This window comes from Hakea prostrata, chromosome 4 (genome assembly GCF_041222555.1).
Source record: "Hakea prostrata isolate BN-2017 chromosome 4, UWA_Hpros_2, whole genome shotgun sequence".
In the NCBI taxonomy this organism is placed as follows: Eukaryota; Viridiplantae; Streptophyta; class Magnoliopsida; order Proteales; family Proteaceae; genus Hakea; species Hakea prostrata.
In genome coordinates, this window is record NC_142603.1 from 45,716,719 (window position 1) to 45,860,897 (window position 144,179).

The following is a 144,179-nucleotide window of genomic DNA, read 5'->3' on the forward strand; positions in this document are numbered from 1 at the left end:
GCGCGTCAAACGCTTTCCTTAAAACAGATTCGTCCCCTCCACAGTGTGCTTGAGGATTCAACGGACGTCTGTCTCCCAGGATACAACGACGAACAACGATGTACTTAGCACAAAGTATATCGCAACGACGAACTTGACATGTGCCTTCCTTCTATCACCACACGATTCAAACACGAAACCAAACTCGAAGCCAAACTCAAAACAAAACTCACAAACGATTTAAGAAGACTCTTAAATCACACTTAACATTCTTCTTAAATCATAAAAGAAAACACAACACAACCACCATCTTCACCAAGGGGGATCCCTATTTATAGATGAGATCAATGTCTCTTTAACTAGCTTGAAAGATGAAAAGCCATAATCACTTATTACCAAACTTAATGAATAAGTTATGGGAAATGAAAAGCTTTAGACTTTTAATAACAAGCTAGGAAGTAAGAAGTTTTCTTGGGAAATCAAGAGTCCCAAAACCCTCCATTAATCACAATAGGGAAATGAGAAGTTTGTTGTTAGAAAATAAAAGGTCTCATAACCTCCATTCATGAATTCTCCTTGGGAGATGAAACACCCAATAGTCCATAGGTATTCCCATAACCCTTCACTCATGACCTCTCTTAGTGCAATGAATCACCAAATAGTCCATTGGTATTCCATGCACATATGTCCACAAATTCATTTATTTCCACAAACTCTCCATATGAATAATTTTCATTCACATTCACTCATGCTCAAAGAGCATATTCCATTTCAACAATTAATAAGGGCATTGCTTGTTGCTAAAAATGGTCTCCCTAATATCACAGGAATTTGGTCCATAAGATTTGTAACTAAATGTGTGTCTAAGACAATGAAATCAACAGGAAAAACAAATTCTCCTACTCAAATTAACACATATTCAATTATTCCATGGGGTATTTTAACAGACCTATCTGCCAACTGGAGAGTAACCGAAGTTGGTTTAAGTTCCCCAAAACCCAATTGTTTTTAAACAGTATATGGTAATAAATTAACACTAGCGCCCAAGTCTAGTAAAACATGCTCTATTTTTATTTATTTATTATTTTTATTTTTCATACCAACAATAACATATGGAATTGTTAGATATCCTGGATCTGTATATTTAACTGGGACTTGTTCTGAGAGGATTGAACTCACATTTTCCGTTAGAAATGCCTTCTTTGGGACAGTTGCGGTTCTCTTTTGAGTACACAAGTCTTTAAGCACCTTAGCATAAGAAGAGACTTGAGAAACAACATTCAAAAGTGGAATGTTGACACTCACATTTTTTAAAACTTCTAGAATTTTGTCAACGTTTGCATTCCTTTTATTACTTGTTAATTGGCTAGGAAAAGGGGCCTTAGGTACATTAGATCTCTCATTTGAAGTTTTCTCTTTTCTCAGGGTTTCAGATAATGATTTATCAAACTTAGGTATCTTTATGCAATTGGTTCATCCTCAACTTCTATGAGTTCCTCAGACAAACCCTCATTAGGAAACACTTGAACATTCTCCTCATCATGATGATCACTAATTTTGCTCTGGTCAATAATACCTGATTCACTTGTTAAATATCATTTTTTTTTCACTTCTCAATGCATACATAGAAGTAATTGGCTCTAAAAAAGAAGAGGTGGTTTCAATTTGGTTAACTTGATTTGGTAAATTTGGTGGTCTTTGTTGAATTTGAATCCTAGGATTTAACTCAGGCTGATTAGGCATTTTACCTTTTTCTTGCTCAGACAAAGCACTTGCAAGAGTGAAATTTTGTTTTTCTATATTATGCATAGAAATCATGAAGGTACTGGAAAGTACTTCCATATATTCTTCTCTAAGGTAGAGAGATGAGAAAACTCCGGATTATTACCTCTATTGAAACCAGGTGGTGATTGATTTTGTGTAATGTGAGGCATATGAGGCACAACGGGTGGATTGACAGACATGGCTAAATTGGCATTCTGAAAATTTGGGGCTTGAGGGAACTAGACATTTTGATTATGAGAAACTTGTGCACTTTGTTTTTTAAAGGCACCAAATTGATTTTGTGTTAAATAATTGTTTAATCCATTTTGGTTTTGCCCTTGAGACCATGAAAAGTTAAGATGATTCTTCCCAGACCGTTGCTTCCAGCAGTATTTATAAACCAACACTAAGTTCTACGGTTAGTTGGACTCTCCTACTAAGGCCTATTACACCATTAGATCGTAACTGATCCGATGGCCTATATTAGAACATATGTTGGGTATAACTCAAATACCTCAACCTTATTTGAGTATGACTTAGATACCTCAACATTTACTACCTTTGCGGCCTCCGTGTTACATTAGTTTTAATATAATAAAAATGAAGGTTTCATTTTCTTGGATTTATTAAGTGCCTAGAAACTATTCCTTTGTTTGTGAAAGTGTTTTTTATTTAGTCACACATTGAAAATCAAGAAGTCGGAATTCGAGTTAATTAATGGGCACAACCTATTGACTTCGATTTATAATAATAAGACATGCCAATGCGTGTGCAGTGTACGTTATAAGATGATGCCCATATGACCATATCTATTCGATGGTTCAATCTGAACAGTCAGATTGTGCTGCCGAACGATTTGATGGCTTAGATCTAAACGTGGGTAGTGGTATTCCTATAGAAAGGTGCACTTGTATGAACAGAGGCATAAACTATTTAGTACAGCTACCTCAATGCCTATAAAACCCTCTAGCTTTATAACAGTGAGATAGAAGAAAAAAACCCGAAATTCTATCTGTTCTCATGTTTGTTTGTGCTTTGCAAAATCTAAGAAAACAACATCAAGTTTGGCTTCGTTGTATTCTGGGAGACAGTTTGTTGGTACCCTATAGCACCTTCTGTGAGGCGAATTACATCTTAAGGACAATGACTATAGTAACACACCAAGAAGTTCCAGCTCTCACGTTGTGCTCTCTCTTGCTCCTAATACTTCATTCCTTTACACTCTATTGCTACCTTTGTTTTCTCTTCTATCTTTGCCACATGAGCTTCCTCTTCTTCGGTTATTAATTTTGAGAGCAGAACTATGTTACCTATTCTCACAGTGTCGTAGAGACGAGGATCAATGGCTTATTACTCTCTGCATGTAATCCCTTAAACCAGTTGGATCAACCCGTAAGCAACTTATTTAAAGAGGGGCAAAAACAAACTCAATTTAGCACACAAATCCTCTGCGTTCAGATCTTTGTGCGTCCAATCTAGTCCGATCCATCCAACCACTGGATGATTGACATCTGGATACACAAAGAGCTAGACCATCGGATCCATAGCATGCTTTAAAATATCCTATGATCCAACTCTTTGTATGTCCAAATATCGTCCATCCGACAAATGGACCGATTTCATCCTAGACATTGTTTAGTAAGAGATACATCACTTGTCATGGTGAGTGCATCGTTGACGCATTTGTGGAGAAAAAAAGGTTTAGTAGTTTATTATTATTATTATTGAAAATTTTATATATCATACTATTATTATAAAAGCACAAACTAAAAGGAGATGACAACATTTTAGAACCCTTACTCACTTAAAAGGCATAATTAAATGATATAGACAAATGTAATTTTGTATTTTACATTTAATGAATATGAATTGAATTAATATTAATTACACCTCTTCTTTTTTTAAGATCATAATTAATAATTTAAGTTCATAATTTCAATTCTTAACAAATATAACCCTTTATATTATAAGAAACGTTTTATCTTAATCCAAAGCTTCTCTCCTTTACTCAAAAATCTTTCATCAACTTTGGAAAAAAATTATAAAAATCTTTATTAATGTTTTTGGATCTTCTTTGTCTTTCAAAGCTTCCATGCATTCGTTAGAGTTGTTATTGACTCAAGGTTATCTAGAAAAAAATATCCATTTATTATTTATTTATTTTTTAATCAGTTCATAATCCTTCTACAATTTCTCTTTCTCTCAAGACGAAGAACAACACAACATGCTTCACCAAACTAAATTCTCCTCAACCAAAAACAATCAAAATCTACCGATTACGATGATCGTGGTGTGTCTACAACAAATGCAGTTCTATCTCATGTGAAAAGATTTATGTAGTTTCTCTTGAAATCAATGGTCAGTCTACCGATAGCCCTAGCAGTATCTTTAAGTCTTTATTTTCACCTTTACAAAGAGAAGCCTCGAAACATTATCATCATCAATTCTATCATCCAACTCCGCCATGGAAAAATAGTGGAAGCTAGCCATCACCAAACTGTCCCGCAAAGTCATCTAGACCACATGAAAGAGATTAACTATTCTCAAAGCATCCATGCTCAAGGATCCATGATAGAGTTGGAGAAGAAGCTCAACAACTTTACATTCACTACCATAGCCTGAAATTAGGTCTCTAGATACGCTTCTCATATTTTACTCTTAAAACAAAAAAATTTAATGTATAAAACCTATTGGCGTATTAGTGTTTATTTTAATTTATTCATGATAAACATTATTCAATGGTACCACCCAAAATAACACCTATGTTTCTACTTGCCACTAATCCATTGCACAAATTCCCTCAGTTTGTAAACTATTACATTTACGGTCTTTAAAACTTTTAATTATATATACATTTCTTATGTTTTGAATTATATGTAAAACACATATCTATTATTAAATAGTGGCGGCTGGTGGGTGATTTCTCTGAATGAAGGAAGAAGATGGGTGAAGAGGAATCCCTTCACCACCCATATGATTTTGTGAAAACAATGAGGCCTGTGAGGTTATGGGGATATAATTGTAATAAGGGTATACTAATAATTCCATCTTCTTTTATTTTATTTGAGGATTCTATTGTCATTTCCTCTTTGAGTTTACTACCACTGGAGTGATGTTAGTTTGAGTAACACTTAGATGTAATTTATGCAATAATAGGATCCACACATGATTTTAGTATTTTGGGCCGGGTACAGAACCGAGATTTGAAACCCGGATTCAGACGAGAATATACCCGTGGTTGTAAAAACCTAGATTCAGAAACAGAGACACCACACAAAACGGAACGAGATTTATGGGAAGGAGGAACGAGATTTTAAAAAACTATACATTGCACATCACAAAATCACGCGATCAAATAGTTTTTAGGATAAATCCATAGATTTCATTCCACAACCAAACATCTAATTTTATAAATTATAACTCCATAGATTTGAAATCTATAGATTTGAAATCTCCAGACTCATGTAACCAAACAGGCCCAGGAATTCAAGCATAAGTTTTCTTAAAACAAAACCAGATTAGGTATGCCCATTATTAATGGAAAATGAAATACAATAAAACCCTAGAACACTTGGAAAAAAAAGAAGAAGTGAAGACTTCGAAAAAAGAAAAAAAGAATGGGACAAAAATGGATTAGGTGCATGCATGATGGTAGGCTATTATTAAAAATATAGTTTTTTTTTTTTCTTGAAAAATGTATGCATGAATCTTCTTAGTGAGGCTTAAACTATTGTTTAGGTCTCTTTAATACAACAAATTACATTTAAATCCCAAATCAACTAACACGATTGAAAAATATTAAATTTGGTCATGAAATGACTAAAATCCTCGCCATCCATACCCACTCCCCCCCCCCCCCCCCAAAATGCCCACAAGGCGGTTAAGTTTGTTCGTGAAAGAAAAAACCTATTGAAATTTATAAAAGTCTTCGCATAAATTCGATGAAGAGTCGACTACCCCTGGACCAAAGCAAGGGAAGCCAGATTAGTTTTGCAAGGAAACCTTTCTTCTTTTGAAGTAAATTAGACATACACCCCCTATGAACGTAACTTACGTGTAAACCTCCTAAAATTGATTTTAGGACATTAACATCCCATATTACAAATTATATATCAAACTGATACGGAAAGATAGGCACCAAACGGGTATAACCCGAATTAATGGTATCGTCATATTAATCGGGTTACACCCGATCCTATCATGATGAAACGTAATCGGGTCCTGGCTGAATGGGGCTCCACATTACGGTTAGTCGGGAAGGATGCCGATCTTCTATAACCGAAAGCGTAACGTACGCCACAGATATAGCAATCATCCTTGTTATAGAAGGTCAACTCGACAGCTGATTGAATGGGACTAACGACAAGGGAGCATGATCCGAGGAGAAACATCAGCCCTTGTCTGGCTAACTTACCAAATACACAAAAGGTAACACCCACACTATAAATGCACATATCTACCCCTCCGGTAAGAAACGAATACACTTTGAGCATAATCTTGTGTAGCTTTTGCACGAGACCTCATTCGGTTCATCATCTGACTTTGCCATCGGAGGCGGTTGCCCGGCACACAAGCCGGCCCGCATCTAACCTTTCTTGCAGGACTCATCGTCCCGGATACGAGAGGAGGCTCAGTCGGATCCAGAAGCATAATTGATCCGCATCAGTTTGGCGCCGTCTGTGGGAACGACAACATCTTCAAGTCATGGTAAGACGAACTAATGGACGTTCCCGACAAGAAAGTACGGGGGATGATCGAGTAATTCCCGAAGAAACGATTAATCCGTCGGTTCACGAAGAACAAGAGATACTCCCGGACAACATGGTTCTGGACGATCCAATTGAAGAAGGGACATCACGAGGACCCGGGACCAGGCCATTATGGCAGATATGGACGAATCGCGTAAAGGCATGCTCGAAATGCAAGGGGTATTACGTGGTTTAGTACATCAAATTGGGGTCGAACAAGGACCAAGGCGTAACACCCAGTCGGGAAGGCTAATGAGAGCCTTCAGGACGGTGAGGGGAGCCCGACATCCAAGGCGCATCCCGAGAACAAAATAACTCGGGAGCAAAGGGAAATACAACCTGATCGAAGCAAGCGCCAAACCACGCCTAATGGGACAAGGATCGGTGCTTTAGAACGCATTTCGTTGCCGCCTAAAACAGGGTCCTTGCCCCCGGCATAGTCGGGAACAGTCGATGAGATCGTGGAGAAGGAGGAAGAAGGAGAAAGCCAACCCCAACCTTCAAGATCGAGAATTTCGACCTCTCGGGCACCATCCCAAAGGAAGGAAACTACAAACCTTCGCTCGAAAAAGGAACGTGTCGAATCCGATGAGGAGGAAGAAAGAGAAACAGAAGATCGGATCATGAGGATCTTGATGTAGTAGATTGGGAGCCATCGACGAAATCTGAAGTGTAAGAATTTTATCATGCAACCTCACACCTTTTGAAGGAAAAAAATCCAAAAGAGCACATCGCTACTTTAAATCGTGATGACGGTGTAGGTGGGAGGAGAATTGCTCGGAACCTTTCAGATCACTTAAGGGGGTATAAAATGGTTTAGTAGTCTGAGGATCAATAAATAATTTGGAGTTGGCCCAAAAATTATAGCGGGAAATCGAGTAAAAAGGTGAGGCTCTTTGGCATACGACAAGGGAAATGAGTCATGGGATTATCGAAGAGATTTGATGAAGTGCACAGATCGAGGAGCTTGATGATCGGGTAGATACAGGCGCTTTGGAGTGGCATTATCACAAGGCTTGGAGGTTTTTAAGACAAGCGAGGTGTTGAGGAAAGAGGGTGTCTATGAAGTGATAGAGGGGTTAAAGGATCGGGAAGGAGATGAGACAAATCGATCGTGAGGAAAAACCATAGTGACAAGCACCAAAGCCAAAAAGAAGGAAGCGTGAACAAGTAAGTATACCTGAATAGCATAGATTGATGAATATTCGGATAAAAAGGAGTTGAAGTGGGAAGATAGTGACCTCGAGGATCGGATATGACAAAATATTGGATTTCACCAAGATTAGGCACCACGGATGCTTGTGGAATGAAGTATGAAATAGAGAAATTGATTCAACAAGGAAAGTTGGGTCAATATGTGAGGCGATGGAAGAGCCAAAAAAGAAAAGAGTGATAAGTCCAAAGGAGCTTGACAAAAGACAAAGAAAAAGAAGGTAGGAGAAAGGTGTAGCATTATGGGGGAATGAGTATGAAAGGCAAAAAAAAGTTTTGTGGGTGTTCATTTCCTAAGAAAAGGAAAAGGATGTGAGTATAACCTTTTGGATGTGACTGGATGGTGTATGTCGCACATGATGGGATTATCATCAAAGTTAAAATAGACGGAGGTTCAGAGTTGGTGGACAGGATTGTACCTATCTCATGATGCCTTGGAAGATTAAAGTTGGTGATGATTTGTTAACACCATCATCAAGCATGATGGTTTCGGATCGTCAAGTGGAAGGAAATCATGGATCTTAAAGTGGGAGTGTCAAGACACTTTGGTTGGGTAAACTTCATGGTGGTCGGAGATAAGTCATTCGGGACGACAAGTTGAAGACTTGAAGAGAGTGTCCGCATATGAAGTTAAAGTTAAATGAGTGGAATGTTGTGGATAAGCTGACAATGTTATAAAACTATAAGGAAAACGTAAGGAAAGTTGGAAATGAAAGTTGGATGCGTGATGAAGAAAGATGGCAACGTAAAGTGAAAGGATCCAACTAGTCAACCTTTCAAGGAACGTCATTGGCTCGAGCAGCAGATGATTTCAAGAAGGAATTACGGTTCTTGTGTGATAATGCGGATATCTTCGATGGTCGGAAATGATATGCCGGATAGAAGACGAGTAGCGAGCAACTGGATAGAGGATGCTACCGGTCATCCAAAGCGAAGAAATGGATTGAAAAAAGAATCGGGTAGAAGTAGAAAAGTTGGAGAGGTGGGTTTCATAGAACAATGAATGGAGCTTCAATGTAGTTATGGTGAAAAAAGCAAATGGGAAATGGAGAAGTGAACAAAAAGGGTGCTATCCTCTAGATTGACTTGATGATGGCTGGTCTGAGGTCCTTAGCTTCATGGAGATACGGATATAACGATCTTAATGAGTGGAAGGAGAACACACTAGACGACCGGGAGAGTTATTACTAGAGTAATGCGTCGGTTTAAAAATGAGGGCAACTATGAGAGTGCAATAGGATTTTTCAAAGGCAATCGGGGAAACATGGAGGTATATGTGGACGACATGTCGTAAAAAGTTTGGTTGGGCGGACACTGGGACTTGGAGGAAACATTCGATGTTCTTAGGACATAGAATGCGAACCGAAAATGCGCTTGGGTTTCTGAAAGTTTCTCGGGTTCATGGTTTCCAGAGAGGAATCGAGGCTAATCCAGAAAAGATTCAAGCAGATCAACATGACACCAGTACTATAAAGGAAATCGTGTTTAACGGAGGGTGGCCGCTTTAAATCGGTTCATATCCGGTGGGGAAAAGTGTAACACGTTCTTCAAAGCCTTGAAGACCACGTAAGTGGGAAAGTTGCTTGGACACCGAGTGTCAAGGCTTGATCATCTTGTAACATATCTCGACAACACTGTTTTGGGACTCGTCTGGAGAAGCTCTCACGATTTATTTGGCAATCTCACCAACGGCGATCGGTGGGTTTTGGTTCGGGGTGATACCGTTCGGAACCCAATCTACTATGTGAGCCATGTGCTTATAGATGTGAAAAACGGTACCGGACATTGATAAGAGGCGTTGGCACTCTCGTGGCATCACGAAAACTAAGGCCCTACTTAGGACCGATAATAGTCCCGACTAACTTCCCGTTAAAGAAAATACTTCAAAGGCCTGATGTAGCAGGAGGATGGTCGGGTGGTTGTGGAACTTAGCGAGTACCAGATTGAGTTCAGGCGAGGACGGCCATAAAAGCGTGTTTTGGACTTTATTGTCGAAAGCACTATACCACGAAAAATGACCAAATACAACGGATGAAGAATCCGAGTTGTGGATTCTACATGTTGATGGTTCGAGTAGTGTATCGGGATCGGGAGCAGGCTTGACTCTCTGTAGTCCCGAGAACTTCACCATCGCTATGCAATAAGATTCAAATTCCCGACCTCAAACAATGAGGGAGTATGAGGGTCATAGCAAGGCTTGGAGTGGCGAGCCCTCGTGGTTCGGGAGCTAGAAGTGAGAAGTGATTCTCAATTGGTTGTCAACCAAATCGGGGGGAGTATGAGGCTAAGGATGAAAGAATGGCTAAATACTTGGTCAAGGTTGGAAGTTTCAAACCTTCTTTGAGCGGGTAACATACGAGGATACCAAGAAAGGAAAATGAAAATGGATGAACTCTCGATGTCAATGGCAAGTTACAAAAACTTGGACTCGGTGGTTTACATTGAAGAATTAAATAGCCGAGTATCCAAGAACGGAAACCTTTGAGATCAGCAAGGAACAGAGGACCACACCTCGATTTCATATATTCGGGATGACATTCTCGACGATCCGAAAGAAGCAAAGAAAGTTCGGAATCAAGTGCTCGGTTCACTATGGTCGGGAACACCTATATAGGAGTTCCTTCACGAATCCCTCTTAAGATGTGTTGGGCCATCCCGAGCGAGTTACGCCCTTGCTGAAATCCACGAAGGCATATGTGGTGCACATATGGGCGGGAAGGCATTAGCACAAAAAGTATTAAGATCGGGAATATTCTGGCCTACAATACAAAAAGAGGCGATTGAATATGTCCGTAAGTGCGAACGATGCCGAAGCAGCTAATGTCCCAAAGTTACCAGCGGTCCCCATGATATCCGTCTCCAACCCACCCCATTTGCGATGTGGGGAATGGACCTTGTTGGGAAACTACCGAAAGCTCCCAAGAATCGGGAGTACATGGTGGTTGCAATAGATTACTTCACAAAGTGGGTCAAAGCTGAGCCGTTATCTTCCATCACGGAGAAACAGATGGAAAAGTTTTTTCAAGAGAAGATAATATACAGGTTCGGGATACCCCGGATATTAGTAACGGACAACGGCAAACAATTTGAAGGTGGGTTCAAACTTAAGGTAAAAGAACATGAGGTTGCACAGAGAATGGAAGTTGAGGTCACCAAAAACGATGGTAAAAGAGGTTGGAGGATAACGGAAGTGGGAGAACAGTGTCCTGGTCAGGAACAGAAAAACTGTTTAGCTATGGAGAGGAGCTGTGAAGTATTGGGGATATGCGAGATACGTTTAATGAAAACAAAAGATCAAGGGCTCGGGAGAATTTAGATCTTTGCAAGAAAAAAAAAAAAAAAATCTAGTATCAAAGAAGAGACAACACAAACCTAAAACCAAGTATAGATCGGGGATTTGGTTTTGAGAAAAGGGGACAAGAAACAAGAAAGTTAGCCCAACATGGAAGGACCTTACGGTGGAAAAGAAAAAGGAAAGAAAGAGAATAGAAGAGGAGATGAGGCACAAATTTGAAGAAGTTTTACCAATAAAGGGGTAAGAAATTAGATCAAATCTTTCTAAAGAAGAAAAAAAGGTTCATCGTGATCAAGTTGAAAAAATGCATCTTTCTCAAAGATACCATTCATCGGGATTCGTTGACTAATTATCCTTTCTTAAGGAAGGTTGAACTTTTCTCAAAGATACCATTCACGGGTGATTCGTTGATTAATTATTCCTTTCTTAAGGAAGATTGCATCCAAGAGGGGATTGTTGATTAATTATTCAAGGAAAATTGCACTTTTTCAAAGATACCATTCACGGATTATAATACCCTTTCTAAGGAAAAGCACTTTCTCAAAGATACCATTCACGGGTGATTGTTGACAATTATTCCTTTCTTAAGGAAGATTGCATCTTTTAAAGATACATTCAGGTGATTCCGCTTGATAATATTTCTTAAGGAAAATGCACTTTTTCAAAGATACCATTCACGGTGATTCGTTTGATTAATTACTTCTTTCTTAATGGAAATTGCATCTTTTCTTAAAAATAAGTTATTCGATAATCCGAAATTGTTTGGTAGCTTATAAAAAGAAAAACGATCAATAAAAGGATTACAATATTGCATAAGACTAAAAAACGGACTAAGGGAAGACCGTCATACGCTTCGAGAGGGTTGGGGAAGAGGATCAATGTAACACAGATCGGGAAAAGGGAAATCCTCAATCTCGAAGGCCTGACGAGGCTTGAGTTCATCAAACCGAGGGTAGGTCTCCCTGGGGCAGGAAGATGTGGGAGCCTTCAAAGGCAACAACCCTCCTAAAGGAGGGAGTAGAACAGCGAAGGAGACTCTTGAACTCGGAGTGTGAAGTATTCCTCCGACACCCGAAGCTCCTGAGGGACTAGCTCTTTCAACTTGTCTCTCACGGGCATTCTCATTCTTCTGCAATAAAAGGGCTTGATGTTCGGATCTGGACACCTTCGACTTTCTCAAGCAGACCTTCCCTTTGTACTTGCTTTTGCTTTTGGAAAGGACATCCCTTCCCGCGCCGCTTGGGCGTCTTCTCCGCATCTTCCTTGGCGAAGCGGGCGGGCCCGAACGTCACTGTGGGTGGGGCAAGGGCGGTAGGGAAGAGACTCAGAGAAAATGTGCAAGAAAACATATCTGAAAAAAGATTACCCGGTAAGAAGATTCATAATAGTGATTCGGGAGAAAAAGGAAGAAAGCAGACCTGAATCCTTCATTAAAAACTCCCTATTCGGGAGGTAGAGATATGTTGCATCAGATCATTAGTGGCATCATTTAGCATGTAGATACTCGAGTCACGAAACGGAGTTAAAACCAAGGTCACCACCAGAAGAAGGAACGAGCGGTGAACGAACCCTTTAGGACAGGCCGCTAGAAGGAGCCTTTTCTTTAAACTCTTGTGGAGATGCCTGGGAGGAAGGGCTATCGCTTGGCGGTGAGGAACTTGAGCCGGGACTTTTTGAGTACTCCCGAAGGAGTCTTGCTTGTAGGCAAGGCCTGTCGCTTGGCCTCGTCCATGTTCCGAGCGCCATGGCCGAAGATCATCTTCGGAGATGTTTTGACTCACCGAAAGACGAAGAGTACGTATCAGGTCAGCACAACATAGACAACACATAAACAATAAAAAGAGACTTACTGGGAGAAACCCCATAGTGAAGAACGACTCGTACTCATGGAATACCCATGGAGCGAGTTCGTCATCGTCAACCGAGTTTATTATATCGATATAGTCTTCCTCCTGGGATGAAGGGCGACAGGAATATTCAGACGGTCAATCTTCCCTTGAGACTTCTTGAAATTGAGTACGGAAGGGTCGGAGAAGGTGGTTTAAAGAAGAGATAAAACATTCTTGGTAGTGGACGGAGGGAATCCTTTAGAATAAAGTTCCTTAGAAGGGAAATTCTTTTGGATAAGAAAAACCAGCGCGTTGGCTGTGAGGATGAAGGGAATAATAATGGTGGAATAAGCCGAAAGTCGGGAAGACCCCTATTGACTTACAAAAACGACGAACCCGATCATAATCCTCCAACTGTTCGGGCTCAAATTGGATGGACTAAGCTTATAATGCTCGAGCACATCTATGAAAAGATCATGCAACGGGAGGCGCAACCCCCCGATAAAAGCATCATAATATAAGGGATAGAATCCCTCGGGAGGACTATTTACTCTCGGCTACTCGGTCGGGATAATAACCCGATATCCCTGGAATACCAAAACTACCCAAAAACCTATCCGGATCCTCGGGAAACAAGGAGCAAAGATAGAATTCAGGTCCCGAGGAGTTCCGGACAAAATTAATGTGCCAGGGAGTTAAGGGTTCGGCTTGAAGAATTTCTAAGGCTGCGGAGTCGAGTTTTTTAACATCGGGTTTAGAGGGATGGCCCGGAAACCGCTAGGACGTTGAAAGGGCGGTGAGGGGAGCTTTCGATCCGGATACACGGAGGTGGATGGGACATCAGTCCAAGAAAGCTTGGAAGATACAAGGGGGATCTCGGGAAGTGGCGAGACTGGGTCTTAGGGCACTCGAGCGAAGGAGTGGGGAATCGAAACAGGAGCAGGGTTCGAATCGAAACTTTGATCGGGACCCTCGGATTCTACACTGGAATGGTCTCAACCTCGGCCTCTTCCTCGCTTCTACCCGGTCTCTACTTCCCTTCCACTTCATCGGTACGAGGGATGGAGTCGAGGCTTGCATCGCCGCCTCTCTTTGTCCTTACGGAACATTTCTTGAATCTCATCATAGAGTCGGGGATCGTGTCTGGGTTGAGCAGCTATTAGATTTGGATTTCTCTCATCGAAGATTGCTCGTGGAGTTCTTTCGGACGATCCCGATCGGATTGTATTTTTTCGTTTGATCGCTATCACCCTCATGGTATAACCCTCAGCCCGACGACGCCTATCACGATAGATGGGAACGGGAACCTTGTTTTGATACCTAAACCCTCTCAAGCTTACTTTGGCTTCCTGGGGCCTTATATCTCCTGGGGCCATAAGGAAAAAGAAACTTACCGATTAAAAAGAGGAAGGCTTGAGAAAGCTCGAAGTCGATCGGGAGCGTCGCTTAGTCGAGAGCGAAGAAAACAAGTGAGAAGAAAATGAAGACAAAGGCCCCTATTTATACTGCCGGAAGAGGCGTTACACTTCTTGATCAGACGGTTACGACTCTTGACGATCAAACGGTTGCAAAGCGAAAACGGTTCGCCTCCCCCGAGGCTCTCATTATGAGCCTACGCCTAGCCACCTGACGTGTCAATCCCAGGTTGGGCGAAGTCCGAGGACAGCCGTTACAAAAACGGCTGGTCACTTTAGTGCGCAGCATTTAATGCGCCCACTAAGGGGTATTCCCGGAAATGTCCCGAGGAAAGGGAACTCGTGAAACCTCCCGAGGTACAACTCATTCCAACCACTTAACTATCCCGAACATCGCAAGCAACAGTCGAGATAGGGGGCTTATGATACGGAAAGATAGGCACCAAACGGGTATAACCCGAATTAATGGTATCGTCATATTAATCGGGTTACACCCGATCCTATCATGATGAAACGTAATCGGGTCCTGGCTGAATGGGGCTCCACATTACGGTTAGTCGGGAAGGATGCCGATCTTCTATAACCGAAAGCGTAACGTACGCCACAGATATAGCAATCATCCTTGTTATAGAAGGTCAACTCGACAGCTGATTGAATGGGACTAACGACAAGGGAGCATGATCCGAGGAGAAACATCAGCCCTTGTCTGGCTAACTTACCAAATACACAAAAGGTAACACCCACACTATAAATGCACATATCTACCCCTCCGGTAAGAAACGAATACACTTTGAGCATAATCTTGTGTAGCTTTTGCACGAGACCTCATTCGGTTCATCATCTGACTTTGCCATCGGAGGCGGTTGCCCGGCACACAAGCCGGCCCGCATCTAACCTTTCTTGCGGGGGGGGAACACACACCTACTCAAGGTTTAAAGTATCGTATAGGTCAAGTGATTTTAAGAGACGTATCGTCTTGTATCGATTATTGTATTGCTCTAACTAATATATTTTAGTATAATTTAATGGAGAGATGTATCGAGATGTATCATATCGGTTGGGTCAAATATGGATACGTATCGGCTAGTATCGCATGGTATCGTGGGATATTTTAAACCTTGCACCTACTATTAAAATAGTTCTGTTATTGAGTTTCGAATAGAGTGAGAGAGACCAAAAAAAGAGAAAGAGAGGAAGAGGGAAGGGTGAAGAACAACCATAACTAACTATAAAGGATTTTTTTTTTCTTCGATTTTTCCTCACCTGTAAGAATTTTTTTTTTTTTGTCTAAAACTAATGGTGTTAGGCATAGAGGGAGAACTGTAATATAATTTGCTCTTTTCTTCAGGGGACTCTTTTCTGGTCCTTCAGGACCTAAACCCACAACAAGCAACAAAAAGACTGCTGCCTGGTAGTTCCCATTCCCCTTACCCCAGAGAGTTGCTGCCTCTACCTTGCAATGGGCTCTATTCTTCATCCAGGTCTCAAGCTCTCTGGTACAATCCTGAAGCACAGATTTTGTTCAAACTTTGATGAACCCAGTTATGTTTCCCCAGACCCAGACACGATAGCAACCTTCTTGGCATTGGTCAAGTTGCTGGGTTTGTCCAACTTCAATACATCAATCTAAAAGAGTCAATAACATCACATACAGGTAGTGTAAAGACCTTTTGAATCACTTTCTCAGTCAACTAGGACACCCCTAGCAAAAATTTGAAATTCCAAGGCTAAAAGGCATTAAAAATGCAACATCCAAGCAGAGATCAGGGACCAAACCCATGCCACGAACCAGAGCTCAGACCAGGTTAGCCATAGCAAACTAACATTCACAGGGATTCGTGAGACCTGTCTCCCAGCAAGACTCCATACATTACTTGGTTTCCTTGGTGTCAATTACTTTCTTAACTGTTCCACTTCCCTGAATGGAAAGGCAACAGAAAGTAGAATGGAGAAAAGGAAAGGAAGACCATCCACACTAAAACTGCGTGTAATATAATTGTGCAAGAGTGTTTATAAGAATTATTGTTTGCTGGTGACATCATTTGAATAATCAACCTGTTCTGAGTTGTCCACAAGAAGGATCTTTTCTGAATGGAAAGGCCCATAATCGCTGTGTATGATCCTACTGACCCATCTCATCTTATCCGTGATGTCTTTTGCTTTCACAATGATGTCTATATGATCTCTTATTATAATGGCTCCTTCAGGGCGAAGAATGCGTTGCATCTCAAAGAGAATGTCAACAATGTCACACCTGCAATGGACAGTAGATCTAATTACTAAATGCAAATAAATCAATAAACAGCAGATGTAATATCTATATCATATACTTCACAACTAACCAGAGTTACTATCTTTCTAGCTCTGAGTCAAAAATACAACCTCCATACCACAAAGGTAATAATACCGGTTGAGGTTTTCTTCAGTCCCAAAAGGCTTGTCAAATTTAAAAACAAAGATATGAAATTCTTAGGAATTCCATGTAAAGGTCCTATATAATCATCACTTGTTATAAATGTTTTCCCACATTAAATAAGACACACTAAGAGGCAAACATGTTGGAAAAAGGACTTTGAAGACTTCGAATTAGTGTGTGGTTAATGAATTAACAAAGGTATGCCAAAACTTGCCTGAACCGGTAAACCTGGCATAGAAAACCCAGAGCAAACTTAATCTCATTGGACTGGTTCAGGATTGGGGTACGGTAGGACCACAGATGAAAACCAGAATGCACCAAACTAACTGATACCAAGACTGAAAACTGAACCGAATAAAATATGAGGTGAATATGTGAATTGATTATCATTTAATTTCGATATGAATGAGAAGATTTCCGGCTGCAAGGGGAATTGTTACAAATAAATAAGGCAATGAATAGGGAAATTGATTTGTAATAGTGTTTCCATTGATCTCATTGTTAGCTATACAAAATTCATCAGACAGTTAAATGAATGATGTGATAGTAAGGTTCATCTTGTTATTTCAATATTAGTTATCTTCTCACTGATTAGTTAATCAATGGTTTCAATATTATTTGTCTTCCCAGCCCTTGCAATGATAAACAATGATTTCTCTACAAGCTTTATAAATCCATTGATTTCAATATTAATTATCTTTCCATTATGATTGTCTTCTTTGTTCCGATTACAACATGAACACATCAAACCAATTCCTTATTTCTAGTTGTTTACTTGTTTGACTTGGGGAAGATGATTGAAGTGTTTTTACTGTATCTTTTCTCAACACATGTTATGAATGTAAGATTTCATTGTGGTTCAAGCCCAAAAACAAAACTAACTTTAACAGGTATCAACCATAATGATCCTAATGATCCTAACAGACTGAAATTGTGACCCACTGAAAACTTAAGTTCTTTAACGGTTTGGTATTGGACTATCTCATTCATAGAATTATGTTGATTCAGCATGACTATAACCAGCCAAACTGACTGACTGGCAAACAAGACAGTATTTCAGACAAAAAAGGAAGTGTCTTTATGTCATGAGTCTGTAACTTGGCAAGAAAATAAGAAGTGTCGCATCCACTTATGAGATGGTACTTTTGTTTTTTGAAGGTTATAACTAACTCAGAATCATCAATGGGCAGCTCTTATCCCAATATGCAGTCAAAGCAATAACAAAAGTCAAGAAATTGTTTAAAGGCATAAATTTCATCATTGTATTAATCAATAGCAGATGACCTGACAGTTGTGCAGTCATGATTAATTAATTGATCGAAACAAGAGAACTAGAAAACTTACTTGTCCATGTACATGCTAAGTAACCCATTGGCATGTATCAGATCATAGGTGCGCGGATACGTTGAGAAAGCCTCGCACCTGTAAGCAAGAATTATTATCTTGTCAATCTTTTCACTTCCAACATAAGAAGAAACAAAAAGGGGAAAACAAATGTATTAGTCTAGGAATTTCTTTCCTGAATAAATGAAAGAAAATTTTGCTTTTTGCTTGTAATCAGCCCCCTTTACTGAATATAAATTTCTTCCAAGAAACAAGAATGTCCAAGAAAGAGAATAAACAGCTTTGACTAACAACAGTACATCTTAAAAACAATGCAATATTTGATATTACAGCCTTGATGATAGCATTAACAATCAGGATAATAAAAAATTACTTCAAGCATTAGCTCAAGTTTTGGATAAGCTTTGGTGACAAGAAGGAACAATTAACAAGCTGTTACTTCTGCAATGAAAATCTCAGTTAAATGTAGTACAGATTCTTTTTTTTTTTGGTAAACAAATGTAGTAAAGATTTACAAATGCTGCATTAAAAGCAGTATAAGGTTCAGAATGTTATAAAGAGAATACCAATTCATGTATGTTCCAATGAGGCCTCTCTCATAGATGACACCAAGACTGCTGTTTTTTGCATCAAAAGGAACTACGTTCATAATCCAGACAGGATATTTAGACATTGCAGCAGCAAAACCCCCTAAGCCAGCATTCATGTCGATGACATTTCTGTATTTACCCGCAGGGAGAAATTTAAGAAGAGTTTCATAATAAGAAACTCTGTGATTCCATAAACTATTATCTTGATAGAAGTCCTGAATAGTAATTCCCTCAATTTCACCACTTCCGATCCTTGGTGGAACAGCATTCAACCTGTTGGGCCATTTCTCTAGGTCTCCTCCTGATATCTCTGTGATATCTTTAACCTCCGGAAGAGGGGTGATGCATGGCTCCATATTCTTGTACCTGTTGAAAGCTTCAATCAAACAAGACCGAGTAGAAGACTTACAGGATGTAATAATCAAAAGAGGAATATATGTTCATTATCCAACTGGTTAAATGCTCATGGGAGTGGTTGCCCAGGAGCAGAACCAGTAATGTTAGGGTGTTTCAATATGAACAAAATCAGTCTCGAACTAGAGAAAAAGTCATGAAGGTAGAGTCAAGAAACTGAAGATACAGCGTTCTGTTCATTTTTGGCATCGGGTGCTCAAGATGGCAAGGTAATCTTACCAACCAGCATCAGCAGCAGTGTCATCACAAAAGCGTGGAGATTTCCAGGCCTTTGACTTCTTAACACAATGAACATGATTGGTGGGCTTTCTCCATACAGCAATAGGGCCTCTTTCCCCTACCTTCCTCCAGCACAGTCTCCTTGCAAGATCCTCCAAATTAGCCTGCTCTTGTTCTAGGTCCTGAGGTCGTCTCTGCCAACCCTTGTAGTTTACTTTCCAATTGATCGGTGGCCCAGACAAAACCCAATACCCACCAGGACGTAAAACACGATCAATTTCCACCAAATGTAATCCCTCTGGGAATTTAGTAAGGAAATCAATGTTAGCATTAGTATACAAGTTAATGACTTTTGTAAATCAAAATGTCATTTCTGTATCCGTACCATCAGCAGTCCATGGTACTAGGCATCTTGAGCAGTGAGCCATATCGAAGGACCTAGATGGATATGGTAGCCTGTAGGTACTTAGTACTCCCAGCATTGCTGGTAATCCTCTCTCAAGTGCAAACTGTACCTGACCTTCATGTATATCTTTTGGCGCCATAGACATTGTCAATATATTAAAGTCTACTAGAGATGCACCAAAGCTCGCAACCTAAGGAAAAAGGGGAACTTTGCTTAAAAGAAAATAAGAAAAATCACAATTCTAACTCTCATTAGCATTATAGAATCCTCAAATCCAAATAAGCATGCAAAAATAGGAAACTGGAACACTACACTTCCATACTTACCAAATGTTTTCATTATTCAGATATTCATAAAAAGAAACAAAACTGAATCTGGGAAAATATATAGAAGATGATGTACATGTGAGCCACAATAAACAGAACATCATGGAAAATGAATCAGACAATCTAGCCACTGCATGCACCTAGTCAGTACCTCCTAACTGTCCAGGAACTGCAAGAGTTCATATTAATAGCAAAAAATGAAAATTGAAATTATATAAAATACTGCCACTAGAAAAGGAGAAGTAGATTTCCTTTTAATCTCTTCAAAATATCCCCCCCCCCCTCCCAAAAAAAACAAAAGGCTTTCGGTGGTAGGAAAAAGGAAATGAAAATAAACAGATAAAAAAAATCTACCAATCACAAATAAGGCTTTAACAAGTGAAATGCCTAAATCCTCCCACTGAAAGAAGGGATCAGTAAATTCTTTTGTTGATGGGGTTACTATAAGTTGGGCTTAATGCTTAATAGTGAGTCTCCACATTTGGGTAATTACCTTTCGAAAGTTATGTGTGGATGCTTATGGACTGCCTTATTATTGTTGAACCATCTACTTTGCATAAAAAGGCGATAATTTATTTGAAGAAAAGAGAAAATTGGGGGTGGGGAGATGCTCATCTTACTCCATGTTGTCCATCTTAACTCATCCCATTCTCAACATGAATCCTTTCTTCAATAAGATCTATCCAAAGCCGTACTTGAGTAGTCCTAATCTGTGCATGCCATTCTTCACCACTTATCCTAGATTCAATTTAGCCCTACTGCTGGGCTCTCTTAGCTCTGTCAATCTAAATCAAGCAACTTCTTACTGGAGCATTCGAAGGCTTCTGTTGCCTACATCCACTCCACATTAAGACACTTCTCTCCCAACTCATGATGTATTGAAGCTACCACTAAATTAGCTCTATTGTTTTTCTACTCGCTATTTTATTATTAACAGTTTTACCACTTACACGTTCGACATTGTTTCAGCTTATTATGTAGTTATCACCTAAAAGTAACAAGAAATTTATAATGACAATGATGATAACGATGAAGCTACAACAATTTTAAGAGAATATCTTGTCCATATTTGTTTGCGGCTTTACATGAGTAGTGCTACTTGATCTTTTTAGCATCCTCTTGAATATAGCCAAATATAACACTGAAATGCTCTCTACTGCAGTCCACAGTATATTGGACTCTAACCTTTTTATCTTCAACAGTCAAAAACATTCAAGAAAGTAGATTTTCTAACCACTTTGAAAAATCCATTTTGATGCCTGAAGAAATTTATCTGGCTGAAACTCAAACATATTAGTAAAAGGTGAAATGGACAAACAGTTCAAAAATCTACAGCATAACCCAAACTTTCATGCGACAGATACCCTCCAACAATGAGTGGTTTTCTTGAAGCGTACAACTCTTCTTCTCTTCTCACCTACATAAGCTTTAAAATTGGCAAATGTAGAACATTTGCATTCTATTTATATCCTTTACAGTAGACATGTAAATTATATAATTTGCGTGCTCAATTTATGACAAAAACTACAAAATCAGCTGTGAAGTGGACCATACTCATGGTATGAGCATTTTGAATCATAGGATGTCAAATTCGGACATTAAATGCCAATTTTTAGAAAACCCCATCCACGTTTAAAATTCTGTGAGAGAGAGAGAGAGTCGTGAACATTTACCCTACTACAACTACATTTTCCAAGTTCTCCCAAACTGATTTAAAAGAAAATAAATAAAGAGGACCAAACTATCAAACTGTAAAAGACCTCTGACAACTAGTAAGTACATGATTTCCAAAGATAACACTCTCATTGTTACTCCCTCTTCAAAACTCAGCTAGAAGTTCAAGCAAAGAAAGTGAGGTTTAAAAATAATTCCAACCACAAACTTCAATTCACCAAGGTTTTTGGTTCTCTGATCCTAAAAGATGCAACAAAGCCAAATTTGGTACCAGCAAAGTCCAGATCAACAGCAATTGCAAATATAATGAAGGCAACAAAGTTACTACCAAACAAAGCAAACATAAAAAATGGGTAACGAGATTCTTCCCAAAGCAAGCAAATATAAATAAGCTACAAATTTCTTCCCAGAAATAGCAAAAGTTTTAAACTCACCCCACATCCAACATCAAGAGCTGTCCTCACAGTACCCGACTTCAATGGCACAATCTTCACGAGCTCCTTCACATAATCCTTTACCCCCTTTGGAAAAGAAGTCCCACCTCCAGGAAAGACGAAGAGGTTCCCTTCCAAACGAACCCAGTTCTGCTTTTTCTTATCAATACTTATTTTCTTGAATGGCACATTCCTAAACCAAGCAAAGTCTCTGCTCTTGGGCCACCGGAACGGCGTCCTGTAACCAACCGGTTTGGGAATTAAGCACCGGATCATCTCATCTTTGCTCGGGCAATGTCTCTCTCTGTGAAGCATCTTCTCCATATTGAATTGCCTCTCTCTCACAGCATCCTGACATGGGCAGTAATCGGTGAAGTTCTTAGGACAAAACTCGAAGAACTTGTGATCTACTGAGGTTTCAGAATATAAAGGGAGAGACATTTTATGTTGGGATTCAAAAACTAAGTCGGGTGAAGGGCTTTTATGAACCGTAAGGTTTAGTTGCAGACAGTAAGGTACTTGTAAACGGGAACGAGAGATTGAATTTGAGTTTTTATAGGAACCCATAAAATAGCAGAGAGAACAGAGTAGTGTCATCACTAAGATCCTAACTAGGGTTCTTCTTAGAGGATTTGAAGCAGGGGATTGAATTGGTAGCTTTGCCATTTCTCAGTTTGATTTGGTTGATGGGTTTTGCTCTAACTTCTACAAATGATTGAAGGATTTGAAACTCTCCATCGCATGGAATTGAAGACGATTTTCTTCACCTCCTTCATTTTGGGAAAGTGAAAGACATCTCTATACAGATAAGCAATGATTAGGTGGAGGGTATAAACAGTTAAAAGACAGAAGACTGTAATTAACATACTATATTTTTATAAATACCATCTACCAAAATTAAAAAGAGAAAATTACATGTGCACCCTCTGAATTTCCAAACTATTCAAAACACTTTTTTTTTTCCCTCTTTTTTTGGGAGTCTGTATTCAAAGGATCTAGATCTCTCCACCTAACCTGACCTACCCCCATCTTTCCACACCCATACGCGGCGGACGCGATCCACCGGCAAGTTTTGCGTTAGATTTTATGTGAGTGTAAAAAGATGGAAACAATGACAGAATTGGTGAAAAAAATATTCATATGCTTATTCAAAACACTTTCTCTTCTTATTTTGATGATTTTTGTATTTGCTAGTGTACATTTAAATGATAAAAATGGATCATTTTTGGAAGTAGTCGAATCGGTTTGGTCCAAGCTAAGCCAGGGCCGATCGATTGGGGTCAAATCAATTTGGAATTTAGTTGATCAGGGTTAGATCAATCCGATTTAACAACATATGGTATTGCGTTCAGTGAACTGAGCTAAAAGAGAACCTGGGAAGATGGTAGTCAGGCAAAAATTTTGAAAAAATTTGATACAAACCTAAGTTTTTTTAATTCCAGATTTGTCATTGTGTCCAATTGTTTTCTTGTTTTTGTTATGCTTTCACATTTCTCTCTTCGTAATCTAGGTGTTTACTTATCCTAGAGGCTATAAAGCCTTAAAAGCTAAAGAGAAGTGGCTATAGTAAAGAGTAAATGTACTTTAACAAGGTTGCTACATGCAAGGTTTAAAGTATTGGTGTTAAAGTTGGGTGATTTTAATAAATGTATTGTCTCGTATCAAATATTGTACCGTACTAGCAATGATATGTTTTGGTGCAATCTAGTACATATGTTTTAATGAAAAAATAGAGACGTGTCATATCGGTTGTATCCAATATAAATACATATTAACTAGTATTGCATTGTATTGTGGAATACTTTATCAAGTATTTTTGTAGGCCAAAGAAACTTAATAAAACATAGTACATTATGTATTGAAACGTTACAATTTTTCTTTGTCCAACATATATACACACCCTTTAGATTTGCAAATTATTACATTTACATTCCTTCAAAATTTATTATATTACAAAAGTTACCTTGTGTAAGTTTGTCAATTCTAAGTAGAAAAAAAAATTTACGTTGCTATAATATAATTAAAAATCAGCCATGGTTGTTCTTCAACAGTAGAGAGAGGGAGTTTTGTTCTTTCACCTTGCCCCTCCCTCGCTCCGAGGCATGTGGACCCCCAATCACTATGATTGGCTTACAATGGGAAAAAAAAATATTGTAAAATGGAAGTACGAGTGATACCTTTGAAACATAGGGGTGTAAATGTAATAAGATGGGTTTTTTTTCTTTGTTAACCGTAATAAGATAGTTCCAGGAGATATAGACATAATAGTTTACAAACTTAGAGAATGTATATGTAATTTATGCTTAATAAATAATTTTTTATTGATATTTTATATTACCTAGAAATATCTTATACAGATAAATGGAACCTTCAATCACTTATGTAAACAATATCTATATCAATTGTGAACTTCGATCTTGGCGATGGATCACAGCCAAGGGTATTTGGATAGTCCAGGTACCGACTGAGTGGGGTGTGAGAAGTTCTATTCTGGCCAAAAAAAAAGGAAACCTTTTTAAAAAATTTTATGCATATTCACTTAATTCCTTTAATTTATCCGATTTTTTCTCTTCCCACTTGTGAAATGTCACTATTTGGCCCCCTAATATTGTGAACAATTTTTAAAGGTAAAATGATAGGTATAAATGACATTCCTAAAAAAAAACTAATTCATCAATCCCTATTTATTCTCCCATCTCTTCTCTCTCATCTTTTCTTTCTATTTGTTCTCTTCTGTTTCTATAAACGTGGGATTAAAGGAAATTTTTGAAAAAAAAATCCTATCTTATTAGGTATTCAAAAATCAAAATGTTATTTATAATTAAAAACTAACTCTTCAATCCCTATTTATTCTCCTATCTCCTCTCTCCTCTATTCTCTCTTTTTTTCCTATTTATTCTCTTCCCTTTCTATAAGCGTGGCTAAGAAAATTAGGAAAAAAACCTACTCCACAATTAGGTCTCTTTCTTTTTCTCAATTTATTTATTGTTTCTTTTTTTTTTTTTTTTTTTTTTTTTGTTATTCTTTTTAATTTGATTTTATATTCTATGTTTCTTTATTTTTTTTTGCAATTTTTGTTATTTGATTTTGTATTGTGAATAAAATGTCTATAGTTAGTAGGTAACTAACTACCATTGATTTGCATTTCTTACCTAAAAATTTTTTTTATTTACATATCCTACCAAAGAAAATTTTGGTTTACATCTAACTTTTTAGGGTTGAAGTCATTTGTATATTTTTTTTATATTGTTGCTTTAATTTTACCTATATTTTTTCGGAAAAAATATCATTATCAATAATTTATAATTTTTTTCAAATATATGTGGGTCTATTATTTAATTTAATAAAATAGTTTAGAGGTGGGACCCCAAATGGGAAAGTTATCTGGCTTTCATTCAATGAAGAGTAAATGTACTATAACAAGGTTGCTATATGCAATGTTTAAAGTAGTGTTGGGATCAAGTGATTTCAAGAGATGTATCATCTAGTATCAAATCTTGTACCATACTAGTAATACATTTTGGTACAGTCTAATATGTATGCTTTGAGGAAAAAAGAGAGACATATCGTCTCGATTGCATCCAATATAGATACGAATTGACTAGTATCGCATTGTACTGTGGGATACTTTAAACCTCGACTACAAGAGTAACATAGTCTGTTGTATATTAAAACATTACCAAGATAGGCTGCCTATCTATTTCTTGTTTTGCCCTCTTCCCCTTCTTCTCTTGACATTAATGACTGATGGAGTTTCATGTGGCACTTAAAAATCTTACCAAGATACAAGGTTTTCTTTTGGAGAATGCTAAATAATGGATACTTTCCATTCAAACTTTCCTTTTTCCAATCTTGAAGATGAAACTGAATTACATCTTTTCTTTAGATGCTCTTGGACCAACCATATCTTGGAAAGGGGGGGGGGAGCATTTGGGAGTAGTTTTCAGCAGTTCTCATGCAGCCAATCCTTTGGAATTGAGCATTCGAACTAATCTTCAGTTACATTAATCCTGGTTCTTCTCAATCCTTATTGTGTCTTGTTATTACATATGGGAAGACTGGAACAGCATAATCTTTCAACAGAAATCTGCAGATCCAAAAGGAGTCATTGAAACAGTTGGTTATTGGTTATCATGCTTGCAGGTAAAGCAGGAGACTTTAGAAGACCTTCTTTAATTACTACTCCCAGCTCACAATCTTGGACCTCTTCTCGTTTAAACAATGTCAACTGCCCAATAAACACCTGTGGATTGCAGGTGCCTTTCTTCAACAATTAAAGCAGTGGAGCTGGGCATTTTCTGTAGTAATCGAAGGGAAATGTTTTTTGTTGAAAGCAGCAAAATCTAATGAAGAATCTGAACTACCCTGCTGCTATTGAATTACTTGTAACTGCTGATAGTTTTGGTCTTTTTGAAAGTTCTACTGTTCTTAGAATCATAACTTATTGCAGTAGTTTAACTTATGCCCTTCCTAGCCCAACTAAACCTTGGCCTTATGATCTCATCCTGCAACTTCTGGGGCTTGTAATTGAAGGGCTTAATATGGTCTCCCTTGACACTACTTCTGCATATTTGCAGACTTAGTTAACCATGCTATATACTCTGAAATGTAATATATAATATCAGTTTCTGCTATGGTGAATCCAAAAAAAAAAAAAAGGGAAATGTGTTTGATACAATTGAAACTTGGGCGAAAAGTTTGATGTAAAGGAAATATGATGCCTCCTTACCATACATAGATAGTTTACAACAACAGAAAGTTAAGTACAAAATATGATGATGTAATCATAATAATTTTCTCTACCCAACACCAACAAAAATAAAAAAGGAAGAAAAGGAAAAAAAAGAAGAAGAAGAAACTTACTAATTCTGAGCCATTTTGCTTATTTCTGCTGGCTTTTGACCAGCAATATGAGTGATGCAAGGTACCCTACCACCTCATGATTGTTAGTGAATCATTGAACTTCATCAAATATAGGGTTTCCTAATTTTCTGATTTATGTTTAAATTCATCTTTTGTTGATACAAGGGTTAGTCCACAGCTTCATCCTTCTTCTGCATGAGAAAATAACTGTAGGTGTTTGCAGAGTGCATGAGCAGGGAGAAGCTCTGTTAGAGATGGAATATGCCATACAAACTTTATTGAGACATTGGATGTACAGGCTTATTTTTAAAAGCAAGACTTCAATATCAAGTTTATAGAGAATCCGGGTTCTTCAGACCACCATCAAGAGTCTTAAACTTTTTCCTCTGAAACCTTGGGAACAACATTTGCTGAATCTTTTTCTCGGCAGCACGTCCAGATGCAACCTGCAAACAATAACCCAGAATCCATAAGTAATTCGCAAAGCATTTTTCCTGTAGCACAGAATGAAACACCTATAGAATGGATCAAAGTTCAAACTTGAAATCTTCGATGTCTCAAAATTTCATGGTGCCCAAGGCAGGAGAAGCAATCAATCTGAAGACTTGAGAAATAACTCTATTTTAGGTATAATCTCGTTGCTACCATAGAAATATTCTTCATATCTGTTCAAGGTACTTACTTAATCCTAATGGATTTTCATATTTCATAATATACAAAGGAATGGGTGCATGAAAAATATTGCATATGTTGCTGAATTGCAATGAGTGAGAAGGTTTCAAGGTTTCCTTAGAAGAACCAAGTACATAGAAATATAACAAAGAGTAACAATAATATAATGTTGAAAAATGCTTACCCGAGATTTGAATGAGAAACGGAGGGTCTGAGTTTCTGCGCCAGAGAAAACTCTCACATCCACGCCTAGACTGTCAACACCAATAAGATTTGCTCCCTGTAGAGAACAGAATGACCTTGCTTTTGGTAAACTAAATTAAGGACTAATAGCTTTTTCTGTCATTTGAAAGTACCTAGAAGATTTGGCAGTGTAAATGAGAAAATTAAAAATGACCTACACATTTAAGAAGGGCATAGGTGTCAGGTATGCAGACTGTCTAAATTTGTACTTCAGGTCCTTTGGAACAAATGATGTAGCGTCTCTTTTTCCCAGCATTCAAAACTTACTAGGTACCATCAATTCAACTGGTCTACTAATAAAGGGGATAATTTGGCTTTTAAGCTAGCATTGCATCTATCATAGAAAACATAGATGCATAACTCACCAAAGTTTTAACAGTAAACTAAAAGCTTGCTAATTTCATTTGGTGATGGTAATTTTCAGCCTAAAAGAAAAAGGAGAAATATAACTGAATACTGAATGAGATCAAATGAACTTCCCATCACACCCATAATCTAAAGGGAAAACTAAAAGACCTACAAGATGAAGAAAGATACACAAAAATGGTAAATACAAATTATGCTTTTACAATCACATGTTAGGACATTGAAAAGATTTAACAAACCACCATATGAGTTAAGAAAATCAACGACAGCCTAAAATACCCCTAGGACCCTTCTATCTCTTAATTTTTACTCAAAACTCATTTTTCTGAAAAGAATTTATTCCCTATTCCCCACACCCTTTCACCTTCGTAGGGTTTTCTGCAAAGCAGTCAAACAATGAGTAGTGCTGGAGTGGGGCGAGGGGGTGGACAGGGTAACAAAGGCAGGGTGAATCTGAACAAAGAAGGGTCAAGTGAGTTGGATAGAACAAGGGGTTGGGTGGGGGCATGGTGGAAAGGCCAACTTATGAAGGATTTGGCCAAAAAGCAGTACTGTGATGGGCCAAATAGGTAGAGAGAAAGCTGAGAAAAATCAGGCTTGAAGAAAGGGAAGAAGGAGAACATGCATAAGAAGAAGAAGAGAAGAGGAGAGAAAAGGGGGGGGGGGGGGGCTGCAAGTCCACACTATTCAAAGCTTCAATTCTTCTTTTCTTTCTATTCCATAAGTCTTATTTTCTATTACAATGTAAGGCCCATTTATACCTTGGCAAAAGCTTTACAAAAAATAGAAACTTAGTACATTAAAAATGGAAACAAATATCCTAATAACAAATGACAATAGAATTTTATGGATTACCCAAAAAAGACAATAGAATCTTATAGGAATAGAAACTAATTAAAACTAGAAACCACTAGGCTAATATTTCAGCCACATGCCTAAATAACTAAAATAGAAACAAAAACAAGGTCCTCAAATCTCCCAAAATAAAATATTCATAAAATCTGATCTTGGGTCCCACAAATCTTTTATGAAGCATTCCCAATATACAAAATAAAGATCTGTGACACTGTTCATGTGAATTCCAGATGTGAATTCAATTGAGGTTGGATTCCAGGTTTGAGATTTGGATTCAAAGGCAAGATTAGGGTTTTGACTGGTTCTGTAATGGTAGAATTATTCTCTGTATTATCTATCTTTCAGAGTATGGGCTGAATGAATAGAACTTAACAAATCAAATTCCAGCTGCTTTAAATTTTCTGCAACTTCCCAAGGTTGAAGATGAAGTGCAGAATTTTTATAGTGGAATAGGACAAAACTGCAGAAAATAAGGTAGCGCTTGATTCTAGGACTTCCTGCAATCCTAATGGGAGTGAAGGGTGAGAAGGGCTGGAAACAAAATTATCAAAGTGACCCAGGCAATGCAGGGCTTCCAAGGCACTAAAGCAACAATGCCCCAATAAAATGACGACTAAGCAGTCAAAGCGTTGTAGTGTTAATTTTTTTATACTTGATCCAAATATCAAAAGTTACATAAAATTCCTAGCATTTAAGTACGAAATATTTTGCAAACTTACTGAAAATTTCATTCATACAATCAGTATATAAGATTGGAAAATGAACATAGACATTAACTTCAAACTCAAACTTCAAATCTGCACACTGCAATACTGCATCTTTCCCACTCAAGCCAACATGAGCAAGTGCCTCCTGATTCAGAATAAAAATCGATAACACACCCAAAAGGAGAAAGGAAAAAGCATGTACCATACAGCAGTGTACCTCATATTGAATGCAAAATTGAATGACAATACTATAATATGAAACCTGAAAAACTATAAAGGCATAGACTTAAGATCCTGCACAATGAAAACTGCTCAAAATGTCTATATACTACACTTGAATAGAAACCATTTTGTTCTAAGTTCTAACACCAAAGCACGACTGGCAAATCCTGAAGAACTAACCACACAATCTACTACTTATATGCTACTTAACTATTTAAGATTAAGAATTCAAACTTAGAGAGAATAAGAAGAAGAAGGAGAGAGAGAAAACTAATGTTGCCTAAGAAGAAGACAGTGCCGGAGCAACCTGCAACTTCCGCCAACCAGATTAAGACCGCTTCAGGGGGGGGGGGGAACCAGAAAAAAACAAGTCGGAGAAAGAGGAGGTGACTTCACTTACTTTCGACTGCAAGTGGGAGATGTTGGAAAGTGAAGGAACACAGGAAGAAGTATTAAGCATCGCTTGAAAAGTTAAAACTCACCTTTGGTTTCTATTGGGAGACATTAATCACCGGAGAGAGAGCTAAGGAAGTAGAGAACTCAGTCAACTCACCGTAGACTACTGTGCTGGGGAAGGTTGCCGGAGATAAAGAAGATAAAAGATGGTCATGGTGCTGCAGTACTGCAACGGCGGAAACTGTAGCAAGTTAACAACGTTAATTGTAAAACCTTTAAAAAAAAAAAAAGAAGAAGAAGAAGAGGCATCGCCTAAGAAGTGAGAACTCATATGTGGTTTCGATTGGGAGAAGATGTCACCGGAGAGAGCTAGAGAAATTAAGAACTTAGTCACCAGTGCAGTTCCGACAAACAGAAAATAAGCATGAACTTGGCAGAGAAGAGGGGGGGGGGAAAACCACTTTCCGCCGGCAAGTGGAGAGAGAGACGATCATTGCAGAGAGTTCTCTTCAGTGAGGAAGAAGACAGAGAGAAAGGAACGAGATTAGAGGAGTTCTACTGCTAGGGCTTGACGATGAGAGCTCTGTTTCAGTTCTTTCTTCTTTCGAAAGAATAAAACCATGAAACTTCATGATTTGTTTTTCATTTTTGTTCATTCTTTTTTTTTTTTTGAGTAAACCATTAACCATTGATATGATTCCATGTATAATGGTTCTATAGTTGATGTGAAATCTAAAAAATAAAGACCTTTATATTAGAATCAAATGTATTTCTAATTTATACCGCTGATTTGGTATCTTTTTTATAAAAAGATCAAAAATAAAATAAAAGTCAATAAAGCGGTGGCTGCAAGAGCAAAGCATCCAAAGCGCCTAAAGTGACCACTTCTTTTACTTCAAAAAAAGCCATGGTCGCTTTGACAAGGGAGGTACTGCCCAGACACTTAAGCTACGCCTTGACAACTAAGGCTGGAAATTAGGGTTCCCTAGTGGAACTAGGATCTTGCTGCCATTGGGAAGAGGGGAAAAGGGGAGGGTCACGGTGACTGTGGGTGGAGCTAGGGCTTGAGGAAACTAAAGGGGAAGGGAAAACAGGTATTTGCAATGGGGTGGGGAGGGTTTACTAGATCTAGGTAAGAGGGGTGGGGCAGGGAAGCTATGGTGGAAGAGGGGAGGATTCTAGGGCATCTGTAAGGAAGGAGAAGGGTGGGGGATGCTCTGAACTTACTTGTGACTGCTGGGATTGAACGATGGCTGCTGGTAGAAGGCTTGGTGACTTGAAATCACTTGCTGGAATTTTCAAAACTGAATGCCAACACTTGAAGAAAGGAAATCTTAAGACAACCGAGGATTCCCTTCAAAGGAACCCTGCCACTCCTTGGCCAAACAGTCAATTCATTAATCAACCCAATCTGAAAATAACATTACATGAAGAGGCTAGTGATAGCCTGAAAATAAAAGACTCTAACTTAACTTTGGACTCCTTCATCGAGAAGGATCCAATTACATTTTGGACTGGACACTTAATAATAAAGCAATTTCTAACAGAAAAGAAAATCTCAACTAACTAATTCCTACTCACTTGGGACTCATTAAAGACAACTTTAACCTCAAATAAAACCATCCAAACAAAAATAAACTTAACTCAAATTAACAAAACTGGACTCAACAAAAATTTTGGAAAATTCTAAAGATAATTTCAGAAACAAAATAGGGGCTCAGATGCCCCAAATACCCCCCCCCCCAAAAGGGGTTCAGCCAGCTTAGGATAGCTTCTCGGAGCCATCCTAGGGGCCCCACTTGAGGATTCGGCCAAGGGGTCCTTGTGTTCACTTCAATACTCCCCTTAAAAACATTCATCTCCTGATGAATGTGCTGCTATACTGCTCCTCGCTCAATGCTTCGAAAATCCTTGGTGTGGACTGATCCTCGCATCTTGCAGTGGGAAGGAAGTACTAGGTACAGGGCTGCTAGTACAAATCCTAGACAGAACTCCAGAAGAATGATGAGTCGATGGGAGTAGTCTTCAAGTCTAGGAGCCTCTTTTCAACCAACCAGGAGGGCATACGGAAGTGGCTGGTGAAGCTTTTAGAGTCCTCTGTCACCACCTCTGTGAGTAGCATGGCTAGGGCTTGGATAGCTCTTGCAGTATTCCTCCCGGGAAGAAGTGTGACACCAAAGGGAGGGCCCCGTCTAGCAAGGAATTGGGGCTGGTATAGCCCTAATGTATGGGGGCAGCACCTTCTCCATGGTGCGAGGAACATAAGGGGTCTTCAGTGATGCAGGTACCACTTTTTCTTTCACAGGTGCTGCTGGTCTGGTCATGCTTCTATACTTTGTGAGGGCATCTTTGTCAATCAACATGTGTTGGACTTCAAGGACTTGACTCTCCTTCTGGTCCTTCAGTATTCTAGCCTTAGGGTCACCATTTAATCATTCTAGTGTGGCTGGAGTTGTCATAAACAACAGCCACTCTTGTGTCAAGACACTACAATCATGGTACTGAGCCAAAAGTGCTACCTTACCAATGCAGTCGTGTAGAACTACCATTGGTGGTCACCATGGTGTCTCTTTGTCAGCATTCGGTTGGTGTGAGGAGACTCCCCGGCTAAGTGCTCTTCCACTCCAAAGTCAATTTTATCAATCTTCTCTAGCACATCTTCTAGAAGAAGCTTTTGACTGGGTGGGAAGGATCTTCTATCTGATTCGGCCTGTCCTATGCAATCACTTAGGGCGCTGCCCTCTATCTGTAGAACCTCTTGGGTTGGTTCTTCTGGCTTTAGCTCTTCCTGGATTGGAAGGGGCTTGACTCCAGACTGATCTTCAGTTTAAGACACAGGGCTGAGACTATGCAGATGTGCTTGGCTAGCTTGCATCTTCTTGATTTCTACTGATAGGATTAGTGGTAATAGGACAATTACATGACCTTAGTGGACAAACTTATGGACATTCTCTCTCCCCATAATGGTTACATCATTGTCATACAACCAAGGCCTCCCCAAATACGATGTCACTTACCCTCCTAGGAATTACATCCCACCAAATTTCATCAGAGTAAGCATGAAGACTAATAGGGATTAAACACCTCTGAGAAATTTCTATTCTATCACCATTTAAGAGGGGGATACTATAGGGTTAGAGATGCTCTTCTAATTTCAGATTGGCCCTTTTAACAAATGCATCAGACACCAAGCTGACACTACTACCACTATCAATGAGTACCTTGCCTGTACGATTACCTGCTTTCACCTGGTGTAGAAAGGACAAGTCCTCTTCCAATCTTCATCTCCATCTTGAGAAACAAGGAATTTGAAGAGGAAGTTTGCTGATGGTCCATACTCCAAGTAACCTCCAATGCAAAGGCTGTCGGTCGATTCTTCCATGCTTCTAGCTATTTTGGAGTCATCTACGATAATATGAGGGTTGCTGGAAACTGCAGCTCTGATACCAATTGATGTAAACCCACATCCAAGGTTAAGGGTAACAATGTAGTTTCCCTAGATTTACGGTTGTCTAGGAAGTTCCACTGAAGGGGGAAAGGTTTAAGGGTTTCTGAGGTGATTTAGAGCCTGCTGAAACTGATTCCAGATTTGAATTCTATTGAGATTGAATTCCAGATTTGAAATTTGAATTGAAAGGCCAAATTAGGGTTTCAGCTGGGAGGAGAAGGCTCAATTCATCTGACTCTATAATGACAAAATCCTTCTCTGTATTATTCTATCTTTTAGAGTATGGGCTGAATGAATAGAACTTAAACAAATCATATTCCAGATACTTAAAATTTTCTGCAACTTTCCAAGGTTGAACATGAAGTGTAGAATTTCTGAAGTTAGTGGAATAGGATAGAACTGCAGAAAATAAGGTAGCGCTTGTGTCTAGGACTTCTTGCAATACTGATGGGGGTGAGAAGGGGGTGAAAAGGGCTAGGAATCAGGGTCTCCTAGTGGGACTATGATCTTGCTGCCATGAGGAAGAGGGGGAAAAGGGGAGGGTCGGTGACTCTGGGTGGGGCTAGGGCTTGAGGAAACTAAAGGGGACCAGGAAACAAGTATTTACAATGGGTGGGGAGGGTTTAGTAGATCTAGGTAAGAGGGGAGGAGCAGGGAAGCTATGGTGGAAGAGGGGAGTTCTAGGGTATGCATAGGGAAGGAGAAGAGTGGGAGATGCTCTGAACTCACTTATGACTACTGAGATTGAACAATGGCTGCTGGTAGAAGGCTTGGTGACTTGAAATTACTTGCTGGAAATGCAGAACTGAATGCCAAAGCTTGAAGAAAGAAAATCTTAGACAACCGCAGGGTCCCCCTTAAAGGAACCCTGCCACTCCTTGGCTGAAACACTCAATTCATTAATCAATCCAATCTGAAAATAACATTACATGAAGAGGCTACTGATAGCCTGAAAATAAAAGACTTTCGACTAAACTTTGGACTCCTTCACCGATAAGGATCCAATTACATCTTGGAATAGACTCTTAATAATAAAGCAATTTCTAACAGATAAGATAATCTCAACAAACTAATTCCTACTCACTTGGGATTTATTCAAGACAAATTTAACTCCAAATAAAACTCCAAACAGGACCAAACCTAACTCAAATTAACAAATTGGACTCAACGAAAATTCTGAAAAATTCTAAAGATAATTTCAGAAATAAAATAAGGGTTAAAATGCCCAAAATACCCCCAAAAGGAGTTTAGCCAACTTAGGGTGTCTTCTTGGAGCCATCCTAAGGGCCCCACTTGGGGACTCAACCAAGCGGGTCCTTGTGTTCACATCAGGGACCTTCTATTTTGACTAGTTGGCTAGTTTGAACTGGTGTCCAATGTTGGCTTGACCTGGTCCTAGATGGTTGTCCTGCACCAATTCTTCCACACTTTAAAAAACTTGTCCTCGAGTTCTAGTGAAATAAGAACTAATTTGTATGTGAAGCGCTAGTTCAAGAAGGAAGTATGCTGTTTTTTTTTCCTTTTCAAATGTATGTGGGATGAAAAGGGGTAAGGTTTGTGAGAGTGACATTAATCATAGTGATAGTGAAAAGGTGGAGAACAAGATGGGGAGGAAGATCACAGAAAGAACAAATAGAGAAGACAAATGAGAGAGAAGAAGAACTAGAAAGGAAGGTAGATCATAAGAAGAAGGAAATCAGCAAAAAGACAGAGTGAGAGCAAGATCAAGGGAGTGAAGAATCCAATAGAAAAAAGAGAGTTACCCAGGTTTGGGCTTTGATACCAAATTGATGGGAGGCCGATAAGAAGGTAAAAGAAAATAGGTAGAACAAGGAGAAATCTGAGAAAAATCAGATTTGAAGAAAGGGAAGAAGGAGAAGAACACTCATAAGAAGAAGAGAATAGGAGACAGAGAAAGGGGGCTGCAAACCCACGTTGCTATAGCTTCAATTCATCTTTTTTTTCTATTCCATAAGTCCTCTTTTCTATTGCAATGTAACGCCTATTTATAGCTAGGCTAAAGCTTAACAAGAAATAGAAACTTAGTATACTAAAAATATAAATTAATATCTTAGTAACCAGTGACAACAGAATCTTATGGATTACCCAAAAAAGACAATAGAATCTTATGGAAATAGAACTAATTAAAACTAGAAACTACTAGGCTTTATATTTCAGCCACATGTATAAATAAATAGAAACTAAACTAAGGTCCTAAGTCTCCCAAAACAAAGTCTTCATAAAATTTGATCTTAGGCCCCACAAATCTGCTATGAAGCATTCCCAGTATACCAAATAAAGGGTTATGACACTGTTCACGTGAATAGAAAACATGAATACTGTTTTGTCTTTTCTTTTCTTCATGTTCTCCTATTGTGGCAATCCCAGTTGACTGGTCAAAATTGTGAAGCAAGGGGACCTTCTATTTTGACTTGTTGGCTGGTTTGAATCGATCCTAGCTGGTTGTCTTGCATCATATTGGTAAGCAAACACATTTTACAGGAGAGACAACAACTCACTAGTGTTGTAGTCTAAGATTGCTAGGGAGCATCTTGGAACCAATATCCAAGGGTTTGGATTGGTAAGGCAAGCTCAAGTAGGGTTTGGGTAAGACCTATGGTTTGATGGTAGGATTATTAATGAAAGTTTGGGGCTCAATACATGCTTATGGATTTAAAGTTTCAGCAATTTAGGGCTAGGGTTTTGGGTTTCAGTTGAAAATGCAAGGGATCTAGGGAGTTTAGTTGGAATTTGGAGACATAAATTAGATTGATGAACTCAGTGTAAGCTGAAATGAGGATGCTAGGATGGATCAATGGCAAAACTAGGAAGGACAAGATAAGGAATGATCATATTCGAGCTGGTCTACAAGTAGCTTCAATAAATGATAAGCTTCGAAAAAGTCATTTGAGGTGGCATGGGCACGTTCAATGGAGGACGGTAAATACCCCTCTACAGATAAGTGATTTAATCGAGATAGAAAGAATCAGAAGAGCTAGGGGCAGATCTAAGATGGCCTTACACAAAGTGGTGAGAACGGATATGCATAGCTTAGGCCTTATATCTAGTATTGCCTTAAAACAAAGTTAACTGGAAGGCAAGAATCCATGTAGCCGGCCCCATTTAGTTGGGACAAGGCTTCTTGTTGTTGTTACTGTTGTAAATTAGATTGATTTCCAGATATATGCAGGGAAGAATTGATCCACATATGGACAAAAACTGACAGTTGAATTGGGATGGTGGTGAGTTTTAGGGTTTTTTAGGAAGAGCCAAAGATTGGGGGGGGATTGTTAGGGTTTCGATGAATGGAATGGGCTGCAAAGGGGGAATCAATTTTACCTTTAGAGGCAGGGAATGTTATGGTCAAAGTTTAGGTTGATGCTGATGGTGGGTATGGGCTGTGAGTGTTAGGTGTTGGAAACTTGGATGAAATAAAATAGAAAAGCTAGAGGAATAGAAGAAGATGAGAGACTGGGAAGATACAACCTACCAGTGTCACAAAAGAAATTTGTTGAATCCGTGAAATATCCTTGAATTTGGAGGAAATTCCAATAACCATGAAGAGTCTTCAGTGGAGATAAAACTTAGCAGCTAGGAGAAACTACTGCAAACCCTTATTCATCAAATCATGAGCTCAACTAAGCAACTACACCTATTTTTATAGCTACAAATAGAAGCTAGGACTCATATATAACTTAGAATTATTTTAAAACAACAACTGAACTAGAACAACCAATGGGCTAATTAAATTTTAAAGCAAACTAAACCTATGCCCACAACTTTGGTGCTGATGTAGGGAGGAAACCCTACACCTGAGGTGTTTAGGCAGCCATAGTGCAGCAATTTGAATACTCTAGAGTCCAGATCCAAAGGAAATTTGCTTTACATGTCTCTGAAGAGTGAAGACAGAGCAGACACCATTTTACACTACACATAATAACCAGTCCCTCCAAGATTTTCCAGTAATGGAAAAAATGGACATAAGGATCACTCGAATAGGACAGAGTAACAGTTTTGGGAATACATTTGATATGAAAAAGATATAACTCAAAAGGTAAGTACAAAAACTAGGGTTATCATTTACTAGGAATTAGGAAACATGGATGGATGAGAACAAGGGTAAACTAAGAAGATCAGATCATGTGTTTGGGTCTTTAAAAATTGAAAAGCTAATGACTAGGACCTCCCAAAATACAAGTAACTTGAAAAAGTAACCTAGGACTTTCCATTAGAGTTTATGTTGTCAGGAGTATCTTTGTCACTAAGTATGTTACAAAATGAGCATAACACATCTTGGGTATGTCTGTGATGTTGCACAGTTCTGCAGTTCTACTTGCAATTCTTCCTTTCTCTTATTATAATTATAAGAACGTGACAATGCTTTATTGAAAAACAAGTCATTATTTTCTCTCTCTTTCATCATGGTATCAGAACAGAAACTTCTCAAGATTCTTGCCTTAAACCTAAAACCTAGCTGCCACCACCCCCCCCCCCCCCCCACTGGTTTTACCTTTCAACCTCTCTCCTTCCCTTCTTTCTCAGCTCTTACCTCGCAAACCTTCTACTCCCGTAAAAGCCTGCCTAGAGGTCCTAGAGCACCAGGGGTACTTTCCTAATACCTCTTAGATCTCCTCAAATAATGATCCATAAGCCCCATCCAAGAAGATCAACATTCTTAAGGGTTTTGGAGTAGATCTACTTTTACTGGTCTCTACAGCTTGGATCAACTTTCTTAAGGGTTCGTTCCATCTTTTGACCTTCAGTTGGTGCTTTCTTCAATCACTTCAAACCCCTTTCATAGATCTACATCCTTCTCCAACCTAAAACCGTGTTTAATGGAAGTATTGTCGCCTCTGCACACATATCAAAAGGTTGAGTCAAAATGAATAGATCAAGAACTAAAACTCAAGGGCCAAGGAAGCAATACAATGTCATGGACTCATGGTGGTATTTCTACAAACTAGCCTTTCTTTTCTTCTCTTCTTGTCCCTTTATACGGGTGGAGAAGTATGGGAACACATTGCAAATGTGAGCAGTAACTGTCTTTGACACATCATATCAGCATTGTCATTTCATGCAAGCCAAGACCAACACACTGAAATACAAAACAAACTCATCTGTCTTATACCACAGCATCACATAAAGTAGGGACGAGAAAACCAAAAGTCCCAGATTTGTTAGCACAAAGAGATCAAACCTCAACGTTTAGGCCCTTCTTTCTGCAGAACGATTTAAGAGCAGCATTGTGTTTCATCCCTTTCTCATTAAAGCGTTCTATGATCTCCGGAGCAGAATGTATAAGAACATCAGGCTCTGCATCTTGGAAATGTTGCAAACTGATTGAAGACTGCAGTATTTGAAAAGCAATAGTTATTTCCTAACAGTTTGAAACTGGAGAAAAGAAAAAGAAAAAAGAAAATGAAAAAAAAAATAAAATATATATATATATATATAACTAGAATCCTGTGTTAAAAAAAGAACCAACAGTTTTAGAGGAAGTCCCGTCTTATTTTCTTGTTTAGACAATAATTGATAAAGGAAAAACAATAGTAACACCAATCCAGGACAACAAGAACTGGATAAGGTATACTTTGTTGGTCCAAAAAGAATTGTTAAACACATTACCTCAGCCCCATTCCCCATTTTGTACCCTTTTCTTTTGAAAAAACTATGAAAAGAGAATCACACCAATGCCGTCAGATAAATAAAAATTGCATGGGAGGCGGAGCATACAACCTCAAACATTCAAAAACATGAATCTCAAAGATCAAACATCGAAGTGTAGTACAACAGTATTCAAACTAGAAAAACGACGAAGAATATAGTTAAGATATAAGGACCTATTCCAATAGTAGAATTGATCATGATGCACCTACAAAGTGGTTGCCTAGGTTGCAGCACTGACTGAGGCATGCCGGTAACATCTGACTTTTGTTTGACAAATCTCCTCAGAAGCATATTTCTCAGAAGATCCTGATGCAGTTACATAGTGCCAAGCCAAACCCAACTGGCCCAACCCAATTTTACTGGTAAAAAGGGGGTATATGGTCAAACGCCACTTTGGCATACACAGACACAAAGTGGCATGCACAGACTTGGTCTCACATCTGAACACTAGTAGCCCAAGCTTTTATCATCATATTAATATCAAACAAAATTTCTAGTATATCAACTATTTTTCCAGGATGCATAGAGTATGATCGAAGACTCTTCAGCAAAGCTGCCTACAATGAATATAATACACTTGCCTGAACTCCATATACGGAGAACAATTCAATCTGCATAATCTCCAACTTGTACAATGTCGAACATATGTCGGCTCCAGCACGCTCAAAGTTCAAGTTCTCACCATCTATAAACAAAATTCAAAATGGTGAACCAATGGATCCTATAGTTAGTCCAATTGAATTTCCATATTAGGAAAAAACTTTAAATATAACTCCTATTCTTATCATTAATTAAGAGAACATGGCAGCCACTTGTCCATTCTAAGGTTCGAATGTAAGTCTTATGATGTAAGACTGACATCATCTTTGTCCAGAACACTGGAAAGCTGACCATACAACAGAAGTGAGCATGATTGTAATTTTATGCATTGTGACATTTTACATCACATAATGATTGATAGATTGCAATATCAATTTCAGATAGGCTCACCAGAGATTTCACAAGCCATAGTAAAGTATATGATTATGGGACCAATCAATGTAGCTTGAACCAGACCTTAATGTGGACAAGGTTCATGAAGATACAAAACTGTCCTTGGGTGGACCAGCCTACTTGCAGGAGGTTAGTTTTCAGAGTTACATTTGCATTAGTATATTCCTAATTCATGAAGAAGTATTTTCTATCTAAATTTTATTAGTAACTTGTAATCAGCATCTAAAATTAGCATTATTTTCCCATGCAGAGGAGGAATTTGTGATGTGACAACCTTAGACCATTAGAAGAAACAAAATACAGTGTTTGCTCTGCTACCTGAGAGTATCAAAGTGAGGGATTCAACAATGAAGCCAAGTGGACAGAAAGAGTCTGATTTGCAGGTGGGATGCCTTACTTCTTCTATTCTTTCTTTTCTTTCTCTGTTCCACTGCTATTCACACCCTGACTTGAGATCTGTTAAATGCCAGCTGATGCTGTTTCCTGATTATTACCTGAAGATACTTTGTTAGCTCTGGTATTGTTCTTCAGTCTAGAGGGTTTCTGCACCAATACTCAACCCCATTGGCAGCATAAAGCCCCTACCTAGGACCCCTACTCAACCAGGTCTTGGAACATATTGGTCTATCTGGAGTTATTTAAAATCTTCCAACCCTGCAAATTTTGGATAGCAGAATTTTGGTTTTCAATTTTAAAATTAATCAATGCACTGATTCTAGTGAAACATTAGGGCTATGATTTACGCTACTGATATTGACATCTGATCCAAGTTTCAGACACTCTGAAGTTGGATTGACAATAATTTCAGTTTTACTGTTTCTTTGATTTCTACATCAGTCCATATCATATCGAACAGGCTGATATGTAACTTTTTTCTAGAAAATTGTAAATTTTTGATTTGTATCGGCATACCAGACTGATACGAAATAATATCGACTTATGACACCTAGTTTAAAGATTCAATCATCAATACGTGTCGGTATGCATCAGCTGCTGATACGGCTAGATACAGGCTGATGCACATACTGGTATGATCAACACCAGCCTATAAAAGAATTTTTTGGGTTGAATACCAACCTGTACATGTTGATATATTAAAGGTCCATGATTATTAGACTATGATACCATTTTTGGGATCGAATATTGAAAGAGATTTCACTTAACAAAATAGGTTTTAGAGAGACTTGGTCTTTGTGCTTAAATCATCATTTTCAATCATAAATTTTTGCTATAAATCAATAGATCTAGGTATAACTAAGCTATGGCATGCACTCAAATAGAAGAAAGTCACTTGACTCATCATACACACAGTTCAAAGTTTCAGTTCTATATCTAATTTCAGCCAGGCAGAAAACTGCTTTAGGCTCAGATCTCAACAAGTTGATGCATTTTTTTATTTTTTTCATTTTTTTTTTTTTTTTTTAACTCAAAGCCAGGAATTCTGTGGGAAGTATACAATAGATTTAGAATACTGAACTGAAACTGAGAAATGAAGATATAACCAAGATGTCAAGTAGATGCTGATTTTAACTCATCCTCTATCTAGTCTCAAACCCTTCAAAAAACCAACATTTCTTGGACATCTCAGAGAGACATTGTTCTCCATTTTAGTACTTATGCATGGGATACATGTTATACATTGCTTATTTATATTATTCTTTTTCTGAAATAGTATTTCCGTGAATAATTGTAGTGTACAACACATATCTACGGTACAATAAGATATGTGCCTTAAAATCACCATTCAATATTGATACATGATACATATACTTCAAACCCAACATATTCAATGATTCCCATCTTTTGAAGGGTTCTTAGCTTTCCTATTAATGACTCTGGTAAAGTTCAGTATTGTTCTGAAAAGTTTGAGTTTTCAGTCAATTTTTGGGTTTTCTATATACCCTGAAGCTTACTTATATATTTCATCAGAAAGAACTGAATGTAAGGATTAGGGGTGTTAGATGGTCAGTTTGGCTTGATTTTTGGTCAGCTTGAATCGGTTTCAGGTTAGGCATGAATTAACCCAAATCCCATGTGTTTAGAAACTTCCAGTTTTCAGTTAGTTTTGGAGCAGTTTGGTTTCGGTTTATTTTGGGTCTTTAGCTATTGGGCTACATAGTGTTGAATCAGCTTAATATAGATTTATCTCTACTACAAGGATTTCAAATAGGAGTTATCCCAGATTCTTACACATTAACAAATCATATTTGTATTTACCGTCTACAAACATTCAACATAGCACTGTACAATTAAAATTAAAAAAACAAGTCCCTATAAGAAAAAATATTGAAACCTTGTTACGGTTCAACCGTTTTACTGCATTAAGCACTTTTATTCTCATGAGTTGAAAACTGCAAAAATTAAATTATGCATCGTATTGTGACACTGAATGGTTGACAGCTCAACAGTCGGTCTTTTCAGGGCCCATTGGTTTAGCTGGACTATCCTAAAACCAATAAAAACAGAACAACTACGCACAAATCCCATGTGTTAAGATTTCAGTTTGGTTCAGTCCAGATTTTTCAGTCGGGCTTAACGGTTTGGGTTAGGTTTTGAACACCCCTAGTAAGATACAGGCAAATTAACTGACTACAAATAATAAGTCCATCAACATTTATGGAATACTAAGTACCTTTCCAGTCTGAGGCATACCCATCACCATCTTCATCATGAAAGAGCCTTCTTATGTAAGATTCTTCATCATAAAAAGCAGGTCTTAGACATCCGATAATCGAGAGCCCATTTGATGGATGGTCCATATTTTCTGAGCATTTGGTATTGACTGCCTACAAGTAAGTGTAAACTCAATATGCAAGTTCAGTTGAAAGAAAAACTCTCAAATTCCACTAATCAGTGGAATCTGCATATTCATTCAAAATAGGAAAAAGGAATGGAATCTGCCACAAGATGAACAGAAAATATTGCAGATCGATAAGAGTCTACTTCCAATCCAACAAATTTTCACGTTATCGACCATAGATAATCCTGTCACAATATTCTTTTAAACATTTTCAATGACTGACTAATGCCAGTACCAAAGGTGGGTTCTTTTTTTTTTTTTTTTTCAATGGGTGGGGGGAAGGAGTTGAGAGGGGCTGCATTATGTGCATTGTCTGATTTTCTGGGCAGGTGAAACCAACGGTACTTTGTTAGAAACAATGGATGAATCAGGCAGAGGAGGTGACAACTACAAGGAAATAACTAATAAAAAAGTTCGAATATTATATGTCATCTCCTCTGGTAATTTTCTGTTATGAGGTAATATTCACATGCCTGGTTATCTTCGTTTCTTCTTTCATTCAATATCAAAAATTAATAAAATATCTTACATTTCAGTGGTGGTTCCTAAGGTTAGGAAACCATCATTAATGCCTTTTGATCACATAGTGGCTGTGCTGGATTTGGGTTCAGTCCCCTCCCCAATACCTTTGACATTGTTTGAGATCTCGATCTCGATCTCGACAGGGATCTCAGTCCCTCGAAAATCCAAGATCTCGGGCAAGATGTAAAAATCCTCAGTCAACTAGACCCAACTCAAGGGCCCATCTCAGTGGGTATAAGGCTCAGTTTGGGCTAGAACTTTGTATTTAACATATTTTAAACCTTCTAAAAACAGTGGTGGCCTTATATTTGTGACAAACAAGTGTGCATATGAGTTCCAACTCGACCCAAACTTTGAAACTGATAGACTGAAGAAGTGAACATGCAGCTTTATAAAACATGATTTACACTACGTTAATTGATATAAATGAATAAAAGTTTAAAGTCGACTAATACATCAAACATGTTCTTTTGTTCACAATTTCACATTTGAACATCGGTGTACTTATAAGTTACACCATGAGAGTTCAAGAGTAAAATCAATGACTAAGCAGCTCCTCCAACTTCTGCTCCTCCAGCACCACCTCCATCAGTGCAGAAGATAGTTTTTGACAAAAAACAAAGTTTGAGCAGAACACTCACCTTGCTTTAAGATTGCCTTCAAGATCCATAGATGTTTGTTGTAGATGAGTTAAATAGCTTGCTGATGCAGCCTAAGTATAGATCTGACCAGCTTTCAAGTGAAAAATCCGGCCAAAACAACGAAGTGAGAAGGAGTGTCAAGACAAGAAGAGACCAAGTCGAGATCTAGAGATTGGGTATTTATGAAGACTAGGTTGAACCAAGATCTTCCAAGATCTCAAATCTTGAGTCGAACCGAGATCCCGGTCGACATATTATATTTTCTTGTTTGTCAACTCAACTGGAATGTGATCACGTCTCAAGTTCTCAAAAAAAAAAAGATCTCGTGAGAGGGCAAGACCTTGAACCACGATCTTTAAGTAATGTTAATTTGTATCCTCTATTTTTCTCAATGCATATATCTTCTCATGGTTTCCTACCAAAAGGATATAATTATAAAGGATGGAGAAGACAAAGTGAAGCAACTCTGTGAGTCCTTGTGGCCATCATACCTGAAGAAACCTCTAGTCTATATACTGGTTAAATCAAATGATCCAGGCATGCTAACAATCTGATTTGTTATTATGTTTCCGCACTTCTGTTGAACCTTGTCAGTACAAGTTCACAGCTTGGAAGGCCCATGACCACTTATGATAGGCAAACGTTGGAACAGAAGTGCTTCCCACTGGAACATCGTGGGTGCATACTGACTTTATGTTACATAGTCTGGCCGTGTCTAAAACCAACCACAGGTGATCTTCCCTACAACATCACAAGAACAGGTGTAGGTAGGTAAGTCATTCCCCCCATGCCAGCACTATAGTATTATTTAAGTTTTACTTAAGTCTTTATTTGAGTCTAATCTCTTATTTGAATTGTATTTGTAGATGTGATACTAATTGGGTTTTGATAGTAAGTCCCACCTGGGAATCCTACTTTTAGTTTGATACCTATGTCAGCCACCATGGCTATAACTATAACTGTAAATTGTAATACTTGTGCTTCTAAGGTTCACATGCTTATTTTGTCGGATTTTATTCATAGGATAATGTTGGCTTAATGGCTGGATTTAAGTTTAATTAGTGGTAGGTCAGGTTTTCAACACCCTTATTTGGGGAAAAGGGTTTTTATTTCAAAAATATTTTCTATGAATCCAAATTAAAATAGGAGAAGATTAGAAATCAGAAACACGGGAAATTTAAATAAATATAAAAAGGAGATAGAATGGAGACAAAGTAAGAAAGAATCTGAGAGGGGAGAGGGAAAGGGAGAGAGAAGTATGAGGCAAAGAGAGAGAAACTAAGTGGGAAATGGGGGAAGGTCGCCAGCCCTTATAATATAACCCAACAGTGAAGAACTAAAACAAAACCAAACAAAAATGAAAAAGAAAAGAACACTCAAGTGCTGCCCACCCTCTTCCAGTCCAAGTATTTTACATATTCCTCCATTAGTTTTTATGTTAGCTTGGTCACGGCTTCCTTATTTTTCAACCCAAACACCTATGATATTTTCAGAACTTGTAAAACCAGAGAGACAAAGGGAGATATTATGGGGTATCTTTCTATCACTTTTAGATTATGTTAAAACCTTTGAATGATGGTTGACTTATGAAAATACTATAAGGACCAATTCCCAACCGGTGTTTACTGGTTCCTTTGACTCATAAGTCATAAGGGAACTTGTATATCTCCTATTACACAGAAGTTTGATTTGAAACTTTATGCTTTAAGTATAAGAACTACAGACAAACACCCCCAACAAATTGGAGACTATTCTGACTCTGTTTGACAGGGTAATAAACACTAGAAATCAACCTAACGACTGGAATCACATTTTGGAACCGGTTCTTAAAATCATACTAGAGCTCCATAAAGTATTTTAATCCAAAACTTTTATGGTATGTTAAATATCAGGTCTATAAGACATAATATGATAATATCTCTATCAAAAATACTAAAAATCATAAAGTAAAGGTTCTGGAGTTATCTTTCCACTATGAACAGAAGTAGAATGATTCTGGACACTGTACCTAGAGGATTTGATGCCCAAGCTAGATGTTAATTCCAACTCAGGGTTTTCAGGGATGTTTCTTCTAGAAGCTTAGTTTTATTAGAACCAAACTCAAAGTAAATTAAGTCCAGAATCTATTTATCCAATACTTGTTATGGTTTCAATGCATAGAATCAGGCTATGTAAACTGAAATTTTGAAGATGTTTTCCACATGTGAGAATTAGGTCCTATGCTTTTAGTCCTTTGTTTTTCAGGCTGCAAGCATACTTTTGGTTTATTAGTGATGCTTTATTAGGTCCAAAGGCCAGTGATTCTGAGGCCGCACCAGACACCTAATTTCTACTACACATGGACCATCTCTAGAGATAAGTGGGATTAATTTTGTTTTGCAAAGTTTTTACTTGATACACACATGATGCAGCATTACTATTCTTTCATTGGTCATCTTGCATTGGGCTGGGACATGTGACTGTGATCCTGTAGTTGTGAAATGTAGTGATAATATATGAGATATGAGATATGTGATTGTAATAGATGTTGTGACAGTAGATAATGTAGTACTGTATTTGAATGATCAAAACAGTAGCCAAATAGGACCTTTCACAGGGAATCAAGTTCAAATTTGATGGACTTAAGGTGAAACAGAGTTTAGATGGGAACGAGGGCTGAAACTAGAATGGTATTATAACGGGCTGAATAGATCTTCAAATAGGGACAGAACTATAATGAAGAAAGTGACAATAACAATGTAACATGTAACACCCGGGCTTCACACCGCAAGGTGGATCGATTGGATCGAACACCAACCTACCTTGATCAAACACAAGTGTTCTCCAAAGAGGAAGAATGCGAGCAAGCAATTTGATTTCAATTCATAAGTTGTGTCTTCACCTCTTACATAAGTCTCTTTATATAGCATTCTAAAGAGACAAACACTAATGGTAACATCCAACCACTAGCTAACACCACCTACCTATTAATAACTCAACTACACAACACCACTAGTCAAAACAATAATGGAAACATCCACCTACTACACCCCACTACTAGCTCCTTTTATTGACTTTTCAAAGCTAGACTTGGGCTTAGTTCAAAATATGTGGGCTGGTCTTCTCCCACTAAAGTAATCCAAGCCCATGAAACCATGGGCTCATTTTAACCCACTACAATAGTCCTAGCTCATGCAAGCCATGGGTTGTTTTGGATCATATCTTTAGGCTTTGATGGGCTTGACCATTGGGCTTTTCTCTTCCTTGTATATGCTGCCAATTCTGCATCAGTAGAGAATTGGGTTATTATGATTCCCCATTTCATTCATTACAGGAGTGCAAGTTGTATGGGATGCATTCATAAGCTAATGGATCATGAACTCATGTGAGCTGTGTGTGCATCTAATGTTTATTAAGGTGACCAACAATTTTGGGGGCCTTCCTAAGCAACATGGCGATTAGGCAGCCACAAGGCGTTGCCTTGGCAAACAAAGTGTTTTATTCTACGTTTTCTTAAAATGAAAATTTTAGGTGACAAAAATAGCAAACAAAAAACTTATTTAGTTCTACTATAAGCTAAACAAATAGAAAAGGAAACTAGAAAGGGGAAAAGCAAAAGAAAAAAAGACAAATCAAAGAATATTATGAAATTGATCTACTAGAAGCTGTGGGATTATATCATTAGAGCCTTAGAAGAAATAAGAATAAATTGACGGAAGAAAAAGAAAATAACCCATAAAAAGAGGGCCAAGAGCACCTGTGGGCTGCTATCATCAGATTAGTAGAAGAATGATTTTTGTGGATGATTCTTCTAATACTCTTGCAGAGGAGAAGAACACTTGCAGCAGAGAAGGTGGCTGGCAGAGGAGAAGAGGGCTCAGAGCAGAAGACAAATTGCAATTGCAGGACAGAAGAGGACTTGTTGGCTGCTGCTATCATAAGTTTTGGAGAAGAAGACCTACTGCAATTCAGAGAAGAACACTGAAGTGAACCAAGATCTAGGGTTTAGTTGACTAGAATAATGCCCCAGATCTAGGCTCATCCAGGATCCTCTTCCCTGAGAATCAGCAGTATTCTAGGTCAGGAATATCCTACAGTGGAGGGTTTTTTGACAAATTCTAGTGGTGTAAGGGTTAGGCTAGGTTTAGGATAGGTTCAGCTTAGGGGTTTAGGGTTTGTGATTAAGGCTTGTAAACTTGCTTTTTGTAATGATTTCAGATCTCGAATTGAGATTAGGGTTGGAAGAATGCTAGGGTTAGGGTTTCCTATTATGAAGCTAAGTTGCAGAATTTTAGGGTCCTAGATGTTGGAAGGAGATGGAAGTGAGACTGAAGGTAGGGGGCGGTAGTTAGATTCTACTTCTAAAAGGGGAAGGGTTAGGTCAAGGGAGTAGGTCCTATTGGTCTTAAAGTTCTTGCTGCACTTCTGAATTTTAGTTTTCTGGAACTTCCAGAAGTGCCGCAAGCTTGGGAATGAGAAAAGAAGAGAAAAGTGAAATGCAATGGGCTAGAATGATAGCTTAGGCTAGGAAAGGAGGGGATTAGGTATAGGGATGAGGAAGGGTTCCTAAGGCTGCTGCAGGGTTTGGGAGGGGCAAGGTTTGGGATTACGTAATTGGGATGAGCAAGGTTTCCTAATCTCACAATCTCACCTTTAACTTGATTGTTTGTCTAAGAGGATCCAGTTCCATCCTCTCCACTATAGTCTAGCTCACACTTATCAAGTATTGCCTCATCCCAAGCATAAGTTTATAATGGTACTTATGATTGGATAATATGTGAACAAGGAATAAGAGCAACTAATGAGAAACACAACATAATAATAAATTGAAAACTAAATTTACTATGTAACTAATTAACTACAAAGTATAAACTATAAGCTCACCCTTATGCAGTGGATGTTGCAGCTGTCTCACCCATCTATTATGGATGATGTCAAGGAATTTGTTATCGCCCATTAGGTAAACTAACTGAACCTGCTACTTCATCTTGTCAACTACAACCCATATGTGTCATAGAGTCGGTTTTATTTGTTGATCTACCAACCTCTACAGTACCACAGGTTCAATGATCTTTACTACAATCTTCAAAGTACCCCAAAATGTCCCACTTCGTATGGTGGTTTCTATTGTCCTCCCTCCTAAGTTGAAGAACCCTCCCAGTTAAACCACTCTTTCAATGCGAACATGGACCTCAGGCCAGCCTTCTTGCTCTCAAAGGTCTAAATGCAATCCAATTGGTTGCAAACCTAGTAATGGCTGGCCTCACCAAGTCACCCCCACATTGGTCCTTCATCAACAATTAGTGCAAAACCATGGTTATAGATGAACATATTGACCTGTCATGCTCAATACACCTCATTTCAACTTTCAAAATCTTGCATTGACCCATTCCTTCAGCATGAGGCCAATGCAATGTGCAACATAAGGAGTCCAGAACAACTTATACCAACGATTCTTCATCATCTTCACCTCAGCCTTTTTAAGGTTGGATCCATTATTTATGACAATTAGACCACAAGGATCAACTCTAACCTCTTTCCCCACATCCTTCAACAGCATACTTTGCATCTTTCTTCTCCATGAATGCATCCACTAACTTGAGGAATACCATCATCCCATCGCAATTCAACATGAAATTGATGACAATCTATCTAGTGGGACCAATCTAACCATCACACATAACTGCAACCCTGTAATGAACCCATACAAGCTTCAAACCCTCAATGTATATCTTCAAATCTTCCTTATGCTTTAGCAGGTATGCATTGTAGATCTCATGTGACGTTGGACCCTACAATCCACTCCCAGATTTGCTGATCTCATCAAACATCGCATTATAGTAGCACCTTAGCTACATTTGCTGATATGCTGCAGTAGAGAGCCCATTTGGAGAAAGCAAGCCCCAATTTCTCCTTCACATTCCCCACATAGCTTCAACTTCTTCTATCTGTTCTTGGGCCTCTAAAATAGGGCAGGATTTATGCGAAGAATTTATATATATGGATCTATGGCTCCTAATAATGAAGCTTGACCCCGCGGGACCCGTGGGGGTAGGATGGGATCTAGCTCCTCCTCATAGGTTGGGATATGCCTCGCTGAAACTCTGGCTCTCTATAGGACCCTGCTCCCTTGGCCCTTTGTTGCCTCCTCAACTCATCAAGCTTTTGCTTCTCCCTACTCATCTATATGGCTCTCCTTATCTGTGATGCCACCTGTGACTAAGATAGGCGATACTCCCTTGGCTCCTCTAAATCAAAGTCCTGCTCTCGTTGATTTGAGAGGTCATTTAGGCAAGCATCCTCAAAACTCCTCCCACTGTACTCTCTTCTCCTTTCTCTTTTCCTTTATACCTCTCAAGCATTGGGCCATTGGCTTTTTGATCTCTACGGGAACCTTAGGGCATCCAATGACATTCCTATCTCCCCCAGCTAGATGCCACTTTAATCTAGTGGCTCCACCTCCTCCAATCTGTTTCTTGCAATAGTTGCACTTAGACTTCTTTTTATCAGTGTTTAGTTGCTTCCTGTGCAACCAAGCATTATCCAACATCTTTAATATTATACGCCTAATCAAAAAATACACATCAAGTATTTTCAAGAGAATTACAAAAAAATCCAAAATTATATACATACTTTTAGTAATATTCTCCTTTTTTAAAACATAAAACCAAAAAAAAAATATTAATATTATTTTGAATTTTCAAATAATTTTAGAAAATATTTAATAATTTTCAAATAATTAAAACAAATAATTATTAACAAAAAAATTCAATTCAACACCATCATAACGTAAATTGAATGATGATGTCTCATATACATTAAGTTCAATCCCATACATCATGTATATTAAAATTACATAGTTTAGAAAAGAATTTTAAAATTAGAATATTAAAAAAAATACAAGCATTAATCAAAATAAATTCAACAACACACAATAATAGATCCAAGTCTAAACTAATCTCACAGCCATGCAAGAACATTCAAGCCATTAACAAAGCAAAAAATAAAAAAATGGAAAGTTTGGAACAAACCTTGCAAAATTCTTCCAAGATCCCCAAAGGAGCAAATGGTGTGATGGAAGGCAAAAGAGTGACCGAAAATGTGTGAAAAATGTGTTGAAAGTCAATTAAAAAAATAGCAAACAAGGGGGTAGGGGTATAACATAAACCACTTAGTCTGCCCCAAAACCAAGTTTTTGATCCATCTCGGTTGGAATTCTTTTTTTTTTTCACAACTGGTTTCATCTCATTCGAAATTTTTTACTTTTACCTTTTATTTCACGATTTGTTGCAGTAAGGTTCATAGGAAAACTGCCCCCTAGACTTTGCTTGTGCAAAAGTCTTCAGCACCATGTTTGCCCTTTTTTATGATCACATGCTTCATTGCATGATACCGTCACACATACAACCAATAATGTATGGTTTTATGGAATAACTTTTGATGGTTTAAACAAAAAATACCTAGAAAAAAGTAGTACAAGTACAAAGTCTCAAAAAGTGATTACTTTGCCCATAATGCATCAATATGGCACACAAGGCATCGCCTTGGCATCACCTAGGCAATAAAGCATAGGTATTTTTACATGTACAAAATGCCGGCCCATCGCCTAGGAGCATAGGAAACGTCTAAATCCCTTGGCAATGCTTGATAACAAAGATGCTGATGTAACCAGGATTGGCAACCATAAGGCACTTCCTATTTTAGGCCCAAATTCAGTCCACAATCATGCGGCAGCAACAGCTGGCCAAATTACCCTAGGGGTATTTTGGTCATTTGACCACATCCCCTTGAGATCAAAGTAGTCAAGTTTGATACCCCTTAATTTTAGGAGTTAGATTGTATTTTCTTACTTTGGTTAGTTGAGAGTCCTGATGTAATTAGGAGGTCTTAGCAAGGATCCAATTTCAAATGGGGCTCCTTGTTAGAGCTGATATCTTATTTTGCAAGTTGTATTTGTTCAGGAGTTCTTTAGGAGACACCTTTTCTAGTTGCTTTGAGAGTCCTTTTAAAGTTGTTGAGTTGTAAAAGGACTCCTAATCCAAATAGGATCCCCCAGTTGAATCTCAGTTGGTTTCCCTCAATTGTAAGGCGATAAATAGCCCCCACCGGATTGTAGCAGATCAATTTTGGACATTGAATAAAAATTGCAGACTTGGAGTTGTGGGGAACAAAGCCCATGACCTGGGTTTTGAGGAATATGAGTGTTTTCAAATTCTGCAAGTTTCTTCTTCATCCTCTTTTGCTTGCGGCAGCTAGGAACACCCCAATTTTAATAGCCATTTAGTGTCCAGACCTTTCCCCAATCAAGTAAGTTATTCCCGAACCCTACACCTAGCCTAATCCCCTACCCCAGCCTTGCACTAACGCCTCCTTCCCCCCCCCCCTCTTCTTCCCTAAGGCAGCAGCACCACATCCCAGCCTGAAACCCTAGATTCCCAACCCCCCTCACCCCCTCCTTCCCCCTATAGAGTCACAGCCCTCTCTCAACCTTATTCCTACCTGTAGTTTCATTATTAAACCTACATTCCATTAGTTTAAAACAAGGTTGTCAAAGTGTCCGCCTAGGCCCATTTTTTGGTCAAAGCGAGCTGGTGTCACCTTGTTGCCTAGGCAATGCCTTTTTGCTCTTGCTTGGTGTCGCCTTGGTTCCGGTTGCCCTCTATCGCCTCGCCTTGTTGCCTTGGCAACCATGGTTTAAAAATTTCCTGCACTTGCATCATCTTCATCTAGAAACCCTACCTTTAGTTTCACTAAAACTCACATAACTCCCAAACCCCTCAACCAAACCCTAAACTCTTTTAGGATTACCTTCTCCTACACCTCCTCTACCTCTCCTCTAAACCCTAACCCTATCCAATACCTTAAGAGTCCTAATCCTGCTAGAAGGCCTACTGTCAAAAGCCTAATCTTGTAGGATTAATTCTGAAATTACAAAACAACAAAAACAAAGTTACTTCTAGCCTAATTGAGCCCTTGAATATCCCATACTTAACCCTTGAAGCCTTAAAACACAAACCCTAACCTGTGAAAATTCTGCAATTACAATCTTATGAAAAAAACAGAATATTTTGTTCAGGCCTATCCCTAGCCTGTCTGAACCCTAACATCAACCAAAGTTCTTCCCTACATTTATATCCAAAGGTTGAAACCAAGTCAGACCTAGCTGCAGGGATCCTTGAGTGTTCTGAGTGCAATTTAGCCCGTCCTTGGATTCCAGACCTAAACAGCAGGGTTAGAAGCCCTAAATTGTTCATGTCCCATGAGATTTTGACCTAGACAGCAAGGTTTAACCCCTATTGGCTGCTGGTTCTATTTGAGAGGATCCTGAAGACTGGCCCAGTGCTCGTGGGTTACCTCAGATGCATTTGGTCGAATGAATATACCCAAAACTGTGACCCTTGCCAATTGAGGATCAGGTGTTGGCAAACTCTTATGGGACCAATTGGTTGAGGTCATGCCAAATTATCTGTTCCCGAGTATGTTGTTGAGTTCCACCAAAACCAGACAATGTCTGCCGATGACTGTATCCCAACTGAAGGAGTGAAGGGTGACAGAATAGAGCCATACCAGAGGTTGTCAGGTCTGGACCCAGATTGCTCCCATCACAGATAGTGTTTAACCTCCATTGTGTGAGTGATACTAAGGTCATCGTAAATTCGTAATGCATCATCAGTCCCATATCAGCATTGACTTAGCAATTTGTTGTTCATATGGGCATTTTATTTTCTAATAAATTGATCAGGCATTATCATAGACTATGTTGTTTTATTCAATCGCTCACCTGTATGGTTAACGCTGAGTGTAGAGATGTGAATGTGATACATTAGAGATTTGCATTGCATCAGCATTTTCCCTCACTAAGCTTATGTTGGAAAGGTTACCCCTAATTGTATCGTTTTAATGTCACAAGTGAGATCAGGTCTATAAAAACATGCTTGGATGTTTCAAGGGGCTAGCACATATTGGTAGAGATTGTATACGGCTGATTGTGCTTTTTGATCATAAAGATCATGCCACTGTATTTGATTTTAGACAGTATCGGTAAAGTTCTCTTATTCAGCTTCTTCTACAATCCCGTATGATACACAGACTCAATACAGCTTTTCATAACATTATGATATTTTGTAGGTGCAGGAAAAGCAGACAGATTGGAAGTAATATGCACTAGTCAGTATTTAGTCGATCAAAAGAAAGACAATCCCCCAATAAACAGTCGAGAAGAGCTCCACCAAAATCAGAAACCTACTAGATATGAAGTATATGAGCAAATTATATATACACCCCCGGTTTTGCAAACCATTATGTTTATAACCCCTGAAATCTTTTCTATTTACAACCATCCCCATATGCCCAACACCATTAGTTTTAAATAGAAAAAGACATATTTGCCCTTTCTGAACCTTCAAGTGAGAAAAAATTGAAAAATTACTTAAAAATCACAAGTTGATCTTCACCCTCATCCTTTCTTTTTCTTCCTCAAGGTGTTTTTTTTTCTTTTCCCCTACTAATATTTTCTAAGTATCAAAATTCTCTGAATATGATAATGTGAAAGAAAAGGGGTGGTTTCATTGCCATGAATCCACCACCAGTATTAAACCCAAGAGTCAACTGAAAACAAACAAAATATACAAGAAACAATCCTTCTTACACGTTGAAAGCCAACCAACATGCCAGGACCGAAACAGAATCACCAAAAGTCTTAAACTGCTGATTAGCAAAGTCAACCGAAACAGAATCACCGAAAGTCTTAAACTGCTGATTAGCAAAGTGCCTAATAGTGACCGAGAGGAAAATGTCTTGGATGAAATGAGAGTAACCATGAGATGGTGACAAGGCATAGACTCTTCAATACTTTACTGATGATGTGGTTACCTAATTAGGAATCGTAACGCTCACCCACCAACCAATTTGTCCCAGTGAGTGATAATGTGAAAGGGAGCAAGTGTGAGCCCAGGCAAAGCTTTCCATCTCCCATAACCCTTTACAGATTTTTCCTTGTTTCTCTTGTTTTTCCAAGGCTTGCCTTTTGCTTATGTTCTTGGCTTTTCTTTTGTGGTTTTTCTCACTCTCAGTACAGCAGTCATTAGAGATCCAAGAAGACGGCGAGATTATATAGTCCAGCAATGAGGAACACCATATGTCTGGTCATCCTCTGTGAGATGCCAAACAAGGACTGATTTGTCACAGGAAGAAGAGACAATCATACCCAAGTTGTGGGTTCCAATCGCATTCACCATGTCAGAGTGACCCTTCATTGTTGCTCAGAACTGAGTTTTTACTGTTCACGGTACTGTTCACGTGAACAGTAAAATCTGTGTTACTGTTCACGTGAACAGTATATGCTAGTGATGCTACTCTACTTTCTATTTCTAATGTTGGAGTCTTGCTACATAAATTTTGGGAGTTTTTAGAAAGCATAGTTTCTATTTTAGTAGTAGTTTCTATTTTCAGAATTTTCTATTTTAGGAGCTAAGAAGTTACTAAAGTTGTAATTTTTTGTTTCCTTTTTCTAGAGGACAATTACTTGTCTCTCAAGTTGTATTAGATTCATTAGAAGCTATAAATAAAAGGGCTCTGTGATTCTAGACTCTTAAGCAAGAATCACGAGCCTCTTCTACTAGTTCTTCATCTCTCCTCTTCTTCTCTTCTCTCTTTTCTTTGTTCAAGTTCAGCTGCTGTTTGATTATTTAATGCTTGTTTTCTAACATGGCATCGAGCAAGTTAATCAACTTAGGACCGTCTCTCTCTGGCTGCCCAGTTTCCTTTCCTTTTCTTATCTAGGGCAGCCCCATCCTTCGCGGAATGTGCATGGCTGTCCTTCTTTAACTTTGAAGCACCAAGTATCTATGTATTAATACACAAAAAGGCCCTAAGCCGGGATATGTCTACCATTGATCAACCGAGGCGCACACCCTGTGTGCAAACGAAGTCAATCGCACTATACCGATGTCTTGGGATTCCTTTGATTCTGCAAAGATATGCCCATAACGGATTGCAAGACCTAAGTATTGCTTCCATTGTTTGTGCTATAAGTTTGGTCGCAAATCGATACTAGTACCCCTATTTCATTGAATTTCTCTCTCGAAAAATTCTACCGCTACCTCTGCTTACTACTTCTCCGTTGTTTATTTTAGAATCAAGTTTAGTCTTCTTTATCTAATACTTCTACAAAGACCCAGAGGACTATCCTCATACGAGATCGTAGAGTTCAAACAGCAGAAGTTTGCCGCATGGCCGAGATCCGATAATCGCACTCGCAAAGAACGTTATGCACCTCCGAGTGGATTGCGAACGACCACCGCAATTTTGAGATTCCAAGATGGTTCAATATATTTTTTTCTGCGCCACGGGGTTAGCGGTGGTCCAGAATCCCCTAGTGCACAAGACTTGTCCCGTGAGACGATCGCGCTGATCAACTATTGGTGAATAATACACGCCGTGGCGCTACTCCCGGGTTCTTTGTGTTCATACTTAAGATGCTTGCACCGGCACAAACTGTCCACGGTAAGCACACGGAGGGGGAGAATGGTACCATTCACATCTACCAAGATGTGATGGATATTATTTGTGAAGATCTTGTCCTCAACTTATGGCACCTATAACGATATCATTACATGTCTTTACCTATATTGTCCTTTACCAACACTTGGTCCGTAGTAACCCATACACCACCTACTGGTCCGCAATTACCCATACTATCTTTACCACCACTTGGTCCGCAGAACCCATATTGTCTTTACCTATATATTTGGTCCACAAGAACTCATATTGTCTACCACCTACTAGTCCGCAGAACCCATATTGTCTTTACCTACCACTGGTCCGCAGAACCCATACCGCCTCTTACCTTATCTATTTGGTCATAGTAACCCATACTACCACGACTGGTCCACGAACCTATACCGCTTACCTACCACTGGTCCACAGAATCAATATTGCCTACCTACCTATACTTGCCATTACTGCCTCGTGAAGCCTTTATATGGACATGGAGTTGTAATTGAAGATTTAGTATGGATATTTCTCCCTACTACCAGCATTACGTGGATAATGCTTTTGCCTAACTACACGAGTTCTTGTGAAGCATTTATATGGACTTTGGAGTTACAATTTGAAGATCTAGTGTGGATATTTCTCCTACGCCGGCATTATATGGATAGTGTCTTTGATCCCGCTATACTTATGGACTTGTCCGTCTTCAACATCGCGATTGTTCTCAATATTTGATGGTTCTATTGACATGAAGAATTAAAGTTTTTAAGTTGGTGTGATTATCTCCCGGGTGAAGTTTTCTCAGTGTTTATCGACATCCGCCATGCACACGATTCAAGATTGGTGCTACTTTCAAGTTTATCATGTGCAAGCTGAAGTTCTGAGTACACCCAGCGAGGGGGAGGTTGAAGTATATACACGGGCTATACACACGACACATCAGGAACAGAAAAAATATGTTTCGTCACGACGCATGTGAATAGTAAAAAGGACGCACGGAACAGATATGCAGTGATGCTATCTACTTTATTCTAATGTTGAGTCTTACTACATAAGTTTTGGGAGTTTTAGAAAGCATAGTTCTATTTGGAGTAGTTTCTATTTTCAGAATTTTCTATTTTAGGAGCTAGGAAGTTACTAAAGTTGTAATTTTTTGTTTCCTTTTTCTAGAGGACAATTATTTGTCTCTCAAGTTGTATTAGATTCATTAGAAGCTATAAATAAAAGGACTCTGTGATTCTAGACTCTTAAGCAAGAATCACGAGCCTCTTCTACTAGTTCTTCATCTCTCCTCTTCTTCTTCTTCTTCTCTCTTTTCTTTGTTCAAGTTCAGCTGCTGTTTTGATTATTTAATGCTTGTTTTCTAACATGTCTCTTGCTCTGCCTTCAGCAACCGAGCTGCTTGCTTAGGGTAGAAGGGTAGTGGTAGAAGATGGTTTGAGAATTAAACAAGGGCAATATTGGAACTTTGAAAATACAGTGGATGTTGAGTCATCACTTAACAGTATTAATTTAATGGTAAAGGTGCGGTGGACATGTAATGTGAAATACAGAGGATGCAAACATAACAGAAAGAATCTCAGGGGTGTAAATGTAATATTATGCAACCCCAGGGGTATATATGTAATTTACACAAAGTATGTAAACTAAAAGAATAAAAAATAAAAAGGAGAGACAACAACAATCACCTTTGTCAACCACTTGGCAAAATACAAAGGATGAACCCCATTATTAATATCCAGCATCCTCCAATCAACTAGAATATCCAATGCATCAAGATCCATAGCCTGTATGAAAACCAAAAATTGCATGTGTCATATGTAATGTAAAAATCAGAGCCAGTGTTTGGAAAGGAAGGGAAAAAAAAGTTTTTTTGTACAGCACATCAAGGAAGCCTTTCCTCTACTATCCATCTGAAAGTGCCATGTGGGGAAGTGCAGCAATTCCAACTGCTAATAGGTAGGTAATCATACAGATCAACACCTTTGTCATATTTCAGGATCAAGTTCAACAATATACACTCCCACATTTTAGCACTCCACAGTTTGAGCTGATCATTCTTTTTCATCCATTTTTCAGAAGTCTGTTCCTCTACCAGCTTTTCATAGCTTGATTTTGCTCCTACGTCCTACCCCAAACTTCAAAAATAAAAGGAAACAGAAAAGAAAGAAAGTAGTCCAGGAAAAAGCAGTTACTAGCCTCAAAATTATCATCGTTGAAAGGAATATCAGCATCAATGCGCCTGTCTGAAATGTTGTTATAGTTACCATCTACCCTTCTGTTCATATACATTGAGATATCCATCCCAATCAAAACATTCTGAAAGAAATATAACCATAAAAATAGACAATTCAGGATTTGCAGATATACGTGTTAAAATTTTACTGACAGAATTTTCATGTGCATGCAAAATAAGAAAATTTGTATTTGATGCACAACCATAGCCAACATATGCCAACAAGGAAACTCATTTCTCACTCACAATTGCTAGTCTGTGTCATCAGCCAAAATTCATATGAAACTATCTAATCTACCATTCTGTATAAAATTATATGTAGACTAAGAAGGTTAGTTTTAGCAATCCTGAAGAAGCTAGCCTTCCAAACCACCCCCTGAACTAAATAGAAAATAGGAAAAAAAACAGTCTAGATTTTCTAATCTCAGAAACAAGAATGTAAAGTAGAACTCAAATTGAATGCATTAGCAGAATCCTAATCAGAAAGCAGCAACCATATGAGGTTTTGGCTGACACCATCCATAGATTGACCAATACAACATTAAAGAAAAACATGTTCATATAGACACATTCGAACAAGCATTACTGAGACGCTGCACTTCTAAATTAGATTCAGAAAGAAGAAGCATTTTCTCACCACAGGATTACTTGCACCAGGATCTTGAAATATGTTTTCATCATCAAAAATTTCAAAGAACAGATCTGGAAAATCAAAAGACTAAAAGTGTGAAAGAAAATATTGGATACATAAGACACCAATTACTCAAGAAAATTAAAAGTTTCTGACCTCCATAGTCATCAATAATATAATGAAATTCCGCCCATGAGATTTGTTCATGTGGTTCGCAATGTACTGTCCCAGGGAATAGTAACAAGGCATTGCTGTTGGACTACAAAACAATAAAAAGATACATATGAAATGAAATTTGACCATATTTTCTTATGAATTGATATTATTAACAAGCTATTTCATGTCAAAGATTTATGTCTTGTTTTAGTGGTTCCAAGTTTATTGGCTAAAGGATGTGGTACCAATCTGAGCCCACAGCAATACTAATCACTAATTCAGCTATGCACCAGAGAATTTTTTGGAATAATTGTCCAAGCAAATATACTGGTCCACAGGCAACATACTTTTGCGAGTCTTACAGATTGCAGCTCAGGTGGTAGTTAAGCAGTTATAAATGGTTACAACGTCATGGAAAGTTTCAACCTGATGAACAAAAATTGCCCAAATTGCCAATATTCCCTTATCTGGCATTTAAAATTCAACTTCAGTGGCTAATGCTGTTAGTGAAACACCAGCATACCCAGAAAACATAGAGTTAGCATAGACTCAAATTGTTTGTTTTTCTTACTTTGAGAAGAGTAATGAAAAGATGATTAGATTGTTACGAAAACAGCCTTTTACAATTTTTAGTGTAAATTACAGTTGAGGTACCTATATTCAAGGAAAGTACTCCTTGGGCACCTCACATTTGATTTATTATGTTTAAGGTACCTAATGTTTCATAAATATTATCTATTTATGTTTGGGAACCTCATGTTTCATATGTGATATGTTAAGAGATAAGTGGATGACTTCTTTTTCATATCTCCCATGAATATCATAGCAATACCAACACCTTAGAGAACCAGTAGAGAGAGAGAAAGAGCAGGAAAACACTCAGTATTATCTAGTATAGCAGCCCCTAAACTTTAATTATGTAAAAGCAAAATTACAACAGGAAAGGAAACCTCCCCTTGGTGACCAAACAAAATATGTTAGGAACCTGTGAATCGAATGTAAAACTAATATTATTTAATTAATAGAATAATGAAAAAGAATGATAAACTGGTTATAATGGTGCCTGAAAGTCCCTTCCTCACCCCACGGACGCCCTTAATGAAAACAATGATAAACTGGTTATAATGGTGCCAGTCACCCCCACAGCATATTGTTGTCCCTCAGCCTGCCCAAACACTCACATAAAATAATCCACAACTACTCCTCTCATCTTACCTCTATTTATGACCCTTAATCAACCCTCTCTCTCTCTCTCTCTCCTCAATGTAACATAATACCGTGATCCCAGGGCCCTATCACTATTTGTTAAGAACCTGTGAATCGAATGCACAGCTAATATTATTTAATTGATAGAATAATGAAGAACAATGATAAATTGGTTACAATGGTGCAAGTCACCCCCACATCACATTGTTGTCCCTTAGCCTACCACTGCCCAAACACTCACATAAAATAATCCATAACTACTCCTCACATCTCACCCCTATTTATAGCCCCTAATCAACCTTACTTCTCTCTCTCTCTCTCTCTCTCTCTCTCCCCCCCCCCCTCAATGTAACATAATACCGCGATCCCAAGGCCCTATCACTACCGGCCACTCAAAATACCTTGTCCTCGAGGTGATGGGAAATTTAATCTTAGTCTTCACATGCTTGCCACACAACCATTTTAGCTCAATGTCGACCAAAACAAATTGTCTAGCATGTCCTACTGCGATAGCCACCCACTGAGTAAACTTTACATCTACTGTATCTTCACCCAGATCTTTATTGATTGATAGAAACTGCAAGTCACCAAGATGCAAGTCCCCCAACTCAAAGGGTGACCTATAAACATCAGAAATATTCGTAGCTTCAAGAATAATTGCTTCAGAGATTTTAATGCCTTGTTCATAAGGTATTTCAATGTTAGCAACAACAAGATTCAAGCCATCCCCTCCCACTATAGTTAAGATCAAGAAGACTAATGTAGCACCTTCAAGCAATCCAATTTCATCCACAAAGCAATCATTCCCATTAGCCATAAAACACATTCTCTCATCTTCCCTTAGCATCCCACCAAATTTTTGAGAATATACAAGAACGCCTTTGTATGGCTCATAATAACTAGAAAAAATATGACCACTTAATGGCCTTCCAGGTGCATGCTTGGGCAAGCAATCAACCGCCCCACTGCAATCCAGTTCAACAATCTCTTCAATCTCTTCAGATTCAAGCCAAAGGGCTCCAACCGACGTCTGCAAGCTGCTGTTGACAAGCCATCCGTTGACACGATAGTTAAGCCCAAAATCAAGAGAAATTTCAAAACCTTCTAAACCATCTTCCTCCGTAAAGAGCAGCGCCGCCACTGTCACGGTCAAATTTTCAATCCTCACTACCACCAACAGCCCTAAATGACTTGAGTTTCTCGCCGTCAGTCATCAATTGAGGGTGTTCCAGCACTGGGCTTCCGCCTCCTGCAATTTTGCACTTTGGTGCGATGGAGGTAGAAGAAGAAAGAGGAACAATGACATTCCACAATTGCCCCTAGGCAAAGTGGTTTAAAAATGGGCCGAATGTTCTATGGGTTGGCTGGGTATTTCCTAGCCCACATATTGGGTTGGGCCGCCCCTTAACAGGCCCTTGTTCTTCCTCGTTATCCGCAGCCCCTGAATTCTGGTTTTTGAGTAGTTGGATCTATTGGGCTTCACAAGGCCCATTCCATTGGTTTATTATACAAAAACAAATATCCCAAGAGGCCCATGGATCTAATAGCCTTAAACCACTCTTTGACCTGATCCACCGGTTCAACCAAGTCCTCTCCTTTGACCGTCTCTTCCCAAATGAGACTCACGATAGAAACACTTGGTTTCTCTTCAAATGCAGCCGTCGACGGTGATCCTCCCCCTCTCTCTCTCTCTCTCTCTTGAGTTGTGTTTAATCCCAAAAAATATTCCTTAAATCTCGCCATTAATTCTAATCGAGTAAATGAATCTTGAAGATCTTCCTCTATTGGAAACTGATTTAGGATCTTACCCCAAGATCGCACCCATGTCGCCCAAGGCCTACGCCATTGTCGGATCTACAACAAATCTACCACTTCTACTGCTTCCTCCACCCACATCCATAGGGTTTTCACTAGAGCTCAAACCACCCAGCCCATCTCCCCTCTTAATCGACAACGCCTCTTCCCTCACCCAAGAACATCGTCTTGATATTGAACTGAGTTTTGAGTACCCAAAGCCCCTTCTCCATCAGCAACAATGTAAGGGTCGAAATCAAACTCAGGGAAAATGGCTCGAATGGTTGACTCTTCCTTCTTCTTTCTTCCACATGTTTGGCGAGGAACATTCTTAGCCACCACCAGATGTCTCCTTCTTACACTACCAAGCTTCATCTCTTAACAATTCTTAGCGTAACTTTTCACTCATCATCGCGTCCCTTAGCATCAACTCCCATACGATGGGTTTTCACAACCGAGTTTGAATCCAGCATCTTCCCTTCGCCAAAATCATGTTGCAGAGCTGCTTTGAAGTGTGTCCAATCGAACACTGGCTAGTTCTTTTGATAAACCCACTCCAAGGCTTCTCCATCCAAATGATGGAGAGCCACACTAAGTTGTTGCTCGTACCCAATCTGATTTGCCCAACAAAAGAATAGTACCTCTATCAACCATTTCCATGCACTTCCATCCCCAAAGAAATAAGGATAATTCAGTCTCCATATTTCTTCCCATCTACTCTGATACCAATTTGTTGGGAACTCGTGAATCGAATGCAAAACTAATATTATTTAATTGATAGAATAATGATGAACAATGATAAACCAATTACAATGGTGCCAATCACCCCCACAACACACTGATGTCCCTTAGTCTATAGCCAAGGTAGTCAAGGCGGCAAGGCGACCAAAGCGGTTGGGGCTCTGCCTAGGCAATTAGGCGACAAAGCAGCGCCCAAGCAGCAATAAGGAGCGGTTGGGTCAAATTTTTTCAATACGACTACTTTTAAGCTGATAAATTATTATTATAAGCTAAACAAACATTCAAGAATCACATTCATCTAAAAAAAACAAACATTCAAGAATCATAATTATGAAAGATTATTCAAAAAAGAACATAAGCATAAGTTCATCTCATCAAACATCATAACATATGACTACAAATTATTTCAAATTATAAGTATGAAAATAAAAGTAGTAATTTTACATTTTTTTTCTTACCTCTATGATAGTTTGATGCCAAATAAGTGCCTTATCCATTTAATGATTCATTGATTCCCGATTCCAAAATGACTAGCTATTAAGTTCATATATGGCTTTGTAGAATAAAATTTGATTTTTAAAAAAAAATCAAGAAAAAAGATTATTATGTACAAAATGTCAAAAAGACAACCGTTTTGGCGTCTAAGAGGCAATAAGGTGCACAAGGAGACAAAGTGGTAGCAATTTGGTGAAAAGCAGCCAAAAAACTGCATGTTAACAAAGCGGTTCAAAACAAGGCAGTTGAAAAACCGCCTTGCTGCCTAAGCGGATGCTCTGACAACCATGCGGCTACAACTGTCCAAACACTCACATAAAATAACCCATAACTACTCCTCACATCTTACCCCTATTTATAACCCCTAATCAACCCTAATTCTCTCTCTCTCTCTCTCCTCAGTGTAACATAATACCGTGATCCAAGGCCCTATCAAAATAAGAAACTAAGAAGTAAGAACCACCAACAATAGAAGTAGTAAACAATAAGAAACTGATCTAAACTAAGTAACCTAGAAGAAAAAAATTCTCATGGTATAAAGGTCCATGAATAGCCAAGGAGCTCCAATTGAGATATAAGCACTGAATACTTCCCCTCAAGCAGTAATATATTTATCAACCAGGTTTTTCTCGGTGAATAAAATAATATTATTAAACCAACAAAGGAGATTTACAATAGAGAGAAGGGGGGAGATAGAGGAGGGGAGAAGAGAGTGAAACACAATCTACTAGAGGGATGCAAAGAGGAGGCAAGACCCTAGGTAACAACAATGTGGCTGTTCCTTAGGGTGTCCAAAAGTTGGGGGTAGGGAAGAAGTTGTACCCTAGAGGCAACATCTAAGTATATGGCTTCCCAAATCGAGTTCAAGGATCTAGAGTTGGAGGTCCATCTCCTGAGGTTGTGTTCCAACCAAATATGAGACTGCGGCAGTAATACCAGCTTCTCTGCAATGTTGCAGATGGAAGGACCAGGGAAGAGCCTGGAGAACAACACCCAATCCCCAGTAAAGCCAAAGCGTCTGGAGCAAGGCTAAACAGAGGAGCTGACCTTCATCCAGATGCGGTGGGAGAAGGAGCAGGTAAAGAAGAGGTGATGATTAATGTCTTCAGTACCATTCCAGCAGATGATACTGTGTGGGGAGGCAGGAATTTAGCAATGGATGAGGAATAATTAGGCTACGAGACAAAGGTTAAAGGTTCCCCAGGTGGTATCAACCAGGTTTGATATGATAAGGACCAGGACTAGGTTGAAACCTTAGTTTCAACCTGAACTTGTTGTGGGACTGCAGAACTAAATCTCGGTTTCTTGATGAGACATGATGTCATAGAACTTCATTTTAATCCACCTTGATCAGTTTCAACCTATTTCGATCAGATTTTGCAAGTTTCAAACCAAGAACCTGTGAAATCTCACTTATCCCACAAGCAATTCTTTATGCCAAATACCATTAAGAAATTTTTAATATTTTTATTTCATATTGAAGATATTATTCATTATATTCCTCGCCCCCCCCAACCCAGGGTTATTTGCATCCAAGAAAATAGTTAAGAAAATGAAATCCCAAAAGGATAAAATCTTGAGTTGGATTCATAATTCAGACAGTCAATGGTGGAGACTATCCCATGATATTAAATGATACCACCAACTATTATCCATGTTGAACACTTTGTTCCCTGTAAAACTAAGATCAGATCTTAAAATCGCAGATGATCATGCGTCATGCCAAGTAACAATTGGATAGTGCTATTGATGTGAACCAAATTGTCGGGTTTAGCTTGCTGTAATTATGCCCTAAAACTGGCTCACTCTAGGATCCTCTCTCTTAGGAACCAGCAGTCTTCTAGGCTGTAGGTGCCTTTGACTCAAGGAAATTTGATGAATTTAGGGTTTGCAAGGGTTAGGGATAGGCCTAGAAGATTTCCGCCAGGCTTAAGATCAAAGGAATTATGGCTTTAGGCTCAATAGTATGCTGTAATTATAGTTTAAGACCTGGGATTGAGTTTAGGGTTGGGGTTTAAGAGGTTTTAAGGCTGAATAGAAGGCTCTTAGGGTTTCAGTTGCTGCTGTAATGTAATTCCGGAATTGGATTTTGAAGTCAGAGCTTAAGGAGTGAGGCATTAGGTTTCGGTTAGGCTAGAGAAGAACTGTTGCTAATGTTTTATAATTTTAGGTTATTTTTAACAGGTTTAGGCTTAGTTTGAAGTATCCTACTTGGTTTAGGACTCTTAGGAAAGTCAATGAAGGTTAAGATTTAGGAAGAAATAGAATAGGGGTGGGAGATGGTAATCCTAAAGGGTTTGAAGTTAGGTTGAGGAATCTGGGAGTTATAGGGTTTCTAGTAAAACCAGGGTTTACAGCTTCTAGAGGTTCAAGATGAATTGCAAAAAATTATAAAACCTAATAGAGGAAGGTATAATGGAGGATCTAAGGTAAGGGATAAGGTAAGGGGAGGGGTGCGATCCAACTAGAAGGAAGAGTGGGTGGGTTGAGGTTGGGGATTTAAGAGTTTCAAAGGGAGCGGAATAGCTGCTGCTGCAAAGGAGAGGGGAGGTTTGGGATGCTTGCACGGACTAGGCAAGAGGGAGAAAGGGGTTGGAAAGGGTGGGGTGGAGCTGTACTTACTTGGGAATGAGAGAAGGCTGCTGTAGTTCTTGAATCACATCTGGAGCTTGAAGACAATGGCTGGATTACTCACTCTAAGGCAGCCACAGAACTCCCAAGGAAGCCAGCAACTTGTATCCTTCAAATTCTCAATCAGAAATTTTATTAATCAATTCAACTTGTAATTACAGAGGTTAAAGGCTTTATTTATAGCCTCAAAAAGAAACAAATTAGGAGTCAACTAGGAAACCAACTTGACTTCAAGCTGACACTCTAATTCTAAGTATGATTCTTACTTGAATAAAGACTCTAAAATAAACAAGGACTCTATCATATCTAACTGTAGAGAGATCCAATTTGGAATCTAAAAGATTGACTAAGTTGGGAAAGCCCTTTACTCAACCACAGGCTGGTTGGTTATCAGGGGTGGTCAAAGACCAGCCATTTACTAATAAGTGGCACCGGGAGAGAGTGGTCTATGATCAGCTAGGTCATAGTTGCTTGGTTGCAGGGTTCCTTTTTCGTCTCGACAAAGAGGAAAAGAAGAATATTGAAAACGCTCCTAACCCAACCCCTTCCTTCGTAGAGCCGTGTATTGGTTGTGATCCAAACCCGCCTGGAAGTAGATATAGAGTCCTAACAAGAAGCAGACTGAAACTAGGGGATTCCCACACAATCAAGGAATCATATCTAGACAAGGACTCTTCAATAAATCACAAAATAATGAGAAAAATGAGAAAATAAAGAAAAATCTAGAATCCTGACAACTAGCTGGACTCAATGGGACCCTGACCTAGGACTTTATGAAATTACAAAATGACTAAAATGCCCCTAGATCAATTAGGGCCATAGGGTTTGGGGAAGTAACCCTAGTCCCTACGCAATCCATGGAAACACTTTACATCAGCTATGGTTTCTTGTGTGCATGTCAATCTCTAAGGACATCTTTTGTACTGAATCTTTTTGGTGAAGGGAGGAAAAGAAATCATCGGGAGAGAAGAAACTCAGACACGATCACAGCCATGCAGCCCCTCAGGCATAATCAACTCAAATCATCTGTTCAATCTACTTCAAGGTTGGTTACACATCTGTTTTATATAATCCAGAAAATATACTTTATTAAATAATAAAAACATTCTATAGAACTCAAATTAGAAATTTTCGTATGTGCTTAATAGCAATCAAGAATAAAACATTACATATTTTCCAACTAGAATAAACCCTAAATATCCTACTGAAACAGTAGTTATGGGTGGATCCATGGGTGCAAACCTGCATCACTTTTGCTTGTTACCAAGATCTGGGGACTCAATTTTCTTGTTTATGAAGCTTTTTAACAGAGGGCATTTATATCTATGACCTCATTCTCCTAAGCATCAAGAAACGTCACTGACTGTCATAGAAAGTATGAGAGAAAAGGACACCTGTATCTCATCAAAAGGGCATCAAAACTTTCTGTAGTTCAAAGCTCTGTTGTTCCAACTAAGAGCAACGAGTGAACTACAATTTGGCAGCACTAACTCATTGTCCAACAGGATAAAGAAGTGAAAGAAGGCAGGAATGGAAGTGGATAATGCCGGCAGCAAAAGGACGGTGTTTGTACAAGGCTACAGGAACCAAAATTTTTAGCACCTGTATGGAAGTGTTTTAGAGGGTCTGATGAATGGATGGACAGTGGGGGTTGATACAGGTCTTGTTTTTCAGGAAGTTTGGACTAATTGTAAGGATATCCTTGACCTTGTCCCAAAGCCATGGGGGCAAATTTGGCCTCTTGAATTTGCTCCAATTTTGTGGTTTATTGCTAGGAACATGGCAGAAGTTAGGTTTGGTACTATTCCAGAAATGTTTTGTAACAAGATCAAGCACCAGTGGATATACTTGGATAATCCTAATGACAGTACTGTCATTAGGATGACCTATTTTCTTTTCTTTTAATGAATTTCTTTGTTCTATCAAAAAAAAAAAGATGGGATGGGTAATAGTTTCAACATTTTTAGAAGAAGAATAAAATTTTATTGATAATAGGATGCATATAACACAAACCTGTAAAAGAAAGAGGATACAATGAAATAATTAACACAATATCCATCACTTTCTCCGGTGTTGATCATCTTTCTTGTATGCATTCATGAGTTTTTGTGTGTGCATTTATCATTCTGTAAGAAGATCACCTCAACAGTTGTCCTTGCTATTTCAGCAGATGTCAGCATTATCTCCTTACTTCTCTGGCTGACTTTTACTTCCTCAAGAGGATGATATCCCCGATCCCCCATGTAATTTGATGAATCAGGAACTGAATCCGAGTAATCCGCAGCAACCCAAACTTTTGAAGGGCAAGCATCTTTTCCAGCAGACAACCAATTGCATTTCCCCGATCCAAACAATGAGCTTCTGTTTCTAAAACTAAACATAGAAACCAAAACAGTTCTCACATAAGCATGTAAGTTCAGAACTTTTGCAGCAAGAAGAAGTTTCAAAAGCGCCCAGGCAGTGCAAAAGTTGAGGCACCAAAAAATATCAAATACCTCAGGGACAGTATATCCTTATTTGCCAAAAGGAAGGATAATTTAGGTACTACAAAAGCTTTGATGTCCAGAGAAACTAATTTCATAAGATAAGTCAAAATTAATATTAGATTTGATGGTGCAATGTTACCTAATGTTTGAAGTCTAACTAATAATTTTAATGTTGAAATACCAAAATGACAGATCCAGTCATGATTATCTTTATTCCCATCCTGGGAGCTTGTTCTATTAGGACATAAAAATTTTCAAACAAAGAATAGACAATTCCATGACTCATTCATTTGAAAAATAAGTACCTTCAACCAGCCAAATAAAACTAAAGGAGGCACTTCAATACCGTCTCCTCCTGCCAATAAATCATGTTTAAACAAACTATCCAGTAATGGGTAGAAGGAGAAATTTCAACAAACCTTACGCTAGCAAGATCAAGAGCTCGTCGACCATCCAAAGGACATCTCATCCAACTGCTAGTGGGTCCAGAAGAGCAAATATCTTCCGTCTGACAAAGTTGACAACGTACAGGACCTGAAATGCCGCCACATTAGATGATCACAAGCATGAGTCCATAACATCATATGAAAAGCAGGGCAAACAGAGAAACTCAGAAATCCAGGCGAAGGGTTGTACTGGAATGTTGAAAATAATTAAAATTTCAATAAGAAAAATGAAGTTAGCTGTTCCAACTTAGGCACATACGAATGCAGGTACCAAATAACGAGGAACAAAGAAGGACAAATCCTGACTGACAGCGGAATTGATTTTCCTTTCTTTGGTGCTTTTTACCAGTAATCGTTTAAAAATTAATGATGGCCAAGATCTAACAGAAGATGACAACTGGGGAAAAATTGACAGTTCCTATGAACAAGATGGATAATCCCATTTTACCAACAAGTTGACGCAGAAGAAAGCATAAATAAGTATAATGATCTCTCATAGTCAAAACAAAAAGAGACGAAGAAGGAAGTTGACCGCTCTGCAAGTGTTCCAGGTAGAGCTTAGAAGTTAGAACTATCATCTACAAAAGCTTCACTGAAGAAAATCATGAATGTGATATTGGTGAATAACCCACAAGGCCACAACTAATCCTCCACCGTGGGAAGGAAAAAGGAAAAAAAAACTGCATTTGCATCTCATTTTGGTTGCAGCAAATCAAATTGGGTTTTTTCTGTTTTTAATCATTTTAATTCCTCGGAAGCACAACCGAGTAGGGTATTGATAAACATGCAAATGGGTAATTGCTTAAGTATAATTGGCTAAATCTTGAATAACAAAAGAAGGAACAGAAACTTATAATATGTGGAAGGACGTCGATCGTAGTTGGTAATTACCGATGGGGATTGAAGAAGGAGAAGCGATCACCATGGATGAAACTCGAGCAATTCTCGTTGTTGTCGCTCTTAGATTTTGTTTTGTTCGTCTTCGCCCATCAAATATGTCGCAATGACAATACGTGGGTTCCTCACTCTCTCTCTGATTCTTTGGCGTTGTTCAGCGCTTAAAGAAGCTCCCGCAGTGAGAGAACTGTCGTTTTCTCGGAAGGCAGCCGCAGAAACGCATTCTCGTATGAAGCATGCCAGTCTCACGTGCTATATTCACGTGCCACGTAATCAGGGCCTTCACTCTTTTTTAGTATAATTATTTTTATATTTTGGTCGAAAAAATGAAAATTAGGGTGCATGGTAAAAAAAAAAAATTAAGGTGCAAATTTGGTCCTAGTTTGTAGTGTTAAGGGCAGACCTAAGATTACCATCGTTTCATCCCAATCTGTTCTTGAATTTTTTTTTTCCCTTGAACCTATCGTAACTTTTTCCTTAAAAGGATCGTGATTTTAACCTTAGATTTTAACCTAGGTCTTGATTTTAATTTTGGATTTCCTTTTAGGTCATTTAATAAAAATAATATTTTTAACTTTTTTATTTTTCATAGGAAAATTCTCAAGAACCCCACATGTGTGGTGAAATGCATACACCCTAGAACTAGGTCAAGTTGGCATAAACACCCTAGAATGTCACTCAAAATTGCATAATCACTCTATTAGTAATTTCCATTAAATCACGGTTACATAATTTTGTTTCTCAAAACTTCCCTTATATAATCTCCTGAGTTTCTCATTTTAAAATCCTATTTTCTTTTTCATTTTCCACTTTATAATGTTTTTATAGTTTTGATTAATGTACATTTCATGTGAAAATGGAGCTTATTTTCATATAAAGTAAGTGGCTCTGTTTGGTTATATGAGTCTTAGAGAATTCAAATGTATGGAGTCATAATTCATAAAATTAACTGTTTGGTTAACTGAATATGTTGAATGAAATCTATAGATTCATCTGTAATTTTTGTGAATGCACAAACGTTAGCACTTTTATAGTGCATGTCTTGATTTCACTGGTTACATTTAGGGTTATTGTGGGATTGGTTTTAGGTCAATACCCTTAAATCTACAAATTCACGTTTTTAGTGTAAAAATATGAATCTCTAGATTTCATAAATCCATGAATTTTTACAACCAAACAAATATAAATCTCACATTCATGAACCCAATAGTGATTCAAATACCCAATCCTAGAAATCATATGATTGGAACCATTGGATAAAAAATCATATAATAATTAAAAATATATATATATATATATATAAAAAAAAAAAAAAAAAAAAAAAAAAAAAAAAGGAGAGAAAGAGAGAGAGATGGCATCCATACATTCACAACATTGGAGAAACTGATTTGCAGAAGATTTGCAGAAATGAGAAGTCTTTAAGAGTAATAATAAAGTGGGCAAGAATGAGAAGCTCCAATTAGGTGTAGATTCGAGTGTCCAAGGGGTCTAGATGGTCCTCTTGAGAAAAAATGATTCTAATGAATTAAGGGGACTTAGGTAAGCAAAGGGAATGTAATGTAGAAGGGATCTTGGGATTAATCTCCCATAAAAAAATGTGTTGAGTGAGTTTCATTTTCTTTTTTATATATGGTTTTTAGATTATCAATGAAACAGGCCTAGGATCTCATATAATGAAACAAGCCCCAAGATCTCAAGTAGCGTATCTATAAAAATACAATGAACAACATTAGTCAAAACGGGATCTAGAGTAAGGCACTTGGGTCCATGGATGGTACCCCATTTGTTGTGCAACAGGTATAGTATAAATCTTTTCTATTGTTCTAGAAAGACTCATTAAATGATGTTGGAGAGAAGGCATCATACATGTAAAGAGAATGGTTTCTAGAACTAGAAGAGAACTAATGTTATAGTAGAAGAGATGAGACCCAAGGATCATTAGCTACGTGTGCAGTCCACCTATTTTCCTCACGAGGCCTAACAAGAGACAATCCCTATTAGCTAAAATGCTTCTCCATCCTCAAGAAGTCAGCCTTAGAAGTGGTAGCTTGTAGTAGATGAAGGTGTTGGAGGTATTTAGCCCTCATTGTTTGGGCCTAGAAAGAGTCTCACTTGGCAAGAAGCCTCTAACTTTGTTTCGCTAGGAGGGCTTTATTCAAGTATTACAAATCTTTGAATCCTAAATCACCCATCTTTTTGTCAATCTCTCGTACCTAAGCCAGTGGGTCTCCGATGTCTTGTCATTCTTCTACAAAACAATTCCTAATTTAAGGTGTTGTCTTATTGTTGACCTCTTATGGTAGGAGGAAATGAGAGATTGTATATGAAGGAGAATTTTAACAAAAATTTTAATAAGGATTTCCTTACCAGCGTGGCTTGTTTGATTCAATAGGATCTCATTGTTGGCTCTCATTTGGGCTGTTATTGTTCTGCCATGGAATGAAATGCATCCTAACATGATGTTAGGTGTGGATTTGATAACCCTCTATTTGATATTTCTCTATGTTAGTGTGAGTAATGTTGTGGGGCTTATTTCACTGAGTTGCCTGGTCTTGAAGAACCCGATCATTCTTCCATAGAGTCAATTGAGTCAAGGAAGAAAAATCAGGGGAGAGAGGATTTTGTTTAGTATCGGAAGCTAGTTCTTCCATCCTGCTCGAGTATTCTTTTTGCAAAATTTTTAGTAGAATGGGATCCTAAAGAGAATGAATAATAAACAAAGAACAAATATGCTACAATGGAATAAACAAACTAAGGTTAGCGAGTATTTGATGGAAAAAAAAAGGAGGCTTATAAAACCCACATGGGAGGAATTTTACCTCACAACTAAACACCCATTAGTCAAAGGGAATATGAGTACTACCAACCTATGGCCAATCATGAGTCACATGAGTGAGAATCAATAGGAGAAAGAAGAAGTTTGAAACCCTAATGAGTAGCGAATGAAAATTTGAGTCTCAATGAATAAACCATCTATCACGCATGCCAAAGGTTTTTAAAAACCCAAAGTAGGGGATTTTATAGACATTTTCAATGTCTAATAACTATTATAGTCAATTTTCATTTGAGGGTAATGACGCAAATTATTAATAATTATTTTTCATACAAAATCATGAACCAATTCAATAGGGTCAAAAGAAAGACAGAAGCACATGACCGGTAGCTGGACGCCTTCTATAAGAAAAAAAAATCATTTAGTGTAAGAAGTATTTAGGTGTCATTATAGTTGGAAAATCAGATAATTTGGTTCAATGAAAGGTTTACTACAAATCCAATAATTCTATGAATGAAATTGTCTTTATAAAATTAAAGTTCACTAAATGTAATAAAGATGTAGGTGATTTTGTAGATTACAATTAGCAGAAATTGGTCCATTGAAAAATTAATCCAAGCAAGTAGTTTTAGATAGTAATAATGATGAATATGATTATTATAATTATTTGAGGATATTTTAATTAATGTGATGAATTAATAATATTACTATATATCAACTAATATTATTCATTAAAAATAATTATTGTTTTACTCAAGAATGGAAAATTATAGTTTTGGATATCATCTAATAATGGCTTAAAAGGTCTAGTGTGAATGGATAAAGATATTTAAGGAAATCAAAATGTAATTGTGTTCCTTGAGTTCATGCTTTTATGATAGTAGTATGATGGAATTTGAATCATTCTTATTCTATTTATAAAAACAAACCTCAAAATAAAGATACTAAGTCAATACCCAATAATTCAAGGCTCTGGATACATGAGTCGAGAAAGGACAAACAAAAAAAGGAGAAGAAAAAAGAGGGGGGAAGAAACGGCCCAAAACAGACAAGGATGGAGGCAAAGGCAAACGGTTCACCCCCAACGCCGAAAGGAATTGGTTAGTTTTACCAACGGTACGATTGTCCGGATTTGTTGGTTCATGCCACAAATGGAGGAGGCAAATTAATCTCTATACAAAAAAAAAAAAAAAAAAAAAAAAAGTCTTGCCCTCTAAGATGTAAGTCTCCCTTCCACTTTAGAAATAAGGGCTATATAGTCAAAGGGAGAAGGCCACCTAGAAGAGAGTGGTACGCCAAGGTATCTCACTAGAAAGGACCCTATCAAAAGCCCAAATTGTCACAAAAGTATTGCTTAATCTCAAGGGGGTATTTGCAAAGAACAAGGTAGACTTTCCTTGATTGATTGAAATCCTCGATTGAGATGAAAACTCAAGTGTAAGATGCTTCAATGTGTCAACATTTTGCTTAGTGGCATGCCCAAAAATAAAAAGATCGAAGCAAATAGTAGCAATCCCAAGCTCCTTTGATACTCAAATGCTACAAGTTGTAGAGGCAATGGAGTCAGTGAAACATTAGAGCACCAAATTCAATAATAAGGGGACATAGGGCGCCCTTGTCTTAGACTTCGATTGCCAAAGAATCTCGGCAAATGAATGCCTTTTTCAAAGGTCATAAAGGAAGGTTGGATCACACATTAACAAATCCAATTTATGAGAGTTGGACAGAAATTGGACGAAAACCAAGTTGAACAAGAAAATTCCATTAAAAGGAGTTATAAACTTTCTTCAATCGATCTTCGTAGTAAAATGAGCAATTCCCTTATCCAAATGGAAGCTCTACATTAGCTCTTGACAAAGTAGGATATTGTTAGAAATACAACTGAAGGCAATTTGGTTAATAATAATTAAGGAATCTGCTACCTCCTTAATATAATTTGCCAATAATTTTGAATGAATCTATAAATTAGGGGGCTCACAGTAATTGGGCAATAGCCTTGGAAAGAGTTTTGGACTTCTTCTTTTGGAGTAAGAGTAATTCTTGCCATGTTGAATTGATCGGGCAGGTAAGGACTATGAATGAAAGGCAAGGATTGCAAGAAAAAGATCATTCCAACAATATCCTAGCTTCTTTTATAGGAATATGCTATGAATCCATTAGCACTAGGTGAGTTGCTATCTTCGGCATAAAACCCCACCACCTTGATCTCCTCAATAGTGAATATTTTAACCAGCCAATCACGCTCCATATTCTCCAAGATCTTCCTTCTTAAAATATCAAGATTAGTACAAATAATCTACGGTGTACTTGCAAAACATTGTTCAAAGAATCAAATAACTTCATTCCTTATTAGGGTGGCACTAGTCAGCCAATAACCATTCCGATCTTGTATCATAGAGATCGTATTGGAATTTCTCCTACTTCTAATAGATTATGCAAAACAATAGAATTTCCACCAGCATGGACTAACCAATTAACCTTCACTTGTTGAAATAACTCAAATTCACGAGCATGCATGAGATATCTAAGTTCATTTGAAGCTTCACTTTCTCTATAAATGCAAGAGTCATTAGCATATCCTTCATCAATAATAGATTGGAGTTGGTTTATCACCTCCTTAAGCTCTGTAATTCTTTGATCAAGGCTGTGAAATTTGCTCCTACTCTAAGATTTCAAACGCCTTTAAAAATTTTAATTTAGTAAGGAGGATGTGCATGGGTGAACCTATTACATGGCACTCCAAATATAATGAAAAGGGGGAGAAACTCTGGGTGATCTGTCCAATGATTGAGAAAAATGAACTATCATCCTATGAGAATAACCCTCAAGGGTCACCACCATAGGGCCAAGGTTAGATACTTGGATTCAAGAATTGCGAGTGAGAGGAAAACATCCAACCATAAGGGATTGACTAGAAACTTGTCAAACTTAAATGTGATCCTATTATCTCCCACAAATTTGTTACTCTATGTGAATCAACACCCAAACCAACACAGATTAGCCAAATCTGATCTGTCATACAACTAGCAAGTGCAAAAATATGACCAAAAAATCCGAGCCCACCAATTTTCTCCTCCGGTCTGTATTGGGTGTTAAAGTCCCCCAAGAGCACCCAAGGAAGATTTACATCTTTAGCAATCCTCTTGATATTATTCAGAAAACCATCTCGCTCATCAAGGTCATTCGACTTGTAGCACATTGTAACATCGATGGATTAAGAAGAGAGATGATGTCCATCCTTAGACATATTAATTGGTCAGACTTATGAATGCACTAAACATTCATAACGGAACCACCCCAAAGGTCCCGATCCTACCAACATTAGAGAACTCATAATTGTTAATAGTGAGTTGAAAGCCCAATACACTTGATAGAAATTAGCCAGTTTGACCCTAATCTCCAATGAAAGAGAGAGAAATTATTTGAATTCACCCACTCCGTCACAGCTATTGCCTTATCCAAATTGCACATTCCTTTAGGATTCCAAGTGCTCATCTTCATTTTGGATTTTGATTCAAAAGTGGGATTGTTCATGGTTTGAACCCAACCCAGGTTTTTGTCGCAGATGTTACTTGTAACCAAGTCACCTGATTTGTTCAACAAAAGGGCAATGAACCGGTTTGACATCAAACCCATTCCTGATGTAGCCACCATCCTTGTGCACATCTTGACTTTCAAAGAAGTTGATCTTTGCAAACAGGGGAGTGGGGCCAGGGGGGCCATGGCCCCCCGGATTTTTAAAATTTGTTATAAATTCCTTAATTTTCTGGTTTTTATGCTAATTCCTTTATTTTTCTTCAGTTTTTTATCTTTTTACATGTGAAATGTCACTATTTGCCCCCCCCCAAATATTGAGAACAAATTTAAAGGTAATATAATGGATATAAATGTCATTCCAAATTAAAAACTAGTTCCTCAATCCCTATTTATTCTCCCCTTTATTCTCTCTCATGTTTTCTTCCTATTTATTCTCTTATCTTTTTATAAACGTGGGTTAAGGAAAATTTTTGAAAAAAAATCTTATTAGGTATTCAAAATTTCATTCCTAATTAAAAATTAATTCCTCAATCTGTATTTATTCTCTCCTCTCTCATATTCTCTTTCTATTTATTCTCTTCCCTTTCTATAAGTATGGGTTAAGGAAAAATTGGAAAAAAAATCTTCTCCACAATTAGGTATTCTTTCTCTTTCTCAATTTATTTATCGTTTATATTTTTTTATTTGATTTTATACTATTTGTTTCTTTATTTCTTCTACAATTTTTGTTATTTGATTTTATACTGTGAATAAAATGTCTATAGTTAGTAAGGTAAAACTACCATTGGTTTGCATCTACTAACAAAGAAAATTTTGGTTTACGTATGACTTTCTAGGGTTGAATTCATATTTTTTTAAAATTTTTTTTGGCTTTAATTTATCTATATTTGTCAAAAAAAATTATTATCAATAATGGGCCCTACAAAATAAGTATTAGTGCTTCCCAACAGGAAGGTTATCTGGACTTTTATTTTTCGGCCCCCCCCCCACTTTTGAATCCTGGGTCCGCCCCTATTTACAAAAGCATACAAGTATTCTTTATCTTTCATCATGGTACATGAAGATTGACTAACAAGAGTATTATTATTCATAGGAACTCAGTCCACGTAATGAAAAGATATAGGAATTAAAGTTGCTATTTGAGGAAGGAAATATTGCAACCATTAAGAAATTTGACACATTGTATTAAGTTGGCTTAGCCAATATAAACATTTGAAATTGAATCAACGGGTTCCACACAATTATGGTGCTACCAATCCTCCCCATTTGGTACGTGGGATGTGGTGTCCCAATCAATATCTCCATGAGATCCTCGGATCTCTAAGTCTCTAATGATGTTCTTGTCAGCTTCTAAAGCTGGACCACCCCTTGATTGGAAACCGAAATTTGGCCAAAATCCTCCCAAAACAAGCTCCACCATCATTAGAATTTTAGCTTTGTGCTCACTCCTTGCCAAAATTGTTACTTGATTTTCCTTTGAAGTAGGATTGTTGCCAACATCAACGTCAGGGAGCTCATGCGACACTAGTGTGGGGTTGCCACTACTTGTCCATTGACAGGAAGTGCCGGAGGTGGACGACAACCCTGACCCCTTCCTCTATGCCTCCTACCCCTTCTCAAATGAACAAGTTGCTAATCAACATTGTACGTTGATCTATTATTATTTGGTTGCGCCACCAAAACTATCACAGAACCAACATCTTAATTGGTAGTCGTAGGGGTTGGCTTCAAACATGATTGATTTTAGTGTCCAAATATGCAGCATTGCAAACAAATAGACAACGTCTAATCGTGTTCCACTTGTTGGATATACTCGTCCGCATTGACATCCTCGATCTCAATGGGTGTGTGGCAAACCATCCTTTGCATTTACAAGAATGCAGAACCGTGCAAAGGTCAATCTTTCCTATGAAGTCGTACAACGGTCAGTGCATATCGAAGACCCAAAGACACTTATGATCTTACTGAGGGCTTGTGGCTCCCAGTGATGAAGATTTAACCCAAGAAGATTGTCTAGAGTGGTAGGACAGACTCCTCATTCCTATGAAGAGACACTTTTTTTTACTAGGGTTGGAGAAGTAATGGCTTACCACACATCTTCCAAGCCCCCTCCATAATTTGTAGACTTAAAGTTGACTCCTAGAAATCAAACAAGAACATCCCATCGTTTAATTTAAAAACTTCCACGAAGCCGACATTTGACCATCGATTATGCAAGTATTGTTGTATTGCACTAAAGGGGACGCGCTCCAAAAACATATTCAACCAAAGCATTCTCCCTTCACACAAGGCCGTTTGAGTAATCCTCCTCCACACGTTTTACCTTCTTCTTGCCATCAACCACCGACAATGGAATATAGGACAACCTTTTAAAATCCTCATTGTGTTTTCCTCCAACAAAGAGGCTGGCTTAGGATCACTATTGGTTCTCAGTGTCCATAGTGTGGTCGAGACTCCTTGATTATGAGGAAAAGAAGAAGAAGGCCTTGTGTGGCAGCCCCCAATTGCCATCTCCCAGAGCTACTATCAGATATTTTTTCCTCTTTTGGATTGTTATGATAGAAAACTTACCTTCTTTTTTGGTCTAAGAACTTGGTGGTATTTACTATCTATTGGTGGTAAATACCGTAGACTAGACGTGAAATGAAAGAAAAAAATCATCTCACTATGTGCATCTCTCTGCTATCTATAACAGTGTATCGTATACCAAATAGAAAGCTGAGATTAATAACTTAATTTTAAATTAAAAAAACCTCAATATCTTAATTTTTTTTCAGCTTTTTATTTGATATATATCATCACTGTGCACGGCAATACGCATAGACGCATAGTAGTGGATCTTTTTCCAAAACTGTACGTGTGATTTCCTCACGCGTGAGTCAGCATGGATATCTTCTTACAACGGACCACTTTACTTAAATGCCCATGCTTTTCCTTGAAACTCTCCGAAGAAAAAGACCAGGAAACAGTTCTCTCCCTTGTCTGGCGTCTTTGACAAAACACTTTGCCTCACTCACTCTAAGCTGCCTCTGCGCTTGTCTCCCTGGTTCGCATTCGCCTCTGATAAATCGAATTTGAGACGACATGAAGCGCAAGAAGTGGACGGAAGAAGAAGAAGAAACCCTAATCAACAAATACTCTGAGCTTCTCAACTCTGGAACCCTAGGAAAACTCAAAACCAGAGAAAAGAAATTCGAACCAATTGCAGACCATGTGAACTCCGTCCACCATCTGCAAGACCCGGTGACCTACCCATTTCGTTGGTCGTGGCGAGATGTCTCGATCAAGGTTCAGAACATGCGCCACCAGTACTTGGGCGTGAAGCAGAAGATTAGGGTTTCGGATGATGAGTTTAACTGGAAGGATGGGGAGAATCACTGGCAGAACTTCTTGAAGTACAAGGACGTGTTTGGAGATGTAGAACTTGAGGTGAAGGATAAAGGATTGGGAGGAGGTGGTGAAGATGATGGGATTTTTGGCTATGAAAATTTTGTTGATGGTGGGGATGGTGGTGATGTTTTGGGAATTGGGTTAGGACTTGATTGTGAGGATCTTGATGGAGATGGTGATGACGCTGGAGCAGAGAGTGATGGTGAGGATGGTGATGATTCGGGTTTGATTCAGTCAAAGAGATTGAAGAGGAGTGATTGGGGTGGTTTGGGATTGATGGGTGCACAGGTTTTGGAGTTGAGGGACATGGTGGTGAGAAGAGACGAAAGGCGCAGGGAGATGGAATTCAGTAGAGAAGAAGCAGAAGCTATTAGAGAGCAGGCGAAGCGAGAAAGGGAAAAGAGGAAGGAAGAAAGGCGAAAGGAGAGGGATGGATGGAGGGAAAGTAGGGAATTTGAGTGGGAAGAAATGCAGAGGATGTGGGCTAGGAAGGAATTCGAGCGTCGATTGCAACTTGAAAGGGAATTCGATGAGGAGCGGCGGCGGAGGATGAAGATAGTGGAAGATAAAGAAGAGGAGGAGATGCAGTGGAGGGAGAGGATGATGGATATGCAGATGGAGCACGAGAAGCAGATGATGCAGATGCATGCTGATGCTTGCCAGAATCAAATGCAGATTCTGGGAGTATTTGTTAGGTTAATGTGCCAGTTTATTGGGCCAGGAAATGATGCATTAGCTGGTGGGCTTGGTGGTCTTGGTCCTCAGGTTTTGCAGAATTTGCAGCATCCAGGGAGCTTGGTGGGTGACAATGGGAAGCCTGATGGTAACTCACCTCCTCACTTTTTGTAGAGTGCAAGTCCGATTCTTCTATTTGCTCATGTATAGTGTATAATCTGTTAATTGTTATTAGGGATTCATATTTTCCTAGTTTTGTTGTTTCCCCTGGATATGTTGAACTGCATCTCTTTATGGTTGTGGAAGTATCTCCTATTTTCTTCCAGAAAACCTCTGCAAGGTAGAATTTTTGGTCATCTACATTTTATGATCTATAAGTTGATGAAGGATAACTAGGATCGCCAATGTATATGTTGTTTGTCAATCTTGTTTTATATTAGAAGTGCAAGTTACAATGTTCAGGATTTTTCAGTAGAAAACATTTAGTTATCATTTTTCATTCTCATTTACAACTTTTTTTTTGGTTGGTTGTCTGATATCCATTTAAAAATAATAATAATAATAAAAAAAAGGAGAATATGGAGAACCCGATAATCCGTTATAGACTTTTAATGTATTGTGGATTATGGGTTCATTTTGGTCATTTTTGTGCTGGCCGTTAATGAAAATAAAAAGCAACAACGTCCACGGCACAGCCTTATCCCAACTAAATGGGGTCAGCTACACGGATCATTGCCTTCGAATCAGCTGTTTTTTAGGTCATATTGGATACAGAACCTAAATTGTGCATGTCCTAATGACTTCTCTTAAAATAAGTCTGCCACTAGCATTTAATGCACACATGCCATAATAGGTATGAGTTGAGGGTAACAAACAACCCCCCCCCCCCCCCCCCAAAAAAAAAAAAAAAAAAAAAAAGAAAGAAAGAAAGAAAAAAGACCCAACACTCCGCCTCCTCCTTCTTTCCCGTCTTTGTATCCTTTACCTGCAAGGCTGCAAGCCTGTCCCACCAAGCATGGAACAATACTCACCTTCTCAATCCCACCTACTGCCAGTTAGGCTTACCTCCTCCTTTCCCATCTGCTGAATTGATTCTTAGAAGTTCCTCCCATGGCCACACCCTTCTCAGGCATCTGTACTTCTTCGTCATCAACTTTTAAGCTCAACTAGCTTGATGGAAAAATACTGTCAAGCTCATTCATATCTTCTCTTTGATCAAAACAGCATATGTCAGTTCATATCAAATCTGAGCCGCAGGAGCACAAGAGCCTCCTCAGTATAGGTATGATTTTCAGTCCGGTTATCATGCCATATTTAGTAAAAATCCCATTTCTCTGTCTTTCTGGTTTATGAACCCAAGTCATTCTCTTGAACCATCCATGGGCATTTGAAATCACAAATTTCAAATTCCCTCTGATATGTAAATAAATCAAGCACATTAAGTATTTGTAAGTTGAAATTGTTTGCTTAAAAATAACGAAGCATGTGCTATTGATTTCATGCTTGTGTGTTGTTGGAACTGTTTTGAAATTATATCCAGGATACTTTCTGAACGTCTTGCCGGAAAAATAAAATAAAATCCCGTAGTAGGTGGACTGTGGTCAAGTAATGCTTTGTAAAGGAAAGGTGCAAAAGCAACATGAAACTACAAATTTTGTAATAAGGAAAGTATCTCCCATGATCAAGCGTATACATGGTGCAGCCAGGGCAGGTTGTTTTGGGAAGAGAGAGCAAGAGGGTCTCATTTTGGAAGTTGGTCTCCAGCCCATTTCAGCACTTATGAACACACTACCTATCTCATATTTATGAAAACAGTAGTATAAATGTGAGTTTCACTTTGGGCCTCAAGTTGGAAGCTGCTACGCTGAGTTAAATCTCTAGACTGGCCTATTGTACACATTAATACATCATATGCTCAGTTGCTCATGCATAAGCTTCAAACACGTCTAAATGTCTAATACATTACACATGTTTAGAAATTTAGAATCGCACACCCATAACAAGATTTGAACAAGGGATTCTGAAAAACATAGAATTGGTTGCATTGGGGTTACCTTCTTGTAAATTAGCTTGGAGAATGAGTGGAATGAATTATGGACAGAGTAGCAAATCTGGTAAATCACCTCCAACAGTTGCTCCAATGAAGAATCTGGCAGAAAAATGGTAAAAATAGGTGTAAGTGGCAGCAAGTAAAATCCCTTCTAGGGTGAAACCTCCTTGTGTTGGTGAGATTGAATCAAGATATCTTGACTCAATCTAGTTGTGGTTTTTTTAATGCCGATTTGGTTTGAGATTTTGGTTTAACTGAGATTGGCTGTGTTTTCTTACTTTCCTATCTTGCATTAAGTTTGATCTGACTTTTTCAGAAAAGCAAGAATGTTGCTAGATCTTGTCGAGTTTGCATGAGTTCTCGAATTATTGAATGCGATTGGATGAGAAAGAACAGGGGACATGAAATAAATTAATGCGTAGGATGTGGATCTCATGACAAATGCATATGTGGAAACTGTTAGTATAGAGGGACTGATCAGGAAAGGTTAAAAACTATTTGGTCCTCAAGTCCAAAAGTGATTTCTTTAGAGATGTGATGTCATGAATGACCAATTTGTGGAAACAGTTTGTGCTCCTAAATTGTATCCTTGCTTGCAGTATTACAGTGTTCAATGCCGTGTGCAATTTTGCTGAGGATGTTATAGGTGGCTAGATTGGGTCATCTTCCAGCTCTCCCCAGTTTGTTCATTCAAAATCTCCTCTTTTAGCTAAAAACACATTACACAGAGATGCTACTGTGCGATATTGGTTTTTGCGAAAAGAAAAGTAGAAATAAAGGTAACTGCAGCAGCAGAGGTCTAAGAAAACAAGGAATCCCCATCCCCACCCTGTTATAAATGCTTCTGTCCATGTTGATTTCTTGATATTGCTTGAGTGAAAAATGGTGAGAAATTTTAAGGGGAATTGCAGCAGCAGAGTTCAAAGAAAACAAGGAACTCCAACCCCACCCTGTTATGTTTTAAGTTGATTTGGGAAAGAAGATGACTGAATGGGCAATCTCTTGTTTTATCATAAAAAACTGCTATTGTAACCAAATTTGTTTTTCATTCCATAACCAGATCTGTTTAAAGTTACCAAAGAGTTTCTCATTTCCTTTACCAAAAAATGGTTTTGAATTTTAGGCAATAAATGATGATGAGAAATGATTCCAAAAGGAGCCTAAAATATCCAGATAGAAGCCCCAAGTGTGGAGTTTGATTGTAAAAATGTGTAAGTAGTCAGATTGATGATCATCAAGAGTAAGCTTGAAGTTGGCAATATTATTGATTTTATAGATTGCATGTGTAAATGGATCATACTGTATTACTGTTCCTTCTGGTTTGCATCTTTTTGTGTCCAGGAAAACCCGAAATGGTGGAGTTCAGTTATTCACCTGAGTTGCAGGTGTAAGAAGAAGGAAAAAAGCGTAAAAATGACATTGACAATATAGGCTGCTTTGATGGAGCTGCATTTTTGTCCAGCTCCCAATATAGGTATAGTTGAGTCGAGTTGATGAAACAAACTAGGCTCACACCATAGCTTGATGGTATCTCCAGGGAGGGAGGGAGGGAGGGAGGGAGGGTTGGCTCTGTCACTGGGCTTATTGGTATAAATTTGTCACTCAACGTGAGCTAGTATGCTTTTCCTGTTCACCAAATGCTCTGTCACTAAATTTTACTCGTAGAGAAGTTTTCCAGTAGTTTTTTTATTATTAAAAAAAAAAAATTTGGAATTTACCACCGAATGACTTACTACTTATCAAGTGAAATTTGTAGTGGGAACTTTTCTGAACAATATTTCGCATAAAAAGCAACTGAGCCACATAAGTACTGAAAAATATCGAAAATAATGAAAAGTAATATTGAATATGTATAAAAACATAAATTGTTGATACTAAATCCTGCTTGTCCTTCCCTGTCACGTTTCTGTAAAACACGTGCTCGACCTTGGGGATCGAGGTACGTCTCCAACGAGTTAGTCAGTACCAATGAGATATGATCATAACTACTCAATAGAGAATTCAAGTAATTGATCACACATAATATGAATGCTTACTTTGTTATGTCTGTACTCTTGACGTGGTGCTCGGTCCGCCCATAGAACATGTGGTCGAACTGATTTCCATCTAACAACTGGTCGGACCGTACAAACATATGGTACTTTCTTTTGGATGGCTAATGGCTAAAGATGATAATTTTTATCTTTTTCATGTGTGGTGATGTGTTGGGATAAAATGCATCAATCATTATCATTGGCCGGGTCGCCTACTTGAGTATAAACCCATTAAACCAGAAGTTCAATCTAGTTTGGGTGCGAGACAATTTCTCTAGTAGGGCATGTTGAGATGGGGGGCTTATGCTCATTAGCCACATCATCCGCCAACCTTTGGGTTATGCATTGGTGCTTGCATCTCACCTTGTCATATTCCACTCTTCATCTATTGTATCATGTCTTACATGGACAAGTCGACACGAACCTTCATTGTTTATTGGAACATGTACAACCTACATAGTTGATTGGGACACATCCTACGCTCCAAGTAGGGTAAGTATAAATATCCTCCATCCAAGGCGAAACAAGGGTACACATTTCTAATTCTCAGCCCTAATTTGTCTAAGTATTCAGTGATTTCCTAAAATTGTAATATTGGTGGTGTTGCTTATCGGACGAATTTGAATAATATCCTATCGGTTTTCAGACGGATTCTGTTGGACTCGGATGATAATCGGATAGTTATTTTCTTAAGTAGATTCTTCTAAATGGGCATGAATATTGATTGAATACAAATTTTACATCTTTTCCTTTTTATTTGTGAGGGCTAGGTTTGAGATTTAAGAATTTAACAACTTTGGTAGCTATTTTAGTAGAAAATCTAGAAAAATAGTCACATATCATAGGTAAAATTTATAAAAATAAGAATAATAAATCTAAATAAGTAACTTAATCGGATAATTTTATCGGACGGATAGTAATCGGTAAGAAAGGGGTATACCATATCCGCATCTTATTAATAATCGGACTGATTCGGATACCCCTAAACGGATGCGGATGCAAATTCAGAAGCGGATTTCGATTATCCATTTACACCTCTACTTATATTCCTTTCTTATTATCGATGCTTGAGAGTAGGGGTAATTGATAAGCTCCAAAAGATTAGAATGGTGGATGTGATGAGTTTGCTTATGAATCACAATGATGTGGGCATGTGTTCATATACTTTTTGATCCATTTGTTATGATTTTTTTATTAATATTTTTGTGTACTAATATATACATAAGCCATGTATTTTGGATCTAAACAATGAGAAGCAACATTAATTTTTTAGACAAAGGAAGTAACTAATAAAATATATAAATAAAAAATGTTTTATTCCAAACTTTTTAATATCATATAATTTTTTTTCTAGATTGTTAATATAGTTTACACCACATGCTCCAGGGAGTAGGATGTGAGATGTGATATAATGACTATAATATTTAAGTGTATTTTTTGATATAATGAGTTTGATATAATATAATCTCATTTTTGTTATCATGATTTTAATACTAATAGTTATATTAGCATCTTCTTCTCATAAAAATTCCGGATATAAAGTTGGATTCAGTTCGTTCGAACTAAGTTCAACCCAGAACTTTACTGAAAAATATCTTAATTAATAATTCTCATCCGTTTTTCGGTTAGTAGAATAAAGATTTATAAGACAAATACTTCTTGACCTTTTGTCAAAGCAAAACTTAAAGCTAATCAAGTTCAAGCCATGAAGAATGCAAACCAAAATAGAATAAAAAGAATCATTTAAGAATATTACTTACTTTATATTTAATTTTGTAAATGGTATACATCATCGATATATATAGATATATAATTGACTTATCTCGAGTGGCCAACATAACTTTATAATAAAAGAACTACCATGAAGTCAATTTACATTACAAAATTAAGTTTTAGACCTACAAGCCTTTTGGAAGGATTTAAGAAATCCAACCTAACTTGTTAGTTGCTTTACCTAAAAAGTCCATCTGCCCTTCAATGGTTGAAAAATTCTCCATCTAATGGACTATCCACCCACTAATCTTTACCAGCAAAGAATAAAAAGAAGAAGAAACTATACATATGCTTCTTGGATTTGTAAATTATTTTATTACATTATCTTGATTTTTTTAATTACAAATGCTTTTCTATGTCTAACACTATCAATTTTAAGATTATTTTTTTATATAAAAAAAATAAAAGAAAAAAAGAATATTTTTATTAAATCTTTGTAATTTTAAGCTCCATCAAGAGACCAACTCATATAATACTTCTACAGCTGTTACACAAGTTATAAATCTATTATAAAAAAATCTACAACTAATTAAAATGTATTTGTTCTAAAATCTTTGTGCAGCTCAAACACCTTTTTCAGATTGTTATTAATACATCACTCCCTATTAGAGAGGTGATATGATGGGCATGTTTGGTTACTTCAATATGAAGATTTCAAATATTTAAAAATTTCAACTCTATGGAGTCATGGTTCATAAAATTAATTGTTTGATTAACTTGAATCTGTGGTTCGGAGAGTTTCATTAAGGTACTTTTGTGAATGCACAAACATTTAGCGCTCTGGATTTCACATCGTACCTATAAATCTATAGATTCACGTTTTTAGTGTAAAAATGTGAATCTTTAAATTTCATAAATCGAGGAATTTATACAACTAAACGGATATAAATTTTCCATTTATGAATCTAAAGACTTGAAAATTTTGAATTCATCTAACTCTAATTAAGGGGGAAAATTGACAAACTCGTAAAGTAACTAGAATATGATACAAGTCGACTTTTTGATTCAATTTTTTGTTTTTAATGGCAATTTCAAAACCACAATAGATTTTTTTTTGGGTATATAAAGAGGGGATTTAGTAGTGGCGACCTTGCGCCCCTAGCTTATGTTTGGACTGTCAAGTTCAACCTATGCAAGCAGTAACCATATGAACTACAAGCACAAGTATTAGCCACTGTCAACATAGCCCCCACCAAAGGCCTAGTAAAGTCTATAGAAGTTAGTAGTGGTTTCTCCATGGCCAGGTCAAAGATCACACAAACGAAAAACAAAGTAATAGAGAGAGGTCGAGAACCCGAGACATGGGGGTACCAAACTGCATAGAAGTGAGCTTGAAAGAAATAGAAAAAAGCTATCATTACTTAACCTTAACAATTTACCCAAAACGAATGATATATAATTTGGGATATCGGGGGTGGAACATAATCGAAAAAATTCAAGGGATGTAAACTTAATAATGTACAAAATCAAGGAGTATTATATGTAATTTGCTTCAAAAAGTAATAAAATAAATAACTCCATCTTAAAAAATCCAACCTAACTTGTTAGTTGTTTACCTAAAAAGTCCATAACAGCATAAATTTCAATTGTCATTCCATCTACACTTCGAGGGTTGAATAAAAAATTTCCAACTAATGGACTATCCACCAAGTAAGATGAACCAACAAAAAATAAAAACAAGAAGAAACTACACATGTTTTTTGAATTTGTAAACATCACACTTCGTTTTTTTTTTATTTTTTTAAAAAAAAACCCCACAAAAAATGACTTTACCCTTCAATTTATGTTTTAAAAAGAAAATAAGACTATCTTAAGATTGATATAGTTTGAAAACCACAATAGATGTTATCATTAGTTTTTTTTTTTTTTTTTTGGGTAAAAAAAGAGAGGGGATTTGTCTGCAAGCAGTTAGACTTTCAATTTTGACCTATGCAAATATTAGCCTTGTGAACTACCAGTGCAAGCATTAGTCCAATCAGCATAGGAGCCCCGGAGACCTAATAATGTCTACAGAAGTTGCTAGTGATCTTTCATATTTAGGTAAAAGCGTACACAATTGTTCAATATAAGAAATAGAGGAGCAGACTGCAGAGGGAGTTTAAGAACCCAAATCATGGGTGCTATCAAATTGCACGAGAGTGAGTTGGGAGAAACAGAGGATTCTGTGATTCCTAAATCCTAATAATTTACCAAAAAAAGTTTACCTATTAAAAAAATCGAAGGTAGGATTGATATTTAATTTGAAATATGGGGTTTAAACATAATTAAAAAAAATTCAAGGGATGTAAACTTAATAATGTACAAAACCAAGGGGTATTATATGTAATTTGCTCTAAAAGTGATAAAATAATTAACTCAATCTTACGTGTCGTGATTAAATTTCCATTCTACTTGGATTTCTCCCAAGCTTTATGGGTATATGCCACGTAAGATCCCAAAAGATGCCTTTTTCAGTTTTCTCATCTGCCAGTCTTCACACTACTGTTCCTTCAAACCTTGTCTTCGTCGTCTCGATTCTCGAACCCAAACATCGCTTCAGAGATTGGTAAAGAATCAAGAATACGTGAGAATTCAAAAGTCGCTGTTCGTGCACTGCGCATCCCTGCGCATCGTAGTAGCTTCTTCTACAAATTAATTTAAATGCTCCCTCCTTATCCACAGTTGCTTCTTCTGTCCCTATTAAATTTCGTTGCAAACTCTGCAGAGCACTGAGGAACTTGGACAGGAACGTTTCAGAAGCTCAAAATGATCGGAGATTGTTGCCTGTTTCCGTTCTTCCGGCGCCGGAAAACTGAACCGTGTGACGATGAAGTTGATCTTGATCCTGTACTTCTCATCGCTGGTGTTGGTGGTACCATTTTGAATTCGAAGAACAAGAGGTTTGGGTACCAGATTAGGGTTTGGGTTCGCATATTGTTAGCTGATTTGGAGTTCAAGAGGAAGCTCTGGTCAATCTATAATCCTGAAACAGGTTCCTAAAACTTAAACTCGTCGAAAAATCGTTCGTGCTTGTTGTTGTTCTTCTTGTTTGGAGTTTAGTTCCTCGAATTTTGACTATAGAGAGTGTGGTTTTCTAGGTTATACTGAGTTGTTGGATGACGGGAGTGAACTTGTAGTGCCTGAGGATGACTACGGACTGTATGCGATTGATATTTTAGACTCTTCATGGGTAAGTTTGATCCTTCAGTAAACAACAATGTATTGAAAATATTCCATATATGTTAGTTTATATGGGTTTCTTGTGTCTGCTTGCAAGATCTATTAAGGTAACATGGCCGGAAATGTCTGTGTCTACTACCTTCAACTTGAAGACTCCGGCTTAAAAGAAAGTGTGAGAGAGAGAGAGGGGTGGGGGTTGTAGAGGGTAGATGCTTTTCTTTCTTCAAGATCCTAGACCAATGCATTCCTGCAGACCACCTTCCGAAAAGTGTTTTTATAATATTGGATGATAATGTCATGATGATCACCTTACTAGATAAGAAGAAGATGGATCAATTTTACCGAGTAATTTTTTTCAGCATTCAATTCATTGCTAAATAGGGTATTTATGAGGATCTACTTGACTTGTATATTTGAGTTGGATCTCTTCAGCTTGTCTGGAAAACTGACGTGGAGAAAGTTTCTTGGATTATTGACGGGCAGTTAGCCAGCAGAGGATTTTATCCTCATTCGTTACTTTTAGGTTCTGTTCTGACATCAAAATGCAGAATTTATTTCATTAATTTTACATAGTTAATACTGCAATTTCGGTCTCATATTGCTGTGTATGGAATTTACTTATATAGAAGTTATTATACTAAGAAAATTTAATAAATTTCAGGTTTAATAAGAAAATTTTTGTCTAAAAGATGGAAAAATCTTGTTGTAACCATACCCTTTCTGTGTAATACATTTTTTCTTTCAATGAGAATAAAATCCTGTCATTTCACAAATGTATTCGTAAAACATTTGCTGTTCTTGAGAATGGCATAATATTAAGTTGTTCACAAATTATTTTGAAATCCTCCCCTCCTACCACAACTCTCCCCCCTCCAATTAGAGTTAAGTAGCCTTTAGAACAAAACAAGGGGCAATAAAAAGGATTCTACAACATTTGGGTTCACCACTCTGGTGACAACAAGATGCACCTGTAAAAGATTAAACACTAACTAGTTAATTCTCATGGTTCTTTATCTCATGATAAAGGACATCTTTTTTTTTTGGATGAATAAATAATTATATTAAATAAACAAGGAAACCATAAAGGTCATCTTCTTCTTCCATTTCCTTGAAAAACCTTCTGCAAATTGCGCATCCTGCTTATCTATTATCCTGAACATTAGTCACCTTCAATTTTATAATGTTGAAAATTTTAAAAATAGTTATCTGCCTGCCAACACAATCTAGGTTGTTTTAGCCCGTATTTGCTTTGTGCGTAGACTGTATGGTTCCACTTCAAGTTGTACCAGCTTCCTAGGCTTTATATCAAAGTTTAACCACTTGACTACCAATTGTCTGTGTTTCATTCTTTGAAGTGGTCCAAGCTCAATGTTTACCATCCACAGTTTTTGATACTTGTTTTACACACATAGGCAAGATGAATAAAATGTCATGGCTATGTGAAAGATTCCAGCTATTTTTGTCTCTTTAAGCTATTGGTGCCCTTGTGATTAACTCTTTAATGTTTTTCTTTTTATTTCTCTGATATAATCTTTGCTTGATGTTTCAGTGGGCAAAGGGTTTTCATTTGTCAGATGTATATCAGTTTCATGATATGATTGATATGCTTATTAGATGTGGGTACAAGAAGGGAAGCACATTGTTTGGACATGGTTATGACTTCCGTCAAAGCAATAGGTAATTAATCATGAAGTATTTAGCTTTTGAAATTTGAGTTACGCTATTCAGGTAATTTCATCGTCCAATTAATTGCTAAGTTAGTGTTGTGACTGATGCCCTTTCATAATTATTTCTTGTAAGAAAACTGCTCAATAACTGAGCTTCAGAATGGTTATCACGTTGGCAGAATTGACAAAGCAATGGATGGTCTAAAAGCAAAACTGGCTGCAATCTACAAATCTTCTGGGGGGCGAAAAGTGAATATCATTTCACATTCAATGGGTGGATTGCTTGTGTCTTGTTTCATGTCACTCCACAATGACGTGAGCATTTTCTTCCCTCAACCACCCCCTGAAACCCCCTCCCCTCCCAAAAAAGGGGGGGGGGGGCGCTTTGAATTGTTGTCTTGTGCACAAGGTTGTGTGATATGTATTTAGAAATAAAGTACATATGTTCCTTGAGAATTGAGAGGCTAGATGTATAATGTGATTCTTAAATTTACAGGTTTTTGAGAAGTATGTCAATAAATGGATTTGCATTGGATGTCCATTTCAAGGTATTTCCTTTTCATTCAACTTTTTGGAACATGTCATCCTAGAACACGGTCCTGCCACACTTTTGTGCGAACCATGAAAAGGGGGTTACAAAATGTTCTCAAACTGAAATTATTAGCACTCTGAGGAGTGCAACACACATTTTGACTGAGCTATTTTCTAGAGTATAAAGTCATGCTGCATTCAAGCATGTTATGAACAATGAATTCCTCTTCACACAGATACACATACATATATGGAATAAAATAATTTAGGAATCAAGAAAAGATTCAAAAGAGTTACAATTATATGCATGGAAAAGTAGTCATTATAAATTTGTAATTATGTATAGTGCTTAAGATGTAATACTTCTCCGGATGTGAAATAGTATACCTACATGTCACTGGGAGGTTGAGTTTCGTGTCTTCTATTATGTGTGACAGGTGCACCAGGATGCATCAATGATACTCTTCTGACAGGACTGCAGTTTGTCTATGGCCTTGAAAGCTACTTCTTTGTATCCAGATGGACAATGCATCAGCTGGTAAATTCTTGAGTTGGGATATTCACTCTTGGGGCTAGTATGAACATAAGGAATCATAAGAAATGATCAATGTAGATTTATTGACACATAGGATAATCATGACATGCTGATTCATTTCTCCAATCTTTCAACTTATGATGAAAGTTGCCCTATCCTCATTGTTTGATATCACAATGTTCCTTCTGTTGCTTCTTTTGCAAGACCAATGGTGAACCTTGGTTTGATTGTCGAAGATCTGCAGTTTGCTCTCAAGCACAATACAAGAATTTGAGTCAGGAGCATTTCTATTTTATGGTTTAGTTTTTTGACACATATAAGATAATCATGACATGCCGGCTCATTTCTCCAATCTTTCAAATTATGATGAAAGTTGCCCTGTCCTCATTGTTTGATATCACAATGTTCCTTTTGTTGCTTCTTTTGCAAGACCAATGATGAACTTTGGTTCGATTATCGAAGATCTGCAGTTTGCTCTCAAGCACATTGCAAGAATTTGAGTCAAGAGCATGTCTATTTTATGGTTTAGTCTTTCAGGAACAGCCAAAGAGAGTTAAAATACAGTCACTAGGAACATAACCTTCCACTTACTCCCCCCTCCAATATTAGAATTTTTTTCTTCCAGAAATGCAGTTGGTAGACCTAGTTTGAAGATGCATTGTAGAATATATTAGGCCAATTAAAGGAGCTGCATCAAACCCTGGAAAAGATATAACCAAAAAGTACTAGGGGCCTTTATCGTACGTTACAATTTATATATGGGCTGTTCAATGCTAAAACACTTTAGTTCTTTACATTTAGGTGCCCCAGGAGTAAGTAGATCTCCTGCTCAAGTTGGAACTCCTTAAGCTGGTTCAGTTCTGGAAAGTCCATTGATTCTTTTCATCCCATTGGTACCTAAAACTGAGTGTACTTGGAAGCTTTTGTCAATGAGCCTCAAAATTTATTAATCTGATCTTAACGAGTTCAAGAAGATTCCTTGTCTTAATCGATTTTATTTTCAATGCCCTAAAGTGAGGTTTGAGACCCTACCTCATGGTCAAGGGGAAGTGTAAGGAGATTTACTTACGTATTTTCTTTCGCTTCAAACTCACTTTGTAGGGAAATTTGATCTTGCTTGAAAACATTAACTGTTGTCATGCAACTCAGGAGAGTTGTTTACTGAAATAGCTGATATTAGGGATTATTTCCATTGATCACATCAGCTGCAATGTGGAAAAAGTTTGATAGTCAGCTGAAGGATCAAGGGGATTAGAAGAAGAGGGCGCACTTGCTATTTGAATCTTCAAATCCTGCTGTTGCTGTTCCAAGTTTGTCTGGATTATTTGAAGGTTCATAAAATGCAGAGCCTTCCACTAATTCAGGTTTCTAAGATTTCACCATTGAATTTGCGGGACTGTATGAGAACTTTCTACTCAGGAAGAAAAAGAAAAGTTGGGGGTTGGAGAGGATGGAAATTGTTTGAATAGTTAGCTTAGAGGAAACTATCCAAAACAATATCCTGTTGTTAAAGCCTCTTCAAATAGGTTCCTTGGCAGAATACTGTAACTATCACCTATTAGTTGACACTGTTTTGTGTCTTGGTTATATCAAGGGTAGTTTGGGTATCATGCTTTATCTGCTTCCTTCTTATTTCCCTTGTGCCTTTTAAGTCGATATATATTGGATGGAATTGAAGCTGCAACACTAAGTGGAATATTCCCAAGGTTACACAGACACATCAATTCTTACCATTCTTCTTTTTTGTCTCTTTCCTCTTTTATTATTACTTACATCGAATGAAAGCAAGGACTGCTACAACTTTCCTAGTTTCTTGGTTCCTCTCTTTCAACGTTTCGATCATCATTGGTTAATTAATTTTAGTTGAAGTTCTGAAAGGGGTGCAACATCCTATGATCTATTTTTGGACTGTTTTTAGACTACTTCATGACTGAAGACTGAAAATTGAGTTTTCTTTGCTGGTAGTGATTGATCTACAGAGTGATGATGCCTTGAGAGCTAGGAAATCAAGTTTTGTCAAGTTTTTGGATTGATTTTTGTGGCTAAAGTTGTAGATTGACTTTGTTAGGTTCTCGGCAATGTTTGGAATGACTTTTCTAGCAGTCACTGGAATCAATTTTTATCAGGGTATTGCAGATCAATTTTCCAAAAAAATGGTTGGAGATGATTATCATTTAGTTAAATGTTGGATCAAGCTTGCTTTAGGCTCTTGTGGTCAAGCATCGACCTTTCAAGGTTTTGAAATTGACTTTAATTCTTCAGGATCTTGGCTATTTCTTTGAATCTTTGGCATGCATTGCAACTGCATTCCATTTTGTGCTTTTGAAAAGTTTGAATCATTAAATGATGTCATTGGTGAGATTGTATCTTCATCATCCGAAGGTATTACTGAGAACTGAGAAGTTAGAAGAAATCATCTACTTTCCACAATGAAGTAGATTCTCAGGTTAGTGTTGATTGGTTGTGTCCAATGGGACCTCTTGATCAAAGTTAAACGAGATTGTGAAATGTTGTGAGGATGCACATATTTTAGGACAGTTGCTGAACTCTATGGAAAACTAATAAATTGTCAATTTAGTGACCCATATTGATGCATTGAATGAGTTGTAGGATAATCTGAACATTTATATTCTGGGCAGCATACTTGTCTCGTATCTGTGAGCTGTTGACAGAGCAATGAACTTTGGTGAGTAGAAAGATTAGGAAAAAAGTCTCCAACCCTAGGAGCTTCCTCTTCAAAGTATTTGGGAAGAATGACGAACTTGATGTGTGCAACATCGCAATCATAATCAATATTATTTTTCTTGGTATATATATATATATATATATATATTGTCAACTTCTTCACCTTCCTTTTCATCTTCCATTTAAAGAATCTTCGTTGATGAACCAAACATCGAACATGAGAGCTATGGATCACTGTATTGTCCTCATCATCAGCAATCTATTCCTTAACCCTCGTCCTGAGAAGGAAGTCCAACATATGACCATATCCGGATTGGCTTCAATTGCTGCCATGATATCATTCTCTGAGCAGTGGATTTAGAAGTTAGCAAACTGTATTTGATCGCACATTAGTTCTAATAAACTGCCGGATCATGTCAGTAATCTGGTTGAGAATATTTGTTAGGTTAGAATTTATTCAACTGGGTTTAGCCATAGTTGTGAACCCAAAATAAATAGGATCCTAGATCAGTCCCTGCAACAAATCAGAATCTTCAATTGATCGCAGGGAGGTGATACACAACTAGAACTGAGAAACTATGATAACAAGGAAGAAGTAAGAAAGATATAAGGTATAACCATGGATCGATGTTTCGGTTTCGAGTCCAGTTTCAACCTGGCCAAAAACCGAAATTTCCAGGTTTTGACCAAAATTTCGGTTGAAACCTGGTACCTTTTTGTTGAAGTTCTGATCTAGGTTTTGGGCCTTATATGACCTCCAAATGATCTGAATTCTTGCTTCTTACCTATTTAAAGCATAATAAACACAATTGAACTAGTACTTTACCAACAAAACCACTGAAAAGTCATCATTCAAGTATACTATCAAATGACTGGTTCTGAGCGAGAAGTACTGTATTGAAACTGACAACTTACAAAGTTCAACTTTCAATTGCATAGACAAGTATACAACACATGAGCAAAAGTGCTAGGTCTAATACAAGTGTCCCCTCTGCTCCTCATACCAACCACAATACATATTCCATGTCATATGGTGCCGATGTCGAGTTAGTTGACAACTGCAACTCAATATGTCACGTCATCCACAATGCTAAGATATCTTGATGGAGGAAATACGTAATTTGGATAGGGAATTCCTAATGGAGGGGTTGGTGGTTGTGGTTCAATGTTGAAGATTTACTGCACGAATGTGCGTGTCCCCGAGGTAGGATCGGCATAAGCGGCACCTTGGTACCCATATACTTCCCTATTAGACCTGGATAATACATTCTAGTGTGTCCCTCTAGTGTCTAATAGCGGGGATACCATAAGGTCCATAACCAAAAGCAGTAGTACCAACACTCTTAATAGCACTAACGTATGACTGAGAATCTGTGGGTCTACACCATCCTAATCCTCTAGCGGTGGAGCCTCTAGAATCACCTAAGCTCATGGATTCTGTAGACCCCACCAAGCTCCTCGCATCAATTGGACAATAAGACCGATATGATGATGTGTCCTCCGACTCCGTGTCATCCTCATCCACATAATATCATATTTATGCTTTTCTCCCTTCCCCTTCTTGGTATATGTTGAAGCAACATGACCTCGAGAGTCAAGATGCATCTCCAACATGATCCCAATCATGTGTCGGATGGGTGAAATGACTCTCACTCGTGAATCTCAGTGGTCCTTCCCCCCATCCCTGACTCTCAACTGGTGGTGGTGCTTTCTCTCCAGGATGAGCCGAATCCTAATCAGGAGGTCCACCATCATCATCATCCCCTCCATCATCTCCATCACCTTCATTATTATCATCATCATCCTGAGCGGGTGCTTGTGTACATCATCCTCGGAGTTTGACCACACAATTAAAATTCTCACCTTGGGTGGATGCATTGGGGTGTGGCATGAATGGATGTGCGGGTGCTACATGTGCACTCCTCTCATGGGCCAAGAAGACCACATCAGCCCCCATTTGCTTTGCAATATGTCTATTGGGACAACCTCCCTCCTCATACAGAAACTTATTTAATGGGTTCTCATCATCATCCTTCACTTAAAGATGTCGGCCAACTCGATCATGTTATTCTCTTTGTCCATCCTTTGTTTATTATGATCCTCCCTCCGTCTCATATTACAATGCACGTAGACAAGGTCCTTTAGACGCAACCAACTGGCGCCTCTTTGAGTGGATGAGGTTGAAGGTGCTCCAAATCCGCCCACACCCAGTTATAGAACATGTTTGTGAGAGCACTTTACATGCAATCATAGACAAGTGGGGTGAGTTGTGACCATATTGCAACCACCATACAATTGCAACAAACATATGGAATTCAATTAGTAAGGCCATAGACTTGGTGTTACGGTGTTAATACTTAAGTAACTAATTAAAAGATAGAAATAAACATATAATGAATTAACCTTCCATTAGGGGTGGTTTTCCATCCCGATATGGCCACAGAGTGACCAAAACTCCCAGTAGCATCCTTAAATGCCTTCATCTAATATAAAGTAAAAACAATAACTTGATTAATAACTTAGTATGAAACTATAAAGTATGAATTATGAATTATGAAATCACAACCTCACCTCCATATTGATGATTATCTATCTAGATGGATCTGGTTCCATCTTCTCCAACAATTTGGACGACATCTATCAAGTCTTGCCTCATCCCAAGCATGTCTTTGTAGTGGTACTTGGGATTTAGATAGTATGCTGAGTAACAAGTGACAAGAATAAGAGGGAATAATGTGATAATAAAATAAAAATCAAATCCACCACTAGACTTAATAACTCACCGGCCTTATGCAGTGGATACTGCAACTGCTTCTCCATCTGTTTTGAATGATGTTAAGGATTTTCTTGTTGCCTTGTTGGTAGATTTGAGTAACCTGCTTCTTCATCTTATCTATTGTAACCCATATGTGTGGTAAAGTTGATCTACCATCCTCAAAACATACACCATAGGCTCAAGCATCTTCCCAACAATCCTCACATTATTCCAAAAGGAGTCACTCAGTATGGTATTCTGTGCTCTCCTCCCTCCTATGTTTGAAGAATCCTCCTAGTTAAACCGCTCCTCCGATGCAAACATGGTCCTAAGGCCAACCTTCTTGCTTTCAAAGCTCGATAGTGCAATCCAATTGGTTGCACATCTGGTTATACTTGGCCTCACCAAGACACCCTCACACCATTCCCTCATTGTCGGTAGTGCATTGATATGGTTATAAATGAAGGTGCTAACATGTCGGGCTTGCTCCAACACTTTCTTCATAATATTGCATTGATCCATGTCCTTCAACATTTAGGTTAATGTAATGACCAACACATAGAGTCCAAAAGAGCTTATATTTATCCAGAAAAGCATGTCCAAAAGAGTTTTAGTAAAAGTTTAAAAGCTAAAAGCAATGAAACATCAAGTAAGCATATGTATTTAAATTTTAAAAGGAGCACTAGAAGTAGTTTTATGTTTTGATACCTGGGGTACTCCATCATCTTCAACCCGACTTTCTTTAAGTTGGAGCCATTATTTGTCACAATCTAGACTACATTTTCCTCTCCAACCTCCCTTACCACTTGCTCCAACAATTTATAAATGTATTTTGCATCCTTCCTTCTACCCGGAGGCATCCACTTGAGGAACATTGTCTTCCAATCACGGTTCAACATGAAATTGATGATGGACTATTTAGTGGGACCAATCCAACCATTACACATAACAGTCTCCCCATAGTGAGCCCACATAAGCTTTAATCCCTCTATGTAGTCATTGGGATCTTGTTTATGCTTAGGCAGGTAGACATTGTAGATCTTATGTGGGGTGTGCCCCTGTATATCACTCCCAGCCCTGCCTCTCTTCTCAATCATATCCCTGTATTAGGGACCTTGGGTTGCATGTGCTGTTGGAGAAAGTTAACCCCACTTTCTCCTTCAAACTCTAAGTGCTTTAGCTTCTTTTGCTTGGGCCTTGCCTTCCTAAATAAGGCCGGATTGATACAAAGAATTTCAATATCAGGATCTGTAGCATGTGCTAATGAAGCTTGGCGTTGTGTTGGGGCCCGTGGGGCCCATGAGATATGAATCTCCTTTGTCACATTCTAACTCCTCATAAGGCCTTGGGAGTTGCCTCCCATACCTGCTTCCTCTCCAGAAGACCCAAAACCTGTAGCCCTCTGCTGCCTTCTCATATCATTTTTCCTTGCTTGTTCCCTACTCATCATCATTGCTCTCCTCATCTGTATTGCCTCTAGGTCAGGAACGGTTCCATACTCAATTTGCTCATCTGAATCAAAATCATGCTCTTCTAGCTCTGGGAGGTCATCTAAACAAGCATCCTCAAACTCCCTATATAATCTCTTCTCTTTCCTTTTTTGCTTTCCACCAGCTAAGTACGAGACCATTGCCTTCTTAATCTTTAAGGGCTTTTTGGGGCATCTTGTTACATTCCTATCTCCTCTAGCTAGATTAACCTTCAATCTAGTGGCCCCACCTCCTCCTATTTGTTTCTTATAATAATTACAATCACTCTTCTTTGTATCAGTTGTCAGTGGCCTCTTGTGATGCCAAGTTATGTCTGACATCTTTCAAAGAGAGTGACTGATACAATAAGTACACATTAAGTATCTTAAAAAGTATTACAATAGCTCCAAAAATCATGGAAGAAAATTCAACCAAAATTGTCGAAATGTCTGCGTTTTTCAAAAATGAAATGAAATTCCAATTATTTCGGAAAAGTGTCAAATTTCGATCGAAATTTCTGAGATTTCGACCATTTTAGGAGTTTTGACCGAAATTTCGACAATTTCCACCGAAATTTCGACAATTTCCACCGAAATTTCGACAATTTCAACATTCCAATTTAGTTTTTGTTGATTTCTGTCCCATTTTCACCTAATTTCCATGACTCCTTTGCCTTCAAACACATCTTTTGCTCATTTTTTGCCTCCAAACACCTCCTAAGACACAACAACTACAAAGGAAACTCCGGCAACAATAGTGTGAAGCATGAGCATTGAGCCATACCCAATAGTTCCAAACTTCCCCTTGTTAATTTTTGTTTTGTTCATGCCTTATATGATCTTGTATTGCCTTGAAATTAATATATGTTTAGCCTATGACTATGATCTATGATTGTGTTTTGTTAAACTTATTTTTTTATTATTTGCTACCATTTTTTCATTTTTTGATTTTAATAATTATTTTATAAAATGATGTATTTTTATTTATGTATATATGATACATAGGCTTCAATTTATTATATGTGAGACACTATCATTTGATCTAGTTGGTCATTTTATTTTGTTGACTTGTTGTATATGTAACCATTCTACCAAACAATTGATGTATGTTGATGATTTTATACCTATATGCAATATAGTTTGCAGTTTTTGGAACTAGTCATTTGTTAGTATTCTTGAATGATAATTTTCATTGGGTTTTTTTTTGGCAAAATACTAGTTCCGTTGTGTTTATTATGCTTGAAATAGGTAGTATGCGAGAATCCAAATGATTTTGAGTTCATATGAAGCCTGAAATTGAAGTTCCAATTTTCAAAAAAAAATGTCCAGTTTTGACTGAAATTTCGGCCGAAACATCGAAATTTCGGCCTTTTGCAAGGTCAAAATTCTCGTTTTGGTCGAATTTTCTTCCTTGCCAAAAATTACATACAGGCTTCTATTAACATTCTCCTATTTTTAAATATAAAAAAAATTAATTTGTATTTTTTATTACTTAGATAATTTCAGAAAATTTCAAAAAATTTCAAAAAATTTCAAAAATTAACAATAATACTTGATTCAACACCGTTACAACATAGATCAAGTGATGATCTCTCATGTATATTAAGTTGAAGCTCAAAGATCATGTATACATACGTATTTTAGCAATATACCTAATTTAGAAGATATTTTCTTTTAAAAAAAATATAAATAATAAAAAGAACAAAAAGATAATTTTAACGATGCACAATCATAGATCAACACCCTAGACTAAGTTATATTAATTTGAAAGCAATCCAATTATCCAACTTGATTTGAGGCATGAGCAAAATAAAAATAAAAAAGGGAAAGTTTGGAAACTCACCTTGCAAGAATCTCAAAAAACCATCAATGGAGGAACAAATGTGGTGTCTGAAGGTAAAGGAGTTGTAGAAATTTACTTAATGGGGGAAGAGACCAACAAAAATAAGAAAAAATTGGAGGGGAGGGGGATGTCAAAATCTCAGTGCCAGAACCAAGGAACTTGCAGAACCTGCCAAATAACTTAGGTTCCGATCGAAAAATGTAGTTTTATAAAGGGGTTGGACCGAAACTGGTCGAACCAGGTGTTTCGACCAGTTTCAGTCGAAATATTATGTTGTATCACTTGAAATATGGTACCGAAACGAAATTTTGGAAGTTTCATTTCGAAATTTCGTTTTGAGATTTTGCAAGCATTTCAACCAAAATTTCAACTGTTTCAGTTGAACATTATTCCATGGGTATGACTAGAAGATTGTTACCCCAGCATAACCATCCTAGCATCTCACTGTTGTCTGCTCTGGTAGATTAATGAAAACAACCAAATTTTATTCAAATTTTGATTTCATATGCTTCCAAACAACTCTTTTTATAGACAGGCTGGTAGGGTTCAGAATTAACTGTGGAACTAATCTAGTGACATCCCCCAATACTCAACAACATTAGAGGATTTGATACGACTAAATAGTGAAATTCATATGGACCACTTATCTCATACATGGGCTTTCAAATAGGCTCATTACTACAGAAAACATGACAATTTTCATCACCCATATAACCTGTTAAGGAACTTACTCAACACATTAGACTAAGATTTATGTCAACCTTTCTCTTTCAAACTTAACTACTTGTGCTGGAACCTCACTTGACCTACATCAACCCTTCTCTTTCAATCCTAACTTCCAAATGACCCAAGTTCTCTTTTCCTTCGAAAATAGTTTTGAATTGAACTTTGAAAACTGAATTGCCAGTGATCATCTTACTTCAGTTTCTCTTTGCTGGGGTGAGCCCAAAGTGCCCCAAATTCAGGGATTTCATACCCTAAGGCCTCACTACCATTTGAGCAAACTGTTCAGGGCCTGAGCATACTCAGAGACGTTTCCACTATTCGAAATCTCCCATATTGTGCTTTTACACATCATTTTGATTTGTGATTCTATTGTTTCTAAAGTTCATGTATCCTAAATTCTTCACATCATTTCTGAAGCCACCAGTGTTATGTTTGTACTGTTTCTTTCTTGTTGGGTATTGTGTGCGCACTGTTTCACTTTTCCATCAAATGTTTTCCCGCAGCAACATGACCAACATAGATAGGTAAGAGTCTAAATGGCAGAATAAATGCATCATACAACCTTATTTATGAAATGAACCTGGGCCAGCCAACTCATCTCCGTTTGGATGTGTGATCAATTTTTGGTCTTGTATGTATTAAGTACATGATTCTTGAATAGCTTGCTATCTGTTGATTAAATTCCACATTACATCTTGGTATTTTCTGTGCCACTAATCTCTTATACATCTTGAACAATTAACAGATGGCATTTTGTTATTTTGGGAGATTTGCATTTGTACTAAAATAGCATAATCCATCCTCTTGTATGGCTGGTTAGATTCTACCAAAAAAAAAATGTATGGCTGGTTAGATGCCCACATTTCAATATATCCTGAATAATCAAATATGGCATTTTATTATTTCAGGAGATCTGCATTTGTACTAAAATAGCATAATCTTTACTGTTGTACAGCTAATTGAATGTCCATCTATCTATGAGATGTTGGCAAATCCGAATTTCAAGTGGAAGCAGCATCCTCTGATTCAGGTTTGGAGAAAGCAATCTGAAGATAAGGGAGATTCTTCGGTCAAACTGGAATCTTACGGCCCAAGTGAATGCATTTCTTTATTTGAGGAGGCACTGAGGAACAATGAGGTAAGCAGCGCAAGCCTTAAAGCTTCAATAGCAGCATCAACATTTTAATTTCTTGCTGCGAAGGTGTTGACTCGCCCTTTAATAATTAAATTTTTTCCGTGTTTCTAGTCAGCGAATTCGGTTGTTTTAGTTTGGTTTTATTGATTATCATTTCCACGCGTTCAGTATTGAAAGTGACTTTAGAATTGAAATTTTCCTAGCATACTTGTTGGTGCCTAAAATATTTCTTAAGTGGAATTAGTTTGCCAGTCAAATATTTCTGTACAAAGTTCCTTTGGCATTCTGGATCTTCCATGTTATATGTGATATTATTTTGTTAGGGACCTGGATTATACTGGTATTGCATTATGTGGGGCCCAGTTTAATTTTGGCCAAATTTTAGTTTAGTATGGGTTTGCTGAAATATAAGGCCCGAAAGTTGGGGGTTTTAGGGGTGCATGGAAATTAATATTTTATTTTGGTGGATCTCATGTATTGGAACTTGGAAGTATGTCCATCAAACTTGAACATTTAAATTAAATGTTAACTCATTTGATGAATTAGCATGGTTGGTATTGAGGCTGGATAATTGGTAGTTTATGACTAGGTACTGGTAGTTTATGACTAGGTACTGAGTCAGAAATCCTGTTTATATGGTCTGACACTATACCTTAGGTGTCATGGCATCTAATTGAGCAAGGTGTCGCCTTTTTTTTCTTCTTTTCTTTTGGGGGGGGGGGGGGGGGTGCGGGGGGAAGGGGTGCGGTAAGGCTACAATTTGTCATCCAGATGATGCCTTGACAAAAATGTTGTGCACGTAGAGACAGTGTCCGACAGCACCAGTTGGAATTTACATATTATGTGTATATTGACCTGGATAGTCTTAGAATTTTTCCTGTGAGTTACTGTTGGAGTAATTGAAATGAATTTCTCATAAGTAGTGGGATTGTTTTAGGCCTTTCCTTTATAGTGTTTGAGTCTGTTTTTGAGTCTTGCATGAAGTTTAGGGGGTTTCAGCTTTGCACACAATTTCGGTTGATGAGATTGAGAGAACAGACATAGTTTTGTGCTTTGCTTTGTAAGAGAGTGGTAAGATGCAGTTGATGAGAGACAAAAATATGGTGGAAGTGTGAGAGACCCCATAGAGTTGTATTGTAAGTTACTTAATAGTCTTATCATTCTTTTCTATTTTTTATTTTCTTCTTGATTCCGTTTCAATTTGATTTATTGTGTGATCTGCTCTAAGTTCTTCAATTGTTCCTAGCTTTGTCTAAGACTAAACCAGCATTAGTTTCAAGATGATCCTGCCTGGGGCTAGGTCCTTCGTTATCCAACTCTATGTTCTTTTTTTTTTTGGTTTTTTTTGGTGTTGGTAGAAGATCCAGCTCTATGTTACTCATGATCTTTTTTCTCCTCTCTGCCATTTTCGTTTTGTATTTCAAATACTTGATTATTCTATTTTCTTGTCTAAATTCTGGAAATCTGTTGTTTAGATCTGTTAATGTCAATCTTCAATTCTTAGCCAGATTTGGATTCAGATTTTGCTGTATCTACCATCAGATTAAAGGTGAGGTCTGAGCCATCCAGAGAAACATATCTGAATTCTGAAGAGTCACAAAAACAGATCCACAGCTATGTTTTGTCAAATTCCATCCTATCTCATTAGTGGGCCACTACCCAAAGGTCAAATCAGATCATCAGATATGATCTGTCTATATCATCACAATTGATAGGGGTACTTTGGCACATCTAAGAAAGTCACCAAATCTCCATACACAGAAGGTCGTCTCCCCACCCCCCACCCCCCCCCCCCCAAAAAAAAAAAAAAAAAAAAACTCTTCTCTTTCCCTTTTTTTTCCTTTCTATTCTATTGCCTGGGGAGGGAAGGTGTCGACCAGGAAGGTTGAACCCAAGACCTCTTGGCAATGGGCTTTTATGTGGGATAAACTATGAGGTGCCTAACTTATTTGACAAGCCCTTAACTGGTGCTGTTGCTCAAATTTTCTGGTTATATATTGCATATTTGAATTTCAGAAAACAGAATTATGCAAAATGAAATTTCAGAAATTATTGGAAGTCCCTCCCTCCCCCCCCAAAAGAAAAGAATGTTTGGCGGATGGGAATTTGAGGGAAATTATGCGACAATGGTGGAAAACAATTCAGTTTGGCCACCAGATTACAGTTGTTGCCAACTTGGGGTCCTTAATCCATCCCAGGGTTAACTTGGCTACTTCTGCCTTCCATGTGAGTGCTTTCCTTGTAATGATAATTACTAAATAAATTTATCACTGTTTGCAATAATTTTAAGCTGTACTTGTATAAAAACTGCTCCTAGGAAATAGAAGCACTTGCAAGGGTTTTACACTGGTTTGAGGCACTTGAGGGTCCTTCATGTATTGTTTTTTCTACCCAAATCCAAGCTGCACAATTACTGGACTATCCCATGTAGAGACTTTTGGAGATCAGTGTGCTAACGCTAATGCAGCATTTATTACCTATGTGAGGCATCTATTGGTGTATTCATTTGCTGTACTAGATCTTACGCTTCATATTTGGTCAGTGTTCACCAGTGAATTTCTTATTGGGGGTCCATGCCTGAAGAAGGATGGTGAGGCATCAGATAGGCAGCCAACACCCTCTTAGCTGAACCTTAATATAAGTATTGGATTTAAATAGAGTTGAGTGCTGAAAGTATAGTTGAGTCATAAAAATAAAGAAATTTTCGCTTTTAATGACAGTGGTACTAGACATGATTCCTTCGCATTTTTCTTGGGGCTTGGCAAGGCCTTCTGAGTAAAATACTGTGTTTGATACCACTCAGTATTTTCTGTGGTCTTACCTGCTTTTAATGTTCATTCCTGTTGCAGTTGAATTATGGTGGAAAGTCAGTAGCTCTACCATTCAATGTCAGTATATATAACTGGGCTTCTGAGACACGTGAAATCCTCAAGAAAGCTCGACTTCCAAGTGGTGTCAGTTTTTATAACATCTATGGAACATCGTCTGACACACCTTTTGATGTTTGGTATGTAACTAACTCAACTTATGAGGTGTACAGTTTACATGTGTCAGAACAGGACATGCTTTTCTGTGCAACAGGATTGAACCTGTTTAATTGGTTTGACATATTAGAAGATCACTACTTGGATGGTGGTCTGATTGGATTTCATTGAACCTATCAAGAGTAATGCATTTATCTGAGTTATGGCAGATGATTGAGTGGGGGGATATAATAAAAATATCCTGTAGCTCAGATGTTGACAGGCACAGCTGTTCTGGTCAATTTTGACAAGGGTGTGATGTAACATAATCTTATTTTCAACATAATAAATCCACATTCAATTTAATAAATCCACATGATTATGGGCTGTTTTTGGGCCTAAAACATGAAGGGCCCTATGGTTGCCGATCCTGGTCACATCAAAGACCCCAATCCTTATGCCAAATCTCTTTCTCAATGACATTTATCTTAAGTGTCAACATATGGAGTAGAATTTATATGAGTTTAGCTACTTTTACAGGCTAACAACTTCAGTTGACTAGTTCATTGTACAAGTGAACTAGGAAAAGGTTGAGAGCTCGAACATGTAGATATGCCTTTTAAAAGACATTAGTATAATCCAAATATGGTTGATCCCCCCCCCCCCCCCCTCTTCAAAAAAAAGAGAAGAAGAAGAAAAGAAGGCATGAGCTGAATGTATGTTAACAACTCTATCCTAGTTGCCCGCAGCTTGTCTTTCCTGTATCTTTAGAGTGTGAGATGTGACCTTCCAATACCGACCTTCAGCTTCCAGCCAGATCTAGTAATGCATTACCGGTGATATATCCAATCATTCTTGCCTTGATAGTGAATAATTCTTTCATATGTCAAATAGATTGTATATTGAAATGCTCACAAGTCATTCGCAGATTCTCAAACCAAGGTTGAACACATCCCTCTCAGATTCTGTAGATTTTCATTCCATTCTCAAAAAAAAAAAAAAAAAAAAAAAAAAAAAAAGAGCGTTTAGCAGAACTTTGAAGTAAATGAACTTTTTCATCGAATTTCTGATCAATAGCTTCAAATACACTGTCTGCCTTTCCATTGATTTCTTATTTATTACTTTTCTGATAGATTTCAAGGAAATTGTGGTTTAATTGTTAAGGTTCCTGCAAATTTCTTTCTAATGACAGCAATGTCACTGAAAATACTGCAACCCGAGTTACATGATTTACAGAAAGATATACATACAACCATGTTTTACCTAGTGAGTAACTGTGACATCTTTCTCTTTGATGCAGTTATGGTTCAGAGACCTCTCCTATAGGCGATTTGTCTGAGGTATGCCACACATTGGTAAGTAGACTGCATTCAGTGTATGCAAGAATTAGGCTATGGTAACCTACATGAGAATTATAGAATGAGGATTTTTGGACTCCCTGCCCTGTCATGTTTGAACTTCAAGTTGATAACATAGCATTATGACCAGCTTCTCTTGTGCTTTTGTTAAAAAAATGTGGATGTTGTTTTGATTGTCTAGTGATCCATATATATATGTAGCCACCAAATTATGCTGGCACCCTGAGGGCTGTGCATCTTCCCCCTATGATTGCTTAGTGGTCAAATGATATTTTGTTGATAGTCTCTTAAAATTGTTTTAGTTCTTATTGTTATTTTCTTTCTTTTCAGCCTCAGTATTCCTACGTGGATGGAGATGGAACTGTTCCTGCAGAGTCTGCTAAGGTGCTATATGTAATCCTTTCTTATTCTTTGTCTATTTCTTATTACTGTTTTAATGTTATCGAAGAAAAGTCTTGAGGAGCTCTTTTGTGTCCATTGGGCTAACTCTGCACAACACCTCTATGGTAGCAAGAATTTCCCAGCTCTGTAGCTCAGATGCATAAGTGGAAAGAAATAAGAGAACCCTTTTTCTAATGTAAAAAATTCTGAGAAATTTGTTGACAATAAGAAAATTCAGAAGATCACTTAGTCTTTTAACTTGTATCATTAGGGAGCACTACAAACTTTGAGGTATTAGGGAAAGTTGTGGAAACTATCATTTGCAAGGAAATGTAAGTTGGACAGGCTTGTTGTAGAAGCCAGAGTCATCATTTCTTGATATACGTGCTAGCATGTTCTACTGTAATTTTGATAGTGGATATATCCTGTATTTGGGCTCCAAAAGTGTATTAAATGATCTTAAATCTCACTTTGTTGTAATCAAAATTTTTTTTTGTCAACTGACATAGGTCCTGTAATAGTCAAGTTGATTATATCATCTGACAATCTCTTGGCTGGAGGTCTTAGCTTAGCTTATTTGAGGATTTGGTGATTGCTTGCATCCAGTTGATCACTTAATGATATAAGTAGTTTCTTTCTTCTTGATTACAGGCTGATGGTTTTGCAGCAGTGGAAAGGGTAGGAATTTGTGCTGATCATCGAGGACTGTTACGTGATAAAGCAACCTTTCAGCTAATCCAGAAGTGGCTGGGTGTACCCCTAAAGTCACGCAATAATGTAAAGACTTCCCGAGTAATGGATGAATTGTCAACCAAAGATACTTGTTTACAGAGAGACAAAGTGGCATGCCAACCTATTTGAATAGGGTTGGGAGTTGATTAGAATTTATCACTGAAGGTTTTCAAGATGCTAGGGAGTTCTGGAGTGAAACATATTTTCTGGTTGATACAAAATATTGATTGGGAATCAATCAAAAGTTCATTCTGGTCCTTCTTAAGCTTCTAGAGTGAGACGATTATTAGTAAAGTGCAGTTCTTATGTTGGAGCTCCTTAGGATATGTTAGAGTGGTCCAGTTGTCATTATTTTATTCATATTCATTTATAGATGTAGAAACTTGAATTAAATCCTCTTTGTTAAGAAACAAGAAAAATCAGTTGTTTCATACTGTTAGGATTTGGGGGTGGGGGTCTCTAAGAGCCTCGATTGTATATAATTATTTCACCAGCTACATGAATAAAAGTTAGTGTGTAATTGTAAATGAATCTTTCCCATGCACGTCTCTCTCTCTCTCTCTTAATCTTTTTGTAGGTTGCTTGAGCACGTAAGCATCATGTATCTTCTTATTGAAATAATGCATGATCATGTCAAATTTGTATTCATTTGAATGCTTGCAGATGGTTTTGCAGGAAGAATGGTTAAGGGAGGTTTCTTATGATTACAGAGAGACAATTAGGTCTATTCTCCATAAACCTTAAGTGGATGAATCAGTGGAACTCTAATTTTAAACAATTTAGCATAGATGCTAAAAGGTGGACAAAAGGTCACTTTTTGCTAAGTCATTTATATTAGATTAAAGTGAAAATATGTACAATGTAATTACTCTATGTTATACAATGAAACATACATACTCAACCCACAACATCAGTTGTACCCAATACACCCATCCTCACTGGTTTCACACACAATAAAAGAAGAAAACTAGAGACAAAATATACTCGATCCATTAGCACCACATCATACAAATAACTTTTGGGAAGCCACTCTTGGAATTCCACTCAACACCTATGGAAGAATCACAATGTATTGAATCATCATAGTTCCCATTTATTGTACAGTAGTGCACACCTACAAAAAGTAAAAAATAATCTCATAATATATTATCCAATTAATTGTTGGAGTTCCTCTCAACACCCATGGAAAAATCACAATATATTGAATCATCCTAGATCCCAATTACTGTACAGCTGTGCTGAGCCAACACATACAGAAAGCAAAAAAATAATCTCACAACATATTATACAAATTAGTAACAACATGTAGTTACAGAACCTAATAAGAGGTACATGAAAGAGACAAGTGATATTTCTAAACACTCCACCCCCCCCCCCCCAAAAAAAAACCCCAAAAAAAAAAAAAAAAAAGAAAAAGGGAAGAAGAAGAAATAAAGAAAGAAGAGAAAACAGAGGCAAGTGATATCATCAAGTTCATTTGATCAAACCCATTCGAATATAATCCATCATTTATGTTATAAATTATACTAAAATAAGGTTCATACTTGCGTAAGTCAGAATATTATAAATCTCTCAGCAATTGTACTTTAAACTAAGCACCTCTCTCTTTGGAAATAATGAGTATTCATTCATTCAAAGACAATGTTGAAGTCTGCAAAAATTATTAAAAAAAAAAAAAATTAAACTTTTTGGTTTAATTTTTCTTAAACTAAACTGGTTTGACCACTGATGAATGTTTTGGTATCGAAAATATGATACAAAATTCAAAATACTATATATCACACACACAGAAACATACAAAAAAGCTAGACTGGAAGATTAGATGGATCACTAAAACAATCTTCAATTCAACTATGTTCAAACAAATAATTACAAATTGAAGAACTATCATACTAAGAATAAGCTTGATTAGAGGAAATTAAAATATTATATCGTGACTTTAATACAGACACAAACGACGACGATGAAGAGCGTACCAACTCAAATTTGGAGAAAGGCTAACCTCATTTAATAACTCATTGTTCTATTGTTTGATATGTTCCTTCTAAGAAGATTTCTCTATCAACACAGTATTCACCAAGTTCGATCTGTCTCAATTACTTTGAACTCAACACTTACAAATACTCCCTGACAAAAATAGATCAACCTCCTCACAAGTTGATATAATTTCAGGAAATATGTCCTTTAAACAAAAAGAATCACACTAGTAATTTGCATGGGCACCCGTAAAACTAAACCACTAAAAAAAAACATGTATATCAGCTCCTCCCCCTACCTTAATCCTACTTTGATTCTTTTTACTTATACTGATCAACACCATAGAACTACGCGATTCGTATCCCTTCTTATCTTCCCCTGTACAGCTGATCATATGCATTTTTTTTTTAATGCCCAAAAAGCTCATATGCATTTAATTTCATGGAAGCAACCCCAGTTTATTACCAAAGAACCAAGAAAAGTGAAATAACCTTTGATCTCATGATGTGTCCTCAGAAGGACTATAGCATATCAATTGTATTGGGGTTCATGAAAACCAGAGTTGTCCCCATTTGCAGCTTCAACAACATCAAGACAGTTTGGAGACTTCGCATTTCAAATATTGCGGTAGAAAAGGAAACAGTCAATTAAGGGCAGAAAAGAAGCACATAAATTAAACAATATTATAAGGTAAGGTAATTAGGTATAGATTAGCATATATACCTGTGTTATCATTAGACCCTGAAAGATAAGATTGGCTTTCACTTGGGTGATATATATATGACAAATTAATCAAGCGCATGCACTAGATGGAGAATTAAATCCACACAGGCAAGCAACTACTGACTCTGTGTTCAATTTCTGCTCCATGCATCACCATGCACACAATAATTAATGTATGTTATAAATAAAAATGAATATAAATGATGGGAATTAAGTGAGTGAAAACAGGTAATTTCCTGTTTAAACGACAGACCTTCAATTAATCTGCGACTGGTACGTACGTGACTCAGGGGAATTTAAGATCGGGTAGATTCTTGCATCCTTGAATATGTACATACACCAAGTACTCTAAGTTTGATAGATCTGGTAGTCTTTCCAAGGAGCAGCAGTACATGATCCACAAAGTCTGTAAGTTTTTCAGTCTTTCAACACCATGAATGTCAGTTAGATTGTCACATTCACTTATTTTCAATTCTTGCAAGGACTCTAACCCGTCGAGTCCAACAATTTCGTTCTTAGAGTCCGCAATACTTAAATTCGTTAACTTTTTAAAGTTAGAAAGATGAAGCAATCTCTCCTCCAACATACCACTCCCCCTGATATGTAAATGTGTCAAGTTCTTCAGGGCTGAGATATCCTCTGATAACAACGGTGTTGATAATGATGGGACCTCTGAAATGAATAATACTTGTAAGGATTCTCCATAGCTCTCAAGGCGCTCAATCTCCGTTAATTTTGGGCAGTTATAAATTTCTAGTACCCTTAGCTGTTTCGAATCCCTAAGGTATGGTATTTTCTCCAGTGAATAGCAAGCCCTTATACGAAGCTCCTGAAGAGAAGCCATCCCTTCACCTTCAAAATCGGACAACATGTAACACTCACGGACCGCTAGAAAGAGTAGATTTTTGGAGCACCTCAGTTTTGGTAATTTTTTAAGTGATTTGCAACCCCAAATATACAACTCCTCCAAAGAATCCAATTTGTCGTCAGCACCTTCAATCTCTTCAAGGCTAGGGCAGTAATGAATATCCAATGTCTTTAAGTCTCTCAAGCCTGCTCCTTCTGATGCACTTGATAGCTTAACCAGTGAATTGCAACTGTCAACAGTAAGGCTTCTCAAACTAGACGGAAAGCCTGATATGTTTAGAACTGAATGGCAATGGGCAAGATTCAAGCTGGTCAAACTTGTTGGAAAACTTGGGGAGATGTAATAGCAGCCACTTAGATGCAGCATTTTCAAGGAGGTCATGTGATCCAAAAAATTATCAGGGAGCTTTTCCAAAGAGTAACATGAATATAGATCCAGCGTCTTAAGAGATGCCAACTCACAACCTTTAATTGGGAGATCCACTAGTCTTACGCAGTACCTCATAACTAATGTGACCAAGTTCCTGAGATAACCAATAGATTTGTGGACCCTAATCAAATAACAACACCATTTAAAACTCAATACCTCCAAAAGTTGGTTTCCTGAAAAGTCAGGAGTACTACGCATTTTTCTGCACCCATCAAGTTTTAGAACTTTGAGATTTACTGCCATCTGCAAAATAATTAAAGAATATTTAAGATTCATTTTCTTTTCCAACCAGAAAATACTTGCAAATGTCTAGAAATTAAATAGGAGAGACCTTGATGTAATTCCAACCCATCCACTTTTCAGTCATACCACTGGTCGATAGATCAAGAACAACTAGTTTTCTTGGACAAAATTTGGTTAGTGCAAATGATCCATGATGTCCTTTCCGACGAAGCCATCCCAGTTTTGAACTAGAGTTGCTATGACAATTTTTCCAACTAAGCCACCTTAGTTCTAAAAAAGGATTTCTGCATTCACCCGAGATTTTTGTATAATTAAGTTGCAGTAATCTTAATTCGGTCATTGCATTAAGGGCTTCACCCTTCAATCTATGTTGGCACTCACCAACAAGTCCTACACACTGATTTGTTCCCTACAAAAGAAAACACTTTCAATTAACCACAAAATTAAAATTTACCTAACAACTCCAAAAAGAAAGACCTCAAATGATTTACAAAATTGTCATGAAAAAAAAATGAAGAAGTAATTAACAATAGATGTACTGGATACATACTTTCCCATTCACAAGTACATCCAAGGCTTCCTCTGTAGACCATATTCGGCTACGTTTCTCTGGTTCTGTACTCTCTAGACGAATAATCTCTCTTCCAAGATCTAGAAGCACATCATGCATCCTTAGCCTATCATCTTCACCAATTGTTATCAAAGACTTTGCACAAAGATTATCAAGTCCTATTTGAGGGGAAAAATCACAGCTTTCCCATATGTAACACGGAATATCTTTTTCCATTCCGATAAAAAAACAGGCAATATCCAAAAACATTTGTTGCTCTGCATGACCTAATCCATCAAAACTTATTTTCAATCTTTTCATTACATCATTATTGGGAACCTTTTGCAACTTCTTCAACATTTCTTCCCATATTGGTTTATTCTTTGAAAACAAAGATGAACCTATAACTCGAAGAGCCAAGGGAAGCCCTCCAATAACTTTCACAATTGCTTTTGAGAGATCCAAATAATCTTCTCGTGGCTCGTCCTTTTAAAGGCATGCCAACTAAATAGTTGAAGAGAGTGCGTATGATCTAGCAATGCAGGCCTGTATATTTTATCTCTATTAACTTCAGCCAAGTTCAAAATATTCTCATCTCTGGTTGTAATTATGACCCTACTTCCTTGACCATGCCAGTAGGGTCTATTAACCAAAGCATCTATTTGTTCTTTATTGTCGACGTCATCAAGAACAAGAAGAACCTTCTCCCTCGAAACCCTTTCTTCTATCATTCTTTTTAATCTATGACGATCCGTTATGTATGAGTCTACTTTGAAAGTATCCTTTAGGAATTGTTTCTGCAAAGACACTATACCCCCGAATTGTGCTGATTGTTCTCTAACATCTGAAAGAAAACAATGTTTATGGAAGGTTGAAAGGATGTCATTATAGACAACCTTGGCAAGAGTGGTCTTCCCAATACCACCGAAACCGCAAATTCCCACAAATTGAACATCATTGGAGCCAATATCTAATAACAATTTTATATCATTTACTTTGGAATCCATGCCAGCAAGGTAGCCGCACTCAGCCAAGCGTGTTCTATCAACCAATTCCGTTAGAGCCCTTTTGACAACCAATTCAACTAATTCTGATTGATTCCTGTAGTTATTTTATTTCAAAACAAAATCACAAAAATGATCAAAGGGATGAAAATATCATCAAGTAAAGAGAACAAACAAATTTGAAGATATTTTTTTTAAATGAAATTCAGTAATATTCTAATTGCTATAGAAGGGGGAAAGAAAAAAAAAATATTAGATAATGATATGTACTAACTTAAGAAAAAAAAGTTTGTGGGATGAAGACTTACGTAGTGTCGTTGAGAACTTGTCCTTTCAAGTTCCCTACTACTCTCAGTGCTTTCCTCCAACTCTCTACAATCTCGGGCTCAAATTTGTCCTTGTGTTCTAGGAATGCCTTCTCGAAAGTTCCGGCTTGCTTCCGAACATCTGATGGGTCAACGTAGAAAAATATGGGCAAGATTATTTGATTGTTGGATTCGTGACATTCAACAATCTGAGTAAGTTCTTGAAGGCACCATCTGCTATCCGCATAACCTTCAGAGACAATAGGGATCGAGATCTTGGAACCCTCGATGGCTTTCTGGAGGGCTGGACCAATTGCTTCTCCAGTCCACAGTTTTGCACTATCAAGGAAGACATCGAATTCCTCTGTCCTTCAAAGCTGTGTAAAGGAAGCTAGTGAAGTTATTGCGAGTATCTTCTCCTCTAAAGCTGAGAAAGACATCGTAACAAGAGGAAGATACAGCTTTGAAGCCAGCAGCAGCAGAAGAGGAGGAAGCCAAATCTTGTAACGCCATGGAGATCCTTTTTTATTACTTCGTTCTCAAAACCCAAAGTAATCTTCACCAGTTGCTTTGCTATTATCCTTGAGAGAACGTACCAGCTCTTCTCTCTCTCGGATGCTCTATGGAGATGTTTGTTTTACTGAGCGAGTCAGTCTCTGCTGTTCTTCTCCCCGATCTCTGATCTCCAGATGATCCTGCTCCTGCTTCTGAGATCTTGGAGCAACCTGAAGTGGTTCTGGACGGCCTGTGATGTCCTCTGAATTGTCCTCTAGCTGTTCCTTGCCAAAGAAAAGAGAAGAGAAGAAAAGAAAAGGAAAGCGATTGCCTCCCCTGTTCCTCTTGACCTGATGGAAGGAAGGAAGGAAGGAGTGTCCTCTTTTCGGTTTCTTCTTGCCAAGCCAAACTCCTCCTGGATTTCCAACAACCCAAAATCCCTGTTTGGTAAGTAAAGCTTCAATCTGATGATTTTACCAAGTAAACTTGGCACCGATTTTCTGAACCAAAGTTCGACTCAAAGCATATCTTATTGTGGACTGACCAAAGTCTGTTGCCAGAAAAGACTCCTCTGTCTGTCCAGCTCTTGAAAAAGGAGGACCGAGGCTGTCTCTGAAGCTTCTCAGGTATTTCAAATGATACATTAATCTTACTCGTGATTTCCCCTCTGTTGTAATGTGTGTTATTATTGCTTTATTCTCGCAGTGGAGTTCCATTATTAAACTTAAATTTGCCCCACTTTTGTCTTCTTTTAAGACGTTTAAGACTCTTGCATACTCATCTGCTTCATGCACTTCTAATTTCTAAAGTTAAATTTTCTCCTCCTGTGTCTTCTTTTAAGACTTTTGCTTTTGATCTTAGTAGAGCATTGTCCTATTTTATTAATAAATGTCATACTATGGGGTTTTGTGGTTACGTTTCTGTTTTCATTTCTTGAAAATGGGCTCGACACAGTTTTTCATGTTTCTGTGCCTTGTATGACTGTAGCAGGATGGACATATTTATATGGAAAAGGGAAAGAAAAAAATATATAGAAATTTGGACCGCCTGGGAGACTCACCCACCGCAATCAGGTGTGAGACCCGGGTCGAACACCAGATTAGTCAGGGCAAAGCCTTGAAAACCGGAGTTGGCAAACCAAAAAAAATAAAATAAAAAAACCAGCTATCACTAGTCTTGTTACTAATATTAGCTAGAATTCACCAGATTCAGTGGCCACGGGTGCTTTGGTTTTGGGATTAATTCAGACTTCATGCTAGACCATATCTCTTGTGCTGGTGCCTTGATTCCATCACTTAAGACATTCCATGAAACCCTTCAATTTGTTAGTAGTTTTAATGTATCCTTTAGTCAAAAATGGAACCTCCCATTCCAAAGAAACCCCATCCACCAACTCAATATACTTGATTCTTGATGAAACATCCCTGCTCACATTAAGACAGAAGAAATTAATGCTACTCAAATCCATGAAAGTATCACAAAAACATACAATTTTCTAGGAGTACTGAATTGGTTTATAGATTACTAGTCTCAGGGGTGTTTTCCCAATCTTGTAGATTGAGGTTACTGATCCATTTATTCACACTATTAATAGTTTGATTGGGGTTGGGTATTTAGTATAAATCTTGTTGTTTCTTGCATGCTGCACAATAACAAGTTATAGCTATGATTGCTATTATTGCTTGATAGCTATCTTATCCAAAGAGTGATTGCTTAGGATAGTTTTGCAAAAATCGAGCATCATATTCTGATTTAAAAGCTCAGTTCTTTGCTCTGATGGCTTCACCGCCCATATCCTCTTGGTAAAATTGCAACCCATAAAGCTATGCCATATGGAGTCCTCTTGATTACCACATAGAGTAGAGGCTAAACTATTGTCCATTTTGAAATAACAGCATTGACTGGGGTAGCTTAGCATTCAAAAGATGCCAAAAAAATATTTTAATTTTAGGTAGAGTTGTAAATTCCAAAAAATAAAATAAAAAATAACATGCATGATTTAGCTTTCTACCTTCCCTTCTGTTCTACAGGGTTGGCAGTAAGGTGCACAAATTTGGCTGCAAAAGTTTAGTGCCTTGTTCATACTCCTTTTTGAGAACAATTTAGACATATTTTGCTTTCAAATTCAGAAGCTCTATCATTGTTTTGTTTTCTAGAAAAGGAAGACAAAATTAAGGCCCCTCCACACCCCACATCCATCCTTTTTATATGGCTTTCCTGTATGAAAACAACCACCTTGGCCATGGATTTTCTCACTGCAGAGAGCTAATTTCCAAAAGGATTGCAAGCTGGGGTGAATAGACAAGTCCAATCAGTTTCAATGGAGGACTCTATTCAAATATGTAGAAAGTTAATCGATCTGGGTCCACCTTGTCAAAAGAAATCCCAGTCATATACATATTTCAACAACCTGTCCACTATATCAGCAAAGGAATTTAGGTCAGAAATTTGAATCTTCTCTCTAATTTGTTTTATGTTCCTGATTTTGGGATCCACCTAGTACATAATATGTTGATTTTTGCCGGTATTTCGTCGAACTTTAATATATATATATATATATATATATATATATATATATATATATATATATATATACACACATATATAATATCTCGATTAATGGGTAGGTAGCACTGCACTGTAGCAATGGCAGTTTAGAAATTAAATGAAAAAGTTTGAGTATTTGTATCACTTAGTATTAGGCGTGATAAGGAATCCTTTCCCTAATTGTCTCTCATTTGAATTCTTTCCATATCATTTCATCTTCTCATTTGAATTCTTTCCATTCATCACTCCTCTCATTTGAATTCCTTCCATTCATCATTCAATACATTTGTATTCTTTCCATACCATCTCATCCTTCCATTTCATCAATATCCTAATTTGGCTTTGGCTTGATTAGGTTTCTCTATTAAATCATTTCCATACAAACATTTCCATTTATTATATTTACATACAAACATTTCCATGTATTGTATTTCTATGTTTATATCTTTCTTTTATTATTTATAGTTACCTAACAGCATGGGATGTATGCTGCCTATATATTTGAGGTTCTCTCATATGAAATCATTCAACTATTTTTCCCATTGAGATTGTTTCTTAATACTTAATTTGATATTGTGGATGACAGGATGAGTCCATGAGGTTGTAAATTTGTAATGCGTGTGGGGGAGAGAGAAATTCTTGGGTTCTTTGAGGGAAGTGGGTTTTCATTTATGAATTTTTTTTTGGGGTCAATCAGATAGCTTTCACTTTTCTTCTTCTCCGGCGTGGTGAATCGTGAATGCTCCAGGCGTGATGATTCTGGTGAATGCTTCGGGCGCAACTGTTGAAAGCACCTTCACTGCCCCGTCCGCCAGCTACTAATAAAGTTCTTCTCTCATCAGACCTGAAACAATTATAATGTGAGGTCTGTTTCCGATGAGAAAAAATGACAAGGTGCAGCAATGCAGGTAGTGAGGGAGAAGAGAAGGTAAGGTGGTTCAGGTCACACGTGGATTAGAGCGTTCACAAGGACAAACTAACGGATCCACTGTTCCAAGGGGAAGTTCACCGTTGAAGATGTTGCTACCTGTGAAGTTTCGGCGATTTTCCGTTCGATGGATTTTGGTGATATATTGTCAGTTCAGCTATAAAATGAAGAGATATCGTCGAAACTTTGGCGATATCTTGCAATTCCAATTTCATTATGAATTTCGGTTCGCCAACTTCTGAAATTCGGCGAAAGGTAGTACGTACTTTTCTTCAATTTTGAAGAAATCACTCGATTGCCATTTACTTCTACCGCCTTGGCTAGCTTCAAGCCAGAGTGTGCCTTCGCCTTTGTTTTGAATCGAAAAAACTTCATTTTGGATCGAAAAATGTGTGCCAAACTCCCAGTCCATCCATCCCATTTTTGAGAGATGTCATGGTACACTATTTTTGAACCGATTTGCTATTCATGATTTTAGTTGTTCTGTGCCCAAAATGGAAATGAACACATAAACAGAGAAATGGGATGGTTACTATACAACCCCTTACTGCTGCACAACCCCTTCCTGCCTATATATGTGCTTATAAAGTTAAATTTTTGACACTTGTCTTCTTTTAAGAGTTTTGCTTTTGTTCCTAGTAGAGGATCTTGTGGCAATCAAGGGTGTATTTGGGATTTGAGCTGGAAGGAGGTATTTTTTTTCTAATACTTTAGGCTCTTTTTGGTATCAATTCTCATTCTCTATTATGCATGCCTATTTAAAAAAATAAGTACAAGAATTCATTATTGGTCAAGAATGAAAAATGAGTTGGTGAATTTTATCAAAAATAAATTATGGAAATGAAAAATAAGTTTGGTGTCAAAATAAAAAATTGTTAATAAATAATAGTAAACAAGTGATAAAAGAGGAAAAAGTATGGTTTTTATAATATATATATATAAAATTCATAATAGACAAAAAGTTCATTATAGATTTTGAAAGTTTTTCTATTATTTTAAATAAACACAAAATTGATAATAGATACCAAACAACTTAAAATAATGAAAAAACCTCATAATTGAGAATGACAATTGATACCGAAAAGAGCCTTAGTATCTCGTGACTATGCTTGCTTGTGGTGTTTGTTTGATCGTGGTGCTTGTTTTTCTATTGTCTTTATTTATAACCCCCCCCCCCCCACCCTAGTCCAATGTTAGAATCTCCTTTTGATGTAGACTTCTTTCCTTTATGGACTCCTTGGCTTCTATTTACTGTGGTGGGTGATTTTAATGAAATTACTTTTTTTTTTTTTAAAACATTTTAATGAAATTACTCATAGCTCTAAAAAGAAGGGGGCTTGCCCTTTCTCTCATAACCCCTTCCCCTCTACCATTCTTAATCTTATGCACCAATACTGTTCCCTCCTAGAATGTCCTTTTCCTCGCCCTTTTTCTACTTGGACCAATAGAGGGAAAAACCTTTTCTAATAAAAGAATACATAGTTAAAGTTTATTTATTTTTCTACTAGATGCCTCTCTTTATTTCCTAAGGTGCCTGTCTCTAGACGTGCTAGTCTAACCACAACCCTTTGGAGTTTTCTCTCACCCCTAAATTTATTTGTAGGAAAAAAATGCTTCAATTCCATTTCCAACTTGCTTGGACTCATTCAGCTCAAAATAGAAATCACAAAAAGAAACGAAGAAACATTGGAACCCTAGGTAGCGCTAGTCTGAAGAAACGAAGCATTGTTGTGCTTTGAGGTGGAGAGCCCCACCCGTTCTACTCCCTCCTCCTCTCTGTCCCTCTCTCCGCCTCTCTGTTTTGTTTTGAGGTTTTTCTTTTTCAACCTCCATCTCCAACCGTCCTTTTAAGTTTTTCTTTTTCCACCTCCATCTCCACCAGTGATTTGAGGTTTTTCTTTTTCCAACTTTGTTTTGCTCCCTCTAGTTTTTCTTTTTCCCACTCTGTTTTGCTCCCTCACCTCCTCTCTCCCTCTCTCCCTTTCTCCCGTGAAGTTTCTATTCGGAAAGGGGGGGGGGGAATCTATTAGTCTCTATTTCTCTCCGTCGCACTCTCTGCTCTCTCTCTTTTTCCCTAAGCGGTGGAAAGATTCAATTTCTTGGAGAAAAGAAGAAAGAAGGAAGAAAAAAAAAAATCCAAGAAGATGCGAAATTCAGTAGTGCATTCTGCAGATTCTGAAGATTTTACGTTGGAGCTAGACGTGTCTCTTGGGGATTTGGAAGCTTTGTTACTGCGAGAGTCTGATGTTGCTGGTCGCCGTCCGTGTATCTTTGTTGTCGCTGTTATTTCTACCCTTGTGGCGTGTCTGTGTCCGCCTTTATGGCGTGTCAGTTGTGATTGAGGATACATATGTCGTGTTCCTTGAGATTAAATGGTGTTGCGGTTGTTCCAACCACGTTTTTAAGGGCTTGGGACTCAACTCGTTCCTTAGCTAGGATGACCTTGTCTATTGCATGTATGGCATTTGGTCAATTTCCATTCCTTGGTTCGGATCGAACCTTGTGTTTCATGCATTTATCTTTTGTATTTCTTTCTTTTCTTTGTTGTGCCTATAGTTTCTTTCAAGTTCATTAATGAAGCTCTTCAATTTCGTACAAAAAAAAACACTTGCTTGGACCCACCATCTGTTTCTCTCATTTTCTAAGTTCTTCTTGGTCTTCTTCTCCTGTCTCTTCTCTCCCTGTTAAGTTGTCTTGCCTTTCTAATACACTTAAGGTTTAGAATAAACCCACCTCCTTTCTAATAAACTTAAGGTTTAGACTAAACCCACATTTGGTTTAGGCTCTTTCCTTAAGGATTGGTTGTTTTATGAAGCTTTGAAACCCTTTCCTTCTTGAGATTCTCTTATTAAAGATGTTGAAGAGGTCTTCTGTTCTCAAAAGGCTAGGGTCAACTTCACAAGTGATGGTGATAGAAACACACATTTCTATCATAATTGTGTTAAGATTAAAAATGCTAAGGTCCTTATTAGGGCTATTTATTTGGATTCGGGGGAAAGAGTGGAAGGGACCCATGCTATTGGCATTAGGTTTTGTAAGTATTTTGAAAATCTTTTTTTAATCATCTAACCCCACTATCCTTGACATCTTGGCCCCACTTTTTGATGCTTGTATCCCTCTTGATGAGGCCCTATCTCTTTCCCACCTCCCCCCTTGCAGAAATTAAAAAGGTGGTGTTTTCTTTTGGGGTTTTCAAAAGCCTTGGTCCAATGGTTTTTAGGCTGTTTTTTTGTCAGCTTTGATGGGATACAGTGGCTAATGATGTAATTAGATTTGTAAACCAGTTTTTTGTGCATGAATTCCTCCCTAGTGTTCTACTAAAAAAAAAAAAAAACTGTTTTTTGGCCCATTAGTTTGTGTGATATTAGTTATACAAAAATTGCAAAAATATTGGCAAATAGGATGAAGCTGTATATGTCTCTTGTCCTTCATTTCTCCTTTGCAAGGGCTTTTGTCCCTGCTAGGTTAATTTTCTGTAACATTTTTATTGCTCGTGAAAAGTTTTCATTTTCTTAAGAATAAAAAGAATCGGAGGGTGGGTTGGGTTGCTATTAAGCAAGACTTGTCTAAAGCCTATGACATGCTTGAATGGTCTCTTATTCTTTATTCACTTTCTTTCCTTGGTTTTGGCCAAAACCTTATTAAATCTCTCATTCATTTCTCTATCTTTCTCTATTAAAGTGTTTGTTTTTTTGGCAAAGCTTTCTCTATTAAATTTGAAGTACGCCATTTTGGTTTCTTTAAGCGTCAAAGCGGTCTTCATCAGGGTTGCCCCCTTAGCCCTTATTTAAATATCTGTATTATGGAGGTATTGTCTCACATTCTGGGATCCTATAAGGAACTAAATGGTTTCAAAGGTATCAAGATTGAAAGAAATGCTTCTGAGATTTCTCACTTGTGTTTTTTTTGCAGATAATGCCTTCATTTTCTACCAAGTCAATGAGGAAGATATTCATTCTATTCAATTTGTTCTTGACTTTTTCTTTGTTGTATTAAGATAGGAGGTAAATTTGGGTAAGAGTGTAATCTTGTTTAGTCCTAACATCTGTGAGGATAATAGAAATAGAATTCAGTCCATATTAGGTTTCCCGTTAGTGTCTTTTTCTAGTGAATATTTGGGCAATTATCTTTTCCATTCCAAGTGTAAGGTGAAAGATTTCTAATTTTTTATTGATAAATTGAATTCTCTTTGTCACGACCCCAATTTTCACAGGCTTGATGGGGCCCACATCATGGAACATTTAACTAGGGCACGTGACAATTCTTTTCTGTATCAACTTGTTTATAACTACTAAACAAATTGCTAAACTAAACATTTTCAAGAACAAAACAAACAACCTGTTTGACAGTTTGACTCATGAACATATGTACACAGTCTAAAGTCCATATTATGTTTACATTTGACCTTTCCATAGTGTCTAGTTTAGTGCATATAGTCTCAAAAGAATATATAGGAGGTTTTGTTGCATATAGAATATATATATATATATATATATATATATATATATATATATATATATATATAGTCCAAATTAAACCAATACATCAGTTACAAAAAAAGAAAAAAAAAGAAGAAAAGTTTTCCATCTTCTACTTTAAAATGTACTATCGGGTGGTAGCACCCTTGCCCTTGTCATATATCTGAGGACCTGTCAACATTTACAATATTGAGCTTTGTGGCCCAGTAATCAATATAGACAACCATGTAAGTAAGTCAGGCAATTTATCATGCATCAATTATCACATCAAAGTCATATAACATTATGCATTTCAATTTTTCTTTTATTTATTTTCATTTCTATTATCTGACATTATAGTCTTGAGCCTAGGCAAATCCAAAGGATATACATTTCTCTTCACCACCGAAGTGGCTTCTATCCCTTCACCACCGAAGTGGCTTCTAGGCACAAGGCCTTGTACACCTCGTGGATTGCCATCGGCACAGACTCAATCTTTTCACTTTTCAGTCTTGCTTCATGCTCTCCCATTTGGGTACATTAAGCAACAGGACTTACAGAAGCCATTACATTTCATTTCTTTTTCTTTTACTCTTTTCATATGCAATTAAGTATTACGTTACCATGCTCTGTCTATTTCAATGTACCTTTTGCATTTCAATCATCATTTAGTCTCATCTGAATAAAACTTGACACACAGTCATACAATCCAATTGTTTAAACATGAGAGCATGATAATTTACATTTAACATGCATAAGCATCATTTCAAAATCATGATTAACAGTTCAAAAATACTATCAGCATTCCAATTCAAGCAGTTTGATCATATCATTAAGCTGTCATTCAATCCCATGCATTTTTATTCAATACACAAAGACATATATCATGCACTTTCCATAAATTGCATCAACAAATAAATAAAATAGATTTTGTTATCATGTGAATGTTACATGTCTACTAAAGGGAAACCCACTTAACATATATAGGTTAGTTAATATCACTTACCTATTCCTGTTCAATGTGTGTGTGTCTTGACCATGGTTCCGTTAAAAATCCGCTCTCCCTCCTGTGTCCCGAACAACTAATAGCTATTTCGAATATGCGGGAACCAATGGAAGATATCCCCCTTTTTTATTTTTTTCTCTCTCCTCTGCTTCTCTCTCCTCTAGGCCTTTAATGGCTTCCCTTTACTTTCCCTATTTTTCTTTGATTTCTCTCTGATTTTGCATTCATCACTTCACTTCCACTCCTCTCTCCTCCTCTCTTCTCCACTCATGATAATATAGTATGGATAATTTTTCTTTCCTTAATTTTTCCTCTACTGTTTTTCTTCTATTGCACACAAGCACAAGTCGCTTCCAATCCTCCATAAACCCTCTCTCTCTTCTCCTTAATTATGTTGCGGGTGCACCCCTGTTTCTCTCCTCTTTGACTTTCTCCTCTTTCTCTATGTTATTTCTCTTGCTTCTCTTTCCTCCTTAAGCATCTTCTACACGTTTATGAAATTTGAAATTCTTCTCTTCTCTCTCTTAATCTCTTTCTGTACTTCTCTTTTATCTTTCTGTTTTTTGTAGTTACATGCAGAAACAATCTTTCTGTACTTTTGTTTCCACGCTATTCATAATGCCTTTCCCTTGTTTGCTTTTCCCTTAATTGAATAAAAATCATAATATATCTATCTGCCATTACTACCATGTTATCTCACTTGAATAAAATTGCAACCTCCTGCTATTTCTCTTTCTTTCTTCTCTTGTTACATGCCACAAACTTATTCCCATTTCCTAACAACTCACCACGTTAGGTGAGAGAGAGGGGGAGGTGTCATTCCCTCCTTCTCTCTCTCCTCTTTATCCCTTACGGTTGATTTAGCATATGCAATATGTATGATATATCATTTAATATATATAACATATATATTGTATAAAATATATTTTGTAGTATGTATATGCATATATATGTTTAGTGGGCTTCTATGGGTTCAGGGTCCCACTTTATTATCTTACACAGGGCCCGCTCTGAGGTGCTAATCTTAATACCTCCAAGCCAATTTGATAATGTCCCAGGAGGAAACATAAAAGTGACATGAAAATCCATTAGGTCCCTGGGTCCCATCTACATTCAATCATACTGATCATTTTCTCGTTTTTAGTCCAGTCTAGTTCTACTGTTGTGGGACCCATAAGCGATGTCTGACCTCGTCCAACATATTAGTTGGAATCTAGCCTCATTTAAGCTATTCTTTAACTACACTCGAACCATTTGATTAAACCATCAAACCAAACATCATAACCCTTTAATAATCTTAAAGACTGACACATTCACGCACAATAATAAAATAATAATATAAGAAGATGCGAGACGAGACTATCTTCATGCAAAGCTATCAGTTTGAGTTTTGCAGGGAGGATAGTTGTAATTATCTTCGGTGCAAGGTTGCTCTTGTGATGTTTTGCTCATTAGGATTCACCCAAAACCACTTATATCATCTTCAAAATTCCTTTTAGAACTTTAAATCTGATCCAACGACACCATAATATTTGATCGTTTTTCACTTCACCTTAGGTAAGACTCGAGGCATTCTTCCAATGAGAAATGTCTTTATCTTTGTTGTATGGATATATGATAATCTGCTGCTTTTCATTTCATTGCACAAACACTAAACACGAATTTTGATTAATGATGGTGGAATAAATAGTTTGAAATAGATGAACATGAAACAGATGGGAAATTATTGAACAGAGCTTCAAAAGACCCTTTACTGAAACGATGGCTTAAACAGTTACAATTCAGATATGCACTACCATAAAACTCAAAAAATAAAATATAGCAATCACACCTAGTCCTAAAAAGAAACTGATCTGACTCCATTCATATCAGAAAGCCATAAACTCATGAATTCCCTAAACAACAGCGACTGCTCACTCAGCTAACCGTCTGATAACTGCTCAGTATGAATCATTCCACCAACACCCCCTCTCGATTCAAACTCACATACCCCAAGCCTAGCTCTTGGATAACTGAACTTTGGATAAGATTGAGCTTTGGTAAAAATGTCTGGTTACCTGATTTTCTAACTTACACAACCTCAAAGACAATTCATTTCCTACAACCAACTCTCTAATAAAATAATGCTTTATTTTGATATGTTTAGCCCTCCCATGGAATATTAGATTCTTAGTCATGGCTATTGTTGAACTTGTAATAACCCTCGTATTCCTAAACCAAAACCCCAAATTTGCAGGTCCGCATACCCGGAGTTCTAGTCGAAAGAAGGTGTGGGCCATCCGAATTGAAGCCCATGATTCGGCCCAATCATGGATCTAGATGGTGTTGGTAAAGAACCCGCCTTAGGGAACAAGCCAAATCGATGGATCTAGATGGTGTCGGTGAACGAGGAGTCCACAGTTGGTTAAGGTTGAACCGGAGGGTCACCGGGGAGAAGATCCCCCTAAAAAACCATGGGCCAACGATGGATTGGGCGAGATGGATCAAACTAGGTTTCAAATCATGGAGTCAAATTTAAAAGGTCGAGATGGAAGATGTTGATGAAATGTGGAGGTAAGTGTCCTGAAACCACATGTTAGGTTAAGGTTGAAATCCGATCTAGGGATCCCAAATCTGATCACGTTTAGGAAAAATGAATCCCAGAGTACATGAATCTAGAAATCACCATGGGAAGCCGCATTCAGTGGATTGCGTCACCATGGCCCTAAGGCGGTTGATTGACCAAGCGATAGGCACCCTTGGCGGTCAATTGGAAAATTCAGCAAAAAATGCTCGATATGCCCTCTAGCATCCTATTTAAAGCTCTCTACGACCTAATTTTGTATTATTTTATTCTTAAAGGCTGTTGTGGACTGAGAAGAGTTAGAGAACACGTGGTTGGTGGAAGAGAGCCTCTTTTCGTGAAGAATCAATCAAGTTTCCCTTGACTTTCGGATCTCAAATGAAGGTAAGTCTAACCACTCTCTTAAACTACTTAAATTCACCTTATTGGAGAGTAGTTATTCTTATGCTAGTTCTGTTGTGGTGGTTTGGATTATTTTATCTCTTTTCCATTGATGATCTCTATTAGATATGCCAAGAGGAATGGATTTTTATATCCGATTCAATGGCATATCTTATCGAAGAAGATAGTGTAGATTTAGTTTTCTTATTGAGATCACTAGTAGAGAGTGGCTTCTATGGTGTTCTAAGGACGTGGTTTAGACTTGAATTTAACACAAATACATATCGAGAATGGGTGATCCAAAATTTGAATTTTGGACTTGAAATTCTGTTGAAACTTGGGCAATCACTAAGGAGGTTGCTTAAGGCGGTTGCTTAGAGCAACCGGCTCAAGCAATTGGCTTAAGCAACTACCTTAACCGACCAATTGGGTTCCAAAAGCTATTTCAAAGTTGTTTTTGCTCAGTTTGAATCCTAAACCGTAATGTAACCTTATGATCATAATCTAGGGGTTTTCTAGGATCTGTTAGAATATTTTACTTGTGGGACTTGGCACATTTTTCCGTAGTTTTTCTGCTAAGTTAGGTCATGACGTGATTCCATATATAGTTGAATTGTTTGATATAATGAATTGTTTACTTTTCTAAACATGTCAATGACTCTATATCTTGCCTTAATTATTGATATGAATGTTTACATGATATTGATGAATCATACATGTTGATATTTATACCTTACATCTTTGCATATTGTGGAATGATGTTGTGTGGTGTGACTATGACTTGGGGAATACCTAACTTGGTACTCCTAGCTTGGGACTTCAAGGACTTTGGTATGGGATACTGTCTCTAGTGCCGCTGCACTTTTCATAGTTGTTGTCCTTTATGACTAGGAGATTTAGGTCGCATAGTTAGCTACCCATACAAGCTACTACCTTTTTGGCAGGGGTATTGAAGTCGTGTGACCCGTGATGGCAGGGAAAATTGTGAAAAATATCATTTGCAGGGAAATTTAAGTTGTATGATTTGTTGTAGAAGCAAGATATATGTGCTAGCATGTTCTACTGTAATTTTGATTGTGGATATATCTTGTATTTAGGCTCCAAAAGTCCAGTTAGACGATTAGCTTATTTGAGGATTTGGTGATTGGCTGCATCCAGTTTCTTTTTCTTTATTACAAGCTGATGGCTTTGCAAGTGTTGGAAAAGGGTAGGAGTTTGTGCTAAAGCAACCTTTAGACTGTTACGATATAAAGCAACCTTTCGGCTAATCCAGAAGTGGCTGGGTGTACCCCTAAAGTCACCCAATAATGCAAAGACTTCCTGAGTAATGAATGAATTTTCAACCAAAGATACTTGTTTACAGAGAGACAAAGTGGCATACCAACCTATTTGAATAGGGTTGGGAGTTGATAACAATTTACGACTAAAGGTTTTCAAGATGCCAAGGAGTTCTGAAGTGAAACATATTTTCTGGTTGATACAAAAAATTTGATTGGGAATCAACCAAAAGTTCATTCTGGTCCTTCTTAAGCTTCTTTCCCATGCACGTCTATCGTTTTAAATCTTTTAATAGGTTGCTTGAGCATGTAAACATCAAATATCTTGCTATTGCAATAATGTATGATCATTTTAAATTCGTATTCATTTGAATGCTTGTAGATGGAGATGCAGGAAGAATGGTCCAGGGAGGTTTCTTAGGATTACAGTGAGACAACTAGGTCTGTTCTCCATAAACCTTAAGTGGATGAATCACTGGGACTTCAATTTTAAACAATTTAGCTTATGTGAAAATATGTCTAAGGGTAATTTTTTGCTTAGTAATTTATATTAGATTAAAGTGAAAATATATACAACATAATTACTGCATGTTATAAAAGAAACCATTTACACTCAAGCCGCAACAATAGTTGCACCCAATACACCCATCCTCACTAGTTTCACACAATAAAAGAAAAAAATTAGGAACAAAATATACTCCACTAACACCACATCTTACAATTAACTTTTGGGAAGCCACTCTTGGAATTCCTCTCAACATCTATGGAAGAACCACAATGTATTCAATCATCTTAGTTCCCAATTATTGTACAGCAGTGCAAACCTACAAAAAGTAAAAAATAATCGCACAATATATTATCCAATTAATTGTTGGAGTTTCTCTCAACACCTATGGAAAAATCACAATGTATTGAATCATCTAGTTCCAATTACTGTATAGCTATGGAGAGCCAACACATACAAAAAGTAAAAAAAATAATCTCACAACAAATTATCCCATTAATAACAATTAACATGTAGTTACAGAATATATTGAGCATAAAAGAGACAAGTTATATTTCTAAACACTCCCCCCCCCCCAAAAAAATAAAATAAAAAAATAAAAGAAAACAGACGCAAATGATATCACTTATAGCTCATTTGATCAAATCCATTCAAATATAATCCATCAATGATAGTGTTATAAATTATATTAAAATAAGGTTCGTATTTGCCTTAGAATATTATGAATCTCTCAGCAATTGTACTTTAAACTAAGCACCTCTCCCTCTGGAGAATAAGCTTAATTAAAGGAAACTAAAGTTTCATGGCCTTAATACAAACACAAACTACGATGAAGAACAATTAATTCAAATTTGAAGAAAGGCTAACCTCATTTAATAACTCTTCGTTCTATTGTTGGGTATGTTCCCTCTTAGAAGATTTCACTATCACAACAACACAGTATTCACTAAGTTCTGCCTCAATTACTTTGATCTTAATGCTTATAAACACCTCCCTGACAAAAAACAGATCACTCCTCCTCACAAATTGATATAATTTCAGGAAATATGTCATTTAGACAAAAAGAATCACTAGTTATTTGCGTGGGCAACTGTAAAACTAACCAGTAAAACAAAATGTATATCAGCTCCTCCCCCTACCTTAATCCTACTGATTCTTTTTACTTATACTGATCAACACTAAGAACTATGCGATTTGTACCCCTTCTTATCTTCCCCTGTACGTACAGCCCATATGCATTTTTTTTATGCCCAGAAAGCTCATATGCATGTAATTTCATGGAAACAAACCCAGTTTTGTACCTAAGAACTAAGGAAATAACCTTTGATCTTATGTGTCCTCAGAAAGACTATAGCATGTCAGTTGTACTGGGGTTCATGAAAACAACAGAGTTGTCCCCATTTGCAGCTTCGACAACATCAAGACAATTTGGAGACTTTGATTGTTGAGGTAGAAATGCCTCTCTTTTTTTCTCTCTCCATTTTTCCTGTTTGAATTAAATCAACTGAGTTATTATCGCAAATAATATCTAATAATGGACATTAATTACAAGCTGATGAGGATATATTGTTAGTGAGATGATCACATTGAAAGACAATTAATTTCGGTGAAGTTAAATGAAGGATACGAAAAGAATAACCTCTTACATTTATGAGGTGAAGAACATTGATTTCCTGGGTGAATAATAACCTTGATGCAGATTGCAAACCAATTCCAAGCAGGATGAGAGAGCACTAGTTAACCATGAAACAGGACCCAATTGTAACACAGCATAAGCTGATTTCACGGAGGAAAATAAAACACATAAGCACTTGGGCTTAATATATATTCCCTACTTAATTTAATATATATAGAGAGAGGTTTAGAAAAGGAAACAGTCAATTAAGGGCAGAAAAGAAGCACATAAATTAAACAATATTATAAGGTAAGGAAGGTATAGATTAGCATATATACCTGTGTTATCATTAGACCCTGAAAGATAAGATTGGCTTCCACTTGTTAATCAAGTGCATGCACTAGATGGAGAATTAAATCCACACAGGCATGCAACTACTGACTCTGTGTTCAATTTCTGCTCCACGCATCACCATGCACACAATAATTAATGTATGTTATAAATAAATATGTATATAAATGATGGGAATTGAGTGAGTGAAAGCAGGTAATTTCCTGTTTAAACGACAGACCTTCAATTAATCTTCGAATGATACGTGTGAATCCGGGGAAGAAGAAGGGGTAGGTTTGTGGAAGTCTTCCAAGATCCCGCGGGTAGATTCTTGCATCCTTGAATATATACCCTTTCCAAGTTTTCTAAGTTTGATAGATCTGGTAGTCTTTCCAAGGAGCAGCAGTCCAAGATCTGCAAAGTCTGTAAGTTTTTCAATCTTTCAACACCATGAATCTCGGTTAAGTTGTTGCACTTTATAATTGTCAATTCTTGCAAGGATTCTTCATGGCTCTCAAGGCACTCAATCTTTGTTAATTTCGGGCAGTCTTGAATGCATAGTATCCTCAGCCATTTCGAATCCCTAAGGTATGGTATTTTCTCGATTGAATAATAAGCATCTATATTCAACTCCTAGAGAGAATCCATCACTTCACTTTCAAAGTCGGACAACATGGAATTCTCAGAGATATGTAGAAAGTGTAGATTTTTGGAGCACCTCAGTTTTGGTAATTTTTTTAAGGATTTGCAATTCCGAATATACAACTCCTCTAAAGAATCCAATTTCTCGTCAGTAACTTCAATCTCTTCCAGGCTCTGGTAGTAATCAAGTTCCAATGTCTTTAAGTCTCTCAAGCCTGCTTCTTCTGATGCACTAGATAGCTTAACCAGTGAATTGCAACTGGAAACATAAAGGCTTCTCAAACTTGACGGAAGACCTGATATGCATCTAACTGAATTGCTTCCTAAAATGAACAACGTGGTCAAACTTGGGGGACAATTAAGAATATCTGGAAGGGAATCACATCTAGTAAAATCAAGGCTAGTCAAACTTGTTGAAAGTTGAAGACTAGGGGAGATGTTATGGCGGCCACTTAGATGCAACATTCTCAAGGAGGTCATGTGATCCAAAAAATTATCAGGTAGCTTTTTCAAAGAGTCACATCCAGATAGATCCAACGTCTTAAGAGATGCCAACTCACAACCTTTAATTGGGAGATCCACTAGTCTGTGGCAGAAATGCATATCTAATGTGACCAAGCTCCTGATATAACCAATAGATTTGTGGACCCTAGTCAAATTGTCACATGAATTGAAACTCAATACCTCCAAAAGTTGGTTTCCTGAAAAGTTAGGAGTACTACGTAGGCTTTGACATTTGTCCAGCTTTAGAACTTTGAGATTTACTGCCATCTGCAAAATAATTTAAAGAATATTTAACATTCATTTTCTCTTCCTACTTGCAAATTTTAGAAATTAAATAGAGAGAGAGAGAGAGAGAGAGAGAGAGAGAGAGAGAAGAGAGAGAGAGAGAGAGAGAGAGAGAGAGAGAGAGAGAGAGAGAGAGAGAGAGAAACCTTGATGCAATTCCAACCCATCCACTTTTCAGTTATCATACTTTGCGATAGATCAAGAACAACTAGTTTTTTTGGACAAAATTTGGTTAGTGCAGGTCCATCACGCCCTTTCCAACTAAGCCATCTCAGTTTTGAATTAGAGTTGCTATGACAATTTATCCAACTAAGCCACCTTAGTTCTGAAAAAGAATTTTTGCATTCACCCAAGATTTCTGCATAATCAAGTTGCAGTAATCTTAATTCGGTCATTGGATTAAGGGTTTTACCCTTTAATATGTGCTTGGACTTAACAACAAGTCCTACACACTTATTTGTCCCCTACAAAAGAAAACACTTCCAATTAACTACAAAATTAAATTTTACCTAACAACTCCAAAAAGAAAGACCTCAAATAATTTACAAAATTGTCATGAAAAGAAAAATGAAGAAGAAGAAGGAATTAACAATATATGTACTCGATACATACTTTCCCGTTGACAAGTACATCCAAGGCTTCCTCTTGAGACCATATTCGGCTACGTTTCTTCGGTTCTGTACCCTCTAGACCAATACCACCGAAACCACAAATTCCCACAAATTGAACATCATTGGAGCCAATATCTAAAAACGATTTGAGGTCCTTTACTTTGGAATTCATGTCAATAAGGTACTCGCACTCAGTGAAGCATGTTTTATCGTCCAATTCCCTGAGAGCTCTTTTGACAATTGATTCAACTAACTCTGCTTGATTCCTGTAGTTATTTTATATAAAAACAAAATCACAAGATTGACCAAAGGGATGAAAATATATCATCAAGTAAAGAGAAGAACAAAAAAATTTGAAGTTTTTTTTTAAATGAAATTCAATAAAATTCTAACTGCTATAGGACGAAGAAAAAAATATTTAGAAAATGACATATATAGTAACTTAAGAAAAAGTTTGTGGGATGGAGACTTACGTAGCCTCGTCGATAACTTCTCCTTTCAAGTTTCCTACCACTCTCAGAGCTTCCCTCCAACTCTCTACAATATGGGGCTTAAACTTCTCCTTGTATTCTAGGAATGCCTTCTCAAAAGTTCCGGTCTGCTTCCGAACATCTGATGGGTCAACGTAAAAAAATATGGGCAGGATTATTTGATTGTTGGATCGGTGGCATTCAACTATCTGAGTAAGTTCCTGAAGGCACCATCTGCTATCCGAATAACCTTCAGAGACAATAGGGATCGAGATCTTGGAACCCTCGATGGCTTTGTGGAGGGCTGGACCAATTGCTTCTCCAATCCATAGTTTTGCACTATCAAGGAAGACATGGATTCCTCTGTCCTTCAAAGCTGTGTAAAGGAAGGCAGTGAAGTTATTGCGAGTATCTTCTCCTCTAAAGCTGAGAAAGACATCGTAACTAGAAGAAGAAGATACAGCTTTGGAGCCAGCAGCAGCAGAAGAGGAGGAAGCCAAATCTTGTAACGCCATGGAGAGCCTTTTTTATTACTTCGTTCTCAAAACCCAAATTAATCTTCAGCAGTTGCTTTGCTATTATCCTTGAGAGAACCAGCTCTTCTCTCTCTCGGATGCTCTATGGAGATGTTTGTTTTACTGAGCGAGTCAGTCAGTCTCTGGTGTTCTTCTCCCTGATTTCCAGATGATCCTGCTCCTGCTTCTGAGATCTTGGAGCAATCTGAAGTGGTTCTGGACGGCCTGTGATGTCCTCGGTTCCTGGATGAACTTTGCAACGAGTTTCTGAAGCAAATTTCGACACGAAATGGTGGGAGATTGCCGGACTGCATGCAGTGGCCTTAGAGAAAGTTCAAGCAGACAAATAACTCACGCGTAGTTCGACTTCGACAGCAATTAAAGTCGTCGATTACACTTGATCGGACGGTCATGGTTCTTCTTAAAAGAAAAGAGATGCTCCTCCACGCCATTCACGCGCAGTCGTCAAGTTTGAATTCAAATGGGGGTGGGCCCCAATCTTTGTACACTTAGATGGAAAAGGAAGTGCAAATTCAGAATTCCTCCAAAATTCAAACGATGTGGGGCCCCATCTTTGTGCACTAGATAGGGACTTTGAGATACAAAAATTCCAATTCCTCAACTTTAAATTCCAAGGCAATGAGGTAGGGCCGTGCAATGGACTCGGTAAAAATTTTCCTTTTTCCACTCCTAGATTCTAACAATATATATATATTTTTTTTGAAGAAAAAACTTTAATTAAATATAAATTAGTGCTGGTAGCACCTACATATTGTTCTTAATATACTATTACAACCCTCCAGCTGAGTAGCTGGAAAAGATGATTTTTCAAAATAATGATAGAGCATTGGATTAGGGAAGTCCACATAGTTCACTAATTTTGTTGCTTAAGCTAGGTCCATTAACCTTGGTAATTCCTCTAGGGCCCATTTCTCTGTTGAGGGTCTTGGTAATCTAACAATATCTTTTTAATTTTCATTGTCATTTTTATCATTTTATTTATTTTTTTAATTTTGACATACCAAATTTATTACATTTCTATAATATATTCTGAAAAAAGGTTACCAAACTATTTTATTTTATGTATTTATTTCTTTTGAATAGGCAAAATAGAGAATTTGAATTCATAAAAAGAAGGCCCTTTATCATTCTTTAGCTGTTTCTATCATTGCTATTACCTTATTTCTTTCAGTCAAACCTTTTGTCGGGAGTACTTCCAAGTGTATAAAATCAAATGAGATGGTTCTAATAATTCTTCTAATCAGTTGTTTGTGGTGGAATTGGCATAACTCTATTCAATTCTGATTCCCATTAACATAATTTACACAACTCATCTTTTTATTCATTGGTGTTTCTCTTGGTTTTCTATTTTCTTGATTGATATCCTAAAACTTTAATCAAAATTAGCATCTTATTGTGGACCAAAGTGTGTTGCCAGAAAAGACTTCTCTGTCACCAAGGGATTTTTATTTCCGGTAGCTGCGGTTGGCTGCCGCCAACGGTCCGGATTCTTTCATGATTAAAAAAAACAATCCAACGGCTAGGATTAAAAAATGGGGGTATAAATGTAAATAAAATTTTCATTTTTTACCTTAAAATGTTTTCTATTTTATAAATTTACAAATCAAAACCCTGATTCACCGACTGCTTCACCGTCAATAGGCCCTGATTTTTACCTCCGTTTAATAGGTCTGACGGTGTTGAACCTTCTACCTTCTTTTGCAGATCACAACTCCACTGCTCTCATCCCACCAAAACATCCACTTTAAGCAAAACCCCATCTTCATAGCCCCACACCCATCTGCCCAAAGCAAAGAAAAACATAGGAAGTGATTCAAGCGAAGTGAAAGAAGCCCCAATCTCATCACTTCTTATCTTTCCCCATGTGTTTTTTGGATTTCTGTCTTTCATTGCTTGAATCTCTTGTCTTCATATCTTGTCTCTTGAATCGCTAATGTGGTTACCATGGGTAAAATCTCAAGGTCGAAGTCCATCACACAACCTCCAGCTTTTCGCCCGATCTTCATTCAAAGACTTTCAAAATTTATGAAAAGAAGACATAGAACCAAAACCCCAAAAAAAATCCATCTTCCAACGGGTTTGCATCGCCACTGCAGCTTCGTTCATTATCTCATCCTAGTACCAATCACTCCCTCCAATCGCTCCATCGCCACTAACTCCATCACAATCAGATCCGGTACTGCCAATCTCGGTCTCTCTCCCAGGCGTTGAGAAACGACGATCTTACTACCAAGGTTTTTCATCGGCGGCAGATACACGGGCGGAGTTGAAGAGATCCATCAACTTCACGAAACCAAGAGACCGAAGAGGTTAGTTGTGATTGTGTGATTCGTTTGCAATCGATTATGTATCTGATTCACTTGTCAAAAGCTTAAACTGAGGTAAAAATTAGGGCTTATTGACGGTGAAGCAGTCTAGTGAATTAGGGTTTTGATTTGTAAATTTATAAAATAGAAAACCTTTTAGGTAAAAAAATGAAAATTCTGTTTACATTTATACCCCTCGTTTCTTAATCTTAGCTGTTGGATTTTTTTTTTTAATCATGAAAGAATCCGGACCGTTAGCGGCAGCCGCAACGGCAGCCAACTGCTGCTGCCGCAAATAAAAATCCGTCACCAAGGCTGTCTTTGAAGCTCTTAGGTATTTCGACAGATACAATCTTCTCGTGATTTTCTGTTTGGGTAATTTAATTTGTGTTATTATTGTTTTATTCTAATAGTGGAGTTCCATTATAGACTTTGCTTCAGTCATGCGCATTTAATGTGCAGGATCGTCAAGCAAGTCATTGTCGTCCGTTGAATCGAAATCTCAGACTTGACCGTTGAAATTCAACGGACAAAATTTCAATTTCGACTGAAATTTCGATCGAATGGACCGAAATCTCGCTTGATTGTCATGCACATTAAATGCACATGACTCAAGCAATTTTGTTCCATTACTAGAAAGGTTCTCCCCAAAGGATTTGTTCTTAGAAAGCCTTATTAAAGTTCAATTTGCCTCACCTTTGTCTTCTCTTAAGTGTCCATGTGCTTCTAAAGTTAAATTTGCCCCACTTCTGTCTTCTTTTAGGACTTTCGCTTTTGTTCTTAGTAGAGCATGGTCCTACTTTATTAATAAATGTCATACTATGGGGTCCTGTGGTAACGATTCTATATTCATTTCTTGAAAATGGGCTAGATACAATTTTTTATGTTTCTGTGCCCGTTTTTCAATTTTGACTGTTGAAATCTTGTATGGTTGTAGCATAATGGACATGTTTCTATGGGAAAGGGGGAAAAAACTTGTATAGCATGTATTGATGCGTCCAAAATCTGCTCAGCCCTTGGTCCCCGCGAAGGGCCCCGAAAAAAAAAGGGGGGGGGGGGGGGGGGGGGGCGGGGGGGGGGGCCCCCCCGGGAGGGTGGGGGGGGGTGGTGGATTAAACCACAGGCGGGGGGGGGGGGGGGGGGGGGAAGGAAGGGGGAGGGGGGGGGGGGGGGGGGGGGGGGGGGGGGGGGGATAGTTGAGGTCTATCAGTATGTATCTGGAACCTGAGTTTCAGATAGTATTCTCCTTGATCAATTGATCCGTCCCTCACCATGTATAGTAGTGAGGTTTATATAGAGTGTACCTTCGAATCTCCTTCGTTGGATGCACTCGAGCCTTCTTCGGGTAGTCGTTGGATCTCATCAATAAGACCCGTTGAGCGATAGACTTCTACTAGTTTGGGCTAGTAGAGGACTCCGAGATAACCGTTAGGTTATGCGATAGTTATCCCTTTGATGATGATTATCCGCAGCCGCCGCTTGAGTCTGTCATGTCATCGTGGTGATTACCCTAATCCATAAGTAAGATTAGGCACGCTTGCAGCAGAATAATCTTTCTTCTTCAAGAAGCCATCTTCTCGGATCCGGTTCGCTTGGGAGCGATTCGGTTTTTCTCCGTCTCGACCGGGGTCGAGGGTCGGACCAGGTGTGAACCCGGTCTGATCATAAACTCTCCATATCACGAGCCCCCTGCACTGCGTTCGGTTGATCCCGAGGGTTTGGTTTTTAACCGGGTTCGTCGTCGAGTGATGATCTCGCGTGCTTCATTAAATGTCATATCACATTTAATGCGGTGGTCACTTTTCCTCGAGCGTTGTGAGTGTAAGGCCACATGTCTCCGTTGCAGCTTGATCTGTCGTGGCTCACGTCATCCAAGCGACGGTTTCCGAACGCCTATTTCGGATTCGTGAGTTCAAACTTTCAAAACGTCTTTCAATCTTGATCGTCAATTTTGAATCAATCTCGATCGTTCGTATTCCCAAACACTCGTGCGGGAGTTTTAAAAGCGGTTCGTTGTCTTCGTAGGTTTCATTCTTCCCGTCTGGAATTTGAACCTTTGTCGTTCGCTTCGCGCCTTCCCGCTCTCAAGCTTCCGTCTCACCGAATCAGCAAGTTTACCGATCTTTTCTTTTTGTAGTTTACCGAAACGAGTAATGGCGGACGATAGGGCTTCTTTAGTACCCCATGCTGGTGATAGCAAGTGATGCTTTTGCTTCTCCCCGCCCCGAACAACTGGATAGTGATAACAAAACCCTAACCCTCCTCTCGGGCAGGAGTTCGCTGAAGTTTCTCAAAAAGGTTTTGAAAGAAAAACCGAAACTTCTCTTGTCCTTGTCGAGTCCGGATCTTCCAAGATCGTTGATTCCTCTAGGCAACCTCAAACCTCCGGGTCCAATAGTGGGCCCGGCTCTGTTCCCTCCATTTATAATGGAGAAACTCTTCTTTCCGCTGTTCAAGATTTTGACCTTCCTTCCTCATATCAGGTTAGGGCTCCCCACCCCGATGAGAGAGTTGATTCATCCCCTTCGGGTGAATTTTCCCCGTATATAGATACACCGGAAAGCGGGGTTCGCTTTCCCTTTTTTAATCCTTTATTTTCCGCAGCTTTGAATCACCGGAACATTTGTCCCGGAATGCTCCTCCCCAATAGCCGGCGTCTCATCGTCGGCTTCTTGGGTTTGTGTTTTGAGCTTGGCATCACGCCATCTCTTTCTTTTTGTACATTTTCATGTTCTTTCTATCTCCCATCCTCCCGGATGGGTCTTTCTTTCCAAACGCAATAGGGCTGAACTTGATTGGAGGGGCAGCATCCTCGCCAAAGGAACTTGCCCTTCTAACCACAAAAGATGGCGCGAACGATATTTTTTCCGTCGAGCGCCTCCATCAGATCTTAACTTCCCGACCACCCGGAGGAGGTTTACTTCTTCGTCCGAAAGTAACCGGGGCCTTCCCTTATCCAAAGAAGACGAGGCGGCCATCGTGAAGATCAAATCCATTCCGTGGTATCAAGAGATACATGGATATGAAATGGAGTATAACTCCATCCTTCAAGATCGGGGCTTGGCTCATTGTGAGCTTCTAACCATCATCCTTTGATTTGACTCAAGTGAAATGTCTTGAATTCTCGATTCTTGTCCTTCTTCTTTGCAAAGGCTCTCCCTGAACGAACCCCGAAAGTCTCAGGGTGAAGGCCGCTAGAGCCGTTGTGACAGCCGAACAACGATCGCCCGTGGTCTTGACCGCAGATCAAGAGGCTTCTCTTCCTCTCCCGACCCCTCTTACAGGGGGTATCGGGAATATCGTGCATGTAGCTGATGCTTCGGGTAAAGGGAAGAAACCAATGGTGGAGAGGGCCACCGTCTCCTCCTCCGTCCGAACCAAGAGGAGGCATGACACAATTGATGCTCCCTCCAACAAAAAATCCAAAGCTTCGACGGATGGTGAGGAAGTCTTCCTCCCCACATGGACCCCGAAGATGACCGACAGGGTCACTCGGATCCCGAGAAAGCCGCAGAGTGGAGCTCTCTCGCCTTGCTCCTTCCGATCGCCGGGAGTTTGAAGCCCCGGATGACACCTCCCTTGTGAGTCAATCTACAAGGTAACGGTCTTCTCGCTTATTTATGTTCTCATAATTTCTTATGACTTCAAAATTTCTTATGACTTCTTCTCGATATCTCTCGTCTTCCCAGAATGCCGTGTTGAGCTTTTATCAACACATGGAAGCTTTGAGCCGTGTTGGTCGCACCAGCTCCTTGCCGCAAACTTGTGAAGAGAAATTGGCCAAGGCCAATTCTGAAATAGACCAACTGACCGCAGCCATCAGAGAGTTGCAAAAAAGCATGAGGAAGAAGTGACCTCCCTCAAGGAAGCCCTTGAAGCTTCAAGAATTCGTGTCTCTCGCTGCCGAGCGAGGCCAGGAAGCAAAAGGCAGCTGCCACGTTGTTTGGTGACCGCCTTGAAATTAAGAGTAGGGATCTCGAAGAACATCTGGGTTGGCAATCCCTAGCAAGCCCGAGCATATCAAGCCAAACCTTCGGAAGGAGTGCATCCGGAAATACCCGAACAACGTACCTTTCTCCGAATTGCTAGGTTTCTACAACATTCAAAGCTTATCGCATGGGGCAGTAACGACGTTTGGGAGCAGATCCTTGGAACGATCCCCGACTTCGACACCGCTCCTTTTCGTGAGGTATGCCACCCGCAGGTCTTCGGGAAAGTTGGTATGGATCTCCCAGACCGGGGCCTGTGGAGTAGATGATCCTTTTCCAGCTGACCCTCAATATGAGGCATATCTAGATGACGAGCCGGCACTTCCAGAGGAGAAATCACAAGCCGAGTCTCAAGTTGTTGCTGTAGAGGATTCAGCCGATGACATTCTTGAGGAAGGCTCTTCTCAGATCCCGAGAAAAGTCATCCCGACCAGGGTCCTTCGGGCAACAATGAAGAAAAGGCTTAGGGCGTTGTCCTTTTGTAAAGATGTACCCTCATTTTAATGAATAGACATTTCTTTACTCATATTGGTCTCAAAATTTCCCCATCTCTTGTCGAAGTATTGCCTTGAATATCAAAGTATTAATGATAAAACTTATCACTTAACTCTTCATTCCTCGCCGAATAATGATCTTGTAGAAATATTGTGAAGATGCGTTTCGGGAAGATGCGTTAATCTTCCCCACTACTTCATTTATTGCAAAGTCCGCACGTTTCCCTTCTCGCGAAGTTCAAACGTTTTCCCGCTTTTGTGTACCATTCATCGTTTCCAATGAATCGGAAATACCTCCATTATTTTAATGGCAAAGCGACGATTGGAGGTTTCTCTCGCACCAGGTGCTCGCTTCCACATGTTCCCATGTGGCATCCCTTCGACCGTTGATCTTGCTTTTTACGGATTTCGAAGCGTCGTTTCGATCCGGGTCGCTCGGTTGTCCTTAGCCTTCAACCGTCGTCTTATACCCGAGGCTATTTAAAGCCTTCGTGGGTACCCTCCATCTATCCCGACTTCCGCAAGATAGATTTGCTAAAGTGCCAAAGCAACCTTTCGTCCTTCGGGCCCGCCTCCGTATTCCTCGTACTTCGACGACAGCCTCTATCCATTTCTCGAACAAGTGAGTTTTAGATTTCTCATCTCCTTTCCCCTTTTCCCCCCAATAGTAAACCGCACAAGAGTTATACTTGGGGTTTAGTTTGTTGGTCCGTCGATGCCTTAGAAAACTAGGGTTTCCCCATTGTTGTTGTCGCTGTTTTATTTCGTATCGATACGGCTGTTTTTTTTTTTTGTATAGTGGCTCCCAAGATCAACCCCAGTACTTTATCGGTAGCAAAATCTCGCAAGAATAGCGTTCCGTCGGTGGTGATTGGGGCCAGTGCGGTGGTTTCAGCTAGTGAATCCTCCAAGCGTAAGGCGATCGCTGGCGGTGAATCTTCAAGTCGATTCCCGCAGCTTCGTTGATGCCGCCCCCGCGCCTCCTTTGCCCGAAGTGACCGCTCGTCTTTCCCAGAAGATCTTGATCACCCGCTGCCGATGGTCCCGGCGGCAATCCCGCCGGTGAGCCCGTTGGTGAGCCTCGTCGGTGCACCCCCGAAGGAGACTCTTCGGGCATCCGAGGCAACTATGTTGGCGTCTCGATGAAGGTGTGGCCCCAGCAGGTGCTGCTCCTATTTCTAACTCCAATGCTTGTTTGGCATCCTCCTCCTCTCCTTCTCGAGTTGGAGGATTTTGCCACCCGGAAGCGCCGTCGGATGACAAGTGATGAAGCTCATCCTTCTCTTGGTGTAGTTCGCCCTTCTCTTGATGTAGCTCATCCTTCTCATCCTTCGCTCAATTAGTGTCAAACGAGTTTGACAAAGCGTTGGAATGGTGTACCGCTGCTCGAATGACTTCGAGAGCGCAGCTTCTTTCCAAACTTCCAGATGAAGTCTTTACGAAGTCACCGGTGATGTAAGTCTTTCTTCATTTTCCTCTCGATTTTGAAAAATTACTTTTCTCGCTCCTCGCTAACTCGAAAGTTGTTTGCAGGAGTCTTACGGTAACTTCCACAACCAAGTGGAAGCAAGCATTAGACTCAAGAGGTTGAGCAATGAAGTTTCTAGGCTTCAGGGAATCTCTCGAAGCTAAAGATGTTGAGATTGCTCGCCTTCGGAATCTAGCTTGGGAGGTGGCAGGAGAAAAGAATTCGATGATTGGTCGTCTTCGGTCAGATTTGGATGATGCCGGGGAGAAGATCCGGCGACGGAACGGACAGTTGGAAAGTCAGAGCTAAAGGATCCCAAACATTACCCGAAAGGCAAGCCGTCGTTCCTTTGCCCGAATCCCTTCCAACCGATGTTCGCAGAGCCTCGTGTCTTCAAGTATTTACACAAGAAGCCTTTTGTTGATATGTTGAATGCTTACAACTTGCAAAGCGCATCGGGATGGTGAGAACGAAGCATGGGAATCAATACTAAGGAAAGATCCTCATTTTGATACGACTCCCTACAAAGGTCGCTTTTGCCATCCCGAAGTATTTACCAACCCGGGTATTCCTCCTCCCGATCGGACCAAGGATAAGATTGATCCTCCACCTTCCGATCCAGATATTATGCAATATCCGGAAGATTCTCCCGTTTATTCTCCCGCCGGAAGAAGTCAATTATGACGAGCTTGTGCCGAATGCGAGTTTGGTCGAGGACCATTCTTCTCCCGGACAAGCCGGGCAAAGAGTATGAAATTGCAGAGGATTTTCCCGAATATTGGAATATTTTTGTAATCCTCATTTCTTCTCTTCTTTTCCTTGACTCCTCTCAATGGTTGACTCATATGTTTGTTCTAGCAAAGTCGCATCGATCTTGTATAACTTGTTAACAAACACTGTAATGACCTTCTTCTTTGATCGAGATTGTATCCAGCTCTTGTAATTGTTTTGATGCTGGCCTCTTTGGATCTTCTCAAGAAATAAGAAATTACTTTATCTTGAACTTTGCTAGCCACTTGAATCGTCGTTGTATTAGGTCTTAGGTCGAAACAATGCCACACTTAAGGTTTCCGGAGAAACAAGCGGGGGCCCCCCGTAAACAATGCCTTACACTTAAGGATTTCCGGAGAAATACAATAAGTCCGAGAAGGAACTCACTCGGGTTTTAAACCGATGCCTTATACTTAAGGATTTCCGGAGAAATACAATAAGTCCGAGAAGGAACTCACTCGGGTTTTAAACCGATGCCTTATACTTAAGGATTTCCGGAGAAATACAATAAGTCTGAGAAGGAACTCACTCGGGTTTTAAACCGATGCCTTATACTTAAGGATAATTCAAAAATTCAATAAGTCTCGAAGGAACTTACTCGGGTATTAAACCGACGCCTTGCAAAAGGAACTCACTCGGATTTTCATCCGATGCCCCGACTTAAGAAAGTTCGAAAGATTTTCCATAAGTGTTGAAGTGTTGAAGGACCCACACGAATTTTCATCCGATGCCTTATAGTTGGATCTTGTTCTTGAATGTGGTGTATGATGCCCCCCAATCAAAAGATAGTTTGTTGAAAACCAAAAATTGCATTGATTGAGTTGAAAATGATTACATCGCGAACAAAATTGAAATCATCTTCAAGGATAAAACTTTTTGAGATGCCTAGCATTCCACGAACGATCCAATTCTTTTTTGGGAATCAATGTTCTTCAGCTTGTAAGCTCCTCGAACCGACCGGTTTCACAACCATATAAGGTCCTTCCCAAGAAGGGTCCAACTTTCTTTGGTGACGCGGGTCGGAAGCTAGGGTGTTTCTCAACACCAAATCTCCGGCTAAGTACCGACGATTCTTCACTCG

The 144,179-nt window shown here is 38.1% G+C and overlaps 7 protein-coding genes across 7 annotated transcripts in view; 1 reads left to right on the plus strand and 6 right to left on the minus strand.

Moving 5' to 3' along the window:
• Positions 1 to 15,574: 15,574 nt before the first annotated feature.
• On the minus strand, positions 15,575 to 22,895 carry LOC149019116 (S-adenosyl-L-methionine-dependent methyltransferases superfamily protein). The gene is made up of 6 exons (XM_089153185.1): positions 22,066 to 22,895; positions 19,611 to 19,821; positions 19,226 to 19,523; positions 18,569 to 18,958; positions 18,003 to 18,080; positions 15,575 to 16,496 (listed from the first exon to the last, which is right to left on the minus strand). Exons 1-6 carry the CDS (start codon positions 22,729 to 22,731, stop codon positions 16,262 to 16,264), a joined length of 1,878 nt encoding a protein of 625 aa, XP_089009311.1. The 5' UTR covers positions 22,732 to 22,895; the 3' UTR covers positions 15,575 to 16,261.
• Positions 22,896 to 26,092: 3,197 nt separating this feature from the next.
• On the minus strand, positions 26,093 to 70,860 carry LOC149019117 (Pentatricopeptide repeat (PPR) superfamily protein). Its single transcript, XM_089153186.1, has 12 exons — positions 70,645 to 70,860; positions 69,727 to 69,841; positions 68,963 to 69,194; positions 59,955 to 60,057; positions 59,805 to 59,869; positions 59,131 to 59,250; positions 58,620 to 58,718; positions 43,130 to 43,283; positions 40,086 to 40,189; positions 39,035 to 39,184; positions 27,785 to 27,880; positions 26,093 to 27,374 (listed from the first exon to the last, which is right to left on the minus strand). Exons 1-12 carry the CDS (start codon positions 70,676 to 70,678, stop codon positions 27,261 to 27,263), a joined length of 1,386 nt encoding a protein of 461 aa, XP_089009312.1. The 5' UTR covers positions 70,679 to 70,860; the 3' UTR covers positions 26,093 to 27,260.
• An 18,527-nt stretch (positions 70,861 to 89,387) lies between these two features.
• Positions 89,388 to 109,392, plus strand: LOC149019118 (phospholipase A(1) LCAT3-like). Its single transcript, XM_089153187.1, has 11 exons — positions 89,388 to 89,852; positions 89,959 to 90,050; positions 91,590 to 91,717; positions 91,887 to 92,022; positions 92,204 to 92,255; positions 92,676 to 92,776; positions 103,206 to 103,388; positions 106,235 to 106,392; positions 107,649 to 107,703; positions 108,037 to 108,090; positions 108,739 to 109,392. Exons 1-11 carry the CDS (start codon positions 89,627 to 89,629, stop codon positions 108,946 to 108,948), a joined length of 1,395 nt encoding a protein of 464 aa, XP_089009313.1. The 5' UTR covers positions 89,388 to 89,626; the 3' UTR covers positions 108,949 to 109,392.
• Positions 109,393 to 111,525: 2,133 nt separating this feature from the next.
• On the minus strand, positions 111,526 to 116,052 carry LOC149019119 (disease resistance protein Roq1-like). Its single transcript, XM_089153188.1, has 4 exons — positions 114,922 to 116,052; positions 113,610 to 114,710; positions 113,148 to 113,468; positions 111,526 to 113,059 (listed from the first exon to the last, which is right to left on the minus strand). Exons 2-4 carry the CDS (start codon positions 113,967 to 113,969, stop codon positions 111,806 to 111,808), a joined length of 1,935 nt encoding a protein of 644 aa, XP_089009314.1. The 5' UTR covers positions 113,970 to 114,710; positions 114,922 to 116,052; the 3' UTR covers positions 111,526 to 111,805.
• On the minus strand, positions 114,050 to 116,057 carry LOC149019120 (disease resistance protein L6-like). Its single transcript, XM_089154054.1, has 4 exons — positions 115,958 to 116,057; positions 115,515 to 115,697; positions 114,922 to 115,282; positions 114,050 to 114,710 (listed from the first exon to the last, which is right to left on the minus strand). Exons 1-4 carry the CDS (start codon positions 116,055 to 116,057, stop codon positions 114,050 to 114,052), a joined length of 1,305 nt encoding a protein of 434 aa, XP_089010180.1.
• Positions 116,058 to 131,942: 15,885 nt separating this feature from the next.
• Positions 131,943 to 134,390, minus strand: LOC149019121 (TMV resistance protein N-like). The gene is made up of 4 exons (XM_089154055.1): positions 133,538 to 134,390; positions 133,066 to 133,330; positions 132,349 to 132,435; positions 131,943 to 131,987 (listed from the first exon to the last, which is right to left on the minus strand). The coding sequence occupies exons 1-4, from the start codon at positions 134,047 to 134,049 to the stop codon at positions 131,943 to 131,945; spliced, it is 909 nt and encodes a 302-aa protein (XP_089010181.1). The 5' UTR covers positions 134,050 to 134,390.
• LOC149019122 (uncharacterized) overlaps positions 134,186 to 144,179 on the minus strand; it is an 18,117-nt gene continuing 8,123 nt past the window's right edge. Inside the window, exon 5 of the mRNA XM_089154056.1 lies at positions 134,186 to 134,357. Within this exon, the coding sequence (XP_089010182.1) occupies positions 134,186 to 134,357 (172 nt within the window). The remainder of the gene's footprint in view (positions 134,358 to 144,179) is intronic.

What these genes read in the sequence shown, in the direction of transcription:
- LOC149019116 (XM_089153185.1), bottom strand. Translation starts at nt 22,731, where the DNA reads ATGGCAAAGCTACCAATTCAATCCCCTGCTTCAAATCCTCTAAGAAGA. An exon ending in ATTGGAACATACATGAATTG is followed by an intron (nt 18,081 to 18,568) that starts GTATTCTCTTTA and finishes TCTTGCTTACAG; the next exon opens with GTGCGAGGCTTTCTCAACGT. An exon ending in CTTAGCATGTACATGGACAA is followed by an intron (nt 16,497 to 18,002) that starts GTAAGTTTTCTA and finishes TGTCCATTGCAG; the next exon opens with GTGTGACATTGTTGACATTC.
- LOC149019117 (XM_089153186.1), bottom strand. Translation starts at nt 70,678, where the DNA reads ATGGTGATCGCTTCTCCTTCTTCAATCCCCATCG. An exon ending in TCCTTCTTCAATCCCCATCG is followed by an intron (nt 69,842 to 70,644) that starts GTAATTACCAAC and finishes GCGGCATTTCAG; the next exon opens with GTCCTGTACGTTGTCAACTT. An exon ending in GTTTCTCATTCAAATCTCGG is followed by an intron (nt 27,375 to 27,784) that starts GTAAGCATTTTT and finishes TATTGTTTGCAG; the next exon opens with GTTGCATCTGGACGTGCTGC.
- LOC149019118 (XM_089153187.1), top strand. Translation starts at nt 89,627, where the DNA reads ATGATCGGAGATTGTTGCCTGTTTCCGTTCTTCCGGCGCCGGAAAACT. An exon ending in GACACACCTTTTGATGTTTG is followed by an intron (nt 106,393 to 107,648) that starts GTATGTAACTAA and finishes TCTTTGATGCAG; the next exon opens with TTATGGTTCAGAGACCTCTC. An exon ending in TTCCTGCAGAGTCTGCTAAG is followed by an intron (nt 108,091 to 108,738) that starts GTGCTATATGTA and finishes TCTTGATTACAG; the next exon opens with GCTGATGGTTTTGCAGCAGT.
- LOC149019119 (XM_089153188.1), bottom strand. Translation starts at nt 113,969, where the DNA reads ATGTTGAAGAAGTTGCAAAAGGTTCCCAATAATGATGTAATGAAAAGA. An exon ending in ATGTACTTGTGAATGGGAAA is followed by an intron (nt 113,469 to 113,609) that starts GTATGTATCCAG and finishes TTTCTTTTGTAG; the next exon opens with GGAACAAATCAGTGTGTAGG. An exon ending in TGGGTTGGAATTACATCAAG is followed by an intron (nt 113,060 to 113,147) that starts GTCTCTCCTATT and finishes ATTATTTTGCAG; the next exon opens with ATGGCAGTAAATCTCAAAGT.
- LOC149019120 (XM_089154054.1), bottom strand. Translation starts at nt 116,057, where the DNA reads ATGTATCATTTGAAATACCTGAGAAGCTTCAGAGACAGCCTCGGTCCT. An exon ending in TTTTCTGGCAACAGACTTTG is followed by an intron (nt 115,698 to 115,957) that starts GTCAGTCCACAA and finishes TTCTTTGGCAAG; the next exon opens with GAACAGCTAGAGGACAATTC. An exon ending in CAAGTTCTCAACGACACTAC is followed by an intron (nt 114,711 to 114,921) that starts GTAAGTCTTCAT and finishes AAATAACTACAG; the next exon opens with GAATCAATCAGAATTAGTTG.
- LOC149019121 (XM_089154055.1), bottom strand. Translation starts at nt 134,049, where the DNA reads ATGGCGTTACAAGATTTGGCTTCCTCCTCTTCTGCTGCTGCTGGCTCC. An exon ending in GAAGTTATCGACGAGGCTAC is followed by an intron (nt 133,331 to 133,537) that starts GTAAGTCTCCAT and finishes AAATAACTACAG; the next exon opens with GAATCAAGCAGAGTTAGTTG. An exon ending in ATGTACTTGTCAACGGGAAA is followed by an intron (nt 132,436 to 133,065) that starts GTATGTATCGAG and finishes ATTATTTTGCAG; the next exon opens with ATGGCAGTAAATCTCAAAGT.